The sequence below is a fragment of the Danio rerio genome, chromosome 21 (assembly GCF_052040795.2).
Source record: "Danio rerio strain M-AB ecotype USA chromosome 21, GRCz13ab, whole genome shotgun sequence".
NCBI classification, from domain to species: Eukaryota; Metazoa; Chordata; class Actinopteri; order Cypriniformes; family Danionidae; genus Danio; species Danio rerio.
The window spans coordinates 20,503,857-20,648,035 of record NC_141041.1 but is presented as its reverse complement, the minus strand read 5'-3'; the positions used below and the strand labels follow the sequence as shown (position 1 = coordinate 20,648,035).

Below are 144,179 nucleotides of genomic sequence, written 5' to 3'. Positions count from 1 at the left end.
GTACATCTGGTTTCAAAATACTGACTATTGTTGACATTACAAAACTGCAGAGACTTTTATGTTTCAGTTTTACAAGTATTTGCATGCAAAACATGCAATCAACCATTTTGACACTAAATTTCTTGTTGAGAACTGTTTACTACAGGAGGTACAGTAGAAACATGGTATGATAGAACAGAAAGTTTTACAGTATTGCTTACAGTGAACAAAATATCCATGAAACACATAAGCATTTTAAAAACAATAACAGAAAAGGGGGGGGGGGTCTAAAAAAGAGCATAAGATTTACATAATCTTATTTACTTTCTTTCTTTGTCATGTGCTTAACTTTTGAAAACATCATTCACACTGACCTGAAATGTCTGAACTTGAGTGAAATAGAAACTCTTGGAAATTGGTACTAAGAAATAATACATTATCAGAACAAACCAACATATTTCAATTGAAAAAAAATAAAAACAGAAACAAATGTTAACAAAACATTTATTGGAGACAGATTTAGAAACAGGACAGAAAGTAAAACAAAAATAATGGTAAACAAGAATGAAAACATGGCAGGACAAACAATATTGTTTTTGCTATCATGTGATGTTGTGTGTTACCATTCAAAAATATGACAATTTGTTGGGATGTATAGCTTGTCTGTTAAGAAAATGTAAGCATTGTGGAAATGTGTTCACTGACTGCATTTTGGGTGAAAACAACATGAAATGTGTAAATGGTATGGCCACAAAAAAACAATGCTGTGTTAATTGTGTTTAGAGTTTTGAAAATCTGGCAACTGGTTGGATAAAAATGCTTGTTAGCTACTGAAAAAACTGTAATAAGATACAGATCAGACTACAATAGAAACTCTTCATTGCAATTTATAACTGTTAATATAATGTTAACAAATTTCAATACAGCTGAGAAAAATGTTTTACAAAATTAATTATTTTAGTTCATTTGCAAAAACAGATAAATCTGAGGTTTTCTTAAATCATGTTTTTAATTTTGCAAATGAACTCTTCAATGCTCAATAAAATAACATGATTTATGAAAATGCATGCAAATGGTGTTATATTTTCAAAAACCAATAAATCAGTTTGACATTAATATATTTTTATCAAATTAATATTATAGAAATATGCAGTGTTTATATTTTTATTCACCCAAAGAGATGCGTTTATACTGTATGTTCACTCTCTCTTTTTGTTATTGTCTTTTTTTTTATATCGCCTGCATATTAACCTATTATTCAGCTTCAGGTATGTGCCTTAAAAACAATAGAATATTGAGGGGAAAGTCCTTTGATTTCAATAATTTGTTTCAAAAAGTGAAACTTGTGTGTTGTTGTTGCTGCACAGTTGTGCAGAAGACCATCATTGGAACTCTCGATAAAGAAAAAAGTATCAAAAGGCAATTGCAAAAGAAGCTGGATCCTCACAGAGTTCAGTATCTAAGTATTTTAACAGAGCATTAAAAGGAAGGGGAAATATGGCTCGAAAAGGTGCACAAGCATGACCGCAGCCTTGAGAGGATTGTCAAGCAAGGGTGACTTAGGATGGTGTTAAAGCATCAAGAACCACCCCATACAGACGTCTGCGTGACATGGGCTACAGCTGTAGGATCCCATGCGTCAAACCACTACTGATCTAAAAACAATGTTAGAAGTGTCTGTTCAATCATTCGTTCATTTTCTATTCAGATTAGTCCCTTTATTATTCAGGATTGCAACAGCGGAATGAACCACCAACTTATCCAGCATGCGTTTTACGTAGCGGATGCCCTTTCAGCTGCAACCCATCTCTGGGAAACATCCATACACACTCATTCAGACTCATACACTACGGACAATTTAGCCACCCCATTTCACCTGTACCACATGTCTTAGGACTGTGGGGGAAACCAGAAAACCCAGATAAAACCCACGCAAACGCAGGGAGAACATACAAACTCCACACAGAAACGCAAGCTGGCCCAGTCGAGGCTCGAATCAGTGACCTTCTTGCTGTGAGGCAACAGCACTACCTACTGCGCCATTGCGTCACCTAGAAGTGTCTGTGCTGAGCTAAAAGGAGAGGGAAAAGTACTGGTCTGTTGCGGAGTGGTCCCAAGTCTCCTTTTCAGTTGAAAGCAAGTTTTGTATTTCATTTGGAAATCAAAATTCCAGTGTCTTGAGAAAGAGTGAAGAGACATAAGTCAAGCTGCTTAATGCCCAGTGTGAAGTTTCCACAGTCAGTGCTGGTTTGGAGAGCCATGTCATATGCTGGTGTAAGTCCATTGTCTTTTATCAAGTCAACACAGATCTATACCAGGGCATTTTAGAGAACTTCATGTTTCCTGCTGCCAATAAGCTTTTTGTAGATGAGGATTTTATTTTCTAGCAGGACTTCTGACCTACACAGTTCCAAAGCTACCAGTACCTGGTTTATGTACCATGGTATCCCTGTTCTTAATTTGCCAGGAAACTCACCTAATCCTGACCCCAATAAAAATCTATGGGAAATTGTCAAGAGGAAGATGAGGGAACAGAGACCCTGAAATGCAGAAGACCTAAAGGTTGATATCAAAGCAACTTGGGCTACCATAACACCTCAGTTGTGTCAAAGGCTGATCGCCTCCATGCCATGCCACCTTGATGCTGTAATTGATGCAAAAAGAGGCCCAAGAAAGTACTGAGGACATAATACAGTACATTAACTCACTTTTCAGAAGGCAGATGTGTGTGTTTAAGATCCTTTTTGTATTGGGCACATGATGAAATATTCAAACTTTGTGAAATACTGGATTTTATTTTTTATCTTTAATCTATAATCATTCAAACTGAAACAAATGAAGGCTTGAAATATTTCACTTTGTGTGTGGTGAACTAATATAACACACAAGTTTTACTTTTTGAAACATATTATTGAAATAAATGGACTTTCCCTTGATATTCTCATTTATTGGCATATTCCTGTAGTTATGAAATGTTAGGAAGTGGCTCATTGTCTCAATATGTAACAGTACAGTACAGACTGAAGTGCCACATCAAATATTAGCAGCTTTGAGTGTATGATTTCATCAAAGCCTATATTTCATACTTTGTGACATTTCCTCTTAAGCCTCTTAGGAAGTTGAGGTGCACGAAAAGGTTTTTCATAAAAGTAAGAGCTCTTCTGAGACTTTCATATCATTTGAAGAAGCTGTGTGTGTGCATTTTAGTGGAAAAAGTATAAATAAGAAAAGCTGATGGTGTTTATAAACTAGAGCTGATACAGAATCTGTGTTTGTTAAATAAATTCTGCTGTTGCTGCGAGGGGAGTGTTGTATTATGCAGCATATTTGCTGCTAAAGCTCTCCAAGATATATGTGAGCAAGTTTTTGGTGAGATAAAACGATTAAAATGCCTCGGGCCTCAACATTTCTATTGAGCATATGAAACGGATCGATACAAATGTCCCGATAGCTTATCTGGCAGGGTTTACAGCTCGTGAAAGCCCTCTCAGGACCACTGCTGTGACTGCTTTACTGCTTCCGCATCAGTTCAAGACTGAATTTATAAATGTCAGCAGAAGTACAGGACTGGCAGATGCCCATCAGATGATTGCAGTTTTCTCATTTACTGTCTTTGTGGAGATGTACCGATGCAGGCCTCTCTTAAACTGCTGAAAAATCCCAGAAATGTTGGTATTAAATTGAAGGGCACCTATGATGAAAATCAACTTCAGTAAGCTGTTTGGACAGAACTGTGTGTAAATATAATGTGTCTACAGTCAAACTGGAGTGACATAAACACAAGCCTCTTTTTTTTATTTATTTATTTATTTATTTATTTTATTTCCTGACGGTAATCTAAATTCAAGTGATTTTGAGATCCACTGCAGTGTGACGAAGGAGTGTGGTTTTCTCCGACCACAGAATTGATCGACAGGCGCATATTAACTTGTATAAACATGTCTACAGAACAGGATTTGCAAAGAAACTGGACCAAAAAGATTTGTTTTAACTCTCTGTGATCAGCTGCAGCCTCGATAATGAATTATACAAGTTTAGAGTTTTTTACAATTGCTATGACACTTTTTTTAATACATTTAACAAGTTTCCTAAACTCTTAACACGGTTAGCACAACATCCGTCTTCGTGGGCTATACAATTTACACATTTCTTGTTGCTTTGACACAAAATGCATCCAGTTAACACAAATTTGAAATGCTTGAACTTCTTTTACACACAAACTCAACCAAAACCAAAACAATGTAATTTTACAGTCCAATTTACCAATGCTTTCACACAGTATGTCAAAACAGATAACATCATGTTCTAAACAGAACCTATATAGGCTAAAGCCAAAGTGAACAGCTGTTCATATTGTCAATTGAAACACAAATATATTCCCTGTATATATGTGTGTGTGTGTGTGTGTGTGTGTGTGTGTGTGTGTGTGTGTGTGTGTGTGTGTGTGTGTGTGTGTGTGTGTATATGAAAGCTCCCATATCCCATATGAACATGATTCCCATCTAGAAAGCACACTCATGTGTTGAGATTTTTCAAATCACATGATCATACTGTATGTTCTAAAAAAGGACTCATGAGGTTTTTGAGGAACAGTGAGCTCATTGCAGAATTCCGTCACCAATACGTCCAGATAAGGTTATGCAATACAGTGATTACTTTATGCACAGTGTGTTTTGCAGTAAACGACTCTATAAACCTGGCATTCGATATTGTACATAAATTAGCTATAGTACAGTGAACCATTTACACTGTGTTTAGAGAGTCATGAAGTTGGAGGTCAATCAAGTCCCACATGAAATTATCTATGTTGACGAGACTGGCTTCAACTTGGCGAAAAGGCGTCGCCGTAGGAGAAACATAATAGGCCAAAGGGCCATCGTTACCATGCCATGCCAGAGAAGAAGTCGGGCAAATGCAGAAGACCAGGCAGAATAAAAAATTACTTTGTTTTTTTTTTTATAATTGCGATGGTTTTTCCGTTTGTATATCTTGCAGTGATGTCCTTTTGCAAATATAAAAAATTCTGTGTCTGTATTTTTTTACATCAACTGTAAATTTTATAAAACAATTTATTTCTTTATTTTTGTATTGAATTTTTGCAGTAAAAGAAAGAAAATGGCAGAAAACAAAATGGAAATGTAGAGAGTCTTAAAATATAAGGACAGAGCTGACACATAAACTAATGCAGTTTCTGTAATTTTAGCTAATGATAGTGTTTTTATTGTCAGTGTTTTCTGATTGACTGAATGTTTCTGTTGAAAGAGAACATGTGTTAGTGTTTTGAAAAATTATGTCATTTTGGAACATGTTTGCAGTGTTTTGTTAGACATGGTGTATTGTGTTAGTTTATTATTGTATTTTGAAAAGAAGTTTAGAAGTTTAGTTTACAATGTTTGATTTTGAGCATGAAATGAACTGTTTTGCCAATTGTGTGTTTTAGGTGTTGCTGCGTTAAGAGTTTAGCAAACTTGTTAAATGTTTTGGAAAAACTGTCATAGCCATTGTAAAAAACTGTAATATGTTATTAAGACAGTGAAATCATTATCTAATTCATAACCACTTGAATCACCACAACCGCATAGTGTTAGTACACACAATATGGAGCAACAATATACAAAAGTAAAAAGGTAGGCATTTGTGTGTGTGTGTGTGTGTGTGTGTGTGTGTGTGTGTGTGTGTGTGTGTGTGTGTGTGTGTATTTATTGCAAATGTTGTAACTGTATTTGTGTGACTCATCATTTCAGAAAGGCTTAAATAATCCCCACCACAAATACAACAAATAAACTTGCATGCTATTTTTGACTAACAAGCTGGATCTCTCTGTCACTGACTGCTGTCTATCTGATGTAACGCAGGAAAAGCAGACGCACATTGGAACGGTGGGTGGGGAGAACCAGCTCATTTGCTTTTAAAGACACAGGCTACAAAAACAGCTACACTATGTTCAGAAGCCAAATAGGGCTTATGCTGTTTTGTAAATAATCTGATGGGTATTTTGAGCTGTAAATTTTCACACACATCACATCTTGTAAAAGAGGTAAAATAGAAATTATTTAACATTGAGTTACCAAGGCAGTCTTAAATTCTTAAAATAAAACCTATACAAGTATTGTTCCCTGACCTGTACCCAAAATATGAGTGTATTTAATTCTAACATATATTTTTATGAAAATGATTAAATGTATTTGTACAGTTGTTAAAATGGCTATAACTAATGCATTTCAGCAATCACTTTAACTATGCATCTGTTGTCTTTAGCAACTTTCTGCAAAAAAAAAAGCATAACTTTCTGACAGCAAAGACATAACATTAGCAATACTTTAGTACTGCAGAGAAAAAAATAATTGTTTTTAATTTGTTTACCAAACGCATCTTCAGTGACATAAATTATAGCCTACATAATTATAGGTTATACTAAAAAGATTGTATTTGTAGAGTAATGACTTTATAAAATATGATGAAAAACATTCAAAGTTTAATTCTAAAATCTCAATAGAAGTTTTCAGTGTATGTGACGAGTCAAAAATTCAATTCGGTTCAGTGTTATGGTCCATTCCACCAAATGGGTGACATTGGTTGCCCCAGGATTTTATGTGTACACATTTGCATGAAAATAACCTCTAAAACCTCTACAATTATTATCAAGCAAATTGTCCTGCATTTTAATCTAACTGAAAATTAAGAATATTTTAAATTCATGAAATTATTTAAATTATTATGAAAACATGTAAAACAAAGAAAAAACATTAAATATAATTTCAACATGAAATATAATGACAGTAGATTTACTTTAACAACAATCTTAGACACAACATTGATCATCTATGTTCAGGATGTTAAATTCCAGTCTGTTTACATAACGCCAGTTTTGAAAAAAACACAATGCTACTTTTAAATATCTTTTATAAATTATAATATAGTAATTGTTAAGCAAATGAATATTCTTTTTAATTATATACTTTTTATTTTATTTTGTTTTACTATTTATCACACAGCTATACATTTTAAAGTACATGTAAACCATAAACTCACATAATTATGTATACACAATTGTTTAGGTTCCCCTTTAAACAGCACTTGATCACTTGAAATTATTGTCACATTTCTACAACATATATATTTTATTTTTCACCAATTATTCTTGCATGCACTTGCATGTTTAATATTCAACTCACATTAACTCTGTCTCACTGAACACATTTGGACTTTAGTGATTGCTGTCACACACTGTTCTTTGTGTTTCCATCTGGGTGTTGATGGGGGTCACACAAAAGACACATCAAATTAAACAATCTTGTATAAGCAACAGGGAAAATGCAGCGCAGTATTTAATGAAAACTGATAATTTTTAGGCATATCCTCCTGCTGGGTTTAATTCTGATGAGTGCGCTCAGAGAAGATCAAATACTAGTAAACGCTTATCTAAAATGAAAGTTTTGTCATCTCAATCCCTTTCAGTCTGAAGGTGATTCTAGTAATGTCGTTCGTCTCTGTTGTTGTTTGCCATGCTATTTACAACATCTCTAACATTTCAACATTTAATCTTTAAACTCATATCTGTTGTCATGCAATCAGTGCTTTTTTATTGGATTATAGTATTTTTTTCCATTAAATAAGAGTGCTTATTACTACAGTACATTTTTTAAAAAGCCATTTAATTGATAAGTATTTTAAAGATAATTATTAATAATTAAAAAGATATAAAGATAATTAAGTTACTAATTTAATCCTTGCAATTATTGTTTGATACTAGAACTTATTTATGAGATAGCATTTATTCACTAGATGCTAGCAGTTATTTTAATATACCTAAACAAATATTAGTACCTACACTCTCAAAACTAAAGGTACAAGAGCTGTCACTGGGGTGGTACCTTTTCACAAGATACACATTTGCACCTAAAAGGTCCTTATTAATACCACAAGGGTATATTAGTACTTAAAAAGTACAAAAGTGTTCCTCTTAAAATTCGTAGGTACTAATATATACTTTTGAGGTACCAATATGTACCCCTACACTCTATATTGAGTGGACAGTTCCTGTGGAGTTACCATGCAAGTACACTTGTATCACAAGTTGAAACCTTCTAATGCAGCATTAGTTCTGCTATACAATGTTCACAGTACAGGTGTAGAAGTTGAAAAGCACCTGTAAGTGCATATTGTTGTTAGACAATGCACTTACATAATTCTGGTTACAGATGTGTACTTTCTTAGTGTTGTGTCTAGAAAATGATCATGAACACAGTATGCTTTAGAGATGAAAAATGGCTTTTTCTGATCAAGTCAAAGCTGATTTGTGTGACTTATCAGTGTATTGGCATGCATGTGAACCTTCTTTTCTCTGTGGAGTGAACAGAGCAGCTCCGATCCTCATCTCACAGTTCTTTGCATCAGTGGCGTAGCGGACGGGCCCGCAGGGGGGCCCCGCGTGATTAGGGGGCCCCGAGTCGTCGCGATTTTCAATAAACTGTTGGGAACAACTGTGGTCGGAACCAAAGTTCACACGTCTGTGTTCTCTGAACACCTCTCAAGCGGTGGACTACTTCATTCTGATTGCTTGCCGCCAATGTTGCCAACTTAGCGACTTTGTCACTAGATTTAGCGACTTTTCAGACCCCCCTAGCGACTTTTTTATGTGTTATTGGAGATTTTTTTAGACTGTCATTTTTCCATACTGTACCGTCCCTACTCTTCTCAACGAGCTGCGTGTGATGCCGCCGGCCCCTCCCCCGCCTCACAGCACTGACAGGCGGCCCATTCAGTCCTCAACAGCAGCCTCTCCCACCTGCAGCCCGAGAGCAGATCACCCCTCTGCGTACTGACGACAAATGATTTAGCACAGGCAGTGTGAAGGTATTTCCCTTGTACAGTCAAACCGATCTACTTCTCCTTTATTTTAACAATTTATTTGGACCGTTTATTCTTTTCTTGTTCAAAATCACAGATATTTTAGTGACAGTTTCTGAACTTGTCTGAGTTTATTTCATATGAGAGATTACTGCACATTCACTAACGTTACACATCTATAATGATATACTGTATTCAAACAGCAATAAATGTAGTTAAATAAACATGCTTATATAAAGTGTAGTGCAATTATAAATACCCCTTTATTAACCATAGGCTGTTTTTTTTTTTTTTTTTTTTTTTATAGTTTTGAAACATTACATAAAGTAAAAATACAACAACCGAGATATATATTATATCCATAAACATTACTATAATTACAATAATCAAAAGTAATGAAGTAATATATAACAGGAGAAAAAAAAATATATAAAAAATTGCAAAAGAAAAAAAAATAAATAAAAAAATAATAAATAAGATAAAAAAAAAACAAATATTACAAAATACTTCTATACATATAAACTAAAATAATAACTTAGGATACACTCAACGACTACAGCGGGGGATCAGAACTAGAAAAAAATTCCTTCATGAAAACTAACATTAAATCATTCTTTTTGTTTTTAATTTGCATTAGAGACTTTTTCAGATTTTCCATTTCTAATAAAAAAATATTACATTTTGGTACACATTTCGCAAATTTCTGTTTATGTATAAAATATTTACCTTGTAAAATGTAGAAGTTAACAACATACTCGAATGTTCTTTTTGTGTGTGAAAAAGTGCAAATCACATCCTTTAAAGATAGCCTGTAATTAACATTTCTTTGCCCAAATAACACGTCACTAACATCATTCCAAAATTTACGAGAGGCATCACAGTTATAGAAAAGATGAGATAAGTCTTCCTCGTGTATATTACAAAATGTGCAAGTACTCTCAATATCCATGAATTTAGATAAAGTTGCTTTGCAAGGATACATTTTGTGAAGTATTTTAAAGTGCACTTCTTTAACCTTATTTAAAAGGCAAAATTTAAAGGGTATTGACCAGGTAGCTTTCCAATTAATATTATTAATTTTTTCATTCCAATAATATTTCCCTCTAGGGGATATTTTGTGTTTAGATTGAAAGACTTGTCTAATTTTTTTATTATTATATGATGGAGAAAGTATGTCAACACCGTCAATTTTTAATTCTGGGAGTATCTTTTTAACGCCTCCATAAGAAAGGTGATTATTAATTAGTTGTATTAAGCCAGCTGGAATAGCCTTAACCACTTGGTGAAATTCTTTAAAAGGAATTGGAAAGTTATGTATCCTCATAAAATCTTCATAAGATAGTATGTTTCCATTATCATAGAACAAATCTGTAACAAAATATATGTTTCTTTGATACCATTTATGTAAAAATAAAGATTTGTTTCTAGAGGTAATGAGATAATTATTCCATAAGAGAACTTTATGAGGAGAAAAGTTATGCTGAAAACAAATTTTCCAAGCCAATAATACTTGCTGGTGAAATTTGGACAATTTGAGTGGCAATTTTCCTGGAAGATAATTGCATCTCAGGAGAAAAGACAGCCCTCCAAGCTTCTGAAAGATAAATTGAGGTATAAAGAACCACATCGAGTTTTCATATTTTAGACAATTTCTTAACCAATTAAGTTTAAATGTATTGTTAATATCAAAAAAATCTATCATCTCTAATCCACCTTCTACTCTTTTACCTGATATAACGTCCTTTTTTAATTTATGTGGTTTATTTTTCCATATAAAATCTAAGAAGGATTTGTTAATATTTTTGGAAATGTCATCACTAACATGCATAGAAAGAGCAGGATAAACAAGTCTAGATAGGCCTTCAGCTTTGGATAGTAAAACTCTTCCAAAAATTGTAAGATCTCTTTGCAGCCAATTATTTAAAATAAATTTAGTTTTCTGAATTTTTGACACAAAATTAAGTTGTTCACAAGCAGTATTATTTTTAGAAATAAAGATTCCAAGGTATTTCACAGAGTCTTTAACAGGAATATTTTCAATAAATAAGTCCATAGAATTATGTATGAATAAGATTTCGCATTTGTGAAGATTTAATTTTAGACCAGACGATTTTGTGAATTTGGAAATACATTCTAGGGCTGTTTTAATTTGGTATTTATCTTTCAGAAACAACGCTGTATCATCTGCCAATTGTGAAAGTTTGATTTCTCTATCAAATATCTTTAACCCCTTAATATTTTGATTATTTCGAATTTGAATAGAAAGTAGCTCAGCAACTAATAGGAACAAAAAAGGTGAGATTGGACAGCCTTGGCGTACACCACGACAAATTTCAAATCTTTTAGAGGTTCCTTTATTTAAAATGATAGAACTATTAATATTTTTATAAAACATTTCTATAATATCAATGAAATTGTTACCAAATCCAAATACTTTCAGTGAATGAAGAAGAAAGCCATGTTCAATTGTATCGAAGGCTTTACAGAAGTCTAAAAACAATATTAGAGCCCCTGAATCAATTTGGTCCGAATAGTCAAGGAGATCAAAAATAAAACGAATATTGTTACTGATATGTCTGTTTTTCATAAAGCCCGTTTGAGATTCATGTATAATTTGGTTTAGCCCTGATTTTAATCTTTTGGCATATACCAATGCAATTAATTTGTAGTCTATATTCAACAGGGTAATGGGTCTCCAATTATCAATCTCTAAAGAATCCTTATCTGGTTTAGGGATTAGGGAGATTAAGCCTTGTTTCATAGTTGTGGTTAATTCCTTTTTTTAATACATTCATTAAACATTAATAAAATTGGCTCTTCTAAAATATACCAGAATTGTTGGTAAAATTCACATGAAAGTCCATCAGGCCCTGGACTCTTGCCTTTTTTTAAATGTCGGAGAGCTAATTGCAATTCTGTTCTCTTAAGATCAGAATCGCATATATTTTTAAAGTCATCATTTATTACAGGAATATAATTTTCTATATTGCTAGTAAACGAGTTACCTACATCCAAATTTAGATCTGATTGGTACAGTTTTTCATAAAAAGTGCTAACATAGTCTGAAATTATTTTAGGGTCCTCACATAATACATTATTAATGCGCAATGCAGATAAAGATTTTCTTTTAAAATTTCTTTTTTCAAGGGCAAAGAAATAAGCTGTATTTCTCTCTCCTTTTTCTATCCATTTAGCTCTTGAACGTACAAAAGCCCCATTCACCTTATTAGTATATAGATCATCAAGTTTTGTTTGTAAAGAAAATAGTTCACTCTCCTGAGTCGGGGAAAGAGCTTGTGCTTTCCAAAGATTATCAATTTTGTCCAACAATTTTGATTCCATATGGTCTTTGGCCTCTTTTATTTCCTTACTTCTTTTGATAGCTAAATGTCTGGATTTAAATTTAAATAGTTCCCATTTAGAGACAAAGCTTCCCATCCCTGAATTAAATATATCAGTGGCAAGAGCCTCAATATTTCTTATAAAAATATTATCTTCTAAAAGTGTGTTGTTAAGTTTCCAGTACCCACGAAGGCTATTTAAGTTACGAGCTGTCTGTAGAGACATATTTATCATAAGGTGATCTGTAAAAGGTACATAGTGATGAGAGATGTCCTGAATATATTGTAATAAATCAGAAGAAATGAGAAATAAATCAATTCTTGATTTTAAGGTTTTGGAAGCATTACTCCATGTATACTCATGTACATTGCTATTAATGTAACGCCATGAGTCTACTAAACAAAGTTTTTTACATAGTGCATCGATAATATTACCACTTTGAAAGCAATGTTGTGTTTTCTGTGGAAATCTATCCATAACATTATCAGGAACTTCATTAAAATCACCAGCAATTATTAACTTGGCATTTGGAGTTGTCCTAAGCATATTTTCTAATATACCAGAAATATTAATAAAAAAAGAACTATTCGCGGTATGACAATTAAATCCATAAATATTGCAGATGATGAATATGGTATTTTCTGATTTAACAGTCAGTATAATCCATCTACCATTAGTAGAAGATTTGGAATTAATAATTTCTCCTTTAAACTTATGAATTAATATAAGAACCCCAGCAGATTTATTTGATCCATGACTGAAGAATATTCTATCACCCCATTGGGCTTTCCAAAATTTTGTGTCATCATCTGAAGAATGTGTCTCTTGTAAAAAAATAAAATCAGCATTATAACGTCTACAAAACAGAAATATACCTTTTCGTTTGATAATGTCTCTTAAGCCCCGCACATTTAATGAGATAACTTTTAAAGAATTAAATTTGTCCATAAGTTATGCAATAACTGAATAAACAACACAAATAAAATAACGATAATATTAAGCTAGATAGCTATAGAAAAGCTAAGAAAATGAAAACTCAAAATACGTTAATAACTTAGCTAAGAACTGCTACTATAAGTACCTAATACAAGAATTAACTGAACGTCAAATGGGTCGATTAGCCCTTGTAATAATGGCAACATTTTAAACCTGGCAATTATATGCTTAAACATTCGAACCTGCAGTGCAATTAGAACGGAGTGTCATTTCAAATAGGCTGTAGTTTATTCGGCTGGATTAGCAGTGATTCTCTTGTTGTTAATGACAGCAAAGGGACCGCTAAAGCCGGCTTTCTTCCCTTCTTTTCGAGCCGCCTGGACGAGAGGCCAGAGTTTATTCCGACTTTCAATGTCCGATTTGGAGAGGAATTCTTTGATGTGTAGGCCATTCTCTCTGAGGTATATGGAGCTTTTGGCTTCCATCCAAATTATGTCGCGGTGTCTCCTTGTCGCGAACCGTATAATGATATGACGCGATGAACCATCCGATCGTTGTTTGCCTACACGATGAACCACATCCACAGCATCCTCCAATTTGTCCTTGATCCGCGGGACCACCCTTGCCAGATGACCAATAGCTGTCGTTCTAATGTTTTCCTCTTCGCGTTCTTTCACCCCGAGTAATTTCAAACACCATCTTCGACTGTATCTTTCCAGGTCATCAACTCTTAGCTTTAGAGAAGTATTTTCCTGTTGCATGTGGTGTATTGATGATTCAGCCTTACCGATCTTTTCACCGTGAGAGGCAACATCTGACAAAAGTCGATTAACAGTGTCAGATAAAGAGTTCACCGCAGCCGTAGTGATTTCAATGGAACTCTCAATCTGAGTAATCTTTTGAATAACCGAATCTTGCTTAGAATTCAAGGACTGGATGGCGTTGAAAATCTCAGCAAGGGACACATCATCACTCTCTTTTTTCTTCTTTCCCGGTGGACTTTTGCTGGGAGTTGCAAATAAAGGATCGTTAAAGTTCTTATCGTAATCATGTGCAACAAGTGAAGAGTCCAGGTGTTCGGATTCATCCATGTTTTTGTCTAATGAATCATTCGACAGGCGTCCTTCCAGATTCCACGAGGTATGCAGGTTCCTTTTAGTACGTTTCTTGCCCATTAAATATTTAAAGGTGGATTCACATCAGCCTCTGTAGTTGATTAATATCGTTACACATTCCACCAACTGGACATAATTTGACCCTTTATCGGCTTTTTTTCCTCACGAGGTGCATTCGCATCTGCTTAGCGCGACGCCATCTTGGCCCCCCCTTAACCATAGGCTGTTAAACAGAAACGGTAGAACGTTATGACGTCAGTGATATGCAAATTGACGTATGACGTATCTCCCCCCAACCCCCCATCCCCCCCCCCCCCCCCCCGACCACCCCCCCCCCCCCCCCCCCACCCCTTCATCAGGGGGCCCCGTCAGCGATCCCTGCAGGGGGGCCTCCGCATTTTGCGCTACGCCACTGCTTTGCATCCAGCATCCTCACCCCTGCTGAACCCGCAGCACACCTGGATGCAAACTCTGCCTTTCATCCTTAGGAGATTACATCACAGATTCTGGAAGATACGGAGACAAAGAAAATGTATGTGCAGGAGACTGGAATAATGAAAAGAGACAAATTCCTGACTCTGAGACATACAATGCAACACCCACGCACGTCTATAATGGAGGAAAGAGAGAAGCTGAATTGACAGATCTTCCTTCTTGCTCTTCCTACATCAGCACAGTTAATATGTGCACCTATAGAGCTCAGATCAAAGCAGGTGTGAAGATGATGGAGAGGATGTTCAGATTCTGCTCACATTTTTTATTTTCTGTTTTACAATGATATATATTTCGATAGCTGTATTATTGGGTTGGCGAGTGGTGCTTGATGGCCACACCACATGGCTATTTCTATTTGTTCCATCTTTCCATCTTTGGACAAAGTATCTCTGAGTAAGTTTACAGTGTTTCTAGTTTTCTCTCTCTTTTTCATTCTCACACACACAGTGTGGTATGGCAATGCAGGCCTGTAGCCAGCGTGGTGAATGAGGTGGTGCTATTTTCTCAAAAACTGAAACGTTTTGCAGTTATTTGCCTTATTTACTATTTACTGAGAGATTTGAATTCTGCATTTTAGTGACATTAAGCACTATTTTTAGCTAGATTAGCTAATCGGGTACTCATCATTATCACACTTATTTTTAAAAACAAATTGATTACATCATATTTCATTTAAAATCTCTTAAAGTTTTAAATTAAACACTGTATTCTATTGTCATTTATTGGGCTAGAAACAAACTTGCCTGCACATTCACCTTTCCTCAGTCACAATTTGGGCAGTTGAATAATAAAAAATGTAAACATAATAATGTACATCTTTACGATATTTCTAGCCTCTCTTGGAAAAAGTACATTTGAAAATTCATGTATACCAACAATAGCCAACATAGGCTCATTTTGAAAATTTTGCCCTATATACATTTCTGGAGATCAAAAATTATGTAGCCAGAAGTATGTATGATTTCATTTTTAAAAATAAATGCTATGGGGTGGTTTGACGTTGTTCCTTTACACATTACCTTACATCCGTATAGACGGCTTTCTGGCTGTGACCAGTTTGTCTTGTTAGCTCGCCATGTATGACGATGGACTTGAGACGTAGAGAGGAGATGACCACGATGACAGGGTAAGAGTCAGATGAAAAACGGTTCCAGAAAGCAGGGTTAGACAAAAACAAAATCCAAAAAATAAATTTAACAAGTAAAATAACAGGCGAGGCAGTGGCGCAGTAGGTAGTACTGTCGCCTCACAGCAAGAAGGTCGCTGTTGGCATCTCTGTGTGGAGTTTGCATGTTCTCCCTGCCTTCGTGTGGGTTTCCTCCGGGTGCTCTGATTTCCCCCACAGTCCAAAGACATGTGGTACAGGTGAATTGGGTAGGCTAAATTGTCAATAGTGTATGAGTGTGTGTGTGTGGATGTTTCCCAGAGATGGGTTGTGGCTGAAAGGGCATCCGCTGCATAAAAACTTGCTGGATAAGTTGGCGGTTCATTCCGCTGTGGCAACCCCAGATTACTAAAGGGACTAAGCCGACAAGAAAATGAATGAATGAATGAATGAAAGTAAAAAAACAGGGTGAGAATGTGGTAAAGTCTGAAAAAGTGGTAAAAATCAGACAAGGGCTTTTTTTTTCTGCATTGCTTTTGAAAACTGTTGGTTGGGTTTGGGGAAGTAGATGGGCGGGTTAATCAGTATAATTGGTTGGGTTTAGGGAAGGAGTAAGGTAGGTCAGTCAATTGGTCAGTCAGTCAGTCATTCAGTCAGTCAACAATAGCCTCTGGATGATTTACATGAGAACAGCAGGCGCGAATTGCACTCCCAAGAAAATTTTTAAAGCCTACACAGCGGCCTCTTGTGAATTCGTAAAAACAAAAACATAGGCAAATGTATTTTTATGTAGAGCCTCCAAGTTTTTAAGGCATATATATTTTTGTAGAGCTTACAAGTGACACTGTCCCTGTATGTTTAACAGTTCCAGACAAACTAAGTGACCACTGTCTTTCGGAGTGATTCATTAAATCACTAATTCAATTTTTTTTTTTTTCTAAAACAACCCAGTATCTGTACACTGTGTTTTGTGACTCTCAAAGTTCTGGTAGCCAGTGCCATCCACCAAAAATGACCTTTAATGATCTACTGAAGGACCAACTCACCTTCATCTGGATGGCCTGAGAATAAGTAACATTGATCGCTCATTTTTGGCCAAGAAATTCCATTATAGAGTGAATTATTGAATTATTCATTCAATGATTTCTTCAAATCTCTGATTCATTCATGAAAAATGTAAGCACAGTAGCTCAGTGGTTAGTGCTGTCGCCTCACAGCAAGAAAGTCACTGGTTCAAGCCTCACTGGGTCAGTTGGTGTTTCTGTATGGAGTTTGCATGTTCTCCCCGTGTTAGCATTGCTTTCCTCCGGGTGCTCCGGTTTCCCCCACAATCCAAAGACATGTGCTATAAGTAATTTAAATAAACTAAATTGGCCGTAGGGTATGCATGTGAATGAGTGTGTGTGTGGATGTTTCCCAGTGCAGCTAGAAAGGCATCCGCTGTGTTAAACATATACTGGATAAGTTGACGGTTCATTCCGCTGTGGTGACCACTGATGAATAGAGAGGCCGATCACACCGAACTAACTTTTTGTTTTAAGAGGCACCTTTTTTGAAAGATGTATACGACCACAAGTGTTTTACGCACTGCTTATGTGCCCTGCGCACCTCGCGTTTTACCCGCCTGCTGCACCTTGCGTTTTTGCCATTGCGCCATGCACTCATAGTTAAAAAGTCAGCTACTAGTGAAAAAAGCATGTTATGTCACTCACGTCTTTTTCATTCTCCAATCAAATGAAATCATAGGTGTGGATTCTGTTGAGGTGACTGCAGTGTTTGTATGATGTCAAGACAACTGCGGAGACTTTTGAAGATGGAGGAGGGACTTGTGGTTACTGTTTTGAGTTACCTGGTGCTGTATGACTTCACAAATCTTGAATTTCACAATATAATTAAATATTGAAATTTTACCAATATCAACAGCAACACTCAACAGCATGTCACTCATTGCCTACACTCTCAGAAATAAAGGTACAGGAGCAGTCACTGGGGCAGTACCTTTAAAAAGATACATATTTGTACCCAAATAGTCAAGGTGGATGTTAGTACTCAAATGTACTTAAAAAGTATTTTTATGGACTCTTCTGGTACAAATAAGTACCTTTTGAAAAGGTACTGCCCCAGTGACAGCTCCTGTACCTTTATTTCTGAGAGTGTAGTAACATAAAAAGTTATGTATAAATTTTTCTCTCTTGTCAACAAAAAAGGCATTGTGGTGTGCCTTGCGTTTTTAGAATGGAAAAGTGAATACAGTGCGATCGGGCCCTAAAAGGGACTAAGCCGAAGGACAATGAATGAATGAATGATTCACTCCAGTTGAAAACAAGTTTTCATGAGAGCAGAATTAAATCATTCAAAGGAATAATTTATTGACAAAAAAAAAAGTGCTTCATTAATGAAATTTCAACCTGTGGATCCTTTATGGCCTCGAACATCCCAAGACTCGTTGTGCTCTTTTTTTTTTACTCCAGATTACAAGTTTAGAACTATTGGTCCCACTTTATATTAAGTGTCCTTAACTACTATGTACTTGTATCAAAAAAATAAATACAATACACTTACTGTGTTCAAAATGTATTTGAGTACATGTGTGGTGCTCTTAAGTTGGGATAGGGGTTGGGTTATGAACAGGTTTGGTGGTATGGGTAGGTTTAAGGGTGGGTTAAGGTGTAAGGGATGGTAAGCAGTGTATTCACAAATGTTATTACAAAAGTTAATTACAGGTGTAGTTACATACAGGTATTTTTTCAAGCATAAGTACACAGTAAATACATGTATTTACACAATAAGTACATTGTAACAAACTATTAATTCTTGTGTAAGTACATATTAGTTAAGACCACTTAATATGGTAGCGAACTATTATTTAGATTTCAATTAAGTTAGTTTGACAAAACACATGTTAAAAATAAAAACACCATGGGATTTCTTACAAAAAGTGTTTTATGTCTTCATGGCCCATTGGATATATATTGATACAGTTTTGGAAATATGTTTTAAAAGTCGCTTTTAAAAACAGACAGTACAAACTTTACTGCTGCTCATTAACAACAGCTATCCCGGTTGCTACGAGACAAGATCAGTCCTCTGTACACTGGACTGCCTCATTTCACAATGCTCAGTTCATCCTGTGTGAATTTCTATGAAATGAGACACAACTGTTGTTTTTTTTGTTTTTTGTTTTTTGGAATGTCAGAGCCAGATATTTAATCAAAAGTGACAAGTAAGTTATTCAATGATTACGTTCTAGTATAAAAGGTTTCCACTGACACATTGAAATTGAGTTTCCACGAAATTGAAATGTATCCATTGGCTGTATTCCCAATGCAAGCTGTTTGAAAGGTAATGGAAAAGCAGCTAGTGCTTTCAATTATAGGGAATATAGATATTATACGCTTTTATATTGCTGGTAATTGTTCATTTCCTTGAACTGCTGGAGAATTGCCATTTCCTCAAATTCACAGTTGGTACGCTAATGCTAATTTAAACTCCAGCAGTCACTCTGACACTACGGGTCTGTGCCTCAAGCTTAACCACATGTGATCGGATGTATTTCAGCCCACACGCACCCAGAACAATAGTTACCGACCTTTAACCTTACGGGGTGAATAAATATGCACATCTACCTACAGACCAACGGCGACAGATAGGACACCTCACTCAGATGCCAATTTAATTTCTCCCCCTCACACCGTGTCAGCGTGATTTCTGAGCCAATTAAGAATAACAAGCAACACCTATCTCACACTGCACTGTATGACATCTGCATTAACACCTAATGACGAACCAATCCAGTATTAACTTCCTCAAAAAAAAAAAAACTTCCTCCAAAACGTCTTTGTTTTGGCACAGCAGAGGCTTGTTTTGAGTCTCTCCAATGTTCTAATTTGAAGTCTCTTGTTCTCTGTGTGTTCTGTCCATTTTTTTCTACTCTGTCAGATTTCCCAAGTCTCTATTCAAATAGTAGGTATACAGCACATTTTTATGATCAAATATGCTATCTATCATGTGAGCTACCAGCGTAAAATTAGCAGAGACACTGTAAAACGTATCTGTAAATCAGCAGTTTTCCATATTTTGTGATTCATGTTTTTATTTTTCCCCATTTATTTGTGCTCTTGAATTGCAGTATGAGACCTTGATCCTTCTTTCAACATCTTCTAAGTTCAAAAACAGTGACTTTTATTAACATTTTTCATAGTCTGAGCTGGTGTTGTACAGTACTGTACATTGCATTTACCTTTTACAGACTTAATGCTCTACTGTATATAGTTTTGCTTTATTATTTCAAACTCTAAAATGTCAATAAAAGTCACTTTGTCAAACTGTAGAGCTGAATTTTTCTCATCAAATGTCGACAGAGCAGAGATCAAGGTGCCATAATATGAATCAGAACTGTAAATTAATGGACTTAATTGCAAAACATGGTAACTGTTATTTAACAGGTAGGGGAAAGTGGGGGCAGTTGCAACACTTTTTGCATTTCGTTTAGTTTCTCAGAGACAATTTTTTTGTGGAAACCCAAAATATTAATATAATATAATACAATACAAAATAAAATAAAAAACGGAAGATAAATTACAGCAAAATAAAGGTAAATTGAGAAAATGTATATAAATTATTTACCTATATGGGAAGCTAACTATAGCATAAAACACTAACATATTATTATACAACATATTATCAAGTTGGTTTAGATTAGTTGATGCCTTCTGTTTAAAATAGCTTCCTTGGATACATTTCTGTCATAAAAAATAAGTTTGTTTCATGAGCTTTGAATATTAATACAAAAAAAGCTTCTGTTATATAAATGGGATACTAAAACAGTTTAACATTACTTATTACATGGCTGGATACTATGAATCCTCTTCACAGTGGATATGCATTAAAGGGCTCCTGTTTTACTCCTTTTACAAGATTTAAGATAAGTATTTGGTGTCTCCAGAATATGTGTGCTAAGTTTCAGCTCAAAAACAAACATATTATTTATTAAACACTCCAGAATATGCCTATTTGGGCCACATAGCAAAGTGTAGCAGTTTTTGTAGCCTATATGCAAATGAGCTGGTTCTCCACCCTCATCGTCAGTGATAAATCAGACACAGATGAAGCAGAAATCCAGCTCAAATAGTCAAAAATACTAAGTAAGTTTATTTGATGTATTTGTGGTGGAGTTTCTGAAATAATGAGTCACACACAAATGCTGTTACAAAGTTTACAGTACACATACACGTGTTCACTTACACTAAGTGGCTGTGGTGATTCCAGCGGTTATGAATTAGATATCGATTTAGTTTATAACATTCACTTTTTTAAAAACATTTTAAACTTGTAAAACTTCTTTTCGAGGTGCAGCTGATCACAGAGAGTTGGAACAGATCTTTTAATCCCAATTTCTTTGCAAATCCTGTTCTGTGGACATGTACATGGACATGGTAATACGCACCTGTCAATCAATTCGGTGGCCAAGGATAACCACACTTCTACATCACATTGTGGTGGGCCTCAAAATCACTGGGATTTAGAGCCTATTTTAATAACAGAAAATATAAAAGAGACTTATTGTGTTTGGATCACTGCAATATGATTGTGGACACATTATACTTACACTGTTCAAACAGCTTCAATAAGTTGATTTTGCTTCATAGGTAGGTTTGAATATACCTCCATATTTTACGCTCATCCTCTACGCCGCTTTTCTTGCCTGTTTGTCACCCTCTTATAACTAAATAATAGTGGTGAAGGCTGTTTTGTAGTTTTACATTTAATTTAAGAGTTACTAAATTACAACAGCTCTCTTCAGATTTGTAATTATTTAGTTGTGTGGCAAGTATTAGTGTAATAATCAGTGTGTGGAGGTTATAAATATTGGTTTAATGTAAACACAGCTACAGCAAACAAAACTGAAGATGTGTGTTTTAGATTTATGGTGTGCAAATAATCCAGCTTTAATGATAATTTTTCACACTGATATAATCAAATTTAGGGTGCACTGAAGGCTTGGGCTGACCCTGGCTCCATATGTTTAGTTCACTCTGTGTTTTTAGTGTTCGCCAACACAAACATGAATCAGCGACAGAGTTTGCTATTGTTATAAACAACAGGGATCAGTTATATAAGCTGTAAAATGTCTAGGTGAGTTTTAGACAACAGGGAGGTGACAGGGGAACATTCTGTCTCAGCTTGGGCTTTCAGCGAATAAAATCATCATGTCAAAGTGACAACAAGTCTTACATGGCTGAAATAAGTACAGCTTGATGTGCAGGGTGAATGCATGCAGGTTTGCAAAGTGTCGCCCTGCCTTAAATGAGCAATTTCTGTGTGAATATGATGGCTATAAAGGCTTTTATGAGAAACAAACTAAACGCATCCCCAGCTGCTCTGCGCATCACATCCTCATAATTAAGTGATAGTGTGACGGATGTGTTTAAAAATGCTTTCTGATAGCTCACGACACAAAACATATGCCGCTTGTTGCGTTTGCTTAGTAATTTTCTGAATAAATGACTACCCTGCTTGTGATTGCTGTTCTTTGGCAAGTTCAACAATAACAGATCTATACGGTGACCACATAAAAATCTAAATTGTTTTTTTGTGACAATTGCTTGAAAGTGGCAATTTACCTCTGATTTTTCATGCACATATTTTTTCTTCTTGAATAAAGGACTATTATTTTTCATGTTCAAGCACCCACGTACCTTTTTTGTTTAGCAAAGTTGTTCAAATCCGATGGTAAACTTTCAGTCTATTAATCTTTAGTCATATAAAATAGGAGTGAAAGAAAATAATTCTTTATCATGTAGTGCAAGTTTCAAAATCCTTAGGTTTTAATAAAAAAAATCAGGTTAAAAATGTTTTTTTTTATTTTATTATTATTTTAAAAAAAAACATTCCGATAGATATTATAAAATACCATGTCATCTTAGTTATATTACAAAAAAATAAGCAAAGAAAATAAAAGATAAACCTCTCTCACACACACACACACACAAATAAGTCCAGTAAATATATATATATATATATATATATATATATATATATATATATATATATATATATATATATATATATTATATATATTATATATGTTATATATATTATAACCCTTATCTACATCATGCCACACTCATAGTACTGTCAACATTAAATGATTAATCAGGCCGCACGCACTATCAAGATATAGGAGAAGAGGAGACCAAATCTTATCCTCTATCTTATTTATTTATCAGCAGGAATCAATTTTTTTCTATGAGTATTATTTTAATCATGTCTTTCAACCAAAATTAAGCTGGTGGGGTTTCTATCCAAAACCTTAAGATGAGTTTCTTTGCCACACTAAGGACAGCAGTTGCTGTTAAGGTTTTTTAAGAAACATACTTCAGTTTTCTCAAAAATTTCAAATATTTCAAGACGATGTTCTAATTCAATGCATCAAATATCTGACAATGTTATGAAGGTTAAGTCTGGAATGAGATTAATTTCAGACATAGAAACTACTCAGCAGGCACATCAACATGATGTCAGATTAATGTTGTTCCTAAACGTTTTGGGGATATTGCATTTTGTTTGGAAATGAAAATCAGGTTGACTTCAAACCCTGGCCGATGTCAATGTCTAACCTAAAATCAAGCAAATATTAACATATAATGATGTTACAATTTGACGTTGTTTAGACGTTACCACTATGACATCTATGAGATTTTGGATTTTGGTTGCCATGTCTGATGAATAAATGTCAGTATTTGACATCAAAATGACATTGATTCAAGATGTTGACTTGATGTTAGATTTTGGTCACTTTTTCTAACACAACCTAAACTCAACCAAATATCGACAATGTCATTATTGGATGTCAAAATAATGTTGTCCTAAGCCGATGACAAGACATTGAGTTTTGGTCACCTGGGCCTGGTTTCTCAAAAGTAATCCACTAGGATTTTTGGATAAGGGATTGGATCAAATCTTGAAAATGGGTTTTTCAAAAGACAAAACGGATTACCTAATCGGATTAGATCACGTAATCTAATCTTGGTTTTGATCCGGATCAAACCTTTAGTTTGGGTTTTTCTGACCTTTTTTGGAGGATTTGGATCACTTTGATCCAAAAAACCTGGATTAAACTGATCCCATCAGAAGGGTGGATTTAGTGTGGATTTTATGCCCAAAATGTAATGAAAACTTAAAACATTTATTAAATAATACTATTTTTGGATCATGCAGTATTTTACAAGATATACTATTTATTCATAAGGTTTTAATTTTATTTGTTCATCTATCAGGCTAAAGTGATTATTGGCTTTCATATTTAGGCTTTCAGTATAGGCCTACAGCAAACAGCTGGCAAAATTGACCAGAAACAATACTATTTATTCAGTCACTAATTGATATATATAAGTCTGAAATTATTGTGGAGTTTTTGACATTAACATTTTTTTTTATTTACATCTATATTTTTAACTTATTATAAATGCCTCAATGTACAGTGTTTGTGTTGTAGGTCTCAGATAAACGGACTGCTGGAAGAGGATGGGGTGGATTTTTTATTGTTTTTTTTTTTAAATGTGTGTTTTCATTTCTAATAAAAATAAAGTTATATTTACCCCACACTGGCTATTCTACTTGTTGCTCTTTACATAGGCCTATCTATCCATCTACATTGTGATTGAGCACTGGTTATCCAGATTTAGTGATCCTGGAAAGTTCCTATCCGGATCAGATTGATCCAATCCAATGTTGCTTTGAAAAACTGGTTCAAAAAGTAAGCTGGATTACGTGATCACGGATTGCAAAAACAGGATTACTAAATCCGGATCAATTTTATCCGGATTAAACCTTTTGAAAAACAGGGCCCTGATGTTACCACTTAAATCTAAACTAATGTCAATGTCTTATGACGTTGTGTGCCTGCTGGGTATGTAAGCGAGTAGCAACATCAGTTTGACATTTTTCACAAGATGGGAAGAAAAATATGGGTATTTTAGATGCTTCAGATTTCATGTCTCATAACAGGGGAATTCATAACCATGGTATTCATGAATGTCAGTAAATAAACGGTAATTACTGACATTAAACCTTTAATATCTGATGCAACCTTTACATTCCACAAAGGGTTCTTTATAGTGGAAAAAGTTCATTGAAAAGAGTTCATTGTTTTAACCGAGTGTTACATGGACAAATTGCAAAATTGGGTTAATTTTAAAAATGTATTTACACTTTTTTTAACTTAATGTTTGTTTGTTTTGTTGTTATGTAAACTCTTTTTTAATATTTGGAATTTTTATATATATATATATAGAGCTCAGCATAAATCTTTTTAGATAAATTTTTTTAATTTTAAATATGTATTTTCTATAGGATGTTTTACAATGATATCTAATAATCTAAAAAAAAAATTAATTAGGACCTAATAATCTAAAAAAAAAAAATTAATTAGGACTCAAAAATGTGTACACTCAAATTATGCTGGGGGAAAATACGACGTTTTATTTCAGTAAGAAAAAAATCAAAAGAAACATTAAAAATATTTTTTAAAAAATGTCAAAACTTTTTTTTTTTTTTGCAATAACTTTAATTTAAATGTATTTTCTTTATTTTGCTAAAAATATTGGGTGACCAAACTCTTACTTTAATGAATAAAAAAAGTTTAATAATTAATATAAACAAATAAGAAAGAGTAAATACTGATCAATTTTCATTTAGGATAAATTATACCTTTAAATCATGCTGAAACACTCTCTATTTAAAATGATCTGTTTAATATCATTCATTGCCTTGAAATGTTATCTATTAAAATATACCCCTCCATTACTGTATTGATGATTTGCTATTGTACAAGTGAACTGCTCCTGCATGCCTGCTGTTGTCCTTACATGATGTGTCATAAAAACTATTCTTTTAATATCATCCATTGCCTAGAAGTAGCATCTATTTTAATGTACCCCTCCACTACTGTATTGATGATTTGTCATTGTAGAAGGGAACTGCTCCTACATGTCTGTCTTTGTCCTTACATAATGTGTGTCGAGTCATGCTGACAGTCTCATATATACTCTTACACTCCAGAAGCTTGAGAAGGAATAATAAAAAAGATCATTCAGCTTTAAGACCATGTCAAGATCAGTTCAAAAGACCTAGAAAGTAATATAAAGAACCAGGTTTTCAAACCACACAATTTGAAGTCTGCCAAATGGAGCGGATCTCTATCTGCTGGGTCAAAGCATGGTCAATTACTCAAAGCCACTGGCCATAATAGTGATGGTGGGTTGTGCTCAAGCTCTCCAAACCTGCCTGACTAAAAGCAGATGGACATCCATCTGTCCCATGATTGCCAATGTGTTAATGAGGTGTGAAAAGTCACACTGTTGGACCAGTTTCTGTAGAAATAGACAAGAGCAACACACTGTAAAAAATTTGACCTTAAATTCACAGTAAATTACTGGCTAATAATTGCATTACTTTCACAGTAAATTACTGTATGTAAATTCACAGTAAATTATTGTGAGGTAGTTCACAGTAATTTACTGTGGTTTTGTCACATTAAATTATTGTGAAATTACAACCATATATTGTAACTTTACAGTAGATAATAAAGTCCGTTACTGTGATTTCACAGTATTATCTTGTAGAATTAACTATGTTTTACTGTGAATTTGCAAAACGATTACTGTGATTTAGCAGTAGGTTGCAGTTTAAATACCTGATTTAACTGTAAAGTTACAATTATATCCCGGATTACTGTAATTTAACAGTTTGGTGCTGTAAAATTTCAAAGCAATTTTAGGTCACACAAAAATGAAAATTCTATCTTGATTTACTCACCCTCAGGTTGTTCCAGCTCTGTTAAAAATGTTTTTTTGTTAAACACAGGAATAAAAATATCAAATAATCCTCTTTGTGTCCAAACAACCTGAGGATGCGTAAATGACGACAGAATCTTCATTTTTGGGTGATCTGAGAAGACTCTAAAATCAAAATAAAAACAAACACACATACATTTTACAGATTTATTTAACAGCTTAATGACATCTGTGTAAACATTTCAGAAAACTTTCAAAAGGTGAAGGTGAAGCCTCCAAAAATACTATAAGAACATATTAATAAAAAAATCTGACATCATATGTAGCATACATATAAAAAGCAGTGCTTCAGAGTGCGCTCTCTCTCTCTCATTATATATATATATATATATATATATATATATATATATATATATATATATATATATATATATACACATGAGAGAGAGAGACAAAACTTCTTGCTAAATTAGGCAGTCGTCTATTCAAGGTCAATCATTTTCCTGATAATTTTACACACTTGCTGGTTGATGTGTCTTCTCTGCTTCTTTGACTTCGTCTGTCTCCCATCTCCAAACTGGTGCCCAAAAAGCACCTATAAGCAAAAGGGCAGACAAACAGTTAGCTTCATACAACACTACTGGGACACTACTGCTGCACTACAGAGCAAAATTACTGTTAGCTCAGTTTGAACATGCTGACAATACTGTAGCTCAGTCAAACTGCAATCATTTAAACAAAAACATCTGAAAAACATTTCCATCACAAACACACAATCAAGAACAGTCCAACAACAAATAGTGGTTTTAATGACCTAGGCAGAGCATTTTAAAACAGTTGATTTGATTTACATCTTCTGTTTACAGACTATAATCTAATGCTGGGTTCACACTTATTGCAAAGTTAACACATGCATCACAGCACTTGCTCTTGAATACTAGCAGGATGTTTCTTGCATCAAGCTAATTTTTTATGATTTAAATATTAGGAAAATTTTGCAAAAAAAAACTTGATTGAAGTGATACAGCACTTGTGTTGTATTCATTTCAATTAAGTTTTTTGCAAATATTCCAAATATTTTTCAACGTTTTTTGAGTTTCACTTAATTTGTGCTGCCCAGTAAAAATTTCCCACTATTTATGCATTTGCAATGACTTGTATTTAATCCACTCACCTGAATAGGTAACTTCACATATGGTATAAGAGCCCCATCCTTTTAAAGACAGCTTCTTCTCTGGTCTCCAGCACAGACAAACAATTTGTGTCTGCAACACGGCCCTTTATAACAAGGGGACAAGGGGAGTCATGACTTGTGCTCCTATACATTCCTTGTTTAACCCCCCCCCAAAACAAGCCCTCAGTTACAATATTTATTGTAGACATTACCTTAAATTCCAGAGTGCAAAAGGCATCTTCAGCATACTTCAGTTTCAGACCAGATTCAAAGTCAGTTGTGAAATCCAGGTGAGGTCCCATGACCACTCGACCCTCCAAGGAATAAGACTAAAAGGGGGAAAGAAGGACTAAATTAGAGGTGTTTGTGAATAATTAAATTTGTTTGTAGAAACAAAGTTGACATTCCATGCTCTGCCTATTAAAAACCAAGCAAACAAACACACATGCCCAGTAAAATTGCTAATAAAAATAAAAACTATAGTTTAAAAAAATCTTTGTCTAATATTTACTACTACTGGAGGTACTGGTGGAACTTCTGGAAGAAGAAAAAGAGTTTGTACAAGAAACTGCTCACAACAAATCTGTGAAAAACCTGACATTTAAAAATCTAATAAAAATGAGGAAGGCATCAACATTACCTTTAATAATCAAGCGAGGGTTGATTGGTAGCATCAGTGTTTCAACATCAGTGGCTGCAAAAAAATTTGAATATAATAAGAGTAGAATAAGACTCAACCTAACACACGCACACACTCTATATATATATATATATATATATATATATATATATATATATATATATATATATATATAGGTTTAGATTGTGATAATGAATTTAGGTTATATTTGTGTGCTCAGAATTTACACTCACCTCACACTTTAGCTATTATCAGGTACACCTGAACACCAAAAAATAAAATCTACAGTTAGTGACAATATACAATTAGTCCTCATTAGTAAATGTTAGCACTGCATTAACACCAGTGAGAAATATACAATATGTACTGTGTTAGTGTTAGTTTAAAAGAATACAACTGAATTGTATTATAAGCCTCATTTAATAAAACAGTTAAGACTTGTTTCATAATGAGTTTAGTTTATTTAACTAACTTAACGTTAACGTTACGGTGAACAAAATTAACATACATGATGGTGACTAACCGTAACGTTAACTTAAGTGAAGGTCAGAGCTTACCTTAACGTTATAGTCATTTCACCTTTACTTCAGTCTTGTACTGAAAAAGAAAATGCAGTTAACAAGAAGTTAATTAAAGAAAATTCCCTTTCTTTTTTCAGGAACTAACGTTAACGTTATGCTAATACCTCAGAAAACACTACAATCACCATCTGGCGTCGTTAATTTCTTGCTTTAAAAAAAGGCGCGCTTAAATCCTGTCCGTGCGAGTACAACTAAAGTACTCGGTAAATTCCTGTTAAATGACATTCACTATACAGAAATACACATACAACAATCATTTAACGGACAAAAGTCATATTTTAACACTTACCGAGGATGAATCCGTTGGGTGAAGAGACGACGGCGTTGTCTGTGGTGATGGCGCTTGTTTGCGGTCGAGTCGAGTCAGTTCTGTTCAATGAATCGGCTCCTTTAAGTGAACAGTAAAGAGTCGAATTCGGCTCCTTTAAGTGAACAGTAAAGAGTCGAATTCGCCTGAAAACGATTCCGTTTTGTATAATATTGTAAGACGCAAACATATAATTTATTAATATTTCATCATATTGCTTGGTTCGTGTACTGCTTGTACACGAATTGCTTGTTGATCACTTCGAGCTCATGAACACGTCTGATAAAATATCTGAATCTGATTCAATGTCACACGAGTCCTGAACCGAAGCAGTGCAAGAGTAATATATTGATTGAAATATAAAGTTAATTATTTTCTTCGCCATTAAAAGTATTACATATCTCTGACTTTAACAATAAGAATAAAGTTCGTTTGGAGTGTATTGAGAATTATTCTTTTTTCCTCCCAGGATTCATTTCGCACCAAGCTGCATCAAGCTGTAATGGTGGATGAGAAGGCACATAATATTATAAATATTGCTTGTAATATGTAATGAAATAAAGTTTTAACACTTTTTCATGCGAGAATGTAGTTCTTCAAAACTCAAATCTGTGGACTGTTGGTAAAGATTGTGTGTAATTTTAAGTGTGTTTTGCCGGTAGCGGAGATCTATGACCTCCAGGCGGTAACGGCGCTCTTTACTCATGTATCCGCCGAGAGGCGCCTGTCTTCAGGCTAGACATTGGGACAATTGCCCCGTCTTCGATGGCTCTATATGCGTCCGAAAATGAAGTTTTAACTGTTTTTCATGCTAGAATGTAGTTGTTTAAAACTCTAATCTGTGGTTTATTTATATAGATAAAAAAATAATAATTTATATATATATATTTAATTCTGAGATTAGTGACCTCCAGGCGATGACAGGTGCCCAATACTCATGAAACCGTCTAAAGCAGACATTTACCCTGACATTGAAATAATTGTTGGCTGTTTAACAGTCTTTGGTTTCATTAATTAATTACTTTTTATTCCAGTTTATTATGTTTTGGCTAAGCACACAGTTATGTTCATTAAATATTATTTCCTATTCTATGTTAACTGTATAAAATTAAATAAAGGTGCAGTACAATCAAAAAGATATTGGTAACCAAATCGTTTTGGGGGCTATAACATTCTGTTATTATCTGTTAAAAGTTCATTTGTATTAATTTCTACGTTGACTTTAAAAAAGGTTTGAATTTCTATAACTAACGTGCAAAAGATATAGCCCTTTTCACAGTAATTTGCTGTAATCATGCTACCTGCCGTAATTTCACAATAAAATTATGAATACAACATATTACTGTGAATTTTTCAGTTAAATACTGTGAAGGGATACTAATGTAATTTACTGTGAAAAATTACAGTAACTTGTTGTGAAAACCTGGAAATTTTTTACAGTGCAGATAAGAAAACATGACTGCTGTTTTTGACCATTATGGCAAGCCGTTTAAACATTTAATATACATAAAACTGTTAACCACCATATATACTTTTATCCAATGATATTTGAACAAGTATTGGTGCCTATTGAATTACTAGCTTATCAACAATATTTTTCAACAGTCAAACTGGACAGTTGGTATCTCAACTATGAAATTTCCTAGAAGTCAATGTCAAAAATCGAAATCTGCTGCATGTACTGTTATAATATTTGGGTTAAAAATACCCCAACATATAACCCAACTATAGATTTTTATAGCATCTTTCCAACTATTTTAACCCAATGCATGGGTTATATCATTTAAACAAATGCAGGCTATTTTGATCAAATGTTATTTTTGAAAAAAATAATTAAAAAAAAATAACCCAACAAAGCACTAAATATTTTTACTTAACCATTGGGTTAAATAAATAACTCACCGTTTTTCAAAGTGCAATAGATTAGTTCCTATTTGTTACTAAAATTGGGACCAGCATCAAATAAATTCTAGTATTTAATTAATATCAAATTTATCTAATAATAGCTAATATTTAAATAAGTATTATGCGAGTAAAATGTAATTGCTTCTTGTACATTTTGAGACCCACTTTATATCGGATATCACTCAGCCAGTGAAGATTGAACATTTTTGAAGAAAACAGACCTTAAACGCGCCGATTTTGAAACAGCATACAGTTTACCGCAAGGTCTTGACCCAGATAACTGACAAATTAAAAGTCCTTCCGCATACTTCTGCTTATACCCTATAATAGCTACTAATATCTAAATAAGTTGTAGTGCCCAAGGAATAACTAGCATATAAACAATACTATTCAAATGGCAAAACTGGATAGTTGGTATCTCAATTATAAAAGTCCATATAAAGAAGTCAATGTCAAAAATTGATAATTGTAACAAGATTAGTTATTATTTGCTACTGAATAAAAAGCGGTATCAAATAATGCTAGTATTTAAGTAATATCAAATGAACAATTATTAGTATTTATTTAATAGGTATAAGCCATTTTATCATACCAGCATCTTATAATAAGAACTGTCTAGAATGCGTACGTGTACCTTTTAAAAGGCAACTTGTATCTAAAGAATAAACAATAGTAGCTAAATAATAAATGTGTACGAGTACTACTAGTAACACTAGAATAGCTACTAGTGAAATAAGTATCAAATGAAAAGGCAGCAGTGTCCAATGAATAATTACTAGTGTCTATTAGTAGCCTCTAATAACTAGTATCTCATGTCCTCCTGGATGGTTGCCTAACTAATGATGACAATCTTGTACCCAAAGAATATGAGTAAGGAACATTAAAGAAGCTATACTAGTAGGTTTTATATATTAAAATTTAAACGGCTTCCCTTAGAAAACAAGTGGCTAGTGATGCAAGTCAATCTGTAGAGGTCATGTTTCCTAGTTGGGAATGGACTGATGTTTTGACTGATGATTCTAGTTTGTTTTAAATTTCTCTCCATCCCTGAATGACTTTATTTCATCTGTAGAAATAAAGAAACACAAAAGGTACCTTTCTTGAAGTCTTTTTAACAGCAGCTAATGTACAATTATGGTGGAATTTGTCACCGGCGCTCCAGTTCCCCATAGACAAAAACCTTCAATTTAGATTTACAAAGACACAAAAATTACAATGAACAACCTTTACTGTATTCTGCAAAACAGGTTATAACTTTTTGTGCTTTGATAAATGCTCGGATTAGCTTCAGCTGAGCTAACAAAGATGTACAGCACCAATCAAAAACAGCCACACTCTCTCTTCATCTTTGCACTATGTATATACTGTATATGTACACTCTCGGAAATAGAAGCTGTCACTGAGGCGGTGCCATTAAAAAAATAATAAGTAATAATTCTGACTTCAACTGTATGTTGTTGTATTTTGCAGCACCTAAGCGTTTCACTTATCATAGTACACATGCTGCTGCTGATGTGATGATAAAAGTGATTTGATTTTGTCCCAACACAAATTGATTAAATTAACTTTATAATTTTTACAAAGTGGACTGAACATAAAATAATTAAGTTGCCCCCCAAAAAACTTAAGAACTATGTTGTTTCAACTCATTTTTAATAAGTAGTTTGAACAGTAGCAAGCCATTTTTGTGTATTACCTAAAACAAAAAGTACAAATCTGTTCCTCATAGCCTCAAGTTACAAAAATGTATCCAAAATGTACTATTGTGCAACTGAAAGCTCAAAAGTGTACATTTTGAAAAGGTACCACCCCAGTGACAGCTTATGCTCCTTCTTTCTGAGAGTGTATATAACAGCAAAGCATACACTTTAAAAGTCATGGCCATGTATGGTGACCCATGCTCTAAGGTGTCCAAACTCGGTCCAGGAGGGCCGGTGTCCTGCTGAGTTTAGCTCCAACTTGCTTCAACGCACCTGCCAGTAAGTTTTTAGTATATCTGGTGAGAGCTTGATTATCTGGTTCAGTTGTGTTTGATTAGGGTTGGAACTAAACTCTCCAGGACACCGGCCCTCCAGGACTGAGTTTGGACACCCATGCTCTAAACCTATTCAAGTGCACACACACATTATAAAACTGTAAACACAAATCTGGTCAGTGAGCAGCCTTGGGAACAAAGGTCTCACCTCAGTTAGGGTATTGAGGATATTTTCTCCCCCCACCTACAATTACTGCAGTTGAACCTGCAACCTTTGGATTGCAAGTCTAGCTTACCATTAGGCCATGATAACCCTGAGTTATCGATAATTTTGAGCATGTTCTAGGAAATTTCTCTTTAGATTATTTTAAATTGAGCGCATTCCCCGGCCACTAGGTATAGGTTCTTAAAAACTTGATAAACAATTAAAAAAAAAAAAAAAAAACTATGTTCTAAGAACATTTTTTTCAAAATGGGAAAGTTCCATTTACACAAAGAAAAAAAATCATGGCTAGAAAATGGAAACAAATGTTAATTTCTATGGTTTTTGTACCATAAAATGTTTAGACACTTACATCTACTTTGAGTTTTAGATAAAATTTACAAAGCTAGAAGCAGATTATGTGCTTTAAACTCTTTGAAAAGTTAGTAAAGTTAGTAATGTAGTTCCCTATACTTTAGACAAATAGTTTAATGCTACAAAATATTTTGTTTTATTGTTGACTTTTTAAACACGGCACTGGAAACTGTACAAACATCACAACCACAACCACAAAGCTCAAGCACAAAGCACAAAGTGATGACCTGTGGCACCAGGGAATGGAAACAACAAATGAAAAAAAAAATTGATTGTTATGGTTTCTGTTCCATAATGACATGACCAAACTGAACAATAGATATCAATAAAAGTCATTTTGTTCAAGTTTTCGACATCAAAAGTTGCCTGACCAACTATATAAGCACAATTCAAAACTGTATATGAACAGAAAACAGAATTGTAAAATGTGGAAAACGTTTTTTTTTCTATCAGACAAAAATGTCAGATAGAACCTTGTAATTCTAAGGTGACGAAACCTATACTGTAAAATAAAATGAATGGAAAATTGAAGTAAAACAGGTTCTGTATTGATCCCCTTTTCTTTCCCCTTTCCAAAAAGTTAATCCTATAGATCTTCTAAGCCAAAAGAATTTCAAGTCTGATAAAGATTGGTGTAAATACTCATCAAGTACCATTGAATTAAATCTGATATAGAAAGACTGAAGGGGTATTTATATATATATATATATATATATATATATATATATATATATATATATATATATATATATATATATATATATATATATATATATGAATGAATGAACAGCTTTATTCTAGTGTTTGACATGAAACTGAACAAGAATATGGACCGTCAATCTCCAAAATGACAAAGAGCATCAGAAAATAATTATAAAACCAGTTCACATAACCCATGAACAGCATTCCTGAAGCAAATTGCGATCTTGTACATCCTTATTCCCTGAAAAACTACAGTCAAGCTCAAAGCTAAATCCCTCTTTTAGGTCAGGCTTGGTCAATAAGAGAAACTATTAAATCCACAAAAACTGACAGATTCCTGACTTTACTCTCTGGTGAAGTTATCATATGGCATTTCAGAAGAACCAAAGGGGAAAAAAAGTGAAAAGATCAGAGTGACACTTTCATCTCCTGCTGAAAGCGTGTTGTATCAGTTAACCATTTCAAACTCTTTCAGACACACCTTGTACTTTTATTTCCTGCTGTTTTAGTTCAAGGAAACTGTTCAATAAGACATTCGCCACAAGACATATTTTTTATAGACATACTTGTTGGAACAGAAGTTTAAAAGGGCCTCAGATCTTCATAAGATCTTTTAAATCCTCTAAAGCTTTTAAAAATATGAAGAGCTCAGAAAAAAAATCAAGCTTGATACAGTAAGTGATGTTCTGATGAAACATTTGACACCGCTCTGATAAATATCATAGGAAAACATCTGCTTCACAAGATCCCACCAACTGAGGCACAGGATTCCTGTCGTTCTCCGGGTCTCTCCAAACCGAGCTATTTATGGCTGCGCTGAAACATGAGGCCAGTTTCTATTGGCATAAGCGCAGACTAAGACCAAACCTGGATGTAATAAAAGACAAGGCGGTTCTTCAAAGCTTTATCCATAACCATAACGGTTAAATAATCCCATAGAATGGATGTTTGTAACCAGAGCACAACACAAACAATAAAGGAGATTGAACATTTCTTTGTTAGCAAGTTTATTCCAAGTGCCATTGCACACAACATAGACATTTTCCACATATAGGTGTGAAGAAATGAAGGGTTTGTGTGTCACATTTACCTTGTTTACCAAACAAAAATGCTAACATAGTAGAATAAATATATTACCTTCTCAAGCAGTATTTTATCTTTATGTGTTGTTGATGAAAATTTAATTCCCTCTATCTTGACCATGTTCTCTGATGTCACTATTCCTTTTCATATAGAAACCACCTAAACAATATTTTCTCACAAACCTTTTAAAGAAACATTACAGTGTTGTGGTGGAAATGACAGTTACTGTGCGATAGCTATTTTTTGTGAAGTTTATTTATAATAAACTAATTTCGAGAAGATAACGTGCTTATGGTTGCTTGCAGCTGGACCCACATTATTCAATTTACAATGCACCAATCAGACGATTCATAAGCTACTATAAATACCCTGTTACGTATCACAGCTATCTTCGTTTTGAAGAATACCCCCTTCCACCCCTACTCTTTCCTAGATGAGTGGCACGGTGGCCCAGTGCTTAGCACTGTTGCCTCACAGCAAGAACATTTTTAATTCAAGTCTTTACCAAGCCAGCCAATGTTTCTGTGCGGAGTTTACACATTCTCCCTGTGCTCACGTTAGTTTCCTCCAGGTTCCCTGGTTTCCTCCCACCGTCCAAAAACATGCAACTTAAGTTTATTGACTAATCTAAATCAACACCATAGACATACTCCTAAGTACTTATCCCTTCAAAAGAGCAAATACTATCTGCTCTTCAGCCACTATGACGGAAGTTTGAGCTCAGGTAGATCTCGAGAACTCCTCTCTCGCCTTGAAGCGGGAGGGAGCCCCTGGCTCGGGGATCTTATGAGCTCAGGCCTCTCTCTTGGGACAGCATGCTTTATAATAAATCATCAGCTAAGTGTGAACTCTTGAAGTATAACAGTTAATATTGATAATAGTCTCACATTAAAAACTATAAAGCATTTAACTTATTACACTAGTACTTCATTAGGCTACATAATAGTTACCAGAAAAATATTGTTTTAAAATGTTATTTTCTTGTTGAAGTTTCAAACTCTGGGTGTGCGACAGGGCAAAAACAGTGATTTTGACACCTAAAAGGAGGTTGAATAGTATGAAAAAAATATTTAACAGAAAGCTAGGACATTTTTTTAAAAGTAATTTTTATTATTAGTTTGACAAAGAAAGAGGAATTTGAACAAAATTATATATTTATTTTTGAATATATGATTAAAGGGTATAAAAGAGCCCGTAGTTACAGAATTACCCACAGACATCAGAACCTCCAACACAAACCCCTTCTCTAAGTGATGGCCCGTGGCACCAGCGATGGACACAACACTACAGTTTTATTTATTATTATTATTATTATTTCACAGTATCAAGTCTGTTTGTTTACATTATTTAAATGTATTTGTTTTGTCTGGTACTGCTTATCTTTTAGTGAAATATAATGAAAACACTATGTTTACTGTTTAGTCTAGAGTTAAACTAGAGTTGGGAATCCACTCAACCAATCTCTGGGTCTTGTGAGAGCATTTTTAGCGTAGCACAGATAATTGAATTGGATTAGACCATTAGCATCTTTGAGCGTGTAAGTGCATATTGTACCATTTAGGACAACTAATAATTTATGCTAAACTAAGCTAAAAGTACAGTGGCCACGAGTGCTTAACATGTTGCAATTTAAGAAAACATGTTCAATTACAAAAATGCCAGCAAACTGAGAAAATATCCTCATCAGTTTGACAGCGCACGTGCTGGACATCCTCACAACACATACACATTTAAAAAAAAAAAAAATACACTGCATTTTCTCACAACACCAACATTTTCTCACAACACAACGGAAATGTTTTAAGGAGACCCTAAAACATGATTGACCCGGCTATTTAAGTTGTGATTATTTAGGCTAATAAAATACTAAAGACGGAAACGGGATATTAAAATAAACAAACAAAAAAAATTACCTTTCAGCGATCACCTACAATTTCACAACAGAGTCTGTCACATTTTTGGGTCTCCTTGAAACATTTCTATTGTGCTCTGATCTTTTTGTGCTGTGAGAAAATAAGCACGCTTTTGTAAAATGTTTGCATTGTGAGAAAATGGAGTGCGTTTTATTAACGATAATTGTTTGTGTGTGAAAATGTAGCACATTTTTTAATGTCTGTGCGATGTAAGGATTTGCAGCATGTGTGTTGTCAAACAAATGAAAATCTTTTCTTAATTTTCTGGTATTATTTGTAATTGCAAGCATTTTCCTAAATTGCAGCATGTTTAGCTCTCTCCGCCAGCATATGAAAGTGCTCACGCTGGACCTAGAGATTGGTTGAATGGATTTTTAAAGATGCTAAAACTTAACTGTTTATCTCTAGGGGAATTGTAAAATGCCTATTTTTAAAAGAATTGAAGGGTTAGTTAATTTTTTTTTTTTTTGTCGAGCTTCTATGTAAGATGTGTTTGCTTTTGCAAGATGTGTGTGACGTTTTGCTTGTTGTTGCTGTGTTTTGTGGTTGTGTAGAGAAAATTCTTAGTTTTGAAAAACTGTTAGAATTTTGATTTAAAACATTGAAATACTGTCATTGATAATAAACATTTATTTATTAAGACATGTTATAGTATAAAGTAAATTTTGCATTTGCATTTGAAAATTTTAGATTTAACAATGAATGGTTAGTGCAACTCAACAACAACAAATACAATATTTCCAAACAATGCTTAACAAAACACAAATAAATTCCCTTTATTTTTGAAACTAGCTATTTTTGATAATGACCAAATATAAGACTGAAAACCTAGCTAATACTTCTCGCTCTATAAAAACTCTTTATGAAGACAAAAACATGTATATATTGTCACATTAACAGACTTTAGTTTTTTCTTTATTTAATAAAAATATAGTTCAACACAAAAAAAAAAATTTCTTTACACATGCTAATAAATAAATCAAACTTAAGAGGAGATTTTGGTCCAGTATTGTCGGAAGAACTACTTTCAAAAACTGTTAAAACTAGAAACATGACTAATTATTCAACCTCACCAAATCTAACGTACTGTAACTTTGTTTCATAACCTGTGTTTCATATGCAAAATAAACACATCTCAACCAACTAAGACAGACTTTGTTTGTATTCAGCATATTGTACACTACCTCCTCATATTTTTTTCAATAATGATACGCTTTCACATTTAAAGCCATCGTGAAGCAGTGAGATCCTTTTCTACTGGAAAGCATGAATAAAGTGGCATGAAGAATGAGGTAAACAGTAGCAGAGGGGATGGCAAAGGTTGCCTGACACACCATATCACCCGAGTTCATTGAAAGTTCACTCAGGATTACAGTAAATCTCTGCTTTCATCACTCTCCAGAAGAAGTCCTCATTTCCAGGCCATTACCAAGCCAGGCAGGATCACTTCACTGTATCGCTGAAACAAAAAGACAATTAGAGCCATCTATTTAAGCTAACAGTTGATCTGACTGCCTGGCAACCAAGGTCTGAACAGCATCACAACAGCCGCACATGTCAAACAGACGCTTTGCTTATTGTTTCCATACTTCTCTTTATAGAGCTCGCTGTGTACTTCGAAAAGGCTTTTACCGTCAACTCAGAAAGGATGTTAATGTCCTTGTACGGCTGTGGAAAGGCTCTTGTTTTATAGACCTTGAGTGCGGATCATTTCCTGAAGGAAGCAAGTATTTCATTTGATAATGAATAAGCTTTTAAGAACCAAGACAAGTGTTTCTGAAGGTGTGTGAGGAAAACTAAAAGAAAAACAGAGGAAACTGGCGTTAACTGTCCATTCACATCAAGGACAATCATTAAATCATTATGAAATTTAAGAAATAGGAGAATCTACACTATGTGAAAATAAAGAAATGGAGTAAATATGTTGTTCAAATCATTCCTAGAGTTAGTTTTTCTCCATCTGAAGAGTGTTGAAAACATTGACAGCCAATCAGAATCCATCTAGAACAGGCAAGGTCATGCTGCAGTTTAGCTTCAACCCTAATCAAACACATCTCCCTGTAGCTTAAGTGATCTTGAACACTGCAGCTGTGTCCAAAACTGTTCACTTATTCACTAATCCCTACATAGTGTATGACAGCTGAGTCTACTATATATATAGTGTCAAAGTTTGGGTCCCCTCAACAGTTTTGGTGTTTTAGCAAAGTTTTAATGACCTTCCAGATATAAGAAAACTACATTAAGATATATAAGATATAAGATATAAACAGATAGAAAATGATATGTACACAAAATGTTGTTCTATGTTTGATGTAATCTCAACCAAAACACGATGTGAGGGTGGGACAGTGTAGCTTTTCCTCTTTTAGAAAAAAAAAAAAAACAGCCAATAGTGTTTTGTTTAATCAGTGCTCTGCCAGTGAGAGTGGTTGAGCTCAAGTGCATCAAATGAAAAGCAAATGATAAGAGTCTGGAAGTGGGAGGGGCATGTCAGATATTAAAGAGCATTTGATTGGTTATGTGATTCGAAACTGTAGTATGAGGTGATAGAAATAAAACATTGATCAATTTAGGCGGAAATGACAAACTACAAGCTTTTCATTGTAGTATACATTTATATATGTTCTAAATGCGAATTTTAGCATTGTTTTGGGGCACACTAACATATACATATTAATTAGATTTTACTATGCAGGTGTAAGATTTGTGATATCACAAATATTTTGATGTCTTTGACAATTTAAACATGAGCCGAAAACAGAGACAATTGACTCCACAACCCAGCGGGCAGGAATCAGCGGTACAAGACTCAGGATATTATAGAAATCCGAATGAATGAGAATAACATAAAATAATGAACCGAAGAGAATATTCAATCATAATCTAAAATAATGTTAAAGCAAACAGAATCATCTTATCAATGTTTTATAATTGGAGTAAGATAAAATGAGGATAAATATATCAATATTCTAAACCACCTCATACTAAAATTAGAGTCAGACATGAGTTAAGTTTAAAGTAAATCAACATTGTGCAATGTAAAAACCGAACATGCAGTGAACCCTCCACCACCAGTGGACACCGTCATTGGACCAACTGGCTGGACCTAGACACAGGATAGGGTAATTAAGTTATTCTATAACGATGGTTTCTTCTGTAAATTATCGGAAAAATTATCGGCTTATAATTTTGACCTTAAAATGTTTGTTTTTCTAATGTAAAACTGCTTTTATTTTAGCTGAAATAAAACAAATAAGACTTTCTCCAGAAGAAAAAATATTAACAGACATACTGTGAAAACTTCCTTGCTCAGTTCAACATCATTTGGGAAATATTTAAAAAAGAAAAAAATTCAAAGGGCTAATAATTCTGACTTTAACTGTATCGTTATAGTAATATATAGTCACTGCTCTAGAAGTGAATGGACCTGAACACTTTTTTTTTTAAAAAGTCATTAAAAATGAAATGTTCATAACATCATGCAGTTTACTATAAGGGAGAGTAAATGAGCCACAAAATGTTTCTGTGTTCATTTTGTTTTAAATATGCATAAAGGAAAGCTAGTTAAAAATAACACTACAAGAGTGCTGTTCCCAAATATCAGCCCATTATAAAATGGCATTGATGTCAGTGAACAGGAAGTTAGAATTAGGTTACTTGTCATTTCTAGTTTAGACTCGCTCATATTGTCAGGTTTTGCTCCATTTCGCCTATGAAACTAATCCAACGCAGGATCACTGCATGTCTCAAAGCAACACGGTCATTATTTGTAAATCAGTAGTTGTGTTTATGCACATTATGAAGTATCAATTTATTTTAATTCACAATTTCTATAAAGAAATATTCACTTTCTATAACGCTCATGCTTATAATTAATTATAACTTTATAAGATTGTATAAGATATAGAATTTATAATTGAGTTATAAATAATTAGAAGAATGAGCTTCATAAAAAGTGATACCATTTTTTTCTTTTTTACACTTGCTTGGAGTTGTTTTGGACCTTTTCTTTGCAAGAAATAAAAATGCGAATGATAAGAGATAGAAACACAAACATTATACTCACGTGACCCCATTATAGTTGCTTTGTTTACTGTTGGTTAATAGGTTACCATTACTACAGTCAGCCACTCCTAATTTGCACTTCATTCATGCAGATTCACTACATGTTAGAATGGAATCCCAGCTAAAGATTCAGCCACTCACTGATTCAATGATTTTCATAGGCCTATATGTAAAAGTATCTTATAACTTTTGTAGAAAATTTATTTTAGCAGCAAGTTATCGAAAGTCAACAGTTGCTTAATAATAGCAATTTGATGAAGAACTGGACTGCACTAGTCATGCTGTTTGTTTGAAGAAATGACTTGTTAAAGCTGGGACACACAAAGCCAATGCCAAACAAATAGTGCAGATGAAATCCAACTGTGTTGTCGCTTCACATCTGCTTGTGCCAGGACCAAAAGCTTCTCATGAACACACCAAACGGATGGCGGCTGAGTGATTCAAGAATGTACATTCTGTGCCAGTATTCTGTTCACAACGGGAAACTAAAACTTCCACATGCAAAGTGTAAACAAAGCAGTGTTTAGTACCAATAACTTACCACAGAGGGATTCACTCCTGCAATCAGGGTATCTTCCATCCATTCCATATCCGTTTCCAAACAAAAAAGGAAAACTAAGAAAACAGTCTTTTTTCTTTTTTTTTTCTTTTGCTCACAAAAACTGAAAAAACGAGATTTTGGCTTGATTTTTGTTATAGGGTAGAAAAACCGCTAAAAGCCTTTAAAATTAATTTTGCACATGTAGGCGTGCTGAAACTGCCCTTTTCCTCTGATTGGTAAACCAAATCTGAGCTCCTGACGTCGCTCTTTTTTTTTAATTTTCTGCGAGCAAAAGAAAAACCAAAAAAGGCTATCTTTTTTTGTTTAAAAACGGATATGACATGGACAGAAGATTCTCTGATTGTCTGATAATCTAATAATCGATATTGTTTGCAAATATTTGAGAAATTTTAAGAAATTACAAAATGTGAAATTGTTTACTTACTATGTCACTTCACTACTTCACACTCACGCTCTGATTCGTTACTGAATAATCTCTTCAGCTGACACTGATTCGACATGGTGAATTGGGCCAATAAACTGACATTAATTCGATGAGTGGAACACATCAAACCAACTAGCTGGACCATCACTGACCGACAAAGCCCAACAGCAGACTGTCAGCTGCGTGTGTCCTGGCTTTTATAATAATTTGCGCAAGCTCTGATAGCTGCATTGTATGTTGTAATAATAATAATTTGTATGTTAATAATAATTTGTATGTTGTAAGAGTAATATTTAGCAGGTTAATAATAATAATAATAGTAATAAAACTAATAATTTGTATGTTATAACAATAATAAAAAGCAATAATTTGCATTTTATGTTTTTTAAAAAACTAAATATTATCTCAAAACATTTAGAAACCAATAATTAATCTCTGAATTGATTCAAAGTGCTTTATGTTTTATTTTGTATGATTTTGTCTAGGTATTACGTTGCAACCTGATATCTGATGTAAAATCCTGTAAGCATTTGAGAACCCCTTGTTTACATGATCTGAACAGTAATTAGCCTTAACACACCACGCCGTTCATGTAAATTGAATGAAGCAGGAGAAGAAACTCACTTCATACAGCATTTGTGTTGGATGTGTCAGCTGTAGCCCCTTCATGTGCGTTTAGCGGAGTGTGCTTGTCATCTTCATCCATTGTTTGCTTCTTTCTCTTCTTTTTTCTACATGGTCTATATCGTTTACTGTCAAACAAAACACAAAGAACAATACAATTAAAAGACTTCAGCAGGTAGGAAGAAAATGCTTTAGAATTATGCATCTACTCACTGTGTACAGACGCAAATGAAAACGATGAGCAGAATCAGAAACACCAATCCTGCGACCACACACGCAATGACTATTTTCCTCCGCTCTCCGACATGGAAATCAATATCAAAATATTCACACCTTGATCCAATATATCCTTTTTCGCATCTGTGCAAATGTAAACACAGTACAATTATTCAGCATTTTCTTGAGCTGTGATTGGTCGGATGCTGGACTGGTCAAAGTCTCACCTGCATGACGGCGTGTTCTGCTCCTCTATGAAACGGCAAACACCATGAATGCAGAAATGCTTGTATTCTTTTGGACAGGCAGAGAAGTGTCCACTCCATTTCTGCTCATCTTTTGAATCTGTAGAAAGATCAAAGATAAAAAATAAAAAAAAAAGTTTTTTTTATGCAACAAAACAAAAGTGCAATACATACTTTTCATATTTGCAGTGCAATTTTATTTATTTGAGAATTTTTTGTCATTAAAAAATTAACAGGGCAGCTCCAATTATTAATCTTAAGCATAATTAAATTTTACACTTCCACAGTCTTTCAAACTATTAGTTTAAGGTAATTTATGGCTTTTTCATAATTAACTATATTATAAAACTTATCATCATCTATCCTTTTATATAAATTTTATGGGTGCAGTTCAAAAGTAAAAAATAAATCTTTAATATTTTAACATTTTGTTTTCACAAAAGCCATTTAAAACGCAACAAAAGTAAATACTTGCATTTAAATTGTGAATATAATATAATTTTTGTGAATTCTATTTGTTTTGGATACCAAAACAGGTCTCGCCTTTGACCTCATTATTTAAATGATTTAATCTTTTTTGCCATTTAAATAAAAGAAAACATTGGCTAAAGATTATATTAAAGAGTTATTATTGTGAATTTTATTCTTAAACAGGCAGGAGTAAAAAAATGATGAACAAAAAAGTCACTTCATGTAACTTTTTATGTAAACTTGACCCCAAGTTAAACATATCCAAGTGTTTATATTGATTTATTAAGGATTTTATGAGTTATGGGACATTCTACCAGAAATGTACATTATCTATCCCTGAAATAAAAACAAAGACAGTGAATAAAAAGTATTTCATCCTAAAAAAAAAAAGTCTAAAATTGACTGATGGTTGATTTCTGCGAGTTGTTCTGTAAATTTAGAAAAAAACTTTGAGAGCTTAAGTTGTTATTCAATCAATTGAATCAATTGATTAAAAACATGAAATTATAAATAAATTCTAAAATAAACACTATTTTACAATTGTCCCCTTGTTTCCCCGTGTCAGACCCGTCACAATTGGATTCAATTTAACATAAAATGTGTGCAACACACCTTTGAGGTTATGACTCACTGACATCACTTGACGGAGAAGAAGCAGACAGTGTTCAAGGATGCGTTCTATTATTGAATTGTATGATTTTATGCTTGTTTTTGTATGATTTGTTTTGAGGATAACAAGCTTAAAGGTCAGACCCTGTCACATTTTATAAGGAAAATGTATGTTTCTAGTAGAATGTCCCTTATATTTCCATGAATAAATTGCCTTAATAGCATATTGACTTTTTTTTCAATGTGGAAGTGTGCTCGTTTTTGCGATTGTTTTAGAACTTTTGATTTAACGAACCAACTACTTGCTCTACAAACAAGTGTTTGCATGATAATACAGACAAAGCAGAATCATATAATAAGAAAATGTCGGTTTGCAACGTCAAGCTGTTTTCAAAAAAATGAATGGAAGTGAACCGGAAGTCTCGAGCCAAAAAGATTCAAACGGCTGTGCACACTCGTACGTGAAGAATAAGGTGAATAAAAAAGGACAAAGTCATTATGATCATTTTAAAAATGTGATTCTGGCTTCCCCTCTTATTTTAAAACTCGCCAAAGATGTTTAATTACTAACTTTAAACAGTGTCAACAATAGACTTCATCTAAACGAGTTATTATAATTTTTGTTCATGATTGTTACAAATAAAAAAAATAAGTTATTTTAAAATATTAACTCTAAATGAGCACTAAATGACTGCAAACAGTTAAACTAGCAGAAGTGAGCATACAAATTAAGTATTTAAAAAGTCACCCAACTGATAAATTGAAATATTACTGAATAAGCTAACATTATATTGCATTATATGGTATTGAGCATCTCTTAAACCCATAGCAATGTAACCACAGTTCAACTAGTTAATCAGAGTCTTTTTCCATAACTTTGAAGACCTCATAATCACTTTAGATTTCAACCAGAAACACTAGCAATATTTTAACTTACAGTATATTTACTAAATATCATTGTAAGAAATTAATCCAAAACTAAAACATGATTCACATACTAAATAAAAATCTATTATATCTAGCTATTTCAGCAGGTTGGCGCCTATAGAACTGCAGAAATAATGGTGTTGCCTTGGTTTCTACAGTAAACAAAGCAGGATGATTTCAAATCTAGCAGTTTATTGATTTTATAAACTACACAGCATTAAGATATTCTCAGATTTAATTTAGGCAAACTTTAGCATACATTGCAGAATCAAAAATGATATAAAATTGCAAAACAGCATTTAAGACTTTTTAATACTTTTTAAGGGCCTTAAATTTCTCTAAGTTGATTAATCAACTTTTAGTACTTTTTAAGAACCCACGGACACCTTGTATAACTCATTCACAATATTATGTCACTAAAAAAAGCTAATTGTTAAGGCCAAGCGCAGTTCAAAGGATTGTGTCAGAATGTTCTACAAATACTGAAACCTGAGCTGTGACTTCAGAATGAACTAAAAGTTGAATGGGAAAGCATCTAATTACCACCTCTGGCCACACGCAACATGATCTGACTCAGTCATAGGGGATTTACCTGCTATACAGACATGCTAAACTCGAGCTTGAAAGCGAATAAAATTAAATACAATATTTTTAAAAGAGTTTGAAAGTTACCAAGAAGCTGAATTATTACCATAAGAGTCCACTTTTTCTTTGTGAATAGATTACAACGCCCTGCATGATAAGCAATTGAATTTGAAAGATTTTTTTTCCCCTAGTGATCAAATAACTCAAACAGCAAAACTTCAAGCTTTCAAAAGGATTTTTTTATTTTAATATCCTATTTATCTCTTCAGCAGGTGGTCACGCTATCCAACCTTTCATATCATGCCCAGGGGAAACCCATTTTTTACAACACAACAGGGGGAAAGACCGTGTTACATCTCACGTCTTCAAAGTCAGTGGTAGTCAGACTCACCACAGCTTTAGAAAATATGCTTTTTGCATCTTTGAAAAAGCAGAAAATCATTGCAGGCATGATTAACTATTTTTGAGAAGCACATGTAGGGGCGATTTTGACATTTACCTGTGCAGTTGCTGCTGTTTGCATGGTGCTCGCAGGACACAGTCCTATTCGCTGGGGCTTTTGTGGCATTCCATTCAGCCTGGGAGTGTTTGCATAGGACAACAGCTGAGGATAGACAACAAACAAATCACAGGTGGCAGCATGCATGCATGTATGTGGCTTTAGACTGCCTTGCAGGATTCCAGGCAAATGCTATACTGGATCATGAAGGCCTTTTGATTGTGGTTACACTTTAAAAACCCTCCCACTGATATTAACCAATAGAATGTCTCCTAAAACTGAATTCCAGTGCTAAAAATAGAAGACTTCCATAATAGTAGATAAGACCTTATTTACTGGTATTATTTAAACACTTTACGTAGAAAGCATACTGAAATCAATGTACTAGTAGTATGCATTGAAGTGTACTATTTCAGTAGGCTGGTACGGACTAACCTGGCCTAGTTTTTAGCTAGAAGTATAGTCATTTACTTAAAAGTATAAATTTTAGAGTACTTCCGATAGAAATTCATTACACATGGTGTACAATAACACACATCAAGATCCCAGTGCTAAAAATAGCAGTAAAAGAGAAAGAGAGTCGCGCCCACTCTTTATGTCACAAGTACATTCACAAATGCAAGCAAATTAATAAAGAGAGCTGTTGAAAGACTGAAAACATGGCAAACTGGTACTACTGCTGTCTCTGGTGTTGTAAAATGCGCTCTATCTGTTTTGCAGGCGAACAAAACACAGGAAAAGGCGTTGAATACAAAACAATGACTGAATCTTACCTGAGATTATTGCAAAAATGAACCTGCGCGTCCTGTCCATTTGTAACTACGCGTGCACGTCAACGCGAAAACGTCGACCTCCGTGCTGCTTTAGATTCAGATGTCATGTCGATTATTATATTAAACGACTACTGTAACTTTTTCAAGACTTCTCAAACTTTAGCGTCTGTTTTCCTCAAGTTTAGGAGACACTGTCTGGTTGTCTAGCGATTAGTACTGAACTGTTCGTGGGAGGTGCTTGAGAGTTAACTCCGCCTTTTTGCTGTGAATGAACGTAGGTAAGTTTTAAGTATATTTGAACATACTACACACTACAATAAGTGTAATAGTAGATCAAAAGCGTAGTATTTCAGAAAAAAATGGGACTAAATTGGCCTAATAAATGTAAACAAAGAGTACACTGCAGCCTTCATGTTTCATTTGTACCTCAGTTATACTACAATTAAACATTAACTGATAGTTTATTCACTCCTTGTAGCATTTTCCCAAAATTTGCCAAACCATTTATTCAAACAAGGTCACTTTTCTTATCTTTCAACACATTTCACCTGTTTGCACACAATTTCTTTTAAAAAGATTAAAGGCATAATTCCCCCCTAAAATTGCAATTCTGTCACCTTTCACTCCTCTTTGCCTTGTTCTACACCAGTTTGAGTTTTTAAAGTATCTAGATTAATAAAGGGACTAAGTAGAAAATAAAATAAATGAATAAATAAGAAAAAAGTATTTGAGTTAGCAGTTTGTACAGTATTTGTGTGCGGTTGAGTTCTGAGTGAATTAAGAATGTCTTATGGAAACTGTGCAAAACAAACATCAGAAACTTTGCATACTGTGTGTCTAATAATGATTGGAATATGAATGTTTTTATTGACATTTTACCCACACTGTAAAACTTTTAATCAATTTCAAACACAAATGCACATTTTACTTATTTGAAATGTAGGTGGGACAATGAATATTTAGTTGACCTTCAGATTAACTTAATATTGTACGTTTATTGAGCATTTTATTCTCCTCACAAAAATATTTAGAAATCAGATAACTGCTGTCAGCCTTACACTGTAGTAAACCACCAACTGGAAACCCCTGGACTCCAAACAGTACAGCCGTAGGCAAGGAATTGCAGAAAGATTTAAAGGGAGAAAGACAGAGGCTAAACTCATGTTGAGTAAAAAAAAAAAGCATTTTTTATTGAGTGCTGAAAAATCAATGACAGCGTCACACACAATCTTAAAGTGGAGAACTCAACTTTGACAACTTGTTGAAAAAACAAACAAACAAACAAATGCAATCTCAAAAGAAAAATGAAAAAGAAAAAACAAAATCTGAAAGTTTTCAAGTTGTTATTGAACCACAACTGGGTGGTCGAAATATTTCAGACAGAGAAAAAGAAAATATTTATTGCTGTCAGGTAAATATGTTCATATATTTACTGAGAGAATATTCATTTATTCATCTATCTTTTTTCGGCTTAGTCTTTTTATTAATCAGGGGTCACCACAGGGAAATGAACCACCAGGTTATCCAGCATGTTTTTACGACAGGGCAGATGCCCTTCCAGCTACAAGCCATCTCTGGGAAACACCTGTACACTCTCATTCACACACATACACTCCGAACAATGTAGCCCACCCAGTTTACCTATTGCGCATGTCTCTGGACTTTGAACCGGAGCACCCGGAGGAAACCCACATGAACACCGGGAGAATATGCAAACTCCACAAGGAAATGCTAACTGGCCCAGCTGAGGCTCGAACTAGCGACCTTCTTGCTGTGAGATGACATCGCTTACCACTGCACCACCTCAGGGCTGCCACTGAGAATACTTAAAGCATATTTAAAATCTGCTGCAAGTAACCAATTCCCTGAAATATCAGTATACATTAATTTGTATGTAGAATTAACTTACTCATCTGGGACTTGAACCATTAACCTTCTTGCTGTGAGGAGACAGTGCTAACTACTAAACCATCGTGCCACCAAATCAAGTTTATTTTTGATTATATATTAAACTCAGCATGGATATTGTTGTTATTTTAATGTCTCTTTTGTCTACATTTTTTCTGTTTAATCAAAATTATTCAAAATATCTTATTTGGTGTTCAGCAGAAATTAAAGCAACCATTTAACATTACTATTTATTATTAACTTTAGTAAACAGTATAGATAAGGTGACATGGTGGCTCAGTGGTTAGCACTGTCGCTTCACAGCCAGGTCACTGGTCAACTCCCCGCTAGGGCAGTTGTCATTTCTGCGTGGAGTTTGCATGTTCTCGTCGTTTTCACATTGTTATCCTCCGGGTGCTCTGATTTCCGCCATAGTCCAATCACATGCACTATAGGTGAAATGAATAAACTAAATTGGCCGTAGTGTATATGTATGAATGAGTGTATGTGTGAATGTGAATGGGTGTTTCTCAGCGATGGGTTGGCGGTTCATGAATCAATGAATGAATGAATAAACGACTATGTGAATATAACAATTATAAAAATTAATTTTGAGTATCCAGCGACAGCGCTACCCACTGCACTCCCCATTTTAATGTCTCATTTGTCTACAATGTTTACGATTAATCACAATTATTCAAAATATCTTCAGGAAACACTCACACTACGAAAAATTTGGTTTATTCAATTCACCTATAGCACCTAGAGCGATTTAGTTTATTCAATTCACCTAGGGCACCTATAGCAATTTAGTTTATTCAAATCACATATAACACCTATAGCAATTTAGTTTATTCGATTCACCCATAGCAATTTAGTTCATTCCATTCAACTATAGCAATTTAGTTTATTCAATTCACCTATACCACCTTTAGCAATTTAGTTTATTCAATTCAGCTATAGCAATTTATTTTATTCAATTCACCTATAACAATTTAGTTTTTTCAATTCACCTATAGAAATTTATTTTATTCATTTCACCTATAGCAATTTAGTTTATTAAATTCACCTATAATAATTTAGTTTATTCAATTCACCTATAGCCATTTACTTTATTCAATTCACATATAGCACCTATAGCAATTTACTTAATTCAATTAATTTATAACAATTTAGTATATTCAGTTCACCAATAGCAATTTAGTTTATTCAATTCACCTATAGCAATTTAGGTGATTCAATTCACCAATAGCACCCGTAGCAATTTAGTTTATTCAATTCTCCTATAGCAATTTAGTTTATTCAATTTACCAATAGCACCTATAGAAATTTAGTTTATTCAATTCACATATGCACGTATATCGATTTAGTTTATTCAATTCACCTATAGCAATTTATTTTATTTAATTCACCTATAACAATTTTGTTTATTCATTTCACCTATAGCAACTTAGTTTATTCAATTCATATATAGCACCTATAGCAATTTAGTTTATTCAATTCACCTATAGCAATTTAGTTATATCAATTGACCTATAGCAATTTATTTTATTCATTTCACCTATAGAAATTTAGTTTATTCAATTCATCTATAGCAATTAGGTTTATTCAATTCACCTATAGCGCCTATGACAATTTAGTTTATTCAATTCACCAATAGCAATTTAGTTTATTCAATTCACCTATAGCACCCATGGCGATTTAGTTTATTCAATTTACCTGTAGCGTCTATGGCAATTTACTTTATTCAATTCACCTATAGCAATTTAGTTTATTAAACTCACCTACAGCAGCTATGGCAATTTACTTTATTCAATTCACCTATAGCACCTATATAAATTTTATATATATATATATATATATATATATATATATATATATATATATATATATATATATATATATATATATATATATATATATATATTTATTTATTTATTTATATATATAGACAACATTCATTTATTTTATTTTCGGCTTAGTCCCTTTATTAATCTGGGGTCCCCCCAGCAGAATGAATGACCAACTTATCCACCATTTGCTTTACGCAGCAAATGCCCTTCCAGCTGCAACTTATCACTGGGAAACACCCATACACACTCATTCACACACATACACTACGGACAATTTAGCTTACCCAGTTCATCAAAAGCATGTCTTTGGACTTGTGGGGGAAACCAGAGCACCCAGAGTAAACCCACGTGCACACAGGAAGAACATGCAAACTCCACACAGAAATGCCAACTGATCCTGCTGGGGGTGGAACCAGTGCTGTGAGGCGATTGTGCTACCCACTGTGTCACCGTCATGCCCCTTGTCATTAAACAAATACATGAAAAGAGGAAGCCAAAATCTCTGAATCTCCTTATGATCAGAGACAGTGGCTGTAATGAAGCTGCTGGAATGAGGGATTGTGGGATTTCTCCTGGGAGATGGAGATGTTGTGTGGTTGGCAGGGGTTGCCAGATAGTGCTCTCCTCATCACACAAGCTGTGTCTTACGAAGTGCCACTGTAAACAGCGAGCCCTTCAGCATCTGTCACCGCAGGACTCACTGCTCACGGTCATCACCGTCCAGAAAAACTGAGCGTTCTAAAAATTGTGAACATGGTACTGACTGACTGCATTATTACTGTTCATTTTTAGAATTGCACAACTAATATAATTAAGAATAATACTGATAAATAACAAATATACATTTCGTTAAGTGCAGAGTGTCTGTAGGTTTAATCAAGTGATATTTTAAGACCCTTTTAACACCATAAAGAATGAAATTTTAGACTTTTACAGGGTTAAGATTTTTTTCGAGTAGCCCAGTATTATCATGAGGAATTGTGTAATTGCTTTAAGTTTTTTTTTTTTTCTGATTAGAGAATTTCATTTGGGGTATTTGCTGTAAAAATGTCCAACAGCTGTTCTGAATTGTATCTCTTTGCTCTAAAAAACCTAAATAAATATAAAAAGGTTTTATTGAGATGCGTTGTTGGTTATTAGATGGATATCGGATTAAATTGAGTAGCTTTACTTGGACAAAGCAAAAGACCTGTTTGAAACAATTTAAGACCTACAACACAACATGCAAGTAAATGTAAGACATTTTAAGGCCTAGAATTTAGGTTTTAATATTCAAGACATTTTTTTAAGACCCAGCCGACACTCTGTAAACAAGTATGAAAATTAATGATTTTTGACACACTGTTGGTTAAGTTTGTTTATATAAATTAAAAGTATATCCAAAGTGTTACATGCTTTGGCAAATGATATAGTGGTCAACATCTGAAATAGATCAAAATGATTTTCAGAATTGTCAAAAAAATGGTCGTTTTATACTTTTAGGACAACTTTGATAAAAGATTGTGATTCACTTCAAATGTTTAAAACTTTATATGGCAATATTATATAAGTCTGGTTAACTTGATTTACATCAATCAAACTGAATACAAATAACTGCCTGTTTAACCAAATGGTTGACCAATAATGACTGGTAATTATAAAGAATCACTGTTTCAAATAATGGTTTACACACAGCGTTATTGCTTTACAAAGCAATCAAACAAACATAATCCTGTTGCTCTACTACACTTGATTTTGGTTTTATTTGGAAAAAAAAGAAAGAAAAATAAGAAAGCATGTTAAATGAGAATATGAAATATTTTAGGGCATACTTTAAAAAATAAAGCTGATTTAGTATTTAAAAATGTTTTATTTTGATAATGTTTTAAAAATAAATTAGTTTTACAATTAATTTTTTTCATAGTAATACATAGTAAATGTATTAATTCCAGTACTTTTACCATAAGCTGACATATAATGACCATTTGGTAGAGGTTGATATTTTAGAAATGATGAGATGCCTTGAAAAAAAATGCATTGAGTGTGTTAAGAGTTTTTTTTTTTTCATTAGCTATTTTTTTTTTTCTTGGTGAAGCAGTTTGCTAAAAAGTTTAAATTATGCAATATAAAATTATGATACCGTCAAAATTATGTCATATAATGTCAATTATGAGAAATCAAAATGGAATAAAGAAACAATTTTCATAAAAAGGTCAAATAATGAGATTAAACTGTAAAATAATTGTTAAAATAGGAATTAGAAAGTCATAACATAGCATTGTCAATTAATAAAAAAATAATTAAGACAGAAAATAATGTATAAAAAAGGAAAAATAAATAAATAAATAAATAAAAAGAAAGAAAGAAAAAAAAAATGAAATTATGACAAGTTCTAAATAGGTGATACAAAAAAATTAAGTACAGTGTTTTTGACGATATTTAGATTACGGAAAAGCTGAGGATCTCATAGAGACTCAACATGTGATTTTGGAAAAAAAAAAACTCCATAAATTATGATAAAATTTTTAAATTATGAAATAAAAGGTCATCGTTTTACAATTTGGACATAATTGAATAAAAAGTATTTGATATAATGAAATGCATTTTCAAAATTATGAAATAGTATTCACACCTATTGACTAATAAAATCTTCAACCAACAGGGCTATAGCAAATAAAAGGTTTAATATATATCACAACCGAAAACCTCAACAAAAATCTACCTAAATGCAGTTCTCATTCACTCACCCACTCCAAAATGTTCTGAACAGCGGTGAATATCGCCACCTGCTGGCCAAACCAACACACTGCGGGACTTTGAGTCACAGATTAGGCAGCAAAAACATGAAACTCCAGATGTTTCCTATTACTTGAAAATCTTTACACACTTTTAACATCCCCTTAGCGGACAACATTTTATTTTTGGTGTGAATTTCCTTTTAATATTATAAGCTTCTCTCTTGGAGATGATTCTACAGGAAGCGTAGTAACTACCACAGCATTAACTATTGGTTTAATTAGTAATAAAATTGGTAATGAAGTTTATATTTCTGTTTCCTGGCTGATGCCTGTTCTATTGGCACTGGAAATATGAATTCCTACTTACTATAATATTCTAAGAGAGTTTTTACCATGAATCCAGTTACACTAAAAGTTGTATAGGCAATAAGCACTGCCTATTCATCCCCCCTGTATATGTTGGTGGTGTGTATGTTCATGCAAAGCGCTTTCAGTCATTTAGAATGCTAAATGTTTGTATTATAAACTTGTCATATACTAGCATCAAATTTAAAAGTAAACAAATTCAAAAGATTATTAGCGTTAAGTCTAGCAATATTTAATTCAGCTGTTCACAAATCAAGCACCCCAGATGTTTGAGCGCTCCGCCATATACTTTCAAAGTAAGTGCAAAGAAAGTAGAAAGTGCACTTAAATGTAGACCTCTTATGTCTGAGCTTAAATGTCTAAATGTAGCTGAATGCAGCACTTGAACACACAGATGCGAATCACACAGCTAGAAAATGGCTGAGAATCAAACGGCTTGATTGCTACAGCCGGCCTGCACTGATAATAATAATGAATCACTTGGAAACGTCCAAAAAAAAGAAGAAGAAATAAAAGTTCAGACTAACGAGAACTTTGTTTTAAATCTGTTTATTTAAACAGATATAAAATGGATTATATCCACCAGTGTTGTGCATGAAGTATTAAACACGTTCTTCAGAGGTTATTCTTGATATTTAGAATAATAAATATAATTTTTTATAAATAATAAAAAAGTTGATTTCATATTAATAGACGTATTCATTTGATTCAAGTTTTAAGTGTTCCCTCACATTAAATAATCTTACAGCCAAAATATTTACTCCCTGATGCTCCGGTGAAAGCAGTCTTTTGTAAGAGCTCATTTGCATACTGCAGCTTGTGCATTAATCAGAACGTAGAATGCAAATGAGAAGGCGGGCAGCTTGATGGGTTCATCAGACGGCAGCTCACGTCCTGTCAGCGGAGGAAGAGTTCGATCATCCACCATCTTCAACAGCTCTCCATTCAGACGAACTGACCTGGAGACAGATAAAATGAGTGATTTAACACCCTTGAGGTTCTTACTATGATAGTTGATAAGGAGTATTTGGGGATTAAATATGGACCATTTCGAGAGATGTCAACAAAAACAATGGTCCCAACGTATTTCCTGTTTTACATTTTTATTTTCTATAGCTTCGGAGAATCTAAAAACAGCCACATATTGATAATGTTACGATAACTGGTTTAACACTGAGTTATAATCGAATTGCCTTTTGTTACAGCTATGAAATAGTTTGACAACAAGCAGGAGAGGTTCATGAGCCAATGACATCACTTCAAGAGTTCACACTTAGCTGATGCTTAATAATAATAAAGCATGTTTAGCATGCTGTCCCAGGAGAGAGTCCTGAGCTCATAATATCCTCAAGCCCGGGGCTCCTTCCCGTTTGAAGGGCGAGAGGGGCGTGTAAGCTCAGGTAGGTTTCGAGAACTCCCCTGCTTGTGAATGTGCTGAGATTTAACTAGCTGAGTTTGCCTTAACATGCTACTTTGAAGTAGTCAATTTACTAATGGTGTATGTCTTTGTACTATGGGAGGAAATTGGGAAACCCAGGAAAAACCCACATGAGCACAGGGAGAACATGCAAACTCCCCACAGAAACACTGACTGGCTCGGTGAGGGGTCGAAACAGTGGCGTTCTTGCCATTAGGCAACAGTGTTAACCACTGGGCTGAGCTAACCACTTCCCCTCAGGAGAAGGGGAGGAGTAGGGTGGAAGAGAGGATTCTTCCAGACGAAGATGACTGGAGTGGAAAACTCTGATTATTTATTGTGAGTCAGTTTTAACCTGATTGGTGCAATATACAGAGCTGATGAGGTACCAGCCATGTTCATTAATAAGCATGTGATCCTCTCCAAATTAGTTTATTAATAAACCACACCACATTCAAATGGTCTATATGAATAAATAATGGAATAGTGAATATATTGTAACCAATTTCTAGCAAGGTTTACATACAAAGTTGCAAATTTAAAAAAATGACAAATAATTTGCAAATAAATTATTGTTTCCATCCCATGTTTAATAAAACTGAATTGTTAATTTGTGGAAAATTAGGGTAAATTATTAATAAAGCTTACTATTCTCATTGTTTAATAGAACTGAATTGTTATTTTGTGGTAAACTGCTGCAAATTATTAATAAAAGTTACTATTCTCATTGAAACTGCTGTAGTTTCATTTATTTAGGTAAAAAAAAAAAAAAAAAAACAAAGGTGACTGAATGGAAATAAATTAATCAAACAAACAATTAAGCAATTCGTTTGACAAATGTGTTACATTTCCAGTTTTCTAACTAAAAGATATTAATCTCAACTGAATTCACATCTACAGACAACTTTTAAATGTGCATAAAACCTGTGCATTCAGTTGGGATTAAGAGTTTAAGCTATGTTTACATTGCATTCCTGAATACTCAATACAATTATTTGGAAGGAATGATGATGATGATGATGATGATAATGATGAAGCAGCCTTTTTTTTGTCACACTACACTTTTACAGGTCAGATGAGGTATCTTTTAGAAAGAGAAAAAAAAAAGATACATTTGGGAAGAGAGAGGTGAAAAAAGTCCCTCAGACTGTCCTTGAAGTAGGGCATTGTGAGATCGCAACCAGCACATAAACACATAGACATGACATCGCAACAGGGAATGTGGATATAGTCCAATGAGGGCGGCAGGGCGGCTAGGACCTGCCACTAGAGAGCGCTGGTCACAGACCCGCCTACGCACACTGGTGGGTGAAAGCACACAAAGGGGTGCGGGGTTAGGTGGTGATTGTCTATCTGTAGCTGTGTATGTGTGTAGGCCTGTAGAGTCTCAACAGGTATCCTTGGAACAGGGAATTTCAGAGAGTCTCCTTCTCTTGCTATCCGGTGGAAGTTGTTTGTCTCCAACGAGTCCGTCTGTCAGGAGAGCCACATTGAAGCCGAAAAGAAAAGTTTTTAAAATTTGGGTCAATGTCTGCCAATTTCACAGATATTTATTGTCCGTCACAGGTCTGACCAAATGTTGTTGCAAAGCCGCTAGTTTCACCCCAATGTTTTCCAATTTGCGATCCAGGCCACAGTTTGGTTTGTAATGACCCTGCTCACTAGCGTTTCAATCCAGCCAGCAAGCTTTGTGGGGTTTTGAGCCGCACTGACTGTTTTTATCAATCGTCGATACCCCAGTGAACCACATAAACCCATCAGCAGAAACCCTGTTATCAAAGTTCCGATTAGATAGATATCTTCCATATTCTCCAGGGACAGAGCAGCCAGACACACGATGCGCCACTTCTCCCACCCATCTATCACATATCCAGCACCCACACCCTGAATCCTACAACATTGTGTGCTTTCACCCACCGGTGTGGGTAGTAGTGTTGCCATATATAGCTGACTTTTTCCAGCCCAAAGAGGTCCACAACCCACCCAAACACACGAAAATATTAGATTAATTTTTATTTCAATCAAAATTAATCTTGTTACTTTAACTGACATAATTTTAACCATAGAGCAACCAACACCAGCAGTCACAAAACCACAACATTAACGGATCAAATCAAAACACTGTCCCTTTTCACCCACACACTGCACTTATTGTTGTGTAGATTACAATACCTAGAGAATGTTTTACTTTGGAAATGGGATATAAATTTGTCCCATTTGCCATTTTAAATTCTTTTGAACATAATTAGGCGCTGCTTGTTAATGTTAAGATGGAGTCAGAATTCTATGTTTGTTCTTGCGGTCAAAAATTTTTTGAAAAAAAGTGTCATGATAAACCTCTGTGAGTTTAACTGCAGGCACTGCATGATGCATGTGCATGCAAAGTGGAATCAGAATTGTCCAGGGAGTCACATTTTGATTCAACTTTCCTTCATCTCTTGCAGGAGGGTCCACATGGTTTGCGCTATGCACTGGTCTTTACTAACTGCATGGAGCAGGAGCACAGTTATGTTTTGTTAAACAAGTTGCATTTAAAAAATACGTTGCAAAACCACCCGAATTTTGTCAACCCCCCCTATGCCATTTTTACCCTTAAAAATCAAATTCAAAACGGGCCAATCTGGCAACACTGGTGAGTAGGCAGGTCTGTGACCAGAGCCATTGGTTGCAGACCAGATGACTGCCGCCTTTATCAGACATCCCCTGTTGCGATGTTATGTCTATGTGTTTATGTGTTTATATGCTTATGTGCTGGTTGCTTTTTCAAGGACAGTCTGACAGAACTTTTTTATGCCTCCTGTAATGTATTTTATTTCTTTTTTCTAAAAGCTACCTCTCGTCTGATCTGTCTTCCCCTGAAATGTGTGATGTTTGTGTTTGGTCGGGTGGGTCCAATTTTGTTACATGTAAAAGTGTAAGTGACAAATAAAGGCTACATCATGATCATCATCATCATATTAAATTATCCTTAGATGTTTTTTTTTAAAGGCAACAGTTTATTGAATCTTTAAACAAACATTTGAAACTGTTCTCTTTCTTGTGTATACCATCCAAATCTCACCAATTAATTTGCTTTATTTAATTGTGCGTACAGCACTTTGGTAAGCACTTGTTATTAAAAAGCGCATTATAAATAAACATTCATCTGATTTGACCCATTAATATGCCTAAAATAATTTTAAGGATACTAAAAGACCTTTACTTGTTAATAAATTTGAAATCTATAAACAATGTAACAGAAGGAATGTGACAGATTGGGTATAACTTGTTTTTCAGCCTTTATGTTTATAATTTAAGCAAGAAATCTGCTAATTAAACATGACACTAAAGGGTTTCAACTGACAAATTAGAAATGACCCATTAAAATGAATAGAAAAACACTATTATGTGTAGTCTTTTAATAATATGAGGTCATAAAGTGTACTAAGGGATAATAATTCTATCAAAATTCTGTCATAGTTACTCATCCCACACGTGTCCCAAACCTGTTTGAGTTTCTTTCTTTTGTTGAATATAAAAGTAGATATTTTGAAGAATGTTGTAAAGCAACAGCCATTGACGTACATATTTTTGTTCCTACTTTGGATGTCAATGGCTGCTGGTTTCCAACATTCTCCAAAATATCTGCTTTTGAGTTTAACAGAAGAAAGAATCTCAAATAGCTTTTGAACAAGTGTAGGATGAATAAATGATTTTTCACTTTTTGGTTTGACTATCCCTGTAAGTGCATTAAAGCATGTGACACCTGAATAGAGGATTGTACTGTGCTAGGAAACAGATTTTCAGGACAACATTCCTCACATTGGAGATTATGAGCCGTTACCTGGAATAAAGGCCTTGTTCGCCAGCCTCATCTGACTGCAGCACAAACGCTTCAATGGAGCCGTTGGTCAAATGAGCTGGAAGATTAATCGTGGCTTCATTTTTGTTCAGGTTTAAGGCAAATAAGGTCACAGCTCCTTCTTTGTATTGTGTACTGGAAAAGAAAAAAACAAATGCCATGTCAAAAATAAGTTAGGCTTTGTTTCATTCGGTTTAAAATAATTGTGAGCCTTCATTTCTCTAAAACCAGATTAAGTAAAATATTTCCCTCTGCTCTGTATCTCCTAAATGTGACAGATGTGGTGTGGCAGGAGGAACTTTGGCACATTAAGATTTGATTTTGACCTGACTACAATTTGGCTATTTTTGTATATTCTACTATAATGGACATCTTTCCATTAACCCTACAGCAAGCCCTGATGGTTGGCATGATTACAGCTAAAAAGATGATCTTACCTAATTGGAAATTGGAAGGCTCCCTGTTATAATAGATGGTTGAACAAGTTGCTTTATGTCATTCAAATGGAACAACTACTGTACGTCTTGAAACTTCAAAGAAAAAAGTTGAAACCACATGAGAATTTTAAGACTTTAGCATTTTTAAAATTTAGCATTTTAAGTCTGTAAATCTTCATCTTTATTTCAAACATATATATTCATCATGTGTTCATGCTACATATGTTGTTATATATTTTAGGAATGCAATGGTTCTCTGTACGGTTGTCCTACCATGGTTTGGTGCACCCTGTGATCATTCTGTGATTCAGAATATGCTTTACTAATATTGGTTTGGTGATAAAAACAACTGCAACAAAGCAAAAAAGTTCTGCTTTTGTATGCTTCTGATTACGTTTTACGTGCACTGCGCATGTGAAGACCTGTTCAGTCACTTCTCAGTATTTAAATCTGTTGGTGACATCTCGTTTCCTCACGTGTAGCTGTGTGTGTGGAGTTTTTGTGTGTTTCAGTATGGCAAGTTATAGACATACAGCAAAACGGTGACCGTAAAACTGTGATGCATACCCAACCGCGAGTAGATTGAACCCTTGCAGCCCTGGTATATATACATAACCTAAAAAAACAACCCCTCCTTTTTTCTTTTTTGTGAGGGGGGGTCAATTATTCTGTGCTTTTTTATTATTATTGGTATTGTACTGTTTTGTTAAATATCTTAAATAAAATATCTTATAAATAAAACAAAATATTATAAAATAATTGTGAACAAGACAATAAAAGTACCTCTTTTTGTTTGTGCAGTGAAGGTAAACCCGTATTGGTTTCTTTAGTCCTGAATTGACAGTAACGTCTGCTTTTAAGACCTCTTGACCAACAAGCCTTTTGAAGAGCAACGACAGCCAGTAATCCTGATTTAGGAATGTAATGTTATGAAAAGCAAAACATATATATTAAAAAAAAAATAATAAAAATTAATAATTTTAAAATTAATGGTCTCTGCAGGTTTCACAAAGTCAAATTTTATACTTTTTAAGACCATTAAGAACGAAATTTCAGACGTATATAGCGCTAAATGCTAAGGATAATTTTTACTTGCCACATCAAAACACTAATTCTAATTGTTTATTTCTTAGCCACATATTTTAAATAATGTCCCAAAACAAGCAGACCCTAGTTGTATACATACTGTTTTTTTTTTCAACATAACTTAAACTAAATATATGCATAACAGCAGACTGATGATATCAGTTATAAATCGAGATTTGTTAAAAGAGATTTGTAAGTGATTGGATGTGTGTTGGATTGACTGGGCAGCTTTACATAAAGAAAAACCAAGACCTTTTTAAAACGATTTAAGACTTACAAAACAATATTTCAATAGATATTTTAAGGCCTAAAATTATGTTTTTTTGAAATTTAAGAGATTTTAAGACCCCATTGACGATTTCTTTATCAAAAATAAAAATTAATTAAAACACAAATGAATAAAATAAAAGTCTGGACTAATAAACATATACTGAGTGATTCACACTTACTGGAAGAGGATCGAGGTTATCATCCACTAAATGGTATGTGCCAGCACCAATTAAAACCTGTCTGATAACAACATTCAAACCAAGCTTAGCAGCAAGCCCCAGTTTGTCCAGCCACCTTTAATAAATAAAAACAATAATACACTTATTAAAATTATTACACCAAATATTAATAATAAATATATATGGGGAGATGATGTTTATAGATTTTTTAGATTTGAGGTTTTATTCAAAAAGGATGAATTTATTTAAAGTGACAGTAAAATATTGCTAGAAAAGCTTTGTATACATTTTATATTCATCAAAAACCTCTGAAAACATGTATTGGGAAAATGGCAATAAATAATGAAACGCTTCATAAGAATCAAATCAGCATATTAAAATGACTGGACCAATGTTAACAGAAGCGTGTTAATATTCAAACTGTTAAATCCACGCTAAATTAGCATTCCTTAAAAATAAATGGATTTTGCATTAGAACAGATGGTAACTTATGTGATTACACCAGAACTGTCATTTATTTATTTGATTTCTATATTTCATAGTTATCCTTTTCCTCACAATCTTGCAAACATTCATCTTAATTGGTATGAGATGAATAAACATCCTCACATGAAACCCGCCACAAATGTGTCAGAGAGACCAACGGCACCTCCACCATATGCTGAACTGGTCTCTCCCAGCCAAACCTTCTTCCCCGGGGAAACAGCTTCAACCATCTGAGAGCACAGTTTACCAGTTAATTCACTTCTTTTGTCTCATATGTCTCTCTTTGCTGAATGTCACAGGAGAGCTTCAGTTTTAATACATTATGCAGAATTACTCCAGTACCTCGAGGACCTCATTAATTTTTGTTGCCAGAGAATCGAGCACTTCAGGGTCAAGAAAATCCTCTAAAGATGTGTCTCGACCGTTAACATAATAGCTGTTCAAGAGGAAAAACATGATCAACTTAATGAATTATAAAAATAAAATTTGCATGAAAAGAAAATCATAACTTACTGATGCCAAGTGCATGCATTAATGACCTTTCCTCCAGTCTCCAAAAATCTGTAAGTGAATAAATATTTATTCAAATTAACTTTCAACTCGACAAATGCATTAGTAAGGCAAGGTGTGACTTTTAAAATATTGTTATAATAAGTGTTTACCCAGTTAACAAATCCTTGCGGTGATCTTTTGGTTGACTAACATCTGGTCCATAAAGTCCTGTTGAGTTGTAGATTGTGGATTCCTGAAGGATTTGATGCAAATGCATGAAATCCCGACCAAGTTGAAATCCATCCACTCTGACCCCTGCTTTCTTCTCATAACTGTTGGGTTCTAACATGAGATGAAGGACTGTGTTAAATAAACTGGTCAAAATAGAGAAACTGCAATGACATATAAACGCAGATGAAAGTGTATAGTTTTAGAAAGGATTTCTAAATAAAATAAACTGAATAAATAATAATAATAATAAAATAATAATAAAAACAAATGATGCAGACAGATAATTTCTGTAATGACTAATGCAATAAACAAAAAGGCAGAGTAAACGTAGCTTAAGTTTGTTTAATGTTGTATTGCAGCATTCAAATAAATAATAAAAAATAAATAATAAACAAAACTATGTAAATAAATATGTTTAAAAGGATTAATTAAAATAAACTGATTAAATAAAATAGTACAAAAAAACAAATGACCCAGACAGATCATTTCCATAATGACTAATGCAATAAACAAAAAAGCAGAGTAAGCATAGCTTAAGTTTGTTTAATGTTGTATCACAGTGTTCAAAAAGATAAATAATAAAAATAAATACTAAGTCAATAAAATTAAGTAAATAAAATAAAATAAATACAAAAAGTAAATAATTACCAATACTCAATTATCAAATTAAAACAGAATGAACAGTATATGGTGGGAAGAATTTAAATGTAATATGGGACAGAATAAAACTAATAGAACAAGACCCTAATTTAAAAAGTTTAATATTAAATTAAATAACAATGAAATAAATAATGGCACAAATACCAGTAAACCTATTCAAGTAAACCATAATAAATAATTTAAATTCATTTAAATATTCTCCTTTCGTAAAATTTGCATTTGAAAGTGAAATTCCAATAAATACACATTACGTTGAACAATGTCAAAATGTCTGTGTTTATGCCTTTATGTTTCACTGCACATATAAAACATTGGGTTTTTGTTGATGCAGGCTGTTAGTAAGTCTGGCTTTTATTGTGGACGCAAATAATAAACTAATAATCTCATCATAATTCAAAACGGGGACATCAGCACATGCACAAGCTAAAAAAATAATAATCTAAACAAGTCTTTTCCAATCCTACCATTGCCCAGCTCCCAGGACATCATATACTGCCTGGACTCACAGTATTTGAGCAGCAGTTTTGCATTCCCACTGTCCCAACAGTTTCTGCTTGTTCGCAGCAAAGCATTCAACCCAAAGATGAGCTCCAAACCAGAGCAGTTTGCAAAAGAGTACAGCAGGTCCACAGAATCTTCTGTGAAAAAAGACAGACATGAGACTTTTTATTTTCTTTGCAAACAAAAATGGCAAATTTATTAGTTCAATTCATCCTTATTTCTGTAGCACTTTTTACAATGTAGATTGTATCAATGCAGCTCAACATAGATTTAATACTGTAAATTTCACTGCTAAAAGCCAAAATACTGAAGAGCAATTCCCAAAGTGATACCAAGTGACCTTAGAAATAGATTTATTTAGAACTGCTGTTAATTTTTTCCCATCTTCTATTATCTTTTTTATTTTAGGGTTTCCATAAATTCCTATACTTTGAGACAAAACTTTTCGTTCTGCAATACTCAAATGGCCTTAACTGTAAGATGAAATTCAGATTGTGATTTAAATCAGTGAGTATTTCGTGATAGTACAGTGACTTTTACCATAAGTATCAGATAATTTTTCAATCTATAGCACTCAATAATAAGCTTTATTTCATTTACAAATGAATATGCCAAAACAGAATAGGGATTTTGTTATTTAAAATGATATAATAAATGTTTTTAAGCATAAGCTAATAATAACAAATACTGTATGTTGCATCTTGAGTCAGAATCTCTATGTATATTACACTATTATATTGGCAAATTGTAGCTATACACGCTCATACAACTCAACAGAAAAACTGTCAGCTTCAAAGTACAGCATTTTATTAAAACTGCAGTGATTAAACGGCATGTTATTTATTTTTGTCATGTAAAAAATAACCACGAGTCTGGGAAAAAGGGATATTTAGGTATAAATTATCTGGCTAAAATCATCATTGGCTGTTTGTTAAAGCATACTCATGAACACTGTTTAGCAAACAATTAGGAATAAAATATTTAACAGTCTTATATTAAAATAATGCATTTTTTAAATAAACAAATTAAAGGATTAGTTTACCAAAATTGAAATTTCTGTCATAATTTATTTACCCTAAGTTTATTCAAATAAATAAAATATTTTCTAAATTTTATTTATTATAAAGAACTGAAATCCCTCAGATGTCATAAAAAACTCTTATTGTGTTCATAAGATTTACTTTAATTATGGGTTTGGAACAACAAAGAGGTGAAAAAAATTATGACAGTATTTTCATATCTGGATAAACTAAACCCATAAAAACTCCTTTAAACTTGAGAATGTTATTGGCTTCAAGTATGTCTGACCTGCACTGCCATAGCTAGGCTACATTATCACAGATTTATTTTTATTTAGACATTTTTAATTTTCTATAAAAACTACGAACAATTACGTGAGAAAAAATCTGCTTTATTTATTCCACACTTTGTCAGACCTGCAAAATGTTCTAATTAAATTCCCAATTTTTCCAAACTGCAAATAAATCAAGTTATGTGTCAGCAGGACTTGATCTGGCATGAATTTCTATTCCTGTAACAGAACAATGTTTCGCTTACTCACTCATAAAAAACTCCCAAACAGAAGTGGAACAGAATTAAACTGACCAGAGAATTTGGTGTTGTGGTATTTTCCGTCCAGTTCCTCCAGAAGTAAAGACTTTGACTGTTGGACCCATTCCTGCTTTAACCGGTTTTCCAGCAGTGGAGGCAATTCAAGTCTCTTACATACATTTCCTGATGAAATAATATTAGATGTGACTGACTGAATGAATAAAACATTAAAAGCATTGATAAATAAATAAAAAGCATACATAAATATAAATGCATGAAAAAAGTATTAATAATTAAATACATACAAACATTCATGAAATGAGGAAATTAAAACAATATTTTATAGGGCCATTTTCTGTCTTTTGTTAAATTGAATTGATAATTTTTTATTTAACAGAAAGTCAAGAAAGCCATAATATTAAATGCAATTGATACATGACATTATATAGAAAATGTATGATTATTTTACACCAATCCATTCACAGAAAAGTTTATCATTTATTTTTTTTAATTCAGGCTTAACTTGACAATACAGAAAGAACATAGCCTTAGGGTTAACATGCAGAACCTTGAAATAAGCTCAACAGCCTGAAGACCCATTCCTGCTTTAACCGGAATTAATTTATGCTTATTACTTTATGCTTTAATATGAATAAAATGAAAAATATGAATAAAATACACATGCACACCATTAAGATACAAGAAAAACCTGTTGTAAAAATAGTAAATTATATAAAAACAATAAATAAAAATAACATTACAATTACACTCAAACAAATACACATTGAAGTAAAACAGTAAAGCATCTAAATACAATACTTTTCATTAAATCTCTCTAAAATATTTTAGGAGTATTAGGTTTTTTATGTTTTAAAACTATTAGTGTCCCGAGTGAATTTTTAGAAAAGTGAAGGCTTAAAGGGATAGTTGAACAAAAGTTATCATTTACTGATCAGATTAATCTTGCCCCGATGTGGTTTGGAGCCGGCAGATCTGGGTTATATGATCGGAGCATGCCCTAGATTAGATAAATTTTGAATCAACATCTTTAGATCATATTCATATATATGTAAAAAAGATATGGATCCTAATCCTTAGAATTACATTTTTGGTGAAGTGCCGGAACAAATGCACCTATCAGCTAATCATGTAGAAATCGTTGCCTTCTCTTCATTATTAGCCAAATGCCCGATTCTTCTCTGGTGAAAAAAGCAAACTCACCATACCACAAACACTGGATATTAGAAGTGTTATCACATCTTAAACTTGAGCATCTTAAATACATCATCCGAGGCTCTACAAAACGTTTTATGAGGTTTGGCAGCCTTTTCTATCCTACATTGAATGCTCAGAGGCTACTATATTCAAAGTTAAAGTTTATCTCTAATTTCCTAATTAATTTTATTTATTTATTCTTTATTTTTTTCTCCTTCTTTCATTATGGGGTGTCAGTATGTTTGTAGCTATGTACTGTGTTATTCCACATCTTGTATGTACAACCTGGTCATGTCTATTTTCAAAATAGTAATTATTTACAAATGGATTCACGGCATACAATTTGTTTTTTCTAAATTCATCCCATTCCATTTCCCATTAATATACAGATTAAAAACAGGTTTATAACCATTGACTTGGTATTTGTTTTTCTTACTATGGATGCTACTGGTTTTAGCAGCAGGTTCCGGTTAAAAATAGAAAAAGATACCTACATAGATATACACATTTTCTTACTTCATATCAGTGAATCTCTTTTACAGTGAATCTTGCTTTAAAATATCTGTTTTTGTGATCAACAGAATAAAGAAACTAGTTTGGAACCCCTAGGGGTAAGCACTGTACATTGCAAGTTTATTTTCAGTTTTGGGTGAACTATCCCTTTAAGCATAAGCAAATCCATCAACGGCAGATGCAACAGGTTATGCAGGGGCACTGTAGTATGCAAGGAATGTCCAGAATGGTCGTGTGAATAAGTTTACTGTTCCTCCATTAAAGAAAAACTGGAATCATGCCGGTAAAGTCAGATGACAGCACAGAGCACAACACAGACAGCTTACTCAGCCAGAGGATGTGGTTTACAAGTCATGTTTTGATGATAAGAAAAAAAGTACCTTGAAAAGCGCTGCTGCCGTTTTCTCTGCCTTGTAAATAATATCTTCCGCGTGGACTGAATTTTAGAAAATCTTGTTTGGTGCCTCCAAATCTCAGAAAGGCTGGGGTCAAAGCTTTGGCGAGGGTTCTTAACTTTGGTGAACTGCAATAAAACAGAATGTAATTTATTTATTTCAATGCTTCGTCACTCAAAGCTTTAAAAGTACTTACTTCAGTAGGTTCATAAACTTCTCCTCGGTTAATAAACTCGCATCAATAGCCACGGAAAGAAACCTTTCATCCACCCGTCGGGCAACATGGGACAAATCCACATCCACACGTACGAACTGACCAACATCATCCACAGAAATCACTGTTTTAGCCTCGAGGTAAACCGGGTCAAACAAAAGAAGAGCGAATATTGTGGAAAGCGCTGTGGCTGCGGACTTCATCTGTTCAGACTGCCGGTGTACTCCTCATTTACTGCTGCAGTTTCATCAGAAACACCCAGGCGAATTTGACAACGCTGAGATACTTCCTCATTTCTAGATAGACTGATGAAAAAGGAATTGGTGTATGACTCTATTTTGTAAAACATCCCACGGCAGCGGTTGATGGGCGTAGCTTCGGGACGGTTCCTTAATCTGCATACGCGCGCTGATTGGTTGGAACTCATAATAAAAGAGGTTGTTTGTAAGTCTGCTCCACCTTTGGTTGTAAAATCTTTATGGTACAAAATGACATAATGAGTAACCTAACAGGTGCTACATGTTTACTTCCACTTTTATTCCAGCCAGACATGCTGAGTTTACATAATTACAGGTAGATTCGATATTATACAGGCCATTTACATCACTTAAATACAAATGTACACAATCTACAATGATGGGAGATCCAATGGCAGCATAAGCAGGTCGTCCACCTCCTCCTGCAGGGCTTCTGCTTTTTCTGTTAATAACATCTGAAAATGAACAGTGAGAAATGTAACATTACAGAAGTGTGGAAAACACCCTCAATCCAGTTAGACTGAAATTGTGACAAAAGAGAAAGCTCCTGAAAGCTTGGTCAGTGTTTTGTATATAGTGACAGCGAACTTGTCACCTGAAAAAGTATTCAAAACCAAATCATTTTTATAAAAGACTGTCTTCTGTTATCTTTATCTTAAGACATAGGACAGCAACCATGTGAGCAAATGCCTTTATGATGCTTTTATAATAAGTCTGCATCTTTTGTGAGGCCTGATATCAGCATCTGATTTCAATGCAAGGGAAAAAAGAAAACCAAACCACTTTTGATTTCATTTCATTTCTGTGTTCCACAGGGAAAAAAGTCATGAAGATTTGGTTTATTAAATAAAAGTAAACATCTATAAAGTTTTTATTTCAATAGTACTCAAAATTTGAGTATTTGTAGATAGCTAATTTGCGTAAGAAACAAGAATGGCTGAGTTAAAAAAAAAAAAAAAAAATATATATATATATATATATATATATATATATATATATATATATATATATATATATATATATATATATATATATATATATATATATGTAGTGAGTCAACGGATCGTTCCAGAACCGAACAAGCCACAGACCATGTTATCCTTAAAAGATTGGTTGGTGCCTACGAGTCTGAGATTGATTTCATTTCATTTCATTTCAAACAGTTGTTGTTTAATTTTATTGGTGATTTCAAATATGAAATGCAAACATAAGATTGCTTTCGGTAAATTTGATGTTTCCTTATTTAGACAGGTGTTTCAAAGATGGCCAGCGAGTGAAATGACTTGCCTTAAAGAGACTTTGGTATAATGCAATACAATACTTACTTTTGCAGATGCAATAATTTGATACGCTTGTTTCTTAAAGAGGTTTTCAATAGTTTGGACCAGAGTTTGTGGATCTGCATTGGCCAAATGTGCTAATGTCTTGTATCCGGCACTGTACAGCTGCTTAGCACGATGCTATAATAAAGAGAGAATAAAAAACAAAATGAGCACACAAATATAACATTCAAGCAAATATTCTGGTCATAAATATTCCACACTTACCTCCAGGACTCCAGACACCTCCATGAGAGGAATGAGCTCGGCCTGCACACAGTAAGTCAATCTCCGGGTCAACTCAGAGAGAAGAGCCTTGTATGCCCAAAACTCCTCCAGCTCCTGAAATGACCAGACAAACTTGATTTAGTATCCAATTAAATTTATAACCCATACAAAAAATACAGCTGATACACATACAGTTGAAGACAAATTATTATTAAAGTCATAGTTTTTTTTCAACATGTTTTAAACATAATTGTTTTAATAACTTATTTATAATAACTAATTTAATGCAATTAATTACGCAATTTAAAGGCTTAATTAGCTTGACTAGGCAAGTCATTAGACAACAGTGGTTTCTACAGAAAATAGTATATATAGGTTTTATGTGTCTGATGTTATTGGACAGAGTTTGTTTTCACCCAACTAAACATGTTAAATTGCCATTTTCTGGGTTGAGGAACGCCTGAGCAGTGGGATATGATTTTCCGAAAAAACAGCAACAACCTTTGCTTCTGACAGTATTTTCTATTTTATATTCTTTATACAACCACCAACTTGTTTGTAGGTGTTTCTTTGAGTGGTTTGAATTAGCCTTTAAGCATCACTTGAGAAATATTTTTGGAAAATATTTCAAATGTAATAAAATAATTGTCTTCAACTGTATATAGGCTGATGTGTCTTCTATTCTTTTAACAAAATGTGTCTCTCAACCTCCGTGAAGTGCAGCACAGATGATCCAAAGGCAGACGCTGAGCTGAGAAGAGTCTGAACAAAACCTCTGGTCAGCTGGAATCGTTCGGACACAATCCACAGGTTTGTTTCCTTCAGTAAGGAGAACAGGACCAGAGCCAGGTACAACCTGTTCACTACCACAACATCCACAGACTGACACACAGAAAGAAACAAACATCATGAAATCCACTTCAGTTGATGACTCAACTCTACTCACTGAAAACCATTCTTTTCTTTTCCTTTAGAAACGTGAGAAAGGTTAAGAGTAGATTTAGCATTAATGCCCTGTAAATCCTTTAAGAGGATTAGGATGAAGTAATTTCATATTTAATTCATGGCTAATGTTTAAAAAACACTCAGCTAATGATCTCTTTCTATTGCTTTTGTTGGCTTATCATACCTAGGCTGTTTAATCCCAAACAAAAAATGCTCTGAATCACTTGTATGGTGTTGTGAAGAATGAGAGGAATGCTGTTTTCACCAACCTTCCTCACGCTCTGTCCTGCCGCCTTTCTGGCCACAAAGCTTTCAGGAACTCCGACCGTGGTGGCCATCTTCTGCTCAGCAGCTGACAAATTTGTGAACTATGAAAATAAACATTTGTATTAATACATTTTATTTACATTGCGCTTTTCTTAGACTCAAAGCAGTAACAAGAGCATCAAAACAGAGTGGAATACACAAAAAGTAAAAATAATAATATTAATTTTTTATTAAATAAATACAGAATTAAGACTACAGAATAAAACATTAATCAGTAACTAACATTAGCACTAAAACATAAGAACAAAAAAAAAAAAAGAAAATGACTGCAAAAACAGCATATTTCTCTTTCATTTATTCATTTTCTTGTCGGCTTAGTCCCTTTATTAATCCGGGGTCGCCACAGCGGAAGGAACCGCCAACTTATTCAGCAAGTTTTTACGCAGTGGATGCCCTCCCAGCCGCAACCCATCTCTGGGAACGCTTTCATTTAAATTAATATAAAATTTTAAAAAATAAGAAAAAGTATACATTTTTAGGAACATTTTTGCTTTAAACATTTAGTCAACAACAAACTCTTTGATATAGAAATGTAAAGCATAGAAATAAAATCTAATAAAAATTATTTTAAGAAACTATAACGGTACCTAAATAACACAAAAAAAGATGTTATTATACCATATACTCACTCGAAAGTACCAAACTTGTAGGTGGTAATCAATAAATTAATAATTTATATGTTTAAGTGACAAATGCTCTATATTTATAATGTTCTAAAATGTTTTTATAATTACATATTATTATAATGTTACAACATATTTTTGCATAAAATAAATGCTGTTTTTTTTTTACTTGCCACAATTTTTTTTTATCATTGCTAATCATACAAAATGTTTTTTGGAGAACTAAAACATCATATCTGATATGATTTCTAAAAGATCACATGTGAAAGATAAACTAAAGCACTGATGTTGAAAACTCAGCTTTTGGCAACATAAAATAAAAGAAAAACACTACAAAATAAAACACATATTTCAAAATGTTTTTTTTTAAACTATTTTTAATCGAAGAGACTTTATTCAAAAGGTGGAAAAACAGATTCAAACAATTGAAAGATATGGTATAAGTAAAGCAGGTTTAACCTGAGGAAAGTGTCCCACCTGCCTGAAGTAGATCATCCAATCCGGTTTGCACTGATGCACCATGTCATATGGAGTAACTAGATACACTAAGTGAAGAAAACTGTTGAGGAGTAAACCCTCCAGCCCTTTTGAAAGGTCTCGGTAGAGCACATCACAGTAGCTTAGGTCTACTGAACCTAAAAACACAAGTGATAAAGAGAACTTTAGGCGAGCGCATTAAAAGCATTGGATGCAGCTCAGATTGCAAAGCACCAGGTCGACATCCAGACCCTTCACGCAAATTTTGAAATTAAGGTAACATTGCCACCCTGTGGTAAAACAGAATCCTTCAATTTAAAGGGATAGTATACTCAAAAATAAAAATGTACTGACTATTTAGTCACCCTCAAGTGACTTTTTTCTTTTGTTAAACAAAAAGAAATATTGTAAAGAAAGCTTAAAACATGTACCTTAGTACAACCCTTAGTAAAAGAAACGAGAAAGGAAAAACAAATACAATGAAAGTCAATGATTACAGGCTTCCAGCTTTCATCAAATTATCTTCTTTTGTGTTCATCAAAAGAAAGAAAGTCAAACCGGTTTGGAACAAGCAAAGGGTGAGTAAATGACAACAGAATCTTTCCGTTTTGGTTGAACTATCCCTTTAAGCCTTGAGCCACGCCCCTATTTCTTTTTTACCTTTATAAGTGGCTCGCCCAAGCCTGGTGATTTGCAGAATGTTTTGATTATTTTCATCAGAAGAGACTTCGATGAGGTTCTTCTGCTTCAGTGTCTGTATGGACTCCACTGTAAGATCCCACAAGCTCTTCTCTGGGCTGACCTGAGCCTCCTGCACACTGAGCAACGTGCCTTTCATCAAATCCTTCACCTGCTCTACAGTTGTGGTTATCTAAAATGAAAGGAAAAAGGTCAGTTTTTGCAATGCTTGATTAGACCTCATTTTCTAATTACATTAAAACATGTGACATACTTTCAGGCCAATGAGAGACAGAATGAGGCTGAGCAGGCCCCGCCCTCCATCATGCAGCAGGTTACTGTAACACTTCTCCATTGGAGCACACAGTAGTTTTTTGGCCTGGAAGGAAAATCATTGTTAAGATGCATTAACATACAAGCAAATGGTAAGATTTGGGTTGGTAAGATGTTTTTTAAAAGATGACCAAGGATTTATTTATTTACAAAAATACTGAAATAATATTATTTTTATTTAATATTACTATTATATATAAAATTAATATTGTTCAAATTATTATAATTCTTGTGATAGAAAATAAGATTTTCAGCATGATTACTCCAGTCATTAGTGCCAAATGATTCTTCAGAAATCACTCTAATATACTGATTTGCTGCTATAGAAACACATTTTTGGTATTTGCGTTGACTTAATATTAAATCTTTGATAAATGGAAAGGCAAAAGCGTTTTAAAAATATGTAAAACAATTTACATTAATCAGATTAAGACAGAAAAAGAATGTATAGACCACAAACATAAATATGGGAGTTTAAATAATACAGACAAGCATATTAATGCAAGTAATTAAAATACATTTATTATATTCATGATCATAAATGTTACACTATAATAACTGCAATCTTTTAAAGTCAGAGCGAATTACCGTGTTTATATCTTTGTCCTGCAGGATCAGGATGCTCTCGCCCATGGCATCAATTCCAGCTCGTCCTGCTCTACCCACCATCTGTTTGTACTGGCTTCTCTTTAAAAAATCTGCAGCCACATACGGGGAGCGCAGAATCACTCTGAGAATCGCCACATGCACATAAGAGATTAGTAGAAAGTCTGATCTGATTTAAGAAAACTTTTGCGATCAGAACAGCTGTTGTATGTATTAAGAGTAAAAGATTAGACATCCTATTTTATTGTCAGCATCAAAATATATTCATAAAAGTACTTCATAGCACACAAAGCAAATTACAGTGTAATCATGACTTTATTAAATCACTGGTGGTAATATGGGTAAAATAATGTTCCCCTGTCATTCGATGTAACAGATATATTTATGCAAAAATGAAAGACCAATTAAAACACCTATAAAAATAAGGCACACTTATTTATCTTATAGTATTTAAAATGTAAAGAATTATAAAAACTAGTGGTTTTAAAATAATGACAATGTGTTAAAGGGAAAAAGATAGTTCCCCTAAAAATTCTGACACCCTTCACTTGAACACAAAGAATAATGGAACGTTGGAAGTTTTGGAAAAAAGAAGTCATTGACTTCCATTGTATTTTTGTTCCTACTATGGATGTTAATGACTGCTTTTTCTTGACATTCTTCAGTGTCTGTATTTTTGTTCCTCTGCAATTCATAAAGCTTTAAAACCATTTACGTATGAGGCAATCATTATGGGTAAATAACAATTTTTGCATGAACCATCTCGCTAAATGTTAAAATATTGATCAAATAGTATTTTGCGACTCTATTGCCATTTAACAGTTCATGTTCTAAATGTGCCTAAAAGGAGTATTGTGTTATATAAGCCACACTAAATTACATTTTAGTGGGTGTCTTCAGTAATTCCAGTAAATATGTAGTAGTAAACATGTTTGAATATTCTTTTGTCATGCTCTTAGGAAAAAAGAAACAAGACACTCTAATGATGCTATTGAAAATTCCTAGTTCCCACTTATAGTCACGATTCAATTGTTTGTCACATTTGACAACCATATAAACATTCTCTGTACTAGAAAATCAGTTTGCTGATAATTCTGGAATTTTAGTCAAATACATGCTATTTTAACTGTTTATCAAACATAAACCATGCTTCAAATGGTTGTACTTTACTGACAAGACAAGGAGATGCAAAACATTCACCATGTTGAATGTTAATGGCTCTTGGCAACTCAGATATCAGAATTATCCCAATGCTGTTTTGTGAAAGCTTTAATAAAACTATTTCACATTTCTTTCAGTCTTGCCAATATAACATTTTTGGACTAATGTTGAAGCTTTTATTGCTCATAATAGTTTCAAAACATTTTCTTTATCTTATTATCATGTGATATTGGGTTATTATGTTAAGGATTGCTTTTTAAAAGATCCCTTCCTCTCCCTTCATATTACTAAAAAAAGAGATTAAATGCATAAATTCAATTTTTAAACTTTGAAATCACTTTTTCAAAGTTTAAAAATTGAATAGAAAAGCTATTAAACCGATACATATATGCTCCTCCATTAACATTTTTGGATAAAAAAGGTTTGTATACAGGTATTTTATGTACTAAAAATAGGTACAAAAATATGTATAATATATTTCAATGCAATTTGAAAATTATGTTCCCTCTCCTCTTTTTCTTTTTTTGCAATAATTTTTTATTTAATTTATTTTCTTACTTAATCCTCTTATTTTCTCATTTAATCCTTCTTGTTAAGGAATGTGAAGTGATTTTGTTGTATAATAAAACTGTACATGCTGAAAATAAATAAATTAAAAATAAATAATTATCTCTACATTTTCAAGTAAACATTACTTCATGGACCATTCATGTTCACTATCCCACGAGGAAAGTCTTTCACTCAACGTTGCATATCTTTCACTATCACACTGTGACATCGGCGCTGAAGTTATATATATTGTGCAGGCTTAATTTACAGTGATTTAAATACACATGAAAGTAGCATAATGCATGACAAAAAAATAAAAGCTGAATTACACTAAGATCAGAGGTGTCCAAACCTGTTCCTGGAGGGTCACTATCAAGCAGAGTTTAGCTCCAGACCAAATCAAACCCACCTGAACCAGCTGTTCAAGTTTTTCAGACTTGCTAGAAACTTCCAGGCAACTGTGTGTTGGAGCTGGAAATAGATAAACTCTTCGGGACAGCAGCCCTGGAGGAGCAGGATTAAACACCCCTGTTTTTTTATGCTCGAAAGCTGTTTTCATCTTTGACCAACATAGCTCAACATTGATCGAGACAAACCTGCGTGCAGGAAGATTGATGCCTGCAGCAAGAGTAGAGGTGCAGGTTAGGAGACAGAGCACTCCTGAGGAATAAGCCTCTTCTACCAGCTTCCTCTCATCGCTGGTCAGGCCGCTGTGATGGTAGGCCAAACCGAAGGGTATGGTCTTCTGCAGCACAGGACACAGTGAGCCGTTCCCACTGCTCTTCAGCTCACCCAGAAGAATGGCTTTTTCTGCCTCCTTGTGTTTTATGAACTCTCTGAAAAAAATAATTACAGAGGTTTGATTTGATTAATTAATGACTCTATAAGCCAGTAAGTGCTTTTATAGGTGAGTATTTCTTTTGAAAATTTCAAGTGTTAGCATGATTATACAGACAAAGCAGAATCATATAATAAGAATATGCAAGTTTGCAACATCAAGCAGCATAACGAGCTGTTTGTAACATCTAAAAACAAATACAAGTAATTGAGAGCGGATGTCTCGAGCCAAAAAGACTTAAATGGCTGCGCCTTTTAGTACGTAAAGAATAAGGTGAATAGTGCTATCTTAGATTGATCAATTCACTTATAACATGTTTTTGGACAGTAGGAGGAAACCGAAGAACCCGGAGGAAACCCCCGTGAGCATGAGGAGAACATGTAAACTCTGCAGAGAAACGTTGACTGACCTGTTAAGCGATTAAACCAGTGACGTTCTTGCTGTGAGGCAACAGTGCTAACCACTGGGCTGCCGTGCCACCCTATAAAGGAAAAGGTGAAGGAGTATGTGTGGAAGGGGGATTCTTCAAGTTGAAGATAACTAAAGTAAGAAACTCTGGTTATTTATAGTGAGTTAGGAATCATCTGATTGGGCAATCATGCCTTAGCTAATGCGGGACCAGCTGTGATCAATCATAAGCATGTACACCTTTCAAAATAAGTCTATAAATAAACTACTTAAAATAAGTCAATAGGTAGGAGAAGATAAAGATCAAAGCACATGTGGATAAACAGTAAATCAGCCACCGCACTCTCTATGCTTTACTTTAACTTTTGATTTTGTTCACAATCAGATTTGATCATATTTAGTCGACTTAAACTAAATTAATCCAGATGACTAAAATATATAAAACTAAATATAAATGCCAAAGAGATAATCTCTATGCCATAATCACTTCATAGGGTTCACCCCCTGGAGTGACAGGGGAACGAGTCCTTCTGAAAGGAACACTGTGTTCGACACCAAAAAAAACTTTGTGCAAGGAATCATGGGGGTCTGAGGTGTCAATTAGTTGTAGCCATAGAAATCTTTCATTCTGAAGGGCCCTTTGAAATGGTCAATTTTGAGTATGTATCTATATGGAACATGTTAGATATATTGAGTATCTATAGTATGGAACAACACATCAGTATAGTGGCCATTGATATCACTCTGAAGTGCTCTTAGCAATATATCCCATCTAAAATGCACAAAATCTAATTCAAAAAAGGAATAATAAAACCAAAAATAAAATTGTCATTTATTCATCCTTCACTTGTTTAAAACTTACCCAAGTTTCTTTCTTCTGTTGAACACAAAAGAAGTTATTTAAAAAAATGTTGGTAGCAGGTACCAACTGTAGGTACCAGCATCCAGCATTCTTCAAAATATCTTATTTTGTGTTCACCAGAAGAAATAAACTGCACATGAGGGAGAGTAAATGATGAGGTAATTTTCATTTAGGGGTGAATTATGCTTTTAAAATGAACACTGCTAAAGTTGTACGCACTTATTTAAATACTTGCAGATCATTCCGGCTAGATTCTCACAGTTCTTCTTGGTGGCACAGAATATGAGGCAGGACTGCTGCGGGATGACTTCAGTAGCCAGAGCTATGATGTGGTCCGGGTCCATTTTCTGCATTCCACTGGAGTACTGAGAGTCCATCAAACAAAAGGTTCAATAAGTTAGATCAATATCTTATCGAGCTTTTTTTTAAAAGGAGCTTGAGCTTGAGTGAACTTTGCAGAGCTTGGGCTTGAGTGAGCTTCCATACCTTAAAATTTAGGAGTCGTGAGAAAGTGAAGCATGCCTCTTCCTTGGGGTCAACTTCATATATGCTGTCCTTTATTTTCACATATTCTTTCAGCTCAACCTAGAAGATCAATGGGTATTTATTAGAAAGGAGTTAATTAAAATGTTGATAAATTATTAATGTCAGTCATTCTTACAGGCCTGAAGTTATTGGTGTAATTTTCAGCTCTCAGGAAGCTCTGAAGATCTTTCACATTGCCTAGTGTTGCGCTCATGCCGATAACTTGGGTTGATTCTGTTGTGATTAAGAAATAACATGTCTATAAGGTTGAGTTAGATGTAATCATTACAGAGGCATTTAAATGTATGTTTTCAAAAACTTACTGCTCATATAGAGAATCTTGGACAAAGTCATTTCAAGGATCGCCCCCCTGCTCCCATCACCAAGCATGTGAAGCTGAAAATTAATAATAAAAAAACAAAAACATTAATTTCATTTCAATAGCTTATCATATACCGTTAAAGTCAGAATTATTAGCCCCACTGTTAAATTGTATGTATATATATATATATATATATATATATATATATATATATATATATATATATATATATATATATATATATATATATATATATATATATCCTTACTTTCTGTTTATCATTAATTCTGTTTATTTACTTGAGTAAATGTGTGTAAATCTATATTTATTCAGTTTTTTATTATTGACTAATGTGAAAATGTTCATCAGATTTATGTACAATGCAGTTGGTACAATAATATTTTCTGTCTTTTATTTACCAAATAAAGTGGATCTAATTGGATTTGTATTTTAAACATTAAATAAAAGTTAAAAAGATATTATTTTTTATTTCACATATTGAGGTTTTAGTTATGATACTCCCAAAATAATTCCGCAATATCCGCAGACTTTTACCAAAATTCTCTGCAGAAATAGCAATAAACATCCGCAGATTCCGTCTGGCCTTACTAATTTCTAATAACTGATTTCTTTCATCTTTGCCATGAAGACAGTACATAATATTTTACTAGATTTTTTTCAAGATACTAGTATTCAAATTAAAGTGCCAATTAAAGGCATAACTGGGTTAGTTAGGTTAACTAGGCAGATTGGGATAATTAGGCAATTCATTGAACAACTGTAACTTGTTCTGTAGACAATTGAAAGACAATCGAGCTTAAGAGAGCTAATAATATTGTTGTTGTTGTTTTTTATTCAAAACTGTTTTTATTCTTGCCCAAATAAATCAACCAAAATTTACAAGAAAAATATTACAAGAAATACTGGGAAATATTCCTTGCTCTGTTAAAGATCATTTGGGAAATATTTGAAAAAGAAAAAAAAAATAAACAGAAGGGCTAATAATTTTGACTTCAACTGTGCACCAACATTCACAAGTTTAGGATCAGACTTTAACATTAAATAAATGCTGCTGAAATAAATGTTTATGGTTTCCTCAAAAATATTAAGTGGCACAACTGTTTTAAGCATTGATAAATAAATAAATTTATGAGTAACGATTTGATATATAGCAATAAGTAATAATGTATTGGCTACTAAAAATTTAACTGTCATCACAAAAAAATAAAATAATTAAAAACACTTAAATACATTTCTTTTAGACATAGTAAGAAAGTTATTCCCAACAATATTACTGTTTTTCCATATTTTTTATCTTATAAATTAAGTCTTGGTGTGCATAACAATCTTTAAAAAGAAACATAAAAAATCTTACAGACCAACATAGTATGAAACAAAAAAAATCAAAAAAAGAGAAAAATAACAATTTAAATTAATAATAACAATTTCTAATACACACCTCATCCACAACAACCAGGCCAATGTTGTCTAAACGGTCATTTTCGATTAATGAATTGACAAGGCTGTGTCCCTTCTCAATGGTTGTGATGTAGAGAGAGTTTTTATTTCTTCTCTTGACTGGAGGAAACTTCCCTTTACTACCAGCATACTCCTCCACCAAGAAATCCAACTCAATTCCAAAACTAGACAACCCTCGAACCTGCAGGCAAATCATTGCATATGTTATATGAAATAGGATTAATAATAAAGAAACCAAAGTTGCTTATATTACAATTGGCTATATGGGTGACACAGTGGCGCAGTAGGTAGTGCTGTCGCCTCACAGCAAAGTCACTGGTTGAAGCCTAGACTGGGTCAGTTGGCATTTCTGTGTGGAGTTTGCATATTCTCCTTGCATTCACATGGGTTTCCTCTGGGTGCACCATTTTCCCCCACAAGCCAGAGACATGTGGTACAGGTAAATTGGGTAAGCTAAATTGTCCGTAGTGTATGAGTGTGTATGGATGTTTCCCAAAGATGGGTTGCAGCTGGATGGGCATCAGCTGCGTAAAACATGTGCTGGATAAGTTGGCGATTCATTCCGCTGTGCCAACCCCGGATTAATAAAGGGACAAAGCCGAAAAAAGAAAATGAATGAATGAATTGGCTATATGCACACAGACTTTGAATTTTTTTAGCCAGGCAGCCCAAGTCTTTCCATTACAAAATTGTCACGTTTAAGATCTGATTTCTTTAAAAATCAGCAATCTTCACTGTCTGTTAAATATATGACATAAAGTGGGTCTCAGATCTGACAAGAAGAACTGCATTAAATTCCATTTTCCCCTGCCGTGTCTTTAAAATATGAGTTTATTTTACCCCAGTATTTTAATGGAATTTCTGCTATAGCCTGTTGCTACTGATGGCGCTAGTGGTTACACGGTCTTTCATCTCGTTTTACATCTGAACAACTAAATCAATGCTTATGTCTATTTAACTGAATGTATTTTAATTTTATTACAGCATCGATGCTGTAAAAACAACCTTGTAAAATTGAAAATAGTCACATTAAGCTTTCACCAGAAGTTTATCATTGGCTTCAAAACTCTAGCTGTGCGTAGAGCCCACTGGCCAAATTATTATTATTATTTTGTTTAGATAATAAATAAATCATGCATGAATACATACCTTTTCCTGAACTAGGGATATGTACGGCAAAATAAGTAGTGCATCTTTCTTTCTACACAAGAGCTCTTTAAATATGAGAATCTCTGCCACTAGAGTCTTTCCTCCACTTGTAGGTAGCGAATAAATAAGATTTCTCCTCTGCTGAATTGAATCCAGGCTCAAACAAGTCTTCTGCCACTCTGAAATTAAAAGCAAATAAAAAAAATACTTACAAAACCAAAATTTGAATAAAATTTTAATAATGTACTTATTATGAGTGCTAAGCAAAGATTAATCGCATCCAAAATAAAAGTTTTTTTTGACAATATAACGCACTTTGTATATTTATTTTGTATTATATATATATATATATATATATATATATATATATATATATATATATGTGTGTGTGTGTGTGTCAAATGGAACATTACTTCAGCTATATTTCAACTTTTTTTTTTACAAGCTTTCAAAAAAAAACTTTACTTGCGTTTAAAAAGCTTTTAAGGTATATTATGAAATTAATGTTGAACATTTCATTTGATAAGGACACCAAGCCATCTGACATAGCATGCCATTAAATACTTACCATACAAGTCCTGGATTCCCTTTAATCTAAAAATAAGATCTTTAACTTTGGACGGAAGGCCAAAAAAGGGACCCAGGTCTCCCTCAGATGTTATGGACTCCATAGCCTGCATGGCAAAACTCATTTCTTCGTTCATCACAGCTTCTTTTTGCTGTACCATCTTGGAGACTGTGCTGGCCGTTGCTGCATTATCCATCAGCACTTTCTTAAGATGGTCCTTCATGCTTCTTCTGGCCTTTGGATGAGGCTTGTTGACGCTGAGATCTGCATGATTGACAGCCGGGCCAGGATTCATCAAATAAGGGGTAGAGGAGCTGTGCGCACCTCTGGAGGGGCTTTTGTGTGGCATTGTGATAGCTTTTTGAAATTCAAGCTGAGAGCTTGGTAAAGCTCTCGGCGACGAGTCTCTGAAATCCTCTGCTAACATGGAGTCAGAGAGATCATCCGCACAGGCATTGGGAGTTTGCTGATCATAGCACTGCCTCGTCTGGAGCTCCACATCTTCAAGCTTTGCCAGAAAAGAGCTGTCAGCCACTATGCTGTCATAACCCTCAAAGAGATCTTCATTGTCACTGCAGCACTGGATTATGACAGAAACATTAACATAGGGGTTACATAGGTATTGTAGGGTCACATTAAAACATGCTAAATTACAGCAAAGTCTGTGGTATGTTTATAATTCTATAACATTAGAAGTCTAAATAACCATTGTGTATTTTAGTGTGTGATGAACTGACTTTTGGAAGTTTCACTGTAAAGTGCACTAGAATTAGTATATTTTACACTTTGTTCGTTATTTCAAAAATTTTCCATTCCTTTTAAACTGTGCCAAACAAATATAGAATATTCACAGAAATATACACTAATATACTATCTGTATATTTGAATAATAAAGGTTTTTGTCCTATACCACATGGAAAAAATACTACAGTAACTTATAAACACTATAGTGATTTTAAACCATGCAATAGTAAAGTAGCTGGATTATTCATTCATTTTTCTTTTTGGCTCAGTCCCTTTATTAATCAGGGGTCGCCACAGTGGAATAAACCGCCAACGTATCTAGCATATGTTTTACGCAGAGGAGGCCCTTTCAGCAGAAACCCATCACCGTGAAACACCCATACACTCTCATTCACACACTCATACACTACAGACAATTTTAGCTTACCCATTTCACCGATAGCACACCTCTTTGGACTGTTGGGGAAACCGGAGAACCCAGAGATAACCCAGAGGAAACCCTTGCGAACATGGGAGAACATGCAAACTCCAAACAGAAATGCCATCTGACCCAGACGAGGCCTGAACCAACAACCTTCTTGTTGTGAGGCGACATCGCTTCCCACTGCGCCACCACATCGCCCTAGTTGGATTATTCTGTTGTGGTAATTCTGTAAATGCTATGGTAAGACCAAACTATAGTAATATAAACAAACTACCCAATACTATACTAAGTGTTCTAAAACTATGTATTATACTACAATACTCCACAGTTAACTATGGTATATGTTAGAGTATTTATTAATATTTAAAAGTTGTACATTCTATAATATGTCTTTTAGGGCTGCAAGATATTAGGCAAAATCTTACATTGTGTCTTTACTGTAACTCTATTTGGAATGAATTTTACATTGATTGTGTTTATTTTGTTGAGGAGTATCTGCATAAAATACTATATAGTTGAACAGATGCAAATTAATTTTTATGGTTTTCTGTGGAATGTAACAGTATTGAGGTACAGAAACGCAATAATAATATGTAAAAAGATTTTTTGTTTATATACTATCATAAGGTGACGCGGTGATGCAGTAGGTAGTGCTGTCGCCTCACAGCAAGAAAGTCGCTGGTTTGAGGCTCGGCTGGGTCAGTTGGCGTGTGGAGTTTGCATGTTCTCCCCACATTCGCGTGGGTTTTCTCTGGATGCTTCGGTTTCCCCCACAGTACAAAAACATGTGGTACAGGTGAATTAGGTAGGGTAAATTGTCCGTAGTGTATGAGTGTGTATGGATGTTTCCCAGAGATGGGTTGCGGCTGGAAGGGCATCCACTGTGTAAAAAATGTGCTGGATAAGTTGTCAGTTCATTCCGCTGTGGTGACCCCAGATTAATAAAGGGACTAAACCGAAACGAAAATGAATGAATGAATGAATACTATTATAAACTCTTACATTCACAGGTTTTTAAAGACACATTCAAATGAAAATCTTTTACTCTGTTTTAAGGTTAAACTTTCAGAAGACCCCAAAAATCGCATGTTCTGAAACTGTAGTCCTGATCAACTCCCAACTTGACAATGCTGATCCTGCTGTGACTATTGCATGTTCACACATTGCGATGTCGATGCTGAAACGATATACTGTGCAGCCCTAATGTACACAGTATACAAAACTTTTATGCAATGTAGTTTAAAAAAATTTATATTCTATAGTCTACTTGAAGACTTTACACTCTGTAGTCTATCTGTTGTTGTTTTTGTTTTTTTGTTTTTGTAATATTGTGTCCAGTATTTATAACATTGTTACATTATAATGCTTGAAATGTATTTTACTGAAAAAAGAAGAGGCATCTTACCAGCTCTACTCCTTCATTCTCCGCCATGTCTTGAGTATAAATCTGTTCTTTATCTGCTAAACATGTCGTTGTTGATGTGAAACTGGACCTTTTCTTGGCAGGAGTAACGTGACTTCTCACTCCATCCCTTGACCTCTTTCTTGAGGACGAAGTGTTGCGCTTTACCACAATGTCGTGTAGTTGGTTGTCAGTATACATCACTATTGTATAGATATTGTTCGCTGGGATCACAGCATTGAGCGATATTATTAGGAAAACCGACAACAGCAGCTAAGCGATAACAATGAAGTGACAAAACTGTTTATTCATCCTCTGCCATTTTTGTATGACAGCTTGGTAACTGACCTTAGACAATTTCGTCAAAACACCAAACCTAAAACAATAAGTAAGTATCCATTATTATCAACAAAATAATGCTAGAAAATTTAGCGAAGGTGCAATAATCAATGTTTACTAGAAGACTTTTGAAAACACGAACGCTAGAGTTGACCAATGGAAGTGTGCATTTGGACCACGTGACTGTTAAAGCGTCGAGTGGTCGGACGAAAAAAAGCAGAACAAAAGTCCTTTTAATGGACTTATTATATAATAATGGACTTATTATTATATAGTTTTTTTTGGAATATGAATATTTAAATAAATATTTTTTAAATACTCCTATTACACAAATATATACATACTTTTAGTTTTTTTGGGTTTTGAACGTCTCATTATGAGGACTCAGAATATTTAAATACATCAGTTTTTTTTGTTTTAGTTATTGCTAAATTATTATTAAATATATATACTCTTAAAACAATTCGTTTAACTAAAACGAAGCATTTCAAAACCCTATTTTAAAATGTTTACAAAATAAATTTTTTTCAAAACGTACTCCTATTCTATAGTTGGCAGTATAGCTTTAAGATCATTCAAAATCGCGCTGAAAGACTCCACGGAAGGAGCGAGCAGAAAGTGTCATGGTGGCCTCCTGAGCATATCGAGAGATGTTTGTCCTTTCTGTCAGTCGCCTGTTATTACAGGCACTCCCAAAGCAACCGGTCATTCCTATAGCCACAGGTATTTCTGCAGCATTATCTTCTCATTCGTTTTACATCTAAAATGTTTTCCAGAGTAAGACTTTTCATTTCCGTAACAACGCTTAAGAGATGCACCGCTAACACATCTAATACAATGCGACTGTTAATCATGCGGTTGTGTTAATGACCTAGAGGTATGCTTAAAGAGTTACAATGTTAGTTATGAAATGTTTAATCTGTTTCTAGCACAATGCGTCAGAAGTTTGACAACATCTCAACAAGATCCGGCCAGTAAAGATGACATGGCAAGACATTTATGCGTTTCCACAAGTATAATAGTTGTCGTTAAACTTGAGCCATATGAATATTTATTTGCATTATGTATTTTCTAGCCCATCAAAATGGAAAACCCATACAAGCAACCTGCAAAGACGTGCATCTTGTGTAATGTAACTGTGGACTTCAAAAACGTTCAGGTTAGTATTTATATAATTAAGTATATATATATAAGTAATTATATACAGGAATATAATTATTATTTCCCGTTATTTCTTATTTTTAAAGTAATAACACTTGTAAACCTTTCTCCAGCTCTTGTCTCAGTTCATTTCTCCACACACAGGCAGAATATACGGCAGACACATAACAGGTGAGAGAAGTATAAGCTGAAATGTTCACTTTTATTCTTGAAATTCAGTCATTAAGACAGTGTTTCTCAACCACGTTACTGGAGGACCACCAGCTCTGCACATTTTCCATGTCTCCTTAACCAAACACATCTGATTAAGATCATTAGCAGAGACTGAAAGACTTGTAATGGGTGTGACAGACAAAGGAGACATGCAGGGTTGGTGGTCCTCCAGAAACGTGGTTGAGAAACACAGATTTTTGACACTGTAAATCTTGCTTACAGGCTTGTGTGGTCGAAAGCAGAAGGAGGTAACGAAGGCAATAAAGAAATCTCGTTCAATGGGTAAGAATTATTAGCTGCAATGAATTTTATTTTATAACTGTGAGAAAAAATTATGCCTGCGCTTAGTGTACAAATACACAAAGCTTTTTGTTTTCTCCACAGGTTTCATGTCAGTCACCCTGAAGGACCCACTGTTTATTCAAGACCCTGACATTTGTGGTACTAAACACGGGGAGTAGGTTCTGGATGAAGATTATTCCTGTACAAGCTGTTTTTGTGTTTCTGTAATTCTGATTTATATTAAAGTGTGAAATAATTATATCTGACAAACCAGAAGTTGATGTTGAATTGACTATAATGACAACAAATATACATTTCAGTTATAGACAAAAACACCTCTTCAATTCAATTTTTAATTCTTAAGAAACGTATAAACATTTACCAACAAAGTAAATAAAAACATTAAGAAAAGAGCACAACCTCAGTGGAGCACACCTATCAAAACAAGGGTATAAAATGTGTAATGCTTTCCAGTCATGACTAGATTGCTGTATCAGAATATTTAAAAGACAGGAGAGTTACTTCCGCTCTGTCCGTTCATCTCGATCTCTGTATCTGAGCCGCTTTCAGAAGCAGATTCGCTGACTTCACGAGTTTTCCTCTTCCTTTTGAGTCTTTGAGGAAAACTGGCAACCAGGCATTTTTTCCTGAGTCTGGGGGCCGTGACCTTCCTCCTGGAGTGCTGATTCTCCAGAATCTGAGGCAGCTTGGTGGAAATATCAATGTTGTGGTCTGTGTTACAGCACAGCTGTAATACAGGGAAGCCGTGAACAGTGAGGGTTTGTGTCCGTAATGAGGGAACAGAAGGGAAGAGTGTCCTCAAGGCTGAGCACAGAAGTGTGTTCTCTTTGGGTTCCTCTGGACAGGCACTTATTGGGGCTGAAATGCAACGTTATTCTGTTATACATCAGGGTTACATATGCAGCATTACAGTTAGATCTGTTGTATTTGATGGGCTGGCTTTAGAGGGATCATCAGGAGTGCATTAGAAGCAATAGATTAGTTTGATTTAATTGTAATAGATGCTTTTTATTATTAAACCTACGAGCAGCTGTGCTTCAAGTAAAATATCTACAAATATAGTATGTGAATATTTGATCAATATATGTACAGGTTTTACAGCAATCATTCTAACGTTTGGGTTTCTGTAAAAATGTAAAATCTGTAAAAAGATAATTTATTAAATAAGTATTGTTTAGGTTTGCCACATAATAATTGATTAAGGTTTGGTCAATCAAAGGTTTGATCAATCAAATATATGTTTGTCAAAAGAGTGAAAAAAGCCACTTAATTTGCTAACTGCGTCAGACAAGAGAACCAAAGTGTGGGATCAATTTTAAAGAGTTGAGGATGACAAAACAGTTGATGGCAAACATTCACTCATCATTCATTGACCTCAAGAATGGCTTATTATTAGTAAAATGTCAGTAGTAGACTAACATGATCGACTTTATAGTTTTTATTACAAGTAAGCAATGTGTATTTATATAGCACATTTATCATGTATGGCCATACACCCAAAGCGCTTCACAATCATTGCGGGGTATCTCCACACCACCACTAGTGTGCAGCATCCACTTGGATCATGCGATGGCAGCCACAGGACAACGGCACCAGTGCCCTCACCACACACCAGCTATAGGTGGAGAGACAGTGAAGCAGTCAATTCGGTGGATGGAGATGATTGGGAGACCATAATCGTAAGGGCCGATGGAGGGAATTTGGCCAGGACACCAGTGTTGCACCCCAACTCTTCACGAAAAGTGCCATGGGATGTTTAATGACGATAGAGAGTCAGGACCTCGAATTTAATGTATCATCCGAAAGACGGTGCCCACAGACAGTTTGTTGTCCCCTTTACTATACTGGGGGCAATAGGACTCATACAGGCTGCAGGTTGAGCGCCCCCTGCTGACCTCACTAGCACCACTTCCAACAGCAACCTAGTTTTCCCATGTGGTCTCCCATCCAGGTACTGAACAGGCTCAGCCCTGCTTGGCTTCAGTGTTGGGCTGCAGGGTGATATGGCTGTGGCATTATTATTTAAATTGAACATTGTTGATTAACCATTATCCACTAACTGGCTACATCTCATATACTTTAAAATTCATTCATTATTTCTTGTCGGCTTAGTCCCTTTATTAAGCCGAGGTCGCCACAGCGAAATGAACCGCCAACTTATATAGGAAGTTTTTACGCAGCGGATGCCCTTCCAGCCGCAACCCTTCTCTGGGAAAAACTTTAAATTAATGTGTGCTGTTTTAGACACATTTTTAATTACATACAAATAATTCATGCAAATAATTTGACAAGCCATAATTTAAAGTAGTATTACACTATTGTAATGAAAAAAGTTGAATGAAATGAATTAATTTATACAAAAATAGGGTAAATTGGGAACATCAGTTTGTAATGTGTGGCTGGCCTTACTAAACATCAATATAAGGCAGAGTTACACAAATCAGTTTTAGCTATAGAAAAAAAAACCTTTCATGCATTTTGGCTATTCGTATACACAGCAGTTTTTTGGGGGGCTGGTTTTTAAAACAAGACTATTTTCTCTGTAAAAATCCAAATAAATGACAAAACAGATTTTGTGAAAACTAATCATGTTTAGTCTAAATAACAAAAATTGTAGATTAAAGTACTGAATTGTTTCTATAAAGAACTACTAGCCTGGCATCCGTAATCCAATATAGAGTTTCAATATATCTAATGAAATTTTAAATCGTGAACTACCATGATGGTACTTTTAAAGTAGCTCTTAGTTTTGTTAATGTTACTTGTCCACCCTTGTATGGTCTCAGATGGTCTATTTATTTTTTTTGCCAAAGGACAGTAATGTACACCTTTAACTTGTACAGTAATCCCACAATTATGTCTCTTTTTGAGGATTCCTCTGAAAAGCTCTCATAATTTTGACAGTGCATTCACCTGTACATAAAACCATTCAAAGGCACAAGAGAATATTGCCCCAAGTATGTGTAAACATAAATTGAAAAGTACGAGGCATTATAAATCTTACTTTCATGTTCCTCTGGGTGTGTCTTCTGCTTCCCTATCGCCTCCTTGAGTTGAGCAATGTCTTCTTGAAGTTTCTCAACTGTTCTTTCACTCTTCTCCACTTCTACACACACTTTCTGTATAACAAAAGGAGGATAAGAAACATTAGCTTTTACTATAAAATAGCACTGGATAAACTTTCACAACTCTTACAACTACCAACCTGCATTTCTGCTAATAAAGCATCATTCATGTCACTGACGTTCCTGACCTCTCTTAAATCATCTCCAGAGCAGAAGAATTTAGCCCTGTAAGATAAGAGAAAACAATTTATTATAAACAAAAAAATGCAGATGAATTGTCAGTATGTAACCTGGTATTGCACAAGTACTGCTATGTGGTTGCTAAGTTTAAAAAAAAATGTATTGCATTGCAATGAGGTTTCAAGCACAATTTCCTCCTGATATATTCGATATATGGATCTTTAGAGTAAATTAAATAGTTTTAAGATCATTAAATTTCTATACATTCAATTTATATACAAAGAAAACATTACATACAAGTAGGCCTACTTCAATATTTTAAAATCCCTTTTGTGAAAATAAAATTGACAAAATATAGATAAAATAATGTTCCTGCAAAATTGTTATTCAGTGCAATGGTCCTTTAATTAGACCAATACATCTTTAAGCCTTGGGTTTCGCAGTTCACTGCATTGGAAAGTTCAAGCTTGGTGAACTCTGACCTGCGAAATCGCAACGCATGATTGCATGAGACTAATCGAGGATATAAACAGGACCTCTCTGGACAGAAATTTGAAATATAGACCAATCGGTCGCTTTTTTAAATGTCTAATCATCTTGTTTAATCCCGCCCCTTTTCCCAGTGCCATACTACAGAATTTTGCATACACAAACTCTAATGTGACTGTGGCATAAGAGCTTTATTAGCTTGTTCAGTTGTGTTTGATTAGGGTTCGAGCTAAACTCTGCAGGACACTGGCCCTTCAGGACCAAGTTTGGGCACCACTGTATACTCCATATAGAAGGCAGAAACTACATTTTTTTGCACTGCAGCTGATGATCAACAGTAAAAATTACAAATTGTACCTCTTTCTAAATGGGGAAACCACCAATAATAAAGAGTGCATGATTATATGGTGACATGGCTTTGCAATCCAAAACAGCAACGAACATAACGATAGGGTTGTAGGTTTGTCCAGAGTGTATTATTGAACTTTGGAAAACTTTAAAAGCAATTTCCCTAAAATGTGTGTCAAAATAAGATTCATCACCAAAAATCATTTCATTTGCTAATTCACAGAGAAAGTTGTGGTCAAATTAAGACTCAAAATCACCCAGAGTGGATGAAAACATTCTGAACAGCACACATGAGTTAAGTAAAAACATATTAGTTTTTTATGCTCAAATAAGTCTTAACTGTGTTATAATACCTTGTTTAACGACAATTAATGTAAAACTTGTGAATGTACCTGTGTTGATTTACAGCTTGACTCTGTCCTAAAGACGGACATGTGCTAGACACTCTCCAGTAGTCCTGCTGTTCAAGGTTTCCCAGGTTGCTCACAGAGATGGGGATGTTTATATACTGGCTGCATGGAGATGATAAATGCATTCAGCTCTATTGATTTTCCAAGTTTCTGCTGTGTGATGTCAAAGCTCCAGCTCTCACCTGCTGTGCCATATGAACGCTGAGAACTCCAGCCGATGAGTGGAGCCTGATGCTGTTCCCTGAGAGGGCGTTAGCAGCATGAAAACCAGTTCCTGATTGGACAGAATCTTCCTCATATTCCGATGAATCACTTGTTCCATGAACGTCATTTGCTGTCTGGTGTTTCTTCGCTGCCTGTACCAACCAATCACATTCTCCTAAACGTAACAAGCACGTGTGAAAAGAAAACCACTTTGTTAAAGCAAATTGTGTTTAGGTGGAAAATGACCAATTTTTTTTATAAATGAGGAAATACCTCTTTGTAATCAGACAAAATTTGTCGGATTTTCTGCTCGCTCACATCACCAACATTACTGTAAAAACTTTCAAGAGTAAAGACCAAGGTCAATGAAATGTTAGCAGGTTTTGACATTTCAGTGGTTCTCAACCAGTTGGTTGTGGTGGTATAAATATATGATTAGGGATGCACCAATACAGATTTTTTCTTATACTGATAACTATAATATATGGAAGCCAATAACTGATTTATATTTTTATAAAAATAATTATTTGAAAAAAAAGGCAAATGAATGCAAATAGCAACTGACTATTTGTTAAATCCAAACTGCAAAGAAACATCTCAATCTTTTTTTCCCAAAAATAACTAAAGCTTCAGTGTTATTTGTTTATGAAGAAAAACCAACCCTGTAAAAATAATCTGCAGTTTAGCAATGCTACGGTTGTTGCCTGCTTGTGCGTGTGTCATGACGTCACTCACTGTTTGTTTCCTAGAGTCTGGTGGGTCTACCTCTGCGCACCTGCGGCAAGTTGTGCTATTGCAAATTGCCTTTAAATATAGAACGATGTTGAGCGGAGAGAGAGGAGACTTTACTGCCAGCCATCAAGCTTTATTTATTTTTAATTTCCTGCCCTTTTCCCTTAAGCCTTACTTTATTATTTGTTGGGTTTGTTAGTGTTGGGTATTTGTTGGAGAACGTGAGTTGACAAAGACTCTAGAATAAACAAGATTTGTCACTCGTATCTTTTTTAATGGGGAAAAGTGTAACAGTCAATATGGTGAATAAAGCCCCACCTACTAGTAAAGGAGCCAATCATTGATCGCTATATGGTAATGTAATGTGTATTTATATAGCGCATTAATCATGTATGGCCATACACCGAAAGTGCTTCACAATTATGAAGGGAGGGGGGGCAGGGTCTCTCCACACCACCACCAGTATGCAGCATCCACTTGGATGATGCAACAGGACAACGGCGCCAGTGCGTTCACCACACTAGCTATAGGGGGAGTGGAGAGACAGTGACAGAGCCAATTCAGTGGATGGGGATGATTGGGAGGACAAGATGGTTAAAGGCAGAGAGGGAATTTGGCCAGGACACCGAGGTTACACCCCTACTCTTTACGAAAAAAGCCATGGAGTTTTTATTGACCACAGAGAGTCAGGACCTCGGTTTAACATCTCATCCGAAATATGGTGCTCACTGACAGTTTAGTGTCCACTTTACTTTCATTAGGACTCACACGGACCATAGGTTGAGCGCCCCCTGCTGGCCTCTCTAACGCCACTTCCATAGTGAATAAAGCCCACCTTCTAGTACAGGAGCCAATCATTGATCGCTATAGGCTGACGATACTCCAGGGGAGCGGCTCTGTAAAAGCTGTCACGAAAACTAATTCCTCGTACGTGTGAACATGCCTGGCAATAAATCTAATTCTGATTAATTTCAAGAACAATGATTTCATAAAGAAAATTTGCATATACACTGTAAACCCCAAAAGTCAACTTTATCAAATGAAATTAGTGTAGTTAACTCAAAATTTACTGAAAGTTAATTCTACTCATTTAAAAAAAAATTCAACTCAAGTGTTGTAGGCAAGAGTTAATTAAATATAAATACTTCAACTTAAAAGTTCACAGTACTCAAATAGATTAGTTTGGTTTGTAGCAATCGGATTTCTTAAACGGTTTGAGTTTACCTAACTTATTGGGTTTTACAGTGTGCTCAAATTGCTTCGTTTACTCATATGGACTAAGTTCAGAGTACTTATTTTATTAGTTTTTTTTAAACTTAAATGGTTTGTTGCAATTGGTTTCCTCAAATGGATTGAGTTACCTTAACTTTTTGGGTTTTACAGTGTAGTGACCGATATTTATCATGCATCCCTACAAATCTTTACAAATTCAAAATCTGTACAATTTTCCCAATGTTTTTGGAAAAAATATTTGTATATATATATATATATATATATATATATATATATATATATATATATATATATATATATATATATATATATATATATATATATATATATATACACATATATATACACATACATATATATATATATATATATATATATATATATATATACATATATATATATATACACATATATATACACATACATATATATATATATATATATATATATATATATATATATATATATATATATATATATATACACACACACATATATATAGATACACACATATATATACACACACATATATATACATACATATATATATATATATATATATATATATATATATACACACACACACACACACACACACACACACACACACACACACATATATATACATATATATATATATATATATATATATATATATATATATATATATATATACATATATATATATATATATATATATATATATATATATATATATATATATATATATATATATAATAAAATTATATTTTAAATACAAAATTGGTCATTTTTGTGTGTTTTTAACAACCTAATACCATGTCTGAATAATAATTCTACACTTCTACTTGACAAACAGGTTAATGCAGTAGTTAAATCTTGTTTTTACCAGCTGAAATTATTAGCAAAAGTGAAAGACTTTTTAACTTGTGGGGAATTTGAGAGATTAACCCATGCCTTTGTATCACCAAGCTTGGACTACTGTAACTCAGTTTATTTGGGTATAGGCCAACTGTAAATAAATCATCTTCAAGTGGTCTAAAATGCAGCCGCTCGGCTTCTTACTGGCATAAGCAAGCTAAACACAATACTCCTATTCTGTGCTCCCCAAGTTAGTTGCCGATATGTTTTAGAATTGAGTTTAGAATTTTTATGTATGTTTTTAATGTATCAAATGACCAGGCTCCGACTTATCTCTCTAATCTTATAACTGTTCAAATATCTGGCAGATGTTTAAGGTCATTGGAGCAGAAAATGCTAGTCGTTCCAAGATCCAAATTAAAGAAAAAAGGAGATCAAGGTTTCTAGTAAGTTCTAAATTGTGGAACGGGCTACCTATATCCATTAGAACAATTTCCAATAAATCTTTGTTCAGAGGGAAACTTAAACTACACCTCCTAGAAAGAGCTTTTAAATTGGGAGAAAACGGATCCTATTGTACCTATCTGGTGTATCGTTATCTATAGATGATGAATTGTATGTATCCTGTGTTGTTTTATCGGTCACTGTCTACTTTTGATCATTTGATTTTAAGTTTGTACAGCACAATGGTCAGCAACTGTTGTTTATTGCACTTTATAAATGAATAAACTACACTAAATAATTGATGACTAAATGTAACGTAATATCCCTGCAAAACCAGTTGAGAACCACTGCTTTATATGAGGTTTGCATAATGTTAGTAAAACAATCAACTTACCTGTGTAGTTTATGACAAGGAATGTGTTTCTGAATATCTGCAAAATGGGGAATAACATAATGATGACACTAGTTTAGTCGTTGCGGCTGCCATCGATCATGAGATATTTCTTCCTGGTTAAACTTTGGGTTTTAGTTTGTGACCATCATATGAAAACCCCCAAAGGGAATTCAAGTCAACTTACTCAAAGTGTGCTCAAACTGAATGTGATCAATTTGGGAGTCTGTGATCCTGCAGTTCTCCTCTCCAACACTCTCTCCGAGAATAAGACCTTCCTTTAAGCAAAGCACAACATTAAACACAAGTTACGAGTGAAAAACTGCTTAGTAGACGTTTAGATGATCGTTTAATGCAAAACCAATGATCAGATGGTTAGGTTGGGATTTCTGCCACTTACCACATCCGCATCACTGTTCAAATGATGAAACATCAGTGAACTCAACACGAAACCTGATATACGGACAGTTGTGTTGAATTCCTCCATGCTTTTGGACTAAACCGTGGGTTAATTATCGCACCGTCATGGTTTAAGGTTAGAGTTAATGGGTTACATGTATAAACTTTCTGCGCTCGTAGGTTTCGTTTAGTTATTCTGTTCTCTCGTAGAGGGAGTTTACTGACGAATGTTTGCGTATGCTGCCACCACTTGGTGCGGAAGAATTATTCAATTGTAGATCCTTTTTAAAGCGTTGTTCTTGTCAGTTGAAACTGTCAGTCCAGTTTTCAGAGTTAAAGTTCAGTTTAGTTCAGTTCAGTGTGGGTTAATTTTCACTGCTGAAAGTCCAAACACTGAAAAGCAAATCCATTGATACACAGCTCCACAAATCCCATACCAAGCAATCCAGTGGCGACAGCAGCGAGGAACAAACTTCATCAATTGACGAAAGTGAAGGAAATAAAAAGAGCTAGAGAGAAACCACTTTGGCCAAACTTCTTTATTATGGGTAACACTATATTTGTGAGCAGATTTTTCTGATGAGTTTTCGCTTTTCATGCCCATAAAAGTGTTTCTAGAAAAGTTGTGACGTAATATATTATTTGCAGGGGAATTTTGGACAAACAAAGCAAAACTGAACTTCTGGGATTTAATGGTTGTCACGTGTTTTCATTATTATATTCTCCAGTAAGCTAACGCTGATTTCTAGTCGTTTATATAGGATTTTGTAAAACTGTATTATAGGTAGGCTAAATTGTCCGTAGTGTGTGTGTGTGTGTGTGTGTGTGTGTGTGTGTGTGTGTGTGTGTGTGTGTGTGTGTGTGTGTGTGTGTGTGTGGATGTTTCCCAGAGATGGGTTGCGGCTGGAAGGGCATCTGCTGCGTAAAAACGTGCAGGATAAGTTGGCAGTTCATTCCGCTGACCCCAGATTAATAAAGGGACTAAGCCAACAAGAAAATGAATGAATGAGTGAAACTGTATTAGACTGTATACAATAATTACAAATTTTCAATTAAATAATATATTATTTGTGATATTTATAATTTAAAAAACTAGCCTCACAGCAAGAAGGTTGCTGGTTCGAGCCCCAGCTGGGTCAGTTGGCAATTCTGTGTGGAGTTTGCATGTTCTCTCTGTGTTGGCATGGGTTTTCACCGGGTGCTCCGGTTTTCCTCACAGTCCAAAGACATGCACTATGTGAATAGAATAAACTGTACTGTCTGTAGTGTATGAGTGTGCGTGTGAATGAGAGAATGTATAGGTGTTTCCCAGTGCTGGGTTGCAGCTGGAAGGCCATCCGCTGTGTAAAACATATGCTGGATAAGTTGGCGGTTCTTTCTGCTGTGGTGACCCCAGTTTAATAAAGAGACTAAGCAGACAGAAAATGAATAAATATTTGTAACCAGATTTACTTATGAGTTTTCGCTTTTCACGTCAATAAAAGTGTTTTTAAAAGTCGAAACTATTATTATTATTATTTATTTGCAGAGGAAATTTTGGGCAAACAAAGCAAAAACTGAAACTCTGGGATTCAATGGTTGTCCAATGTTTTAATTATTATACTTTCCAGTAAGCTAACGCTAATTTAGTTAGTCGTTTATTTAGGATTCTGTAAAACTGTATTAGAATAACACTTTGGAATTTTAAACAGTAATTACTTTTTAAAATGTAATAATAATTAATTATTTAAATGTGATATTTATAATGTTTCCCAGAGATGGTTTGGAGCTGGAAGGGCATCCGCTGTAAAACATATGCTGGATAAGTTGGTGGTTCATTCCGCTTTGGCAACCCCAGATCAATAAAGGGACTAAGCCGAAGGAAAATTAATAAATAAGTAAATAAAATAGGAGTAAAATTATTTAAATGTTAAAATGTGCAATATTTTGTGTAGCATACAAGTAGATTTATTGCTGTTTTGGCAAATATAGTACCGCAGTAAATAAACAATTATATTCTCACCTTAAAATTAAAGTTTGCACAAAAAAATGTTAGTTTTTTCACCATGCACTCATCCACTTATTGTTGTAAACTTTTGTGTTTAATTTTTCAGTTAAATCACAAGAATTTTTGAAAACAGTGTGAAAGTTGGAAACTTGTAGCCATCGACTTTTGTAGTATTTGACTTTAGAATTTAGAATTGTTTTTTTTTCTTTCTTTTAATTATTTAGATTAGAACAATTGTATATTGATAATAACACTTATTTTCAATAAATATTTTATAAAAATTATTTGTTAAAATATTATACTTTACACTTTTATAAATTTAAAAGCAGATGTGGGTGGGGGTTAGTGTGGGTGCGTGGTTTGGGGGCACAGCTTAAATTCTCACTCCAAGCTAAAACCAAATGTTGGCAGCACTGGTTTACGTTTAAAAAAATCAAAAGGCATAATTAAATAAAACATAAAATTATTATTATTTTGATGGATAAAACAAGAACAGCGCACTATGTTTACAAATAAATGTAAAATATTAATATTGATTGTAGTGTATAGCTTAAAATTATTAGACAGACATTTAAGCTGCATGGAACACATAAAATTGTTGTTGCTGTTTTAAACTAAACCACACATTAAACAATGACTTAATCTCAATTTAATTTCTTAAAACTTAATTTTAAAGTCAATATGTTTTATTTATCTTCTGTAAGAGAAGGGTTCCAACTCACCCAGTCACTCTTATTAGTGTCATAACTCTGTAATTATTATTATTATTATTATTATTTCATCGATTTCAGTTAATAGGTGCACATATCAGAGGGGGATTTCAATGGCCACAGTATTATAGTGTTACACCGGCAACATTCTTCAGTGTTTCTTGTGTCTTGTTTTATTTTGTTTTATGTTCAACTAAGGTAAAGAAGGGGTGGAGAGAAAATGATGGCAAAATTTTCATTATAGGGTGATTATCCCTTTTAATGCGTGTCTGTTGTATGAATTTGTCGTCATATAAGTAAAAACATGACATTTTTTAATTTGGTAAAGGTAAAAAAAAAAACATTAATCAAATATTTTGAAATGTGACACCAGCGTGTTTACCACCAGGAGGCGCTGCTGCATCATTCATAACCATATGCGCCCGAACTTTGTAACCAGTAACACGAGAACTTTTTTTGGGGACATACTGTTCGGGATTTGGGACATACAGTATATGCAACATCAACTTCAGTCGTCTGGATGGAACGAAGAGATGAATATTAAGTCGGTGTTGTGAAGGTGTGTGAGCTGAATCTTAATCTTTGTTTGGGTTGCTGTTGTTTTGCTGCTCATGTGATACTGTTGTTACGCTCTATGGCACAACGGTTTCTTATAACGGAAAGAAACTGACGGACAACTCAAGCTTTTAAAGTTTACCATAACTATTTTATTTGTAGACGTTATAGTTTGTAGTTTCTAGGAGAAATGTAATGAGATAATACGCCTTACTTGCACGTTAGCGGTTTCAGGAAGAGTGTCTGGGACTAATGCAGGATTGCAGACCCTTGCATTCAGTTTCCGCCGAAATGCCACTGTTATTGTATTGTAGCACTCATCGCTATTCGCCAACAATGTTATAAACAAAGACACATTATAATAAAAACGTTTAACAAGTTATACAGATACAAATGCTATCAAAATCCAAACACCACAAGCATTAAAGCCACAAAAGACGTAAAGAAAAAAGTTATATGAATACCAAAATTACGTGTAACGTTAACTTATAGCAAGCCACAACTGTCATGAAAGCAAATTAAACATAATACAACGGTTATTACTAAGACTTACTGAAATAACTGAAAATACCGCACGATTATTACAGCTGTTACTTACAAACTGTCATACAGCAAGCACAAACACTTGATTGAACATGTAAACACAGTACATCACCTATAGACCATTTCAATGTGGTCATGTCATTGGCCCATTAACGTACTTGTTGTGAAACTATTTCATAACTGTATCAAGAAGCAATTCAATTATAACTTTATGTTAAAACCGCTATCATAACATTATTTATTAATATGTGGCTCTTCTTGGTTTCTCAAAAGCTAGAAAATGTATAAAGCATAAACTTGAATTGACATATTATAATAAAAGTAAAAATGGCAAAATTACTGCAGCCAACAACATCATAAAACAAATAACATAATCACTAGTTATTAGTCAAAAAGGTTGTAAAGGTGAGAAAAAAAGAGCATACAAGTAAAGAAACATTTTTTTATTATTATTTCTACATGTCATTTGTGGTGTAATAATTATGCTATTTTTGCTTTGTTTCTATATGATAATTTTTGCCAATAGCTGTGATTACTGTTATCTTATTAACCTTGTATACACACTTCCAAAGTTTGGGGTCAGTAGGATTTTAAAAATGTTTTAAAATAAGCTTATCCTGCTCACCAAGGCTGCATTTATTTAATAAAAAATACAGTACAAATTGTGAAATACTATTGCACTAAAAATAACTGTTCAAAACTAGTTTACAATTTTAATTATTAAAGTGATTTTAAAGATGATTTTTATTACTCCAGTCACATTAGAGTCACACGATCCTTCAGAAATCACTATAATATTATTATTATTATTATTAATGTTATATGTTTTAGTAATAAAGGCAATAATACTGGAGTAATTTTATTTAAAACTAAATACAATAAGAAAGCAGCTTTTTGAAATTTTTATGAATATTTAACAATTTATTTTTACATTTAATAAAAGCTATTAGCCATATATCCTAAAAATATAAATAAGAAAAAAATGTTTGCTACAGTTTTAGGCGTATTAGCTGAAGCAATAATAAACATAGGAAAATAATACTATTATATAAACAGACAACACTCAAATAAATTACTTTTGCTGTTTATTCAAAGTATGTATGTGAAATAAGATGAAACAACACAGTTTTTTGGGGGGGACAACTTAAATATTTGTTCCATCCACTCAAATTTGTAAAAAAGATTAACCTAACTTAATAGATTTGTTTTGGGACAACATAAAGAATCTACATTTTTAACAGTGAAAAATAATGAGAAATAATAATAAGTTTTAAAAAGCTGTTTGATATTTTAATTAAAACATATTTAAAATTAAACAATTAATTAATACATATAGTATTATTAGTAATATTAATTATAATAATAAAGTTAAAATGATATCAAAGTACAATAAACACATGCATTTTTTTATGCAACAGATGAAAATCAATTGAGCCGAGCATTTTTATATTAGTGATTTAAGCATATATACACATTATTTTAAGGTGAACTCAGCAGAAATAAATAAATAAAAATAAATAGTCATGCATTGTTCAGTAATAGAGAAATAGCCCAACCACATAAAAAATAAAAAATTCCCAGAGGCCGTACATTTGATTACATCATTGTCCTCTGTTTTGGCTTCTTGCTTTAAGGACTTGTTCAGATGGCCGGCCCCATAGACTGACAGGCAGACAGACGGGACAGCAGAGATGATGGAAGGTGCTTGGGACGTCACTTTCGTGCTTCTCCATGTGTGGATGTCCATAGTAGCGGGTCTCATCGTGTTACCTGCTATGTTCGGTGTGTCCCTGGGCTTCACAGACATCTACATCAAGCTGCTGGTTAAGACACTTGAGGTAAAAAAAGAAATACAAATAACTATTGCTTACAATGTATAAAACAAAACAATAAAAGATAGTTGCTCATAATATGTGAATTAAATCCATGTGCAAACTTAAAAAAGAAAAAAAGTTTTGTACTTTGACATATTAGAAACAGATGATGCCAAGACAAACTTGCAAAAGAGGGTCAAAAGGCATGAGACTAAAATAAACGTCATTGTCCGGGGATTTTGTTTTTAGTATTAAAATCTGATAGTCAATTCATTAGTAGTCTGAATGTGGCATGCATTGTGGTGCATAAAACAAGCCAGAAATGAATACCTCAACTAATGTAAATAAATTAATAGTTATCACCATACCCAGCTGAATGATTACAGTTATGAAATACATAGCACAAAAATCTCAACACGGAATGAAAATAGGTTCAAATTTACTTTACGTAACACTTTAGTTTAAGTCACAGTTAAATTACTATTAACTTCTGGCGTATTACCTGCCTATTATTGCATTATTAACTGTTCATTAGTAGTTATAAAGTATGATTTTATTCCAAATCTTCAATCCCACCCCAAATCTAAAACCAGCTTCCACCTTACTAGCCATTAATAAGCAGCTAATTAGCAGTTTATTGAGCTAATAGTCTTAGTTATAATGGTTTCTTGATAGCATGAACTGTGACTTCAACGAAAGTGCTACCAATAAACCAATACATTTTAGAGGCACACAATTTTACTGGGAGGATTTTTGGTTTCTCCGGGTATTATAACTCCATAAATACTGTAATCAGCCAGAAAAATTATGATAAATGTTGTATTTATTTTTAAAATCCGTAATTAGGCAAAATGTGTATGGACATAGTCACCGGTAAAAACATTATAGACTATATAGGTGTATGTCAGTGCTGCTGAAGTGTTGATTAATGTCATATTGCATAATTACAAAACATGGTAACCCTTTAGGTCAAACCATTAACTTACAGTACTAGCTTGTTAAGCTTATCACTAGCTCATTACTACTAATTAGCTGCTTATTAATAGTAAGTAAGGTAAAGGTTGGGTTAGTTTTGGGTATGGATAATGGATGTAGAATAAGATCATACTTTATAACTAATAATAAACAGTTAATATCTTAATAATTAGCAGGTTATAAGCCAGTTGTCATGGTCCTGACCTGACAGTCTTGTCTGTCCTGTCAGTGTTTAATGTTTGCTTGTTTGTCCTGTGCATATTTACATTGCTAAGTCTTAATTTGTGTTGGCCATGTGCTCCTCTTGTCTTTCCTCCTTGCTTTCAAATACCCCGCCCTCTTATTTAGACCTTGTTATCCTGATTGTTTTCACCTGTCTCCTGTGTGCTTTGTTCTATATAATGTGCTGTGTGTTCTCATTTCTTTGCTGGTTCGTTCCATGTGAGCTTGTCTTGTATCCTTGCCTTGCATCTGTACTAAGCTTTTGGTCTTGCCTGTTCTAGATCGCTTGTCTATTTATTGTTTGTTTGTAGCTATTACTTTCTTTCGTTGTTTCTAGTGTTTACTTAATTTTGTGTTCTAACCTTTATTTTACTTTTATCCTTGGAGCCATTGTTCCGTTTTTCTGTCAGTCTCAGTCTTCTTAGTAGATAATTATTAGTAGTTGTTTGATTTGTTTAATTACTCTCTTTAAGATTCTAAAAGTCTTTATTTCAGTTTTGTTTTATCAGATTGCTAAAGTCTGTCTTTCTGTCTTCTAGTATTTAGATTTTATTTTATTTCAGTTTTAGTTTATCTTATTGTATATTATCACTGTCTGTTTGTTGTCCTGTCTTGTGTCTTATAATTTTACAGTCCTATTCCGTGTCCTGACCTCCCTGGTCTAATAGTCTGGAGTTTAGGTGGCCTGCTCCAGGATCTAGATCTGGTTTTGACCACTGTTGCTCCTACTCCTGGCTGGCTGTTCATTTTAGTACTATCTTGTCACTACCACTGGCTTCCTTGTGTTGTTGCCCCTACCATTTCGACCTTATCATCCCCCTGTGTGTCTACTTGCGCCTTATTCTGTCAATAAACCCCTTTGTATTGTTTATTGCTGCAACTGGGTCTGTTTTCTTGCATTCAAACGCGACACCAGTAGCGTGAATTGTGACCTAAATTGTTACTGAAAACGTTTGAGAAAACAGCATTTGTTAAGTGTATTGTAATAGAAATTTGATAAAGAGCCAAAAATTTATTGGATGTATTTTGGATGTTTTGTTTTTACATGAAACTTATGAAAATCATGTCAAAACAAACTTGCAAATGAGGGTCAAAATGAATAAAACCCAGCCATATCATGACTATTACATGGGAAACATCACTTGTTTATGTGTTGTTGTCAGAAAAGTGGCCAATTCATACAAATTCATGTAATTTCAGTTGTGTGAAAACATATGAAAATGTTTGGCATGCCCCCAAACCCCAGCCATCATTGCAGGATAAGCAAATCTTACTAAAATGTACTGATAAGATTATATACATTAATTCAAAATTCACGACTGATTAAAAAAAGTTACAAATTGTCATGAGATTGTTGAATAAAACCCATTATTGTCAGTTAAGGAAACGTGTCAAAGGTTACCTGAAAATAAACTTGTTCTTTATTCCAGTGGGCCACTCTCAGGATCCAAAGAGGACAGAAAGAACAGCCAACACTGCCATTACAGCTAGCTAACGGTGAGAGAAAATCTGTCAATGCAAGCAAGACATCATGTGCATACAAAGGTTTGATTTCATGATGATGTTAGGACAGTGTCATGTGAAGCCACAGCTTCCTCTTCATTTTGTTGAGGACAACTGTTAGATAATAATTAACATGTTAGATTTAATTTGCTCCTTTTGTTGTTTAGTGTTAGCATTGTAAGTGAATTGATATGACTACAAAAGTCCCCCTTTGATTTTTTCTTTTTTTAATATTTCCCAAAAGATTTTTAACGGAGCAAAGAAATTTTGACAGTATAAAATAAAGTATTTAGTCTAAAATATTTTTTCATCTGGAGAAAGTCTTATTTGTTTCATTTCGGCTAGAATAAAAGCAGCTTTAAATTTTTTTAAAACCATTTTAAGGTCAAAATTATTAGCCCCTTCATTTCGGTTAATTTTGCCAACCGACAACTGCTGCTTGTTAACCGAATGTTAACGGATCAATATAACATTATTATTTTATTTTAAAAATATGAATTAATGTGTCTATTTTGTGTCTGACACATTAAATATTGCATTTTAAAATCCTGATTTATTTTAACATGTGAACAACAGCATACAGAACATACGGAGATACTGTATCATTATCAAGTCGTTGGATTTGTTGGATTTGTAGATTAGGCTATGTAAGCTATTTTTAAAATGGATATTTTATAAGAACTACACTATAAACTGTAATTTTTCAAATGGAAAAAGTTGGTTTGTTGGTTGTACACTAAATCTTACTTTTTTGTCCAATTGTGTAAATAAACGGAGGTGTTTATGTCTCGGATCCAAGAGAGAGGCATCACCATCAGCGCTGGTTTGGCATCAACTTGTCTGTGTCAAACTGTGACCAGCAATGTCCTTTTATTTTGCTTCTCTGGCAAAAATAGGTCTGTAGGCATGTGTGGTTGCATGTGTTACCATCCTGCGAGTTAACAAATATGTGTTGCACATTTATGCAGCCAAACTTAAAAAAAAAAACCCAGCAATAATAATATTTTTAAATCGTTTAACTGATACCATCAATTGGTTAAAAACACACCCTTTCGGTTAACGGTTAATTGGTTATTATGGGCATCCCTAAAAGAAACAAAAGAGGTTTTAGTTTTAGTTCTGTCCTTAGTTCTGTCTTCCTGTTTAGTTGACACTTTTCAAATAGAGAAGGAAAATAATGTCCTTGCTTTTGTTATTGGCCTGATGCCTGTCAGTGTGTTTAACCTACTGTAACTGCTATTGCAGCAAGTGACACATTTCATAATTTCAGTTGAGCTTATTTATGAACTTTACCCAGCTTTACAGACATTTTAGGTTGTATGAATCATGACCTCAAGACACTTTTGAAATAAAACTCTGACTGGACAAAAAAAAAAAAAAAGTCTTTTTTATTTAAGTAAAAGTCAAAAACTTGGGATACTGATGACTCTAGATGTTTATTGCAGCTTTCTTATGCAGTGTGTTGCACAGAATTCTGTACATTAGATGAAAGCCAACGAGAAAAGTGGTTTCTTATTGACATTGGAGCGAGACGTTGTTACAAAAGGCATTTTGGGATTCCTTTTTCACCCCAACAGTTTTGTGAATAAAATGCACTGTATAATAATCAGGCAAATTATGTAGAAACAAATCCTTCTGTAGAAAAACACTTCAAAATATATAGATATAAAAAACTAATGTTTGCCATATGTAGGTTTCTGTTTTGTCTTGTCTCATTTCAGATTCATCATGTGTTTTATAGGGATCATCGAAAAAGATGACGGCTCTATGGAAGAAGAAATCGTAGAGCTGCGTCGCTCTCATCCTAAAAATCTGGCAGAGGGAAACTTTACGCTGTGTGACGCCTTCTATTTCTGTAAGAAAGGCATTGAGAACATTGTGGAGGATCAGGTGACTCAGCGCTTCTCTTCAGAGGAACTGGCCTCCTGGAATCTTCTCACACGAACCAATAACAACTTTCGATACATCAGCGTGCGCCTCACCATCATATGGGGCCTGGGAGTTTTTGTACGTTACTGTGTCTTATTGCCTCTCAGGTGAGTGCTATTTCCAATTGAAAAGACATGTTTTATGCTATGATATGATCATCAAGGATATATTCAGTTGATCAAAAGTGACAGAGAAGACTATAACACTGTTGCAAAGCCAGATTGTATTCATCAAAACATGCTGAAAAAGTATTATTATATATTACAGCACAATATTACTGTTTTACAATTATATTTATCAAATAAATGATAAGGCAGCAAGAGACTTATATATAAAGATATACAGACTACTCTCTACTACTCTGTTTCTCTGGATTTACAATTTATACTGATGTTTGAGTAAAATACTTTTTTTTTTAATAATTTTTTTTTTAAGTCCTGATAAGATTACTTATAATTTAATTTAAATTAGCTTAAATAACAAATATATGCTTTATTCTGACATGTTTATAATTATTTTTAGACAATACAATGCCAATGTTTAAAAAAATATATATATTTATTTTTTAATATGATGGCTATTCTGTTGTTTGCTTAAAAAAAAAAAAAAAAAAAAAATATATATATATATATATATATATATATATATATATATATATATATATATATATATACATATATATATATATATATATATATATATATATATAAATTAATTAATTAATTATAAAAATACACAAATAAATAAAAGTGCCCTAAATTGCAATAAATTTGTGTGAAATTATGAAGAAATACTTTCAGATCTTTATAGAATATTACAAATATTAATATTTTACTCAAAGTTATACCTATTAAATGCAGATGAACTGAGAATTTTCAGTTTTCTAATTTTCTAAGTGGTTTCCTAATTTCTCCTTAGCTGCAAACAGTACGAACTTGCATTGTCAAATCATTTTCTTTATACTTAAGTTAATCTCTTGCTCCTAATTCTGATTATTGTGACCTTTAAATGTCAGCTAAATGTGTTTTTGAGTATATTAAATCATGCTATTGTTCTTTGTCATAGGATCACTTTAGCAGTCATTGGATTGAGCTGGTTGGTGATTGGAACTACTCTAGTTGGATTTCTTCCAAACAGCAAGTAATTAATACTGGATGTCATTATGAATGATATAATGTTGTTTTAATCTTACAGACCAATTGAATAATCCATAACACTTAAAAAATAAAAGCTCCACAACTGGTTTTCATAGAAATGTCATACAGTAAAACCTTTTAACAAATAACCAATAAAATATATTATTAATAAATATATAAGGTTCTTTGTGGAACCATAAATTATAATTCAGAACCTTTATTGTTGTGTACAATAACTTTAAGTTCTCTCAAGTCCAAACTGTTTGCTATATATTGGTGAAATGCTTAATTTCCTAAAGGGAAGGTCTGTCTTTTGCAGGGTGAAGAACTGGCTCAGTGATTTAGTTCATATTACATGCTACAGAATATGTGCCAGAGGCCTGTCTGCTACTATCCGTTATCATAATAAGTGAGTCACTGCTTCTTTTTTTAACACAGTCTTTCCACTTTAATCCCATTATATCACTGTGTTCAGTTCCCCTCTGCTTCTCAGTATTCTTCACATTCACTTTATCTCTCATGCATGCAAATGTAAAACAAATACCCAAACAGTTGACTAAAACATTAAATATTATTCACTGTGGGACTTTTCTAAAAGTATTTAAAGGTGCAGTATGTAAGTTTGACACCCAGTGGTTTACAGATTAAGGACAGGAGTGAGTGATTTAAACCGTGTTCTAAATTAAAGCATTGGCATATGATAAAAGGAATATTTTCCATATTAAAAGGAGTTTTTGTCCTAACCAACACCTCAAATTGATATTTTAGAAATGGCTTTTATTTCTCACATGTGAACAACAGAAAACCTGTGCTTCATTCAGTGTTAAATGCTAACAATGCTAGTTTAAATACCATTTTACATGACATGTATTGCCATACTACTGAAAGCAGCAGCAGATAGTTCACCTCAGATCTTGAAATAAACCTTTATAAACCATTATAAACCTTTCCATTTCGTGAGTGAATGCATATTCTGTGCTTCTGAAAGGCTGTATTTATTGTATTTGTATGACTGGTGCAAACAGCCAAATTGCTCATCACTTTGTATCTCCTCATGAAGCGTGTTGTTTGGACACACGGGGTTACAATGTAACTTTCTTACCAAATGTTTATGTTCGTAATATTTATATTATTTGCTAATTAATAACCTCATGTGGAATCTGCGTCTCATTTTGGAGTCTGCTGTTGTCCAGTGGAGGTCGCATTTCTCTTATGGACACATGCTTTGAGAGCCTTTCTGAATGAATGAATTAAATATGTAGTTTTCCATCAAGGCAACCCGGTAAAATAAAATAAAATAAAATAAAATAAAATAAAATAAAATAAAAATAAAAATATAATATAATATAATATAATATAATATAATATAATATAATATAGCAGCATTGGGCAGGTTAAAATTACCATAACAAAGTCGGAAAACACATTTTCAAAGCAGAAAATCTGACTTCAGGATTGTTTTTCAGATAAAAAAGAATTTTCACTTGGCATGTTTCTTAAATGTCTTCAAACTTATGGTATTTTATGCTTTAGAAGAGTCAAAAACTTACATATAGCAGTTTTAAGTTAATTATTTTAAGTATTTTTAAGTATTTAAGTATACTTTAGGTAACATTGCATATTTTTACAGCACTTTTGGGTACGTTTAGAAAGTAAAACTGCTCCCGATTTATGTGGGTCTTAAAAAGTTTCAATACACTGTTTTAAGGCCATAAGAAAGAAAGTCTTTTGGCCATAAATGTTAAATGTCTCCAGATATGAAATATTTGGCAAATATCTATTGTTTTAACCTTTGCATCTTCTCCCCGTGTTGGCGTGGGTTTCCAAGTCCAAAGACAAGCGCTAAAGGTGAACTTAATTAATTGTCCATAGTGAATCAGTATGTGTGTGAATTAGTGTGTATGGGTGTTTCCCAGTACTGGGTTGCGACTGGAAGCATGCACTGTGTAAAACATAAGCTGGATAAGTTGCCAGTTCATTCCGCTGTGGCAACCTCTAAAACAGAGACTAAGCCGAGGGAAAATGAATGAATATTGTTTTAACCATATTCTCACTTTGTTTTGATCAGTTTCAAAAGATTTTACTGTATCTCATCTAATTTTTATTCCCAAGGAAACCTTAAAAAACCCTGCAAACAATGACTAAATGAAAAATAGCATTTGTTTATTTAAAAAGCAGCTATGTGGCTTACAGTGTATTTAAGAGCATGACATTGAGAGATGCCATTCTCGGCCCATGCAAACACACCTTTTTTTCTCTTCAACACTCCTTAATATATAGTGTATAGTTTGATGATTGCTGTTACTTACATTTGTCTCATGGGATGCATAACAGAGAGAACCGTCCGAAAAAAGGAGGCATCTGTGTTGCCAACCACACTTCCCCGATTGACATTGTCATCCTGGCGAATGATGGATGTTACGCTATGGTGAGTCACGCCGACTGCATCACCAGTGTGACATTGCGCGTCTGCAGAAGGTCTCAGGTGTCTTTAACTGGCTTTCATTCTCCTCAGGTAGGTCAAGTTCATGGAGGCCTCATGGGGGTCATCCAGAGGTCAATGGTGCGCTCCTGTCCCCATGTATGGTTTGAGAGGTCTGAGATGAAAGATCGCCATGCCGTTGCCAAAAGGTGTGTTGATTTGTCTTGTGGAAATATAATATATCTCCTCATTCACAACATAAAGCACCGCTTCTGCTTTTTTCCACAGGTTGAAAGACCATATTTCAGATAAAACTAAGCTGCCAATCTTGATCTTCCCTGAGGGTAAAAAAACTTACATTTGTGTGATTATACAGGTCTATAATGTATTGTATATAATAGCAATTCTGCCAATTAAACCAATTCATTTGTTCAATCTCTTTAAGCGTTATTATACTTACAAAATTACAAAAAAAAAATTCTCTGACCAAATTCTGTAAATATGAACAAATTGACTTTGATGCTGACAATACACTCCAAAAATGTAATGTGACAGAGACAAGTTTAACAGTGTCACATTTCCCTTTACAGTATTTAGCTGTTTGCCAGCAAGCATTTATTTGTGCCTAAGTAACCAGTGATGTGCGGATCGATACTAAAATATGGATATCTCCGATACCAGCTTTGTATGTTGTAGAATCGATTATCTTATCAAAATATCGATACTTCAGTAATATGGAGCAAATTTGTAGTTAATTGGAAATAGAAATACAGCTTAAAGTAACCAAAATTACCCTGGTTTATCTGAATAATGGCAACTTAGTTGGAACTACTTGTTTTTGTGACAATGATAAAGCAATGGAAAAAGGTTAAAAATCTTGAAGGGGACCGGATTAACATGTCACTAAACCAAAAGGTGTGAATGTTTATTGTTTTATGTTCAGGCAGGCTTTTTAAGATATACATGCTCAGAAATGTAATATGTAAGTTGATTTTTTTTGTATGATAATTCTTCATCAATATATAATCAACAAGAATAACCCATAATATGTCTCGTATTCAGTATATAGTGACACTTTCAAGCACACTACTTGTTACTTTAATTTCTCAAACAGTCATTTTGGGCAAAGTATCGGATCGGCATCGCTGATACTCGCCTTCATTTTACTTGGTATCGGATCACATAGGAAACCAGTGGGATCGCACATCACTACAAGAGACATCCAAACAAAGACGTTCTGGCTAAAACCAGGCTAAATCAGTGAAAGTTTAATAGATAAAAGTCTAATACATAAATGTTAAAAAAAGTTGACAAACTAGACTCGATTTACATTCCCAACATTTTCTGGATTGGAATTCCTAAAGTCCCTATTGTTTGTCTTTGTGTTGATTCCAGGAACTTGCATTAATAATACATCAGTCATGATGTTCAAAAAGGGAAGCTTTGAATTTGGTGGAACTATATACCCAGTAGCAATCAAGGTAACAAATGCCGGTGACAGTGAGTGTTTTTCTGCAGAATGTAGTATAGTGGTTACTCTCAGAATGGCCTCTGACGTTCAGCTCTTTTTCAGTATGACCCTCGCTTTGGAGATGCCTTCTGGAACAGTGCCAAATACAACATGGTGAGCTACATCCTCAGAATGATGACAAGCTGGGCCATTGTGTGCAACGTGTGGTACCTGCCACCTATGACTCAACAGGTAACAAAAATTTATATCGTCCTTTCTACAAACCACTTGTTCATATATTAGTTAGTGGGGATGCTCACGCCAGAAATTTGATAATTGAGAAAAACTATTTTTTGCATATCACAGAAGACATTGTCTGCCTTTTTTATTTATAAAAGAAAACCAAAGAAGTCAAATTTTTTCCTACAGAAATGTACATGTATTCCCTTAAATATATATATATATATATAATGCTGATACAATATTCTCTGTTTTCTAATGAAAACAACAGTCAAGAGCTGTAGTGTATCTGAGTAAGTCAAAGGCCCCGTTTACACTGTCAGTTAAATGTGACCCAATTCCGATTTTTTGCTCAAATGTGACACAGATCGGATCAGTTCTATGACCGTGTATACACCAAAAAAACGCATGCATTCGGATATTCAGAGATCGGTTTCAGGCCACCTTCATATGTGGAAATAAATCAGATATAGATCGTATATGTGACAATGCGACTGTCATGTGAACAGGTAGATCAGATTTATTGAGGCATTCCGTTCTGTACATCATCAAACTTGCGACAATGTGGTGCTTCTCCACAGTTTAAGGATGTAGAAGGAAGAGCGTGTGTGGAGATGCCGACATGGTAAACTACATCAGAAGAAACACAGAGGAGGAAAGTGGTCAGTCGCCACAATTTGCTCCCAACAGACCTGAGGTCTCTCTCGTACCCACAAATTCCTCTGAATGGTGGAGGACATCATAAAGCATATAAACCATAAGCGCATACTGCGATGACGGCCCTTTCCCACCTCCTTCGCCTCAAAATCATTTTAAAGTTGGGTAAACTTCGTGTTGTAACTTTTGCTTTTTGTCGCTGTTAATATACGCACTGCGGGCTACACAGAGAATAACTTTATTCTCTCTAACATCAGTGCGCACACAGGCAAAGGCTACATCTTCAACCACACACACACACACATCAGGGCCATACCATTACTGCATAGGGGTAAATCTGGACTAAACCATTCACTGCTTATACTACACTTCGCGTATTTTGCAGAGCTAAAAACAAGACAGTTTCTTCCATCGTGGCTAGTGTGGCACAGATCCTAGAATCCGCCTTTTTGCATGTGCAACATCATAAGTTTTATGGCAAGTGTAAATGCATGAAATGGATATGGGTCACAATTAAAACAACATGTAAACAGATAGGCAAACAAATCAGATATAGGCAGCAAATCGGAATTGAGCATCAAGACCTGACAGTGTAAACGGGGCCAAAGATTCAATGTCCCATTTCATAAAGAGAGTCATGACAAATGAACACACCATCTAGTGGCAATTATTTTTTTTAGGTGCATCATTTTATTTAAATAATTTAATATTTACGCATAAATAATGAAACAAAGTGAACAACCTGCACATTGTTTAAAAAAACTTGCCTAATTTTTTTTTTGCCTAAATATCAGATATTTTGAAGAATGTTCACATTAACCATAACTTAAAATGTTTATGAAAGGTAAAATCTCAGATAAATTAAAATTTCATTAATTTGCTATTAATTCTATGAATTAATTGTAACATTATATGATAATTATGTAAGTTTTGATGACATTTCAGTCATTGTAGATATGTCTAAACTTTAATTGCATGAAAAATATTTGAAAATGTCTTTTGTAGGATGGAGAGGATGCTGTTCATTTTGCTAACAGAGTGAAGTCAGCCATAGCACATCAAGGAGGACTGGTGGATTTGTCCTGGTAAGAATATAAACATCCCTATACAATGTATAGTGTTCCATATCGTGCTATATACAGTAATGTAAATAATAATGAATAAACTAAATGTTTTAAATGGCCAACAAATGGCCAATATATCACAATTACAAATTGCTATAGGTTATGTATATTTGCCATAGATAAAGCATTGTTATTGTGTTGCAGGGATGGAGGACTGAAGAGGTCAAAGGTGAAAGAATCATTCAAGGAGGAGCAGCAGAAGATGTACAGCAGTATGATTGTAGGTTTGGACTCTCACGAAGCCACTGTTGGACCAGCGTAAATCGTAAAAACTATTTATGAACTTGATCGGAATGGGAGAAACACTTCTAGATCAGCCACCGAACACCATTACTGGCACAATATGATGTTCTGCTTTTTGATTCAGTGATATATATTTTTCTAAAACTGGAAAATGTTTTCTAGTGATTTGAACTTGTGTTCATAAATCCAAAAAAATGTGATGACACACAGTAGTTAGTAACTAGAACACATTTGTCACTTTGTTCTTAATCGTTTGGGTGCTAATATATGTAGTTTCTCTCTCTATAGATTTGCATGAGAAATATTCACTTAGTGCATGTTTATATTGTATTCCTGTTACATGACTTCTTAAAGATCTTCCAGAATGTAAGCTACTGTGGCAAGTAGTACTATGGGACGTAAACAACTTATTTCAGTATATAATTTATGAGTCAACATTGCAAGAAGTACTAGTATCTGACGAATAAGTACTATTATTTATGTGGTAACATTTTACAGTAAGGTTGTATTGGTTAATGTAAGTTAATGCATTTCTAACTTGAACAAATAATGAACGATGCATTTATTACAGTATTTGTTCATGTTAGTTATCTGAACAAATTTAAAATTCAAATGCAAAATTCAAAATTAGTTATCTTAACAAATTCAGAAATTTAGATTTTGGCTTATAAAAATTAAGATTTGTTAAATTACAATTGTCAATAATTTAGATGAACACAATTCAAATTCAGATTGTTTTGGCATATTATTATTAGCTCCATACACCAACTCGTACTGTACTGAACCGTACTGCTCAGTGGGAACAAGGCATAATAAAATCATCTAACCGATAAGTACCAAGTAAGTGCCTATTTAATAGGCTCTAGTGTCTAATAAAGGATAATTAATATCTAATAAATAAGCACTAGTAGCATTCGAATAAGTATTGAGTATCAAAATACTAGTACACAGAACAAATGTTTCCAGCTTGCCACAGAGATGCACAGGCTTTTCTCAGGTCTGGTGGGCTGTTCCTGTGTGGACACTAGAGGTCACTGTTACCAAACTAAAGAAAACCCGCACTACACTGGCCAGCTCACTATCATCTTTCCTAATAAAATGCTGAAATTAAATAATCGCCTCTCAAAGCATTTTTTTTATTTTATTTTATATGGTATCCTTTAATAGTATCACTCTTATCCCCAAAACCTAAAACAAGCACATATAAAAACACAATTCCATTAAGGCCAACAGGCTCTTTTCAGCCCTCTGAGAAAAGGCAAATCTGTCTCCTTTGTGTCAATTAGTGATGGGTGATGCACAAAGCCCCATCGAGCCCTTGATTGCAGGAGCACCAGCTCATTTTACTTGGAGCTCCATTGAAACGTCCGCCATTATAAAGTCATTAGGACAGAAAGTGGACAGAAAGTTTCCCCGCGCAAGGCTGCAGTCACGGCAAATTCCAAGAGGAGACGCTGAGCAATATGTGCTTATACTGCGATGGCGCTTTAATAAAGAAAGCATAGAGTGTGAAATAGAACATAGTTATTCTGTGGCACAGAGGGCTGGAGGAGGCTTAGCTTTCTCTCTCTCTCATCCCCCAGACGATCCTCCGGCCCCCGCCAAAGCCAACAGCGGCCTTTAATAACAGTCCTGCAACTTAAATTGCTTGAACAGAAATGTTTGTTCTCCCCTAACAGGATTGTAAATTATTAATCGGATCTGAAGCCGATTTTATAACCCGATTGTTGAGGTGGGATTCTCCACGAGCAGTGCTCTGGCACACCATTTACTGTGATGTATGTGTCTGCACATCTTTATATCCAATTTAATGTGATTCGGATAGATTTCAAAGCGACATCATAAAAAGCATGGAAGTGACCCCGGCAGAGCCTCCGATGTAGAGTCGGTGCGTCAGGTGGCCACGTCTCTGGCTTCTGATTCGATTTTCCCCATTTCTGTTTTTACCCACCATGTGATCTATACAAATGTAATGCCGGTACACTCAGTAAATATGAATAAATCGCTAAATTAGATCATTTTGCTGGAGAATGTAGTTCAAGCAGGACATGATTTTAAATCACGCTTTGCCTGGAACTGACTGGCGTACCTAATCAGAAGGGTAAATGACCCCGCTTTCTGCCCACGACCTGCCATTAGTTAGAGCCCCATGTTTTTTAAATACACTGTTCTGCCATCTTTTGTGCGACTCGAGTGCACCTCCTGCACTAATGCATGAGATCTTGAGGTACAATACGTCTCGCAGGGGAAAATCAATAGAGGAATGCAGGACCAAGTCTCTGCAGACTCGCTCTTTTTCTCCAAAAGCTCACCGTGAGTTTCAGGGCTCCATTAATGCTGCTTTATTCCTGTCATATCTTTTTGTTTGTGCACTTTAGATACCTGCAGGATTACTTTAGTATCACTGACGCTATTATAGTTTTTATAAATAGTGAGTGATTTTTTAGTTCGTATGCAGTTCATGTAAATGAAAATGGAATTAGCTATATTATCATCTGTCATCAATATTCCAAGATAACTTGCTTTAGATTTTTTATTAAACTTAAAATAAAACATTACTGTTGATTTGGAAGCAAACTGCTAATTTAATAATTTCTTTGCCTTAGCATTTTTAAATCTTGTTTACATTATTCTGGTTTGAGAAGTGCATTTTACCATTATCTATTATTATCTATTTTTTATTCGAATTATCTTAATGAACTCCAGGTTTAGTGTTCAATTGAATTAGTTTTAACAGGGTTCATACACATTTTTACTACAAAAATTCCATGACTTTTCCAGGACTTTTAAGTCCATTTTCATGGCCTAATGTTTCATGTAGGCGACACAGTGGCGCAGTAGGTAATGCTGTCGCCTCACAAGCAACAGGTTTGAGCCTCGGCTGGGTCAGTTGGCATTTCTGTGTGGAGTTTGCATGTTCCCGCCCTTGTTCGCGTGGGTTTCCTCCGGGTGCTCCGGTTTCCCCTACAGTCCAAAGACGTGGTACAGGTGAATTGGGTAGGCTAAATTGTCCGTAGTGTATGAGTGTGAATGAATGCGTATGTTTTGAATGAATGTTTCCCAGAGATGGGTTGCAGCTGGAAGGGCATCCGCTGTGTAAAACATATGCTGGATACGTTGGCGGTTCATTCCACTGTGGCGATCCCAGATTAGTAAAGGGACTAAGCAGAAAAGAATACAAATACGTTGTAAATTATAAGAATTAAACAGGGTTCATACACATTTTTACTACAAAAATGCCATGGCTTTTCCATGGAACGTTTAGATTTATCACAGCATATCATAAAACACGCAACAACCTCTTTAGTTTTAATTTATTTTTATATCCATGTAAAATAGATGATGCTTACACAGCACAAATGATGTGAGACCATGTTTTGGCCAAGAAAAGAAGTAAAAATATCTAACCTTTATTCCAGCATACAGATATTTGTCAAACTAAGTTTAGATGTTGTTAATAGTTTGTTAAACTAGTAATAGTAGGTAAAACTACTTCTATTGTAAAGCAGCGATCACACTGCACTTTTCGTTCCATAGACTTCCTTTTATAGGTGTGCGAATGTGGCAGACCAGAAACGCAAGCACGTATGACACGTTTCACATTTCACTGCATTCGAAAAGTCAAGCATGTTAAATTTTTACCTGTGAAATCGCATCATGTGATTGCATTAGACCAATAGAAGGTAGTTAAAAATAAAATTAAACTATGGAGCAATCGCTTACTTTCAATAACATCTTATCATATTGTTTGATACCACCTCTTTTCATAGTGCCATATGACAGAATTTCACAAGGACAAACTCTAGTGTGACTGCAGCTTAAGTCGCTTTGAACAAAAATGTCTGCTAAATGACTAAATGTAAATGTAATTTTCATGACTTTTACCTAAACCTTGTTTTTCCAAAGCTTTTCCAGGCCTGGAAAATGCCATGTGAAAACTCCATTTTGACATGAACCCTGTTTTAATATTATTTGTCGGTACTGAGTATTTCGAGAAAAAGTGTGCACAAGCAGACCCAATAAATACACTTTTATAACTCAATCACTTAAAACTGATTCACCGTTGGAATGCATCAGCTAATTTTACCTCCTTTTATTGTTTCGTTTCTCTTAAAACGATTAATTTGTGGTGTTTTTCCTATTTAGGTCTTACTTTGGTTTGTCTACGATACTTTAAATAGATGTATTTTTCCATCCATTTTTTCTTTTAATAAACTCCAAGTTTGCTCCTTATTAAATTAATAGCTAACAAGGCAGTTATTGTAGTGGTTAAGCTTAAGTATGGGATATGATTAAAGGATGTCAAATTTCATCATTTGGACATTAACACGCATTACGACTACTAATAAACAGCCAATTTAAAAGCTTACAAGCAACTAGTTAAAAGTAGGAATTGGTCACATATTATATTGCAACCAATGATGGTCACACCTCATTTTAAGGTACATTTCTAGCTATTAACACACCATAAACAATCAATTTTGCCTTAATAAACTGCTAATTTGCTGCTGGCTATAAATTATTAAGGTAGTATTTAGCTTTGAGGGTAGGATTAGAGATGCAGCAAAAATTTGTACTTTAAAAATAGAAATAAGCAGCCAATATCTTAATAACATGAAGATAATAAGCTTCTATTAACAATTTGAATTTGTACTTAATCAAAAGAGTTACCCAAATAATTTGTGTTTACTCTGCTAAATCATACCCCTATACAGTTCATTATAGAATTAGAAAATAAATTAAATAAATAAATGACTTAGTTTAAGAGAATCCGTGGAGTTTTCTTTAAATAAATAAATATTTAAATGAATAATTTGATATTGTAGACTTGTCATATCCTTAACTTGTTTAGCAATACATTAGTCTACTGTATGAAACAATTACATTTGTTGACAGATGTAAAGACACCTACTATAAAGTGGGGCTGCCTCTCTGATTCATTCATCTTTTCGTTCACACCCTAATTACTTAAATAAAATTATTTATTTACCTTAAAATGTGGCATTAATCCTGTTTATTTTGTTTATTTGAGCAGTACACTTTACGATTGGTTCTTCTTTGATGTTTTGCAGTCAGACATGGCTGAAAAAAATGGATTACGAAAAACATACACGGTCCAAATGAAAGAGCTGACGGAGTGTCTGAGGAGAGGACAAATAATACAATGAGAGAAGTGTGCTCAGCTTTTGTCGTGGTCTCGGACGTGTCCTCTCCTGGACCATAGCTGGAACTAAACAATGTGTATGACGCTTTAACACGGTGCACTGGGAATCCAGCAAATACGCTTTCAAAACATGTTTCATTCGTCCTCCAACAGAAGTGTTTAAATGCAGCAAAGAGCAGCCTTTCATGTAATACTATACATACATATAGTCTTGGTCAAAAGTTGGACAAACCCTTGGTAAATATGAGCAAATAATGCAGTAAATATAAATCTGCTAAATTCCAATATTCATCCATCACAACCAGTAAAAGCAAAGAGTTTAGATTTGATGTGCAGAAAAAAAGATTGTTAGGCTTCACAAAATAGAAAATAGCTGTGAAAAAATAGGTAAAGTGTTGAAAATTCCACTATTAGGCCTTTAATTAAGAAGTTCCCAACAAAAAGAGAGGATTTGCATGTGTCTGTATTGTCTTGATGCACTTTGAGGAGAGGAGTTTGTGGAAAATTGGAAAAACAAAACAAAAAAGACATTTTGATGGGGACAGATTTATCAAAAAATAAAAAATAATTTGCACTCATTCAGAAACAAACTGCAGCATATTCAGCACAACTGGACCTTCAAACAGGAGCTTCTATGGTCAGATGAGCTAAAAATTGTTTTTTTCAGCAGCAAACAAACACAATAGGGATTAAAATGTCAAGTTAAATAATATGAGGATATTTAACCTCTTAATGTTTTTTAATGCATTTTTTATTTTTCTTTGCTATTTGGGCTTTTTAGTACCTAATTAGAATAAAACCTAAGTATGATCTTTTGATACGATGCACTTTTACCGAAGAATGATGTTCATATATGTGGACTCGTGATCCGAATTTACATAAAACACTTTTACCTGACAGTTTTTAAATGCAAATATAACATACCATTTATTTAACATGCTTTGACTATCAGAGAGTGAAAACATTTTTCCCCTTTTTGGACAGTTAAAATAGTGTTTGGCAAATTACATATGCTATACTATACTGTATGTCTGTAACAAGATATAAAACATTCAATGTATTTTAAATAGCCACTTAAGAGCTAAAATTTGCTGTCCACATATGTGGCCACTAAGTCCTATAGGAGATTAATGCTCTGGGTCTATTTTTTAGAAACTTCAGTTAAAACTATCAGGGTTTCACAGTATACACATTGATTACTGCTCTAAAATATGTTCGTTTTAAATGTCGTTTTACATTATTTTAAGAAACATGTATAAAAATTTGTAACAGTAAACATGTCAGGTTATCTTCTATCAGACTTCTGCTATCTTCATTAGTTTCAAAAACACAGTTTTCATTACAACTTTTGATATAAAGAAAGCCACTGCACTTTTCAGGTCCAAAGCTTGGATGTTGGCGAATAAGCTATTTGTTTTTCTAATGTTTTCTGAATTGTGGGCTGACCAGTAGCTTTTGATTTCAACCCCTGGCTCATTCTGAAAACTTAAAAAATGAAATGAAGCAATACGTATTTATGGCTACATAATTCATAATCTCCAAAACTGTATAGGCTACATTTTCAGAATGAGCCCATGTTTTTTTATTTGGATGCTCCTTTTCTGCGGCAGATACTGTTTACCTAAAAAAATAAATAAATAAAAAATTGTAAAAACATATTGTTAAAAAAAATACATATACCAAACAGACAGTATAACAGAGAATTTTAGCGGTTTTAAAACCTTGACTTTTTCAAACCGCAGTAAAACTTAAAACTGGTTTTGTCCCATAATTTGTTTTATGTGAGATTGGCAAAACCACCTGCATGACACTCTCTCTCCTCTCCATATGCACTAGACACTTTTTTGTCAATAATGTTTGTTTTTGAAAATAATTGTGCAATTTTTAGTGTGAGTGGGCTTGACCTGTAGAAGAGACACTCTCTGTACTCATATTTAAAAAAACTAATCAGACTTGTCATTACATTTATATTCCGCTACTCTCTGATGATCTAAAAAGCTTCTTTCATTCTCACTTGTAGTTGCCTTGGATAAAAGCGTACCTGCTAAATGAATTCATTTTCCTTTTGGCTTAGTCGTTTTATTCATCAGGGGTCACCACAGCGGAATTAACTACTCCAGAATAACTACGCCAACTACTCCAGAATATGCTTGACTCAGCGGATGCCCTTCCAGCTGCAACCCAGTACTAGGAAACACCCATAGACACTCATTCACACTCATACACTACAGCCAGTTTATTTTAATTCACCTATAGCGCATGTCTTTGGACTGTGGGGGAAACCGGAGCACCCAAAGGAGAACATGCAAACTCCGCATAGAAATTCCTACTGACCCAGCTGGGACATGAACCATCAACCTTCTTGCTATGAGACGACAGTGCTAAACACTGAGCCACTGTGTCGCCCTAAATGAATAAATGTAAAAAAATTGTCAGGCTTCTGATTGGCCTACATGGTTTTATGCTTTGGGTTATATCTGTTTGCAAAAAAGCAAAACAATACAAAATAAATAAATAAATACAATAAATAAAAAACATCATATAAATTAAATAAGTAAACCAAACCAAAACACATATAAGAAAAAAATCTAAAAAGGGTGGGGGTTGATAATTTCATGGCTTTAATCGTTATTTTGTCTCGTTAAATGTTTGCTAGCATTGTGGGTCACAGAAATTTTCCCCATTTATCAAAATAAATTTCAATCCTTTCATATAAACTGTAGGACTTTTTCAAAAGCTGCAACTCGGCCTAACTCTGAGATCCACTCGAAGATCAGAGGTCTACTAGAAGAATTTCAGTTTTTAACAATCATCTGCCTAGCAGGATTCAGCTCTGTCTGTTTTTTTAAACTAAGGTCGAAATAAACTTTATAAACATTTGTATATAAAAACACTTGTTTATGTGTGGACATGACCATACACTGTGTCTTAACTACATGTCACATGATGCTGCGACACTTGACAATATGCATCTGGTCCATGTTAAAAGGATCTAATCATTTGCAACGTTGACGTGAAGTTTTGTATTTTAGAAACGGTTTCTATTTCTGCGACACCGTGTTTAAACAACAGCATAAAGTGCAATGTTTTTTATTCAATGTTAAATGTTACCAGTAAGAGATTGAATACTATTTACATGACATTTATTGCTATACAAAAAGCGGCAGCAGATAGTTTGCCTCAGATCTCAAAAATTATAAAACAGGTTTCAAATTTAATTATTTGATTATTAACTTGTCCATTTCATTGGGAGTTTCACATTTTTAACAAAAGATTACATATTTGTGAACTTTTTACGAATTTAAGTGGACTAAACATAAAACAATTAATTGGTCCAAAAGAACTTTAGAATTGTGTTGTTTTAACAAAAAAAGTGGCAGCAGATAGTTTACCTCAGATCTCGAAAATTAAATGACAGGTTTTAAATTTATTTATTTAATTATAAACTTGTCCTTTTCATTGGTAGTTTCACAGTGCTCCAGCCCACGCTTCTGAATGACCAATATTTAAATGTTTCTGTCATATTGCTTCTGGTGCAGACAAATAAGCTGGTTGGAATTTTGTCACGCCGCATGTTGTTTGGACATGGTGTTAATGGGCTCTGGTTGGATCTTCCATAATGACAAAATTGAAACAAAAATGGATCACTGAGCACAAGATTAAAGCTCGACCAGTCCTTTGATCGAAAATGAGTGGCTGAATTAAAGAGGAAAAAGCACCAACATGGACCAATAACCTGAATGATCTGGTCAGATTCTCTATGAAAAAGGCTCTCAAATGTCTTGGTGTCCTCATCTCATTAGGCAAATGCAGGTTTCAGTAATGAGTAAAATGGTTCCAATAATTTAGACCCCAAATTTTTTACATTATTTTTTTAACAAAAGATTACATATTTGTGAACTTTTTACAAATGTAAGTGGACTGAACATAAAACAGTTAAGTTGCTCCAAAAACATTAGAATTGTGTTGTTTTAACAAATTTTTAATGCGAAGTTTGAATAAGCAGCAATTTTTTGAGTGAAGTTAAAGAAAAATAATACAAAGTTTTTTTCACAGCCTTCATGGCCACAAGGGTACCAATAGTTATGACCATGACTGTATTTTGTAACTTTAAAATCAAATCAATATATTCTTCAACAGGTGGTTTAATATGTAGTTGCTCAGTCCATCAGACCAAAGCACTTGGAATGTTTCATCAACACTTTCTACTGTATATCGGCAGAGAAATCGTGGGCCCTGCTCATTTGCAGTTCTTCCTGATTAACATACCTTAATGAAACAGGCTATAATCGGACACATTGATTTTTTTCCTTCTTTGATTGAGCTAAAATGGAGTCTGAACGTCTTTGAGTCCGAGCGCTGATTGATCTGCGGTGAAATTCAAGACTATTCAGTTTGAAAAATAATTATGTTCGTATAATCTGCTCAAGTTTTGATGCAGCACCATTGCAGAAGTCCAATGCTTTAATGCAGGTTTCTTTAGAAGTTTGTTATCTGGCTTGACTTATCAAACTAAATTATATATAAATATAATAAGTTATATTTTAGCATCACTACCACAATACTGCTAATTAAACTAATCTTAATACAAATGTGAAATATTTCTTCTCAACTTAAGCTGAAATAAAATACTGAAATCAAATAAGCATGTAGGATAATGTGTTAGTTATCATTCATGTGTTAGTTATTTTTCATTTTGCCACTTTAAAAATGAATTATTGTGTTTATTTATATAATGAAGACTCCATGCAGAGTTATATTACACTTGATCATTGAATTTCTGTACCTCAATACTGTAAAACTCCACTGAATACCAAAAAGTTCTGTTTGTTTAATTTTTTCACATTGTTCCATTATTTTAATAAGTGCTTTAATTTGTTGATTTTATATATTTTTGTGTCATTTTGTTTATAATGCAGATCCTCTCACCTATCCCACTCACCTATCCCAAATCCCAAAGTCAAACTCTCAATCAAAAAATTATGTTTTTTTTCCTAATAGAGTTACTACAGTTATTTTGTGAAATTATTTTCACATTGCAACATAAATCACAGAAAAACTAAATATTGCAATGTCTGTTTTTTCCAATATTGTGCAGCCCTAATATATACACATATCATTATGTATGTACGCACAAATTTTTGTTACATATATTTAAATGTATAGAGTTTGTATCATATACAGTTGAAGTCATAATTATTAGCCCCCTTTGATTTTTTTTTCAATATTTCCTAAATTATGTTTAACAGAGCAAGGAAATTTTCACAGTATGTCTGATAATATTTTTTCCTATGGAGAAAGTCTTGTTTGTTTTATTTCAGCTAGAATAAAAGCAGATTTTAACTTTTTAAAACCATTTTAAGGTCAAAATTATTAGCCCCTTTTACCTATATATTTTTTTCGAGTCTTACAGAACAAAGTATCATTATACAATAACTAATTAATTAACCTAACTTGCTTATAACCTAATTAACCTAGTTAAGCCTTTAAATGTCACTTTGAGTTGTATAGAAATGTCTTAAAAAATATCTAAAATATTTTTTACTGTCATCATGGCAAAGGTAAAATAAAGTAGCTATTATAAATGAGTTATTAAAACTATTATGTTTAAAAATGTGTTAAAAAAACTTTTATTCGTTAAACAGAAATTGGGGAAAAAAATAAAGAGGCGGCTGATAATTCGGTGGGGCTAATAATTCTGCTTATAATTCAACTGTACACATATATTATATCTAAATATAAATAAGCATTTTCTCAAATATAACTACTTTTATTTTACATGTGATTAATTGCTAATAAATACTGCAGAGAACTAATAAAATGAATAATATTTAAGTTAACATTTATTTTATTTATATAACAAGTAACAAACCCTTACCAGTGAGCAATTTGAATATTCACAACTTAAATTAGTGATATCACATGATAAATCAATTTAATGTTTATATCTTTCAAAAAAAGAAAAAAGAAAGAAAAAAGTTCCAAGTTTTAACAGATCCAGAACCACACAAGACTATAAATGTGTTGTTTCCTGTGCCTTTGCATGTTTGTGTTTTTATGGAGCGGGAGGCAGGATTTCACCTTGAATGCGAGAGGCGTCGCGGTTCACGTTTTACCCTTTACTGTGATTGCTTTTGTTTTTCGGGTCAGTTCTCATCTATGCCTGCAACTTTTCCAATTTATCAGCGCTTGTTATATGAAGACAAAAAGCCGGAGCGAGACGATTGTGAAGAAACAGAAACACCGATCCGCAGTTCATGCTTATAATCAGACCTCCGTCACTTCATCAAAGCAATAATGAAATAATGCTCGCGCTCCATTAATACAAAATCATCCCGCCTCATGATTAATTGCATTAAACTTATGAAAGTGTGTGTGTTTTTGCGCAAATCAAAGGAAGGAAATGATGGATGATGAGGAGGCGTGATGAATGAAGAAAGGCTGTGAACTAAATTGAAAGTGTACTCATCCGTTCTGCGCTCCAAACTAATGATGAATTGACCGTGTCGCGGTGAACAATACACACAGCTGAAGAACAGCAGGTACACAATTGCAGACGCACTGGACAGCATGAGTTCTGAAGGTGCGTTTCCATTTCAAGTCAACAGGGCACGACTGGCGTTGAACATTTTCATACAGATGATGTATTAATATGTCACTTTCACAGATTATTAAGTAATCTTTTTTTTGTAAATGCATTAAAAAAAAATTGTGGTGGCCTGGTGGCCATATATAGGATGACCTGAAATTATTTATAGCAGTCATTGCTGTAAGTTTGTAAAGGTCTAAAAATGATAAATGGATTGTAAAATGTTTAGGTATACGCGTTTAAGCATTTCATATAATCATTTACTAGTTTACTTCTATAAATATGTAAAGAAAATGCTGTTTGTTTAAGCAAACTTAAAATGAGCTGAATCAATACAATTCTTGAGTGAGTTTTTCTGTTGGGGGGGGGGGGGACTTAATTGTTTTTTGTTCAATCCACTTAAATTTGCAAAAAAAAATTAAGTTAATTTAATGAACATAAAGGAGTTGGGTGAAAAGCTGCATTTTTTACAGTGTATTTGTAACCAGCATTGTTTAAACAGTGGAACAGTGGTTAGCACTGTCACCTCACTGCAGGAAGGTTGCTGGTTCGAGTCCTGGCTGGGCCATTTGGCATGTGTGGAGTTTGTATTTTAACGCATTCACGTGGGTTTTTGTTGGGTGCTCAGGTTTCCCCAAAGACATGCGGTATAACTGGGTTGTGGCTGGAAGGGCATCTTCTGCGTAAAACATATGTCTGAATAAGTAGTGGTTCATTCCACTGTGGCGACCTCAGATAGAGACTGAGCCGAAGGAAAATAAATGAATGTTTAAACTACTCATTTAAAATGAGCAGAAACAACACGATTCTTGAGATTTTGTCAGTACACCTTAATTGTTTTATGTTCAATCAACTTACATTTGTTAAGTTAACTTGGTAACACTTTAGTTCAGGTCACAATTAATGCTATTAGCTACTGGCTTATTACCTGCCTATTACTGAAATATAAACTGTTCATTAGTAGTTATAAAGTATAATCTAATTCTACATCCCTAATCCTACCCAAAACCTAAACTCAACTACCTTAATAAACAGTTAATTAGAGGTTTATTAAGCTTGTAGTGTTAGTTACACTGTAAATGCGAATAGTATTCCTTACTATCAAAATTCTAGTGTGTTTACTTAATTTTAAGCTAATTGTTGAGTTTACTAGAAATGCATTAGTGTTGCTGACATAGTAAGGTATAAAGTTCCCATAACTAATGTAATTTGAGTAAAATTGCTTATAAGGGCTAAGCCATGCTGTTACGCATGCGTACTGGGTGGTGATTTCCCATCCCCCATCCCGAGTCACAACCAACCGCCACCCAGCACCGCCATTGAAGGACAGGATTTCATATTGAGAAGATGTACTGCTGTAAATCAAGGTAAACTTTTTGTTTTAATTACTACTTTGATTTTATTTGTATAGTATCAGTAATCTGTTTATTTCCTGCACTTTGTGAAATTGTTTGCTGTTTTGTGAACTAATTAATAGCCCATGATGTTGTGACTAAACGTTTTGACCACTGCACGTTATTTGCAATACTGTCTACTTTACTAGATAAGCTATTTTTAGCTGCTTAGTCCTTTTTAATAACTATTAATAATTTGTAAAGTTAGTAGTAATTTGTAAAGTGGGCGTTATGCTCTAAAAGAGCGGGCCGCGCCATTTTAAATGATGCACTGAGAGAGCAAGAGCGCGCGCAATGATCCGTTCAAATAGATGTAAAGTTAACACATAGCTGTAGGTCTACATTTTTAAAAAAGAAAACGAAACCTATTTATCCGCATTACAAATACAGTAACGTTAGTTATCGCTGAACTTTAGTGGCGCTTGTTGTGACGAAAATATGCGTGTTTTTTTTTTAAGATTTACTTTTATGAGATCACCTGCAGGAAGCAGGTGAGGAGATCAGCTGTGATTCGGTCCGGCGTCAGCGAGCGGCTCATGACCAGACCAGTCGTTTTTTTCTCCATGATCGCCGGGGCAGCAGCAGTTTTAACCCGCCGAGGCTTTTAGAACATTATAAAGCAGTTTCAGCTCAAAATGGACCCGTGAGTGTCGTAGGTAATTTAGGATTTCGATGCGATTACGATTCGTGTCACTGTATGAGGCAGATACATATTTACACATGATGCTAAAGTGTGCTTATGCTAACAATCCCTATGAAACTTAAAGTTAAACTTATGAAAATGCGAGAGATATTTAATTAACTCATTTATTTGTTTTATATGCTATTTGTCTTTTCTCTTATGCCGTTTTGAAGGTTTATTCCAGTGTTGCCGTTACGTTATTGAGTGTTTTGTATTGCTGTAATGACAAATAAATCTGACCAGACGCGACTGAATATGTGTGATGGATAACGTTAATGATGAAGTGGTATAACTCGTACAACCAAGCACAGAAACATCCCTTTGTTTGCTCAATATTACACAAAGGCATCAACAAGCCTTTGTTATAAGCAAACTTTCTGTAAAGAAACAGGCTTTGCCAAACCTGTTAGTTTGCATTTTTAAAGAAGGTTTCACTAATTTTTAACAATTTAGGGCAAATAAATTTGAACAATTACAAGGTTGTTTAAAATGTAGCACACCATTAGAGTATTGTGAGTGGCATATTTGGTTTGTAATATCATTATACCCTTTATTTATTTTTTATTTCAGACTACCAGTTTGTGAGCTGATATGCAGTGGAAATGTAAGTTTTGCACTTACACATCAAAGAAAACTTTTTGAACAATACCGCACAAGCCATAGAACATATTCATGAATTGTTCTATTAACGTTACCTTGTCTCCATACTGAGTGTCAGGGTAATTTTAAATCGTTTAATGCATTAAAAGTACATTTAACAAAATTCTCAGCAAAGAACTGCATGATCAAGAATAGTCCGAATATTTTGTCCATTTGAATAATCATCTGAGGACTAGTTAGAAATAGGGTTGTTGTGTTGTGATACCATTAATTTATGTTACAATACTATACCAGCTGAAGTATGGTGATACCAAGTAGTATTGCAATACTGTAATTCATAACTTAAATCCATGAAATAAAGAAAAATGTCAGAAATAATATATTGTATATGTTATTATAGGCCTACTTGAATTTAAATAATTCCCTTATTGTTGAAAAAAGTATTTGCACATCTCTTCACCTAAAATGTATTCATTCCAAAAAAAATACATTAAAATAAAGATACATAAAGAAAAGAGCATTTTTCCAACAAACCTAGGCTATATGAAGTGGTCAAAAATTGTTTCCTGTTGCTATTTTGGGTTTTTCATCTATCATACTTTTTTCACACTTATTATCGGATAAGAATCCAAAGTAATTCAAAATTTCACTTTATGAGTCATTCTTTTTAATAGATTGTCACGGTTGTTGTAGCTATTATATCATATTGACAGGAACAGAAATAAACGAATTCCGATTCAAAATGAACCATCACAAAATATGCAATAGGCTACTATAAAAGGCGCAAATTCTACAGTTTTACAACCTTAGAAGGCTCCATAGACTATTAAAATACAATGATCTATTGTTGCTGAATCGTGTAAGTATTTTAGTGACTTTTTCACATGCAGCATTATGTATTGTAGGCAGACTGTTAATGACAATACTACCGTTTACAAACTACAGTGGCACCGCCAGTATCTTGGAGCCATAGTATCACGATACTACCATAGTACCGGTAAACCGTGCAACCCTAGTCAGAAAGTTCAGTGTCCTTTTAAAGACATCAATTGAGACAAATATTTATTCCACTTTTAATGTGCATAAAAGTAAGGCACACCAGCAACAATGCCATGATTATATTTAATCGGGGGTTGTGTTTATTACTGTTTTGTGACAAGTATAGCTCATGCTTTTGATGACAGGCACCGGGAGTATTTGGCAGCTTTTATTATTCAAGAACATTTAACTATGTCATGTTAAAGTGTAACATCGGTTGCTAAATGGCATTGCATTGTGTTTCTGATTTCTGTTTTTTGTTTTAGAATTTCGCTTAGCCATGTCAATAACACTTTACGTTTTTGTGCACAACAGTGACATCCAGAAGGAAGTCATAGAGGAAACACCAGCTGATGCAAGTGCTGCAGAAGGTTTGTTTTCTTTTCAAAACTTTGTGTGATTTTGTGAATTTGTGTTTTTGAATGTTATTAATGACTAATAATGTTTTGATTGGATCTTTGCAGAATTCAATCGAATATCAGGAAGAAATGTGAGATCCAAGTTCTACGCTGCATTGGACACACACTGCTCATTTGATTGAAATAAAAAAAAAAAAACAGGAGAAAATTGCAGAAGAAAACTAGAAGAAATTTTCAACATGTTAATTCAAAGGTATTTTTGTGACATCATCTTTGAATCATAATTTGCATTTGATTGCAATAAATTGCATTTAATGTTTTCATTGGGCTATAATGCATGTCTACCTGTCTTTACTTTTTCAAGGTCATCTGGCAGCAGTTCTCCGGGGTCTTTCAGTCCTTTAGAGGGATGAGTCTAAAGAAATTTTCAGGATGTGTTTTGTAAGTAGTATTATTGTTTCTGCTTTCTTAGACTGGAAATGAAGCAGTCATTCCAGTTTACTTCACTTATTAATAAAAAATTTCAATTTTATAAAAATAAAACAAATGCATTTAATGTAAGTATTTGAAAGTAAGAGGGATGTTATATTATGGCCTTTGGAGCAAGAGCATTGCTATGTTGCAAATACAGCAGCTTGTGCCGTCACAGGGTCAGTTAGCTTCATAGGCCAGTGAAGTAATGAATGCATTTCTTTAATTTTTAAACACACTTGTTTTGAAAAGGAGGAAGATTAGCTTGAAAAAAAATCTTAATAAGTGTAATACCTATGTAATATGTTGAGAGAAATATAATTTCAGTTGAAAGAACCTGCTGGATTAAGATGTAAAAAGATAGTGTTAAAAGCCACAAAGTCAAAGATGCTCCGTATTATAACCAACCCTGTGAAGTCACCTGCTGTGGGATTGTAGATGGCTGCACCCTTGTTCTAAAAGCCATACTAAAACATCAATTTTCTTATTAAAAAATAGTTATTAATACATTTTTAAAAAGTGTGCTAAATAATGCAAACTTGACTCACTGCTTTAATCTAGCAAAACCAAATGCATTCATGAATCAGTTCCCAATTTATTAAGTTTTCCCTACAAAATATTTATATTGATTATGTAGCACCAATTGGTCTCTCACACATTTGCATTTAATTTCTTGAAAATGTTTTAAAAGTACTTTTACTGCAGTTTGTTTTATTACATTACAGTGTTTCTTTAATTAAAAAAATGTATTGTTCCTTTAGAATAGTATCATGTTCAAGATACTGGAATTTAGTACCAATCTCTGCTGCAATTTTAAGCAGCAAATTTCCTGCTAACATTTTAAGCACTTTTGAGCACATTTTTAAACAGCACTGTTTTGCCATTCTGTTCACATGCTTAACAGAAATGACACTCAACAATGCTCAAATGTTAGCAGGAAATGGATGTTTTTAAAATTACTATATGGATTGGTAATAAATTCCACTATCATGACAAGCCTAGTAGAAGCAGTACAGGCAAATCCATCGTGTTGGTCTACATTGAAGAAGGAGCACCATAGCAAGGCCTTCTTATAAGAAGCATTTGAATGTAAAATGTACTATAAACACAAATAGTCATGCTAATAAGCAACTAGTTAATAGGGTAATTGGTTCCTACTAAAGTGTTACTAAATTAAGCACAAGGAATTGTATTTTTTTCACCTCTGCTTTTGGTCTCCTGGCCACTACAGGCTTTATTAGTGCCATTTAGAATATCAAACTTTACTTATTTTTCTTTCTCTATTCATAGGATGTAATTGTAGAGTCGGACTTCAGTGCAGAAGATGTTGGCCTGCTGACTGTCGTGTGTGAAGATGTCTAAAGAACCTCATTATGGATGCAATGTGGGCCTTTATACTGGAAGGAAAAGTGGTTATGGACTTTGCCACATGCAGTATGTCTCTTTTTTTGCTTTGATTTACACACTGAATTCGGACTACCCAAAGACTTTGAGCAATGCATTTGAATTTGTTCAACGTGTGTTGCTTTTGCTGGGAGGGAAGCGTAATGTGTTTTATTCGGCGAGTGCCTATATACTGCTGTGTTTTATGTTTAAAGGTTCAGGTATAATGGCATGTTTAATTACAAAGTGTTGCTTTTTAACATGTTGCTGTTTGCAGTGTTACATTTAGGACTGCAGCATTTTGGTGTTTAAAACACTTTTTTTTTTTTTTACCAAAAAAGTGTATTGTGATTTATAGGGTTGTCAAAAGTATTGAGTTTGGTACCAATCGGTACTGAAATAAATAAATAAAAAGTCCATCCATTTCCCACTAACATTGCAAGAACTGATTGGCCATTGTGTTCACATGCTCAGTAGATATGACTGATTGGCTTTGAAGGTCATTATTTTTACCACACTTCACCACTGTTCACCAGGTGCAAAGATACAAAGACACTGGATAACTTCAAAGCACTGTCGATCAGTCGATTCATCACCAGATAGCTTATATGTTAGCTTCTAAACAAATCAGCTATCGACATGGCTTTGAAACACTTCAGTGTCTGTGTAACTTTGTTTGGACTCAGTGAAAAATGGTAAACCTATGACAGTCACAGCCAATCACAGTCATTTCTGTTGAGCATGTGAACACAGTGGCCAATCAATGGTGTTTAAGAACGAGCTCAGTAGCACTCAAATGCTGGTGGAAAATGGATATTTTTAATATTTCAGTATTGATTGATACCAAACTCAATACTTTTGACCACACTAATGTGATATTTTCTGTAGGAAAATCTAAACTACACAGTCTAACAAATTAGCTTTAAAGCTTAATATCTGTTCCTCTGTGAGTGTCTATATGCTGCCATGTTTAAGGTGCTGGTGCAATGGCATGTTTAATTACACTAATTCAAGTATCTTTTTTCCAAGTGTCAAGTATTTAAAGTTTTTTTGATAGATTTTCAAACCTTTTCGAAAACTTGTGTTTTAGGGTTGAACATGTTTATTATATTTTTGTCTGTATTGCTGTTTACAGTATATTACAGCACTTTACAACAGGTTTTTACAAAACTGAATTGTGTACAAGTGTATTGTGATACTAAAATATCACAAGTGTATTGTGAAATTCTGCTAATTTTGTCAAATAAAATGTTTACATTTAAGACCTGTATAATGTCATTACTTGTAGGTTGAACTACATATTTTATGTTCAGTTTAATTGAAGAAAATGTGGAAACCGATTGCACGTAGTTTCTTTAGTTGACATTACTTAAAATGGTGGATTAAAACAATGTTGAGACTACTAGCATTCAAGATGTTAACTGAACATGGTAGAACAGTATTAGTTAAATAGAGTTATTAAAGTAATCTTACTATAAAACCCTAAGTAAGATTACTAAATAATGACAAGTATGTTAACTAGAATTTTCTATTAAACTTACTTAATTTTTAACAGTTAGTTTACTTTATAAGTTTTAGTTTTCTTACTTCAAGGCAATAATTAAACTTAACTTAAGATTTCCTTGTAAGTTTATATTGCAAAAATAAGGCAATCGGTTTCCAAACTTTTTTTAAGTAAACTGAACATGTTAGAATTTACAGTGTAATAGTTTGTTATACCATGAATTGTGACCTAAACTAAAGTGTTCCTGTTATCTTAATCGTTTTGGGTTGAGACAACTTGAATGAATTGTGTGTAACCGTGCGTTTTTTTCAGTGCAGAAGCTAAAAAACTGCAGAAATAATGAATTGTTTATGATCAATACATACATATATACAAGTTAATAATCTTTTTTTTTTTTAGCATTTTTTAACTCTTGTGAAGGTAAAAGACTGGTATTGTGTTTACTAAAATGAATATATGCATCTGAAAATATTATTGTAATTTTATGTAAAAAAAAAAAATGCTCTAATTAACAAAATATTCTTTTGAAGTTTGGAAATGTCATCAGCAGTTTACAAATAAAAACCAAAACTATGTTATACTCAGACACATAACTATAAATTATCCATAAAATCTGTTAAGATCGCTCTTAAGTTTTTCCATGTATATACAAACTGATATGATATTAATAGGACGGCACAGTGGCTACTGTTGTCCCACAGCAAGAAAGTTGCTGGTTCGAGTTTCTGCTGGGTCAGTTGGCATTTCTGTGTGAAGTTTGCATGTTTTCCCTGCGTTGGCGTGGGTTTCCTCCAGGTACTCTGGTTTTCACCACATTCCAAAGACATGCAGTATAAGTGAACTGAATAAACTAAATTGGCCGTAGTGAATGAATGTATGAGTGTGTGGGTGTTTCCCAGTACTTGTTTGCGGCTGGAAGGGCATCTGCTGCATAAAATATATTCTGGAATAGTTGCCGGTTCATCCCGCAGTGGCAACCCCTGATAAACAAGAGACTAAGCCAAAGGAAAATGAACGAATTAATGAAATATATTATTAAACCATTATAAACTTTTAACATTATGCTCGTCTGTTTTAATTACTCTTTGTCCCATTCAATATATCGGACTCTTTGTATTGGTTCACAAAGGAAGATGGTAGATGCAAAAAACAAAACAGAAAATGAACAGGCTGTCTTTCTCCCCCTTCATATTACAAAAAAAAAAAAAAAATGACTAATTGACAAAGTGCCAAAGTTACAGATGATCAAATCCATATTAAGACAGCATCTGGCCCAGCTCCAAGCAACATTGTGTATTGTAAATAATATTGCCATCTGTGAGGTGCCGACAGTTGGGGATTAAGAAATGACATGATTGTAATTAATGTTGAGAAAATAAAAGACGCAGAGCGAGCGTAAAAGTTCCTCTTCTTGTTCGGTTGATTGCTTGCACGTCATGTGACCAATCCAGAGGCATTCGCAAACTTTCAACAAATGTAAAACATGCCAGGTTTTACACAAGTGAATTGTGTTGGAGAAACATCAAGAAATTAAGTTAACTTATTAGTTTTTACAAATTTAAGTGGATTGAACATAAAACAGTTAAGTCATCCCCCCAATAAACCTCAAGAAGTGTGTTGTTTCAGCTCATCTTAAATAAGTAGTTTAAACAAACAGCAAACATTTTTTTGTGTGTTTAAATACTTGGCTTTCAGAGTACAAAGCCACTATCTGCATTATTATTTTAAATATTATATTCGAATACCATGTACTGCACTGATTTGATTTCACATGGCAAATTACAATGGACAATTCCAACTGCATCATCTTACATTGCATGTTTTCCATTACGAGTGATTGCTATTGCTGTAATTTGATTTGAAGCTAAATCACATGATTTTTCAAAAATGAGTATATTATTAAGAATTTAATAATAATTTTAATTATTATAGTTATCTATTATAGTGGCGGTGTGGTAGCACTGCATCAAAGCAAGAAGGTCGCTGGTTTGAGCCTCGGCTGGGTCAGTTGGCATTTCTGTGTGGAGTTTGCATGTTCTCCCCATGTTGGCGTGGGTTTCCTCCGGGTTCTCCAGTTTCCCACACAGTCCAAAAACATTCGGTGTAGGTGAGTTGGGCAAGCAAAATTTTCTATAGTGTATGTGTGTGAATGAGAGTGTATGGGTGTTTCTCAGTGATGGGTTGTACCTGGAAGGGTATACGCTGCGTAAAACATAAGCTGGATAAGTTGACAGTTCATTCCGCTTTGGTGACCTCTGATTAATAAAGTCGAAAATAAAATGAATGAATGAATTATCTATTATTGTTAGTGTGTACAAACAGCCATTAGAAACAAGACAGTTTTTTAAGGATTCTTTGATGAATAAAAAGTTTAAAACTTTCTAACATTATTAATGATTTTTCTCACTTGTTAATGAAGTTTTTTTTTGTCTGGCAAACTATTGAAGAACGTTTTCAATCTATTTGTATTTACATTCAAATTGTTCTCCATTTCCCATCTAAAATCCATCTCAACAACTCATGTTAGGCCACAGAGAGAAAGCATCCAGCACTTCCAGCACCAGACCCAACATCCAGAGCGTTTCTCACATTGAAATGCACTGCTTCAATTTCATCTTCTCCAAAGACTGAAAAAAAGCCCTCAGAAAATACAAGCTCAGTGAAGCTGCACGGCGCGAGTTCACACAGAAATGAATATTCTCTTTAATTCGTCGGCTTCGCAGCCCCCAAGACGATGTTGATGGATGATGTTTTAATGCTGCCGAATGTTATTTTTGCCGAACAGGGGAAAGCGATGAATTTTGACTTCATTGGCAATGATGGCGCCCTCTGCATAAAAGCGTGGCAGGCGCGCGTCGCCCATGAATAAGCGCCTCTCGCAGCAGATGTTCCTCCGCCGAAAGCAATTCTTCAGATAAAGATTTGCAGAAGATTAATTGTGTACAGCTGTTTCATGGCCCGGTGCAATCTTAATACATTTATGATAAGTTTAAAAGCTCACTAGACGCAGCAGACGCTCCCAAGTGAGAACGGCGAGCTTTATTCCTACATCTGGATTCATATCCTCCATCATATTCATTATTGCCTTTGTGCCAGTCGACGACGGCTTATTATTGTGCAAAGTGCAACAGCTCAACCCGATTCCTTTATCGCCTCTTTCTTTCTCCTCGCCCCATATTTTCTTTTTTTATCCAGGGGGCAAATTATTCAAATCTGTGCAAATGAGTTGTTTCCATTTGTCGCCCCTGAGGGTGGAAATTGAAAGTGACCCGGTTTGACCCTCGTCCATTAATCGTGGCAAATTGCACAATCCGGTTGGCAGTGATGGTACAGGCTCCCCCGAATGACTCATTAATGAGCAAAATGTGACCCAGATGGATTTTCACTAGTTAAGAACAATCGCGGTGTTACGACCCAAACCTGGGGTCTTATGAAGTAGCTTTTCATACTGGTGAGGATGGTGGTGGGGGGATAATGGGTGCGTTTGGGCTGGTCGTGTGCCAAACGCTCCACACGTACAGTATGGAGATGCTTATTATTCAGAAGAGGCTTTTCGAGGTCTCTGAGTTAAAAGAAAAGTGGTGATCTGGCAGATGTTTAACCTGGAAAGATGGCAGATCCCATGAGGCTAGAGGGGATTTGGTTTCACCTGGAAAAACTAACTGGAATATATCATAGTAATGCCCTTTTCTGTCTGTCGGCAAATAAAATAGAAGCCAAAGGAAACCACGATAAAAACTAGATTTTTAATTTACACTGGCAGATAAACTAAACAGAAAGTAAACCTATTTTCACAAAAGTCTATTATTTATTTAATGAAGTGTACAGATGTTGTCTTTTTACATTGTAATAGGTCATAAGGGTTTCATTTCATAAAGTGAACTGTAATTGGATTTTCTCATAGTAAATAAGATGTTATTATACTAAATACATACATACATACATACATATATATATATATATATATATATATATATATATATATATATATATATAGATAGATAGATAGATAGATAGATAGATAGATAGATAGATAGATAGATAGATAGATAGATAGATAGATAGATAGATAGATAGATAGATAGATACATAGATAGATATACTCACTGGCCACTCTATTAGGTAAACTTACTAGAACCAGGTTGGCCCCCTTTTGCCTTCGGAACTGCTATGTGATTGGCTGATTAGAAATTTGCGTTAATGAACAGTTGGACAGGTGTACCTAATAAAGTGGCCAGTGAGTGTATAAATTGTGTATATATATATTTTGTGTGTGTGTTTGTGTAATTATTTATTTATTCAAAGCTTTAAAAAAAATGTTGACTAAAATACATAATAAAATAAAAGATTAAAAGTTAAAGTATAAATTTACTCTGACTTTTTGGCGAATCAATATTTTTGCACATAGTTTAATTTAATGTACATAATAAATAATACTAAGACCAAAAAAAATTGCTGAAAGCGATGTAGACAAAAACTAAAGCTGAGATAAAATATAACCATAAACATTTTTTATAATTAAATATAAACATGGCACCAGTTCGAGAATTACATTAAATCTACAGAGTAGTTAGGCCTGTCACAATAATCAATATATCGACTTGTCGCATTGACATGACCTCAATCATTTTTGGTGATGCAATATCAAGGTTATTATAGTTAATGAAAACAAACAAATAAGTGAAATTGAAAAATCACTCATTCATTTATTTTATTAATCTGGGATTATTAAACTGGGATTGCCAGCGGATGCCCTTCCAGCTGCAACCCATCACTGGGAAACATCCATACACACTCATTCACAGACATACACTACCGACAATTTAGCGTACCTAACTCACCTATAGCGCATGTCTTTGGACTTGTGGGGGAAACAGGAGCACCCGGAGAAAACCCACGGAACACAGGGAGAACATGCAAACTCCACACAGAAATGCCAACTGACCCAGCCAAGGCACGAAACAGCGACTTTCTTGCTGTGAGGTCATTGTGCCACCCACTGCGCCACCATGACACCGAATTGAAAAACAATTTTCATTCACTGAAATAAAAATAAAAATGAGAGTTAAAAAAATAAACTAGAACTAACTGAAACTGTATTGTGTACATACAAAACTAACTGAAACTAACTTTTCGCCTTTAAAAATCTATTTTATTTACAAGCTCAAAAATACTTTTCATAAGTTGAGTCCAAATTTGGAAAGATTATCACAAAAGAACCTCCCTCCACTACTGTATCTAACCTCAGAAGCTGCCTTGCACACATATTTTATTTATGGCTGTTATCTTGTGAGCTGTGATGTATTTGAATTTGTGATTGGATAGCTGGTAATGGTAGATAGAGTTCTTGTGTCAAAAAAAAATTATCTATGGTTGAGTTTTTATCATGCAATATTTATTCTGATGATTTAGAATTTTGCACCTAACAAATCTCCTAATTTACAAAAACAAAGAAAAAAAAAACTAATGAATACTGAAACTAATAAAAACTAAGCAGTTTAAAAATATAAACACAAATAAAATGTGTATATATGCCTTTAAAAACAAATTTAAACTAACTGAATTTGAAAACAAAAAGTCAAAATGAAACTAATGATAAAACTAATGAAAAATCCTAAACTAACCTAAACTAACCGCCCATACATAAAAAACAACAATTCTAGCAACATTTTTAGCAGATCGTTTCAATTGGAGGTGTTAGTAAGGTTAAAATAAACACTATAGTTTTTTTAAAGTATTACTTAGTATGAAGGTGCCGGACACTGAAAATAGATCTGGTAGCAGATATCAAAGCCTTTGTTACTATTTACCTTGCACTTTTTTTGTTAATGTTCATTATTATTTATTTAGGATATGAGTTTTCACATTCTGATTCCAGTACCTCATTATTAAATTGTTAAAATGACTAAAATTAAGTGAGATATTCTTAAAAATGAAATATGATGTGTTCTTTGGAAGAGTGTACTTGCATTGTGATATTATATTATCATTCTGGCATTATATAATAAGTAGCATCAAATGGTGTTCAAATGACAATAACATCATGTATCGAAATACATTTTGGTGCAATATATCATACAACAAAAAATAGATATCATGACAGGCCTAAGAGTTGTAAGTCTGATGAGTCTGGGCTGTCATCAGCCCTGCCCTCCTGTCCAACACATCTGTGCCATCATCACCCTCATAACTGTGCTTCATATTATTACTTCCTCGCACATTAAAGTGCAATAAAATCCAGTTGAGTATTAACTGACAGACACGTCATAAATAACACGGACTAACCTTGAGTAATGTCTCACTTCACAGCCACCTTGTGCATCGAACACGACTTAATATGCTGCAATAAAATGAAACCTTCACTTCATAAATTTGCATGATTTATATGGGAGGCATTAAATTAATTTAACGCCATGAATATGCAACAACATGTAACCGCATAATGTTCATTTTTTCTTAATTAGCGATTGCCTGCTATTTCCTTCTCCTTTTTTGCTCAAGAGGAAGAAAAATAATTAACTTAATGAACTTAATTACTCGCCTCCACCAATGCAGTTTGCATCTCATTTCACTTGCCGGGGTGAAACGTCATTTTATAAATATCGCTCAATTTAGATATATGCGACTTACTGCGCTTTTATGGTGACCTGAGATGTATGAACAGCAAGATATTCGCATTGAACATCTGGAAAGGGGAACACCGAAGCATTCAGTGCGTCATCAGTATTAAATGATGATCCAGTTTAGAATGAAATAAAATGCGCCAGACTGCATGTCCACCAATAAATCGGCCTTCCTCTATAAATACAGGTGTCCACCGTCCCAAATTGAACATCATGATTGCGCTCCACGTGCACACCTTCGCCCAGATCACTGTCACCTATGAAAAATAGCAGGCCTGTTTAGCGGATGCCTCATTCTCTGCAGATTATTTACTTTTAATGGGCGGGGAATGAGAAAAGCACTTAATATGTGGTCACTAAAGATGTGATTTATGGGGTCAGGGGAGCGATAGTGGCAACCTCCGGTTTTGCTCTTTTGTTATAAATCTATCAATGCTGGGGATTTTTAGGACAAATTGTGTTACAAACATTCCTTCTGGAGACAAATGTTTTAGGAGAAAATGAGATTATCTATTTGTACCATTCTGTCAGAACAGACCCGGTAAATGGGGGGGGAGGGGGGTTAAAACAAATGGGGGTCGTTTAGTGTGACGTGCTGTTAATAGAAAAAGCACAGAAATTGAATATGCATTTTAGTACATGAGAGTGTATCGTCTGTTTGGAATTGAGAGTAGTGTAAATTTTAAAAAGTACCTAATTAATTTTTATCTCTACATCAGGGTTATATGTTCAAAACATTTTTAAAAAATCATAACCTGATTTCTAAAACGGTTTCAAATAATTGGTTTCATTGATATAAAATGTTATCCTTGTAAAGCCCTGCTTAAGAGCCTGCTCTGATTGGTCATATGGCTTAGATTGTTGTGATTGGTTAGAACATTTTCATTCACTCATTCATTTTTTCTCAGCTTAGTCCCTTATTTATCAGGGGTCGCTGCAATGCAATGAACTGCCAACTATTGCAGCATATGTTTTACACGGTGGAATGAACCGCCAACTATTGTGTCATATGTTTTACACAGTAGATGCCAGTCACAACCTGCTCTGCTCAGATTGGTCAGATGGCCCAGTCTGTTGTGATTGTTCTACATCAGGGATGTCAAACTTAATTCCTGAAGGGCTGCAGCCCTGCACAGTTTAGTTCCAACCCAGCTCCAACACATTTAACTGTAAGTTTCAAACAAGGCTGAAGGACTCAATTAGTTTGATCAGGTGTGGGCTGGAACTAAACTGTGCACGGCTGCGGCCCTCCAGGAATTGAGTTTGACATCCCTGGTCTACATGTTACAACATTTTCATTCACTCATTCATTTTCCTTCGGCTTAGTCCCTTATTTATCAGGTGTTGCCACAGTGCAATGAACCGCTAACTATTCCGACATATGTTTTACACAGGGAATGCCCTTCCAGCTACAACCCAGTACTGGGAAACAAACATACACACTCATTCACAAACACTCATACACTACAGAAAATTTTGAACATGCAAACTCCACACAGAAATGTCAACATGGCCCAGCCAGGACCTCAAGCAGCAATGTTCTTGCAAACCACCCTTACAATATTATTTTGAAACAAAATGCCTATTATCATATCTGACAGAAGGTTTCCTTTCCTCAGCGAATATAACCCTTTATAAAGTAAAGGCCAATTTTTATTTCTGCATCAAGTGCGCGTGGAAGGTCCGGCATAGTGTAGTTGCATATCCTTCAATGCACCCTGATGTAGACTGTGAGGCAAAGCACAAGAGCTGTGATCGGTCAGCTTGATAGTGGTGAAGAGTTACGATTCTGTTGTTTTGTTTTACCTTTATAATTAAATTTGTTGCACGTTTGCAAGATCCCATCTCTTTTTTCTTTGAATGAGTATGAGTTTTAGCTACTGCTACAGTAGCATCACAGGAATTTCTGGCAAAACCCCAAAACACCAGCAAAGAAACTCAGCACAGTGAAATATAGAAACTCCACTGCCTGCTAGCAACTTAGAAGTGCTATTTTAAGGATAGCACAGACTGAATGCAGAAGTATAAATGCTCACAACAGAGTCGGCTAAGTGCAAGGTGGTGTACGCCAATCACTCAATGCAGAAGTATAAATCAGGCTTCAGGATTGCATTAAGTTTACTATATCAGTTTATTTGAAGAAGTAGTTATTCAAACTGAGCGGAATGAATCTAGTTAACAACTCACTTATTCAAGTGATTCGTTCAGAGTGAGAATGAAGTGTACTTATGCAAATAATCTGGTCTCCAGTTAACGATTAGTTGATTCAAATAATCTGTTCACATCAAGTCTCCAGTTAGCGATTTTTTTTTTAAATAATCTGGTAAATATTCGTTGATTCAAATAATCTGGTTGGAGTGAGCCTCCAGTTAACAATTCATTGATTCAAATAATCTGGTCTGAACTAGTCTCCAGTTAACGATTCACTGATTTAAAAATCTGGTTTGAGCGAGTCTCCAGTTAACGATTCATTGATTTAAATAATCTAGTCTGAGCGAGTCTCCAGTTAACGATTCATTGATTTAAATAATCTGGTCTGAGCGAGTTTCCAGTTAATGATTCATTTATTACAATAATCTGGTTTGAACTAGTCTCTAGTTAATGATTCATTGATTTAAATAATCTGGTCAGAGCGAGTTTCCAGTTAACGATTCATTGATTCAATTAATCTGGTCAGGGTGAGTGTCAAGTTAACGATGCATTGATCCAAATAATTTGGTCAGGGTGAGTCTTCAGTTTACGATTAATTGATTCAATTAATCTGGTGAGGGTGAATCTCCAGTTAACGATTAATTGATTCAATTAATCTGGTCATGGTGAGTCTCCAGTTAACGATTCATTGATTAAATTAATCTGGTCAGGGTGAGTCTCCAGTTAACGATTCATTGATTAAAATAATCTGGTCAGGGTGAGTCTCCAGTTAACGATTAATTGATTCAATTAATCTGGTCAGGGTGAGTCTCTACTTAACGATTCATTGATTCAATTAATCTGGTCAGGGTGAGTCTCCAGTTAACGATTCATTGATTCCATTAATCTGGTCAGGCTGAGTCTCCAGTTAACGATTTATTGATTTAAATAATCTGGTCGGGATGAGTCTCCAGTTAACGATTCATTGATTCCATTAATCTGGTCAAGCTGAGTCTCCAGTTAACGATTCATTAATTTAAATAATCTGGTCGGGGTGAGTCTCCAGTTAACAATTTTTCCATCAGCTTGGTTTCTGAATCAAAAAGGGACAAACTGAACTGATATCAATATCAAGATATAAATTTGTTTAGAAAAGATTCTCCATTTGACACTTTCATTAAATATACAGTCACAAATAAATATGAATAAATGTAATGAAGTGAATTCTGTAGAAGGAAACAATGACCTGACCATAATCATATAATATAGCCATTACACAGTCAGCTCATCAAATGTGTCCTGCTGGTTTGAATTTCAAATGATTGGATGATTGACTGTATAAGAATTCATAATTCTGTTATTAATATCCTGTATAGCGATAAAAGAAATATTAGCTTATAAGTCCTATTTATACACAGCGCGACGACTTCTATCATTTGTCTTATTTAAATATCAAATGAAATCACTTCATGAAATGATTAATTTTCCCCACTTTTCTAAGTGTTAAATAATCACCGCAATTTTACAAAACCTTAATCAAAACTAGAAAAAAATGTCATCAATCTTATAAAAAATTGCTCTATAGGATCATTTGAAATTTAAATCTCTTCAGATTATGTCCCGTATTTTAGATGGAAATAATTCATCACCGACAAGAAAGATCTAATTGCATTGTACCATATCAAAGTCGAAGAGAAGTTCAATGAAATGCATTTGTGTCTCCACATCATCATGTTTAAGAGCAACTCGTGAAATCTCACTTTTTTTCCCTGCATTTCTCGTAAAAATCCCTCTCATCGCGCCTTGTCCTGATAAGAGTCACTTTAGCAGAAAAGGACGGCTTGTAAACTGACACTCGGATCAAACCGTTGATCAAACCGAGGTCTAAATCATGCCATATGACAAGAGGAGGGACCTCACAAGATAGAGAGTGCTTATTATTTGTGTGCCGAGAGAATATTCGCTCTATAGCTGCTCACAGATTGAATTTCATCATGCCTAGTTATAACCTTCATAAAGCGGATCAATTGAAATGCATGCAGCAAGTACAGTGCGGTGAGTAGATGTGGCTAATGTTTGTGTTCAGAAGGTGAAATGGACAGAGTAGCTCATTATTGGGGACTTGAGCCCGCTGCCACTTGTTGATGGGCAGGGCGAAGATGAATCACTAGATTATCCGCGCTCTCAGAAGATGAGAAAAAGGGCATCTGCCTGCCCATGTGGCTGCATTCTCATCATCCTTTTAATAACCTGTAATATTGTAGCAGGACGTTTTTCTCACCGTGAATGTGATGGATGGCCTTTAACTGCGAAACATCGTGGCGGCAAAGTAAATTGACCAAACAGCTAAACATACAAATGATGAAAAAAGGCAGGGGAGTGGGGGCTCCGCTTTTATTTAACATCACGCCACTTCCAAGAGCAATTTATAGTCTATTGACTCGAGACAGTTGCTTTTCAGGTGCGGATATTGTCTTATATTGCAGATGAGATGCTGCCGCTGGGACCGGGGGTCATTGCAAGAGCAAACGTTGCATTAAATATCCAGGAAGGGGAGAGATGATATCTGGGGAAAGTGTTGTTCAGGTTGCACAGAAGACCATTTTCGTCGCTGAAGCTAGTGTTGACACAATACCGAAATGATGACTGTCATATGATGCCTGACTATAATATCTTGACAACTTTGAAGTCTTTTTCTATTTTTATTAATAAAACACCTTAAAGCTTTTATTTGAAGAGCATGTTGCTGCCCTGCATTTTATTATAAATAATAAATGAATAACATCACATCACATCCCAGCCAAGCCTATAGGTAGATAAGCAGGTTTACAAAAAAGTATGGTAAGTTGGTTAACTGACTATATCACAAATAAACCACAGTATATTTGGATGCATAACTTTGTCACAAGTTATAATGAGTAGCACTGGTGTTCCTCAAGGAACAGTTTTAGCTTCATATTTATTAACATTTTATACATCAGATTTTCAATACAGTTTCAAAAATTGCCATCTACAGAACTTTTTTGATAATACTGTAATTGTCGGTTATATAAAGGATCATGATGAGAGTAAAAGTATATAGGTTGCTTTTAAAAAGTTTTACTGGCTGGTGTGAAACAAATTGTCCTAAATTAAATACCAAAAAGACCAAAGAAATGATTGTTGGTTTTAGCAGACATCCACAACAAGTGGTGCCAGTGATTGAACAGGAGTCCGCAATTGAGATTGTTCCATCATTTACATGGGTGTATATCTGAATAACGAGCTCGATTGGTCTGAAAATACAATTCAATTTTCAATTTTCAAAGGAACAGTTTTTGTGTGATATACTGTATGTTAGGGAAGCTTTGATTAAAATGTTTGCTAACATTTTATCCAAATTTTAAATAAAATGACTGTAGAGCATTTAAAACAGAAATATTAATTATTGAGTTATAGCTATTGAAATTAAAACATTATTATTTATTAGTATTAGCAGACACTTGGTGATGGTTTCCACTACTGGTCTAAGAATAGGCCAAAACTAGACTAGTCAATCAAATAAACAGAAATGAATGACTACACATATAAAGTCTGTATAATCGCTCTATTTTTTTGGCTATTCTTTTATGTCTAGATTTTCACAGACAGCCCACATTTAGCCTTGTTTTAGCCTAGATGACTATGTTTATGTCTATTAGACATCTATTATATACAAAATTGTTTGCTAGGTACCTAGTTTTGTTTGTGAATGAACATAACATCAGACCAGCATCAGTGTCCAACATAAAACAAGCAAATATTATTGTCTTAAATATTAATAACAAAATCTTATGATTTTGTGTGCCTCCCGGGAAATTCAAATATAAAGTCTGTCCAATCTGTCTATTAGATGGCTGGTTTTGGGCTATTCTTTTTCACTGACAGCGCCAGTTTAGCCTTGTTCTAATCAAGCTGTCTATTTTTAGATTTCTATTAGACGTCTATTCAAT

The 144,179-nt window shown here is 34.1% G+C and overlaps 6 protein-coding genes and 2 long non-coding RNA genes across 23 annotated transcripts; 3 read left to right on the top strand and 5 right to left on the bottom strand.

The window, feature by feature from the left end:
- Window positions 1-26,811: 26,811 nt before the first annotated feature.
- Window positions 26,812-29,378, bottom strand: LOC147838827 (uncharacterized). Of its 5 annotated transcripts, none has more exons than XR_015520919.1 (7): window positions 29,303-29,378; window positions 28,990-29,029; window positions 28,666-28,693; window positions 28,433-28,486; window positions 28,005-28,329; window positions 27,793-27,896; window positions 26,812-27,213 (listed from the first exon to the last, which is right to left on the bottom strand). It is a non-coding gene; the product is annotated as an uncharacterized LOC147838827 (long non-coding RNA). The 5 variants fall into 5 exon arrangements; XR_015520920.1 differs by having other exon boundaries at window positions 28,005-28,121; XR_015520917.1 differs by having other exon boundaries at window positions 28,005-28,486.
- An 8,707-nt stretch (window positions 29,379-38,085) lies between these two features.
- On the bottom strand, window positions 38,086-47,728 carry btc (betacellulin, epidermal growth factor family member). Of its 3 annotated transcripts, none has more exon segments than NM_001044764.5 (6): window positions 38,086-38,934; window positions 43,151-43,278; window positions 43,364-43,510; window positions 43,594-43,711; window positions 46,703-46,807; window positions 47,476-47,728. In NM_001044764.5, coding segments are annotated over 5 exon segments (537 nt in total). In that variant the 5' UTR covers window positions 47,516-47,728; the 3' UTR covers window positions 38,086-38,934; window position 43,151.
- A 7,103-nt stretch (window positions 47,729-54,831) lies between these two features.
- Window positions 54,832-68,172, bottom strand: hpse (heparanase). Of its 3 annotated transcripts, none has more exons than XR_015519637.1 (12): window positions 67,769-68,096; window positions 67,558-67,700; window positions 65,504-65,632; window positions 63,862-64,035; window positions 62,677-62,848; window positions 62,528-62,575; window positions 62,357-62,450; window positions 62,138-62,244; window positions 61,326-61,643; window positions 60,777-61,061; window positions 59,539-59,691; window positions 54,832-55,257 (listed from the first exon to the last, which is right to left on the bottom strand). XR_015519637.1 is itself a non-coding variant. In NM_001045005.2 (12 exon segments), coding segments are annotated over 12 exon segments (1,641 nt in total). In that variant the 5' UTR covers window positions 67,990-68,172.
- A 130-nt stretch (window positions 68,173-68,302) lies between these two features.
- Window positions 68,303-84,507, bottom strand: helq (helicase, POLQ like). 2 transcript variants are annotated; one of them, NM_001444020.1, is given in 19 exon segments: window positions 68,303-68,498; window positions 69,369-69,503; window positions 69,591-69,704; window positions 70,299-70,472; window positions 70,805-70,903; window positions 71,963-72,120; window positions 72,623-72,833; window positions 72,915-73,019; window positions 73,562-73,703; window positions 75,886-76,125; window positions 77,617-77,762; window positions 77,884-77,982; window positions 78,059-78,156; window positions 78,246-78,318; window positions 79,704-79,904; window positions 80,873-81,051; window positions 81,441-82,020; window positions 82,612-82,806; window positions 84,014-84,507. In NM_001444020.1, coding segments are annotated over 19 exon segments (3,231 nt in total). In that variant the 5' UTR covers window positions 84,212-84,507; the 3' UTR covers window positions 68,303-68,414.
- A 445-nt stretch (window positions 84,508-84,952) lies between these two features.
- mrps18c (mitochondrial ribosomal protein S18C) lies at window positions 84,953-86,275 on the top strand. The gene is given in 6 exon segments (NM_001045190.2): window positions 84,953-85,072; window positions 85,279-85,337; window positions 85,425-85,508; window positions 85,624-85,681; window positions 85,946-86,005; window positions 86,108-86,275. Coding segments are annotated over 6 exon segments (411 nt in total). The 5' UTR covers window positions 84,953-84,999; the 3' UTR covers window positions 86,185-86,275.
- Window positions 86,276-86,344: 69 nt separating this feature from the next.
- abraxas1 (abraxas 1, BRCA1 A complex subunit) lies at window positions 86,345-94,959 on the bottom strand. 2 transcript variants are annotated; one of them, XR_015519572.1, is made up of 9 exons: window positions 94,763-94,959; window positions 94,550-94,640; window positions 94,366-94,402; window positions 90,996-91,062; window positions 90,701-90,897; window positions 90,501-90,620; window positions 89,232-89,316; window positions 88,246-89,145; window positions 86,345-88,103 (listed from the first exon to the last, which is right to left on the bottom strand). XR_015519572.1 is itself a non-coding variant. In NM_001005993.1 (9 exon segments), coding segments are annotated over 9 exon segments (1,176 nt in total). In that variant the 5' UTR covers window positions 94,850-94,926; the 3' UTR covers window positions 86,345-86,507.
- Window positions 94,960-97,872: 2,913 nt separating this feature from the next.
- Window positions 97,873-113,386, top strand: gpat3 (glycerol-3-phosphate acyltransferase 3). 2 transcript variants are annotated; one of them, XM_087299574.1, is made up of 13 exons: window positions 97,873-98,017; window positions 100,191-101,288; window positions 101,365-103,064; window positions 104,812-105,106; window positions 106,065-106,139; window positions 106,455-106,544; window positions 108,470-108,563; window positions 108,651-108,766; window positions 108,846-108,901; window positions 109,953-110,038; window positions 110,131-110,259; window positions 111,910-111,989; window positions 112,173-113,386. In XM_087299574.1, exons 4-13 carry the CDS (start codon window positions 104,838-104,840, stop codon window positions 112,288-112,290), a joined length of 1,113 nt encoding a protein of 370 aa, XP_087155700.1. In that variant the 5' UTR covers window positions 97,873-98,017; window positions 100,191-101,288; window positions 101,365-103,064; window positions 104,812-104,837; the 3' UTR covers window positions 112,291-113,386.
- An 11,936-nt stretch (window positions 113,387-125,322) lies between these two features.
- On the top strand, window positions 125,323-131,213 carry LOC147838826 (uncharacterized). 5 transcript variants are annotated; one of them, XR_015520243.1, is made up of 7 exons: window positions 125,323-125,391; window positions 125,877-126,061; window positions 126,671-126,704; window positions 128,054-128,109; window positions 128,203-128,350; window positions 128,462-128,538; window positions 129,859-131,213. It is a non-coding gene; the product is annotated as an uncharacterized LOC147838826 (long non-coding RNA). The 5 variants fall into 5 exon arrangements; XR_015520244.1 differs by having other exon boundaries at window positions 125,877-126,074; XR_015520240.1 differs by lacking the exon at window positions 125,877-126,061.
- The last annotated feature ends 12,966 nt before the right edge of the window (window positions 131,214-144,179 follow it).

What these genes read in the sequence shown, in the direction of transcription:
- btc (XM_087299640.1), bottom strand. Translation starts at nt 47,515, where the DNA reads ATGGACAGGACGCGCAGGTTCATTTTTGCAATAATCTCAG. An exon ending in AAACAGCAGCAACTGCACAG is followed by an intron (nt 43,712 to 46,702) that starts GTAAATGTCAAA and finishes ATCTTTCTACAG; the next exon opens with ATTCAAAAGATGAGCAGAAA. An exon ending in CAGAACACGCCGTCATGCAG is followed by an intron (nt 43,511 to 43,593) that starts GTGAGACTTTGA and finishes ACATTTGCACAG; the next exon opens with ATGCGAAAAAGGATATATTG.
- gpat3 (XM_087299574.1), top strand. Translation starts at nt 104,838, where the DNA reads ATGGAAGAAGAAATCGTAGAGCTGCGTCGCTCTCATCCTAAAAATCTG. An exon ending in GGATTTCTTCCAAACAGCAA is followed by an intron (nt 106,140 to 106,454) that starts GTAATTAATACT and finishes TGTCTTTTGCAG; the next exon opens with GGTGAAGAACTGGCTCAGTG. An exon ending in TGCCACCTATGACTCAACAG is followed by an intron (nt 110,260 to 111,909) that starts GTAACAAAAATT and finishes TGTCTTTTGTAG; the next exon opens with GATGGAGAGGATGCTGTTCA.